This window comes from Xenopus laevis, chromosome 1L (genome assembly GCF_017654675.1).
Source record: "Xenopus laevis strain J_2021 chromosome 1L, Xenopus_laevis_v10.1, whole genome shotgun sequence".
Lineage (NCBI taxonomy): Eukaryota > Metazoa > Chordata > Amphibia > Anura > Pipidae > Xenopus > Xenopus laevis.
The window spans coordinates 110744846-110887212 of record NC_054371.1 but is presented as its reverse complement, the minus strand read 5'-3'; the positions used below and the strand labels follow the sequence as shown (position 1 = coordinate 110887212).

Sequence of the window (142367 nt, the reverse complement as noted above, 5' to 3'; positions counted from 1 at the left end):
CTGAAAGCCCAGAATTGGCTAATAAGGGCTCGTCAACTTCCAAGCAGTGAGGTTCAAGCGTTCCAAATCTGGACAATGATTCTGGTTTTGAGAGATCAAGTCTTTTATCTTTGGAAGAATCCAGTAATTCCCCTGGCTCATCTGCATTATCTGCGAAAACCATATTCTCTTCGGCCAAAATGGAAGGATCACTATGGCTGACGTTTGATCCTGTCGGATCTTTTTGATAACTTTGCAGATCATTGGGATTGGTGGAAAAATATACACCAGACTGAAATTCCATGTGATTGACATTGCGTCTAGTGCCCATGGATGATCGTTCTTGTATAGGGAACAAAACCTCTGAAGCTTGGCATTGCTCCTCGTTGCCATCAAGTCTACTTCTGGTTTTCCCCATTTCTGGACTAGCTCCTGGAATATGGATGTTTTCAGAGACCATTCTTTGGGATCTATGCTGGATCTGCTCAGGTGATCCGCTAGGACATTGTCCCGTCCTTTGATATGGACTGCAGATATTGCCAATAGATTTGCTTCGCTCCATGTCAGTATTCTCTGCACTTCCCTGACAAGAAGTTGAGATCTCGTTCCTCCTTGCCGGTTTAAATATGCCACAACTGTGACATTGTCCGACTGGATCTTTACTGCCTTGCCCCTGACCTGTTTTTGGAAGGCCAGCAAAGCATTTAATACTGCTCTCATCTCCCTGAAATTGGACGACAGGGATTTCTCCATAGCATTCCAAAGGCCTTGAGCAGTTCGATCTCTGTAATGTGCTCCCCATCCAGTAGCAGAGGCATCTGTAGTAACCAACAGCCATTTCGGTTCCAGAATTGGTCTGCTCTCCCTCCGTCTGTCTGGGTGTAACCACCAACGTAGGGCAGACTTTGTTTCCTCGGAAATGATCCATGTCATGTCTAGTGATTCCAGTCTTCTGTCCCACAGAGACAGAATTTCCTGCTGTAAGGGACGCATGTGGAACCTCGACCATGGAAGTGCTTCTATGCAAGAAACCATAATTCCCAGAATCTTCATCATTTGTCTCAGAGAGACTGGTAAGGGATCCATCAAGCGTTCCACCTGATTTTGAAGGTTGTTCATTCTTTCTGGTTTTAAAGAAACTGTCATCCTTACTGTGTTGAAGCACATTCCTAGGAATTGCTTCTCCCTGCAAGGTTGAAGAGAAGATTTCTCCTTGTTGACAATCCAACCCAGATACCGAAGTATTTCCAGGGTTCTCAGTAGATTTTTCTGGAGAAGAGTGGCTGATACAGCTCTCAGTAACCGGTCGTCCAAGTATGGAACCACATGGATTCCTTCTCTTCTCAGGATAGCCATGACTGATGCTACAATCTTTGTGAACACTCTGGGAGCGGAGGTAATTCCAAATGGCAATACTCGAAACTGAAGATGAGTTAGTTGACCCTGAATAAAAACTGCAATCCTTAGATATTTCCTGTGTGCAGTGCACATCGGTACATGTAGGTACGCATCTTTCAGATCGATAGTTGCTAGATAATCTCCGGCTTCCAGAATCTGAATCACTGAATTGACTGTTTCCATTCGAAATCTCTTTTTCTGGATGAATTGGTTCACAAATCTTAAATCTATTATCATACGAAAAAACCCGTCTGGCTTGGGTACCAAAAAAAACGATGGAATAGGTACCTTTTCCTTCTTCTGATTTTGGAACCTTTTCCAGCACTCTGTTTATGAGAAAAGATTGTATCGATTCTTCCAGGGCCGCCTGTTTCCTGTGCAAAAGATTTATTGGCGTGAAAAGAAATCTTGGAGGAGGCAAACTTCGAAACTCTATGCGATATCCCCACTGTATTAGTTGTATGACCCATGTGTCTGATACTAACTCTTGCCAGTGGTCTAGAAAAAAAGCAAGTCTTCCTCCCACCGGCAGACTTCTGGCGTCAGAACTCCCACTTACGAGCAGAAGAGGCACCTCTAAATCCCCCTCTTGTGGATCTTTGGAATCTTCCCTGATTCCTAGTAGGTTGGTTCCTCTCTTTCTCTTTTCCCCTCTCATCAAACCTGGTTTGTGGGGTTTTAACTGGTGATCTTTTTTGCCGGCGAAAAAAAGAGCCTCTCCATCTCAGCCTCTGCCTATCTTGAGGCAGGTTTTTACCCTTTTCGTTAGACATTTTCTCCATCAATGTGTCTAACTTAGAACCAAAAAGATGTCCAGGTTCATAGGGCATATTACATAGATTAGCCTTAGAGGTGGTGTCCGCCGACCATGGTTTGAGCCAGATTGCCCTTCTGGCGGCCGTTGATAAAGCCATATTCTTTGAGGCTAACTTCAATGATTCTATAGAGGAATCACATAGAAATTCTGTAGCTGACTTCAGCATTCTCAATGATTTCTTGAGTTGATCTCTAGGTGTCTTAGATTCAATATCTTCTTCTAATTGAGTTAACCAATTTCTTAGAGCCCTTGAAACCGCTGAAGCTGCCACCAATGGCTTGCATTGGGCTGATGCTGTTGAATACACTAGTTTTAACGAACTTTCAGCTCTGCGATCCATCGGGTCTCTGAGTCCCGACCCATCCTCCACAGGTATAGTCGTTCTTTTGGAAAGACGCGCCACCGCCACGTCTACTGCTGGTGGAGTTTCCCAAGCTTCCACTTCCTCATCAATGGGAAATAAGGTTTTAAACCTTTTATTAACCACAGGAGCTCTATCCGGATTCTTCCATTCAAACTGAATTAAATCTTTTATGACCGGATGAAGAGGAAAGCATCTTCCACTTTTTTGCTTTTCATCTTTCTTAGAATCATCTTTCCCTTCATGTGCCTCAATTTCTCCTCTAACAGCTTTAATAAGCTTTGGAATATTTTCGACCTGAAAAATTGAGGTATCAACTTCCTCCTCTGATGAGGAAGAGACTTCATCCAGGATTACATAATCTCCCTCCACAGAAGAAGGGGTATTACCTGGATCCACGGGAGATTTTTCCTTAAAAAGGGATTCTCTAAATTCTTTGAAGGTCTGCTGCAGAATATCCTTAAATATCTGGACTGACGACTCCATAGGATCTGAATTAGTAGAATTTTCTTTGGCTAAGCAGGACTCACATCTGCCTCTAGGATAGTTATCCGGTAAAGGGATTTCACATTCCCTGCAGACCAAATGCTTAGATTTGGAAATTCTTTTCCTGACCACATTCTCTTCATTGGACATCTATGGAAAAAATATATGTCTTGTAATAAATAATGAGATAGAAAAAAGAGAAAAAACCCCAGAGGATCCAAAGGCATCCTACCTTATAGGCTTCCACAGGCGACTGCAGCCCTCAGAACGTGTAGCTCACGCAAGACAAGGGCAGCACGGCTTAAGTTTTCAGCTTTTTTAAGCTTCCGGGTTGAACGCCAGGGAATTGACGCTAGCGTTATTACGCTGCGTATTCACGCCGGCGTCCTTACGCTGCGTGTCAGCGTGTTGGTGCGTTCCATTGCGCGTTTGCGCCTGCGCAACTTCATAACCATTTTAGCCGATTTACCTGTTGCCTGAGGGAATCCCCCTCCGGAGTAGCCAACCAGAATTGACTCTCCAAACGGCCATCGGGATCCATTGTCCCGGAATCTTCGTGATACTCCACTGTATCAACAGAAAAAAAGGCTCTGCCTTCCTACCAGCAGGTAGGACAGAAAAAAACACAATGGAGGGGATTGGGGGGAGTGGTCTTATGGATCCGTGCTGTTTTTAATTGGCTCTTGTCTGTCCTATCAGAATAGGGGAGGGTATTTAACCCATATGTGCTGCTGTTTAGGACGTCAAGGAAAGGTACGTTTTTTGCCGGAGGGCCAAGGGTATTACAAATTGCCAGTAAATTTGGAATATCGGCCCTGGCAGGTGTCTTACCGGCTAGGCTTGTAAAATACCGGCCAGATGGCAACCCTAACTGTTCAGTAAGGTAAAAATAAAATTGGAGGAAGCAGAGGGGCAGAACTATGCTGCAAACTTAATTTAATTAGTAATGCACCAATACTACGGGGGCAGATTTATCAAAGGTCGAGGTGAATTTTTGAATACAAAAAATTTAAATTTCTAGCTATTTTTTGTGTATTTTGACTAGGGAATAGTCTCGATTCGAATTTGAGAAAAATTAGAGATTTATCGTGTACTGTCTCTTTAAAAATTCAACTTCGACCATTCACCATCTAAAACCTGCCGAATTGCTGTTTTAGCCTATGGGGGACCTCCTAGAACCCATTTGGAGTAAATTGGTGGACTTTAAAAAATCTTGGGAAAAATGGGGAAAAAATTTAGAAAAAAACGTAGAATCTAATTCGATCGAATGCGATATTCCTTCGATTAGTACAATTCAAATTCAGCCGAATACGGAGCTATTTGATCAAAAAGGGACCTATTCGACCCTAAAAAACTTCGACTTAATTTCGGTTGGTCTTTTTGAATATGAAATTTTTTTCAATTCGAAATTCGACCCTTGATAAATATGCACCTATGTGTTTCGTGTTTGTCAAGTGTTTTTATCTTGCTGAAATTTTTATCTTGGGTTTTGACTTGCTCTTTAAAGTCCCTTTGATTTCTTGATAATCTATGAATCACCCAGTATGAAAAACAGAGGAATTTCAATTCCTTCAATTATTGTGACGGATTATGGGGCCCTCCGACAGGCTTCCCCGATCGATCTGGCCGAAGGTCGGCCAGATGTCAAGAAGGCAGGTTTAAAAATCCGTCCGATCAAGGATCTCATTGGTTCATTGATACAGTCCTCGTCCGACCTCGGCATTGTGATCTAATAGTTTGGCCCTAGGGCCCATGATCGGATCAGAACTGACACCTGCCTTGAGGAAGTGGTGCATCCACTGCTCCTTTGTGTGCTTTTGTCTACACGCCCAACTGACTTCCATGAATTGCATGATGAGATTACTAACACCACACCCACATTATTGCACTGGAACGATCCATTCTCACAAACATTGGCTAAGGAAAAACAGTGGCATAACTTACACATGACTGTGTGTATAAACAAAAAAAAACTTGTAGTGTGAATATGTTCAAACTAATCCCTGCTGAAGTTGTACATCTCCCAAAAATCCTCACGTTTAGACTTAGGCTAAGGGATAGCAGCGGCAGAAATGTTTAATGAAATAGTGTATAGTGCAGTACTTTTTATTAATATTACACCCTTGTGAATAAAAGTGTATTAAACCACAATTATTGCATCAAGAAAGTGCTCAGTGCAAATCATATATAGGGGAAAGCAACCATAAAACGTCTTGCTATATTAAAATACTCAGATTGAACTATAAGACTCACATATAGGTGAAAAAGACAGCCCACTTGCTGCATTATACTCAAGTTGAACTGTAACACAAATGTAATTGCATACTTACACACTGCTTTTATTATACAGGCACGTCCCTACCAATGTTAAACCAGAACATCTGTTCACTTGTCTTTCATAATAATGTAAAACCAATTTTGAATATTTAAGAATGGTAAAAATGGTAAGGCAGTAGGAAGTGTCACACCTACACATTTCACCTACTCGGCTTCCTCTGAGGAACATGGTTGTGTGTGCTTTGTGCAGCACTCACCTTATTGGTAGTGGTTCCCAAATTATCCTGCCAGATATAGCAGAAGGCCCAGCTTAAAGATTCTTAGATCAGGGGCCCCCAAGCTATTTTACCTGTGAGCCACTCTCAAATGTAAAAAGAATTGGGGAGCAACACAAACATGATAAAAGTTCCTGGGGGTGCCAAATAAGAACTGTGGTTATTTGGTAGCCTCTATGTGGACTGGCAGCCTACAGGAGGCTCTGTTTGGTAGTACACCTGGTTTCTTGCAACCAAAACATGCCTCCAGACCTGGAATTAAAAATAAGCACCTGTTTTGAGGCCACTGGGAGAAACACCCATGGAGTTGGTGAGCTAAATGTTTCTCACAAGCCACTGGTTGGGGACCACTGTCCTAAATATTCTTGGAAGGATGGCTGCATGACATCCAGATATATTGTCATATATCTATAACTTATGAGCTAAGGGGGTTCCTGAACCAAGGTTGAACCCTCAAGTATGAAAACCACTGCCTAAAGTGCATTCTGCGGTAAAATAAAAAATGTACATGATTCTTGTGCAGATTCACTTCTAGGTTACTAGAATGAAATGCCTATTTTAGATATAGAAAAGTCTACATCACCCAAACTCATTGCAATTCTCTGCAGCAGTATAAGCAGCCGCTTATTCTTTGTGTTGCAGTCTTCACTGCACTGATTGCCAACCAGGAGCATGTACACTAGAAACCCAGATCCTAAGCTTTCAGTACATATGCTCCAGCTCAGCCATGAGAGCTGTGGAGCTACTAACTGGATGTGACAGTAACCAAACATGATCAGTTCTGCATCAAGTCCTGATGTGCGAATTGGGGGTGGGGATACCTTTAGGAGTCTGGATGATGCATTTGTAGAGGGAGGCCAGTGTACGGAATATAAGGGTTTACTTCTCTTAAAGGAGAAGGAAAGGTTAAAACTAAGTAAGCCTTATCAGAAAGGTCCATCAAAATATACCAGTAAACCCCAAAAGTAGTGCTGCTCTGAGTCCCCTGTCAAAAGAAACACTGCATTTCTTTCCTTCTATTGTGTACACATGGGCTTCTGTATCAGACTTCCTGCCTTCAGCTTAAACCTCATTGCCCTGGGCAAGAGCATGCTCAGTTTGCTCCTCTTCCCCCTCCCCCTCCCTTCTCTACTGTAATCTGAGCCCAGAGCAGGGAGAGACTCAGGCAGGAAGTGATGTCACACTACATTAATACTGCAGCTCCTATCCTAAACAAACAGAGTTTCTAGAGCTTTTTACTCAGGTATGGTAAAACATTCTACAGAATAAATATAGCATTCTAGCTTGCACTATTGCAGCTAATCTATTGACAATAAAATGCCTCCGTAGCTTTCCTTCTCCTTTAAAATAAATCAAGGTTTAACTTCTGAATTAAGGTCAGCATTAAAGGAACAGTTCAGTGTGAAAATAAAAACTATATAAATAGATAGGCTGTGCAAAATAAAAAATGTTTCCAATATAGTTAGTTAACCAAAAATGTAATGTATAAAGGCTGGAGTGAACAGATGTCTGATAAAACAGCCAGAATCCAACTTCCTGCTTTTCAGCTCTATAACTCTGAGTTAGTCAGCGACTTGAAGGGGGGCCACATGGTACATTTCTGTTCAGTGAGTTTGTAATTGATCCCCAGCATTCAGCTCAGATTCAAAAGCAACAGATATGACCCATGTGGCCCCCCAAACGAAATGCAGGTGCACACCTGGTCCCTCTTTCAACGTTCACGGTGCATGGATCATAGGAGGACGGCACCCCCAACACAAGGTACGTAATAAATTAATCCAGCACACGAAATTTGCTCAAGGGTTATTACCCGTGTTTAATGTCAAGCCAAACAGGTTACAACGTTTCGGGGGCGTACCCCTTCGTCAGGTCACGGGTAATAACCCTTGAGCAAATTTCGTGTGCTGGATTAATTTATTACGTACCATGTGGCCCCCCCTCAAGTCTCTGATTGGTTACTGCCTGGTAGCCAGGGTAACCAGTCAGTGTAAACCAAGAGAGCTGAAAAGCAGGAAGTAGTGTTCCGACTGACTTGTTATACATCAAACCACTCCAGTCATTATATATGACATTTTTGGCTAACTAACTATATTAGAAACATTTTTTATTTTGCACAGCCTATCTATTTACCCAGTTTTTATTTTTACACTGAACAATTCCTTTAAGCTAACATACATTCAACTAAGACCCTCCTTGTAAGTGTAAAGAGGCTCTAATAACATGTCTAAACTCCACTGTATGAGGCCTGTAAATATCTATAAATTGCTATGGTTCTTGTACTTGATGGGGGAATATACAGTACACTTATATTTAAAATGAGCCAGTGCTTTTAGAATACTGAGCACTTAATCTGCATCGTAATTATATTTTATATTTATGTGAATTGTATTCTAATAATGCACTTATTGTTACTTTTTATTCCAATGACCCCTTGTTTGTTACTACTAATTTATTGTTTTGTTGTACAGTGCTTTGCCCAAAAGGAGCGCTTTACAAATAAAAATATACATACATATGTCCCACCCACCACTTGATCTTTTAAATGCTGTATTGACTAGAAAAATGGCCCAGTGGGGCCTGAAACGTTGCCTTCCCGACATTTTTGGAGTGCCAGATAAATATTTCACTTTCACAAGCAAGCACCTACCATCACAATGGATGACTGTTATACCTGTATGGATAAGAACACTCTAACTCCTTATTGATTTGCATTTAGAATATGTTCTGTCATTTCTTTTCATTTGAAAAAAGGTATGGTGTCTTTATGCTTCTGTTATGGTTTCATATTTACTCTTACTAGCTTCCCCTGGAATAAGCAGTGTTGTTGTTAACTCTGTATAGTCCTATTTGCTGCCTATGTATCAGGCTCACAGAAATGAAGACACTCATTATGACACAAATGATCAGATATCGATTACAAAGCTAATTATTCAAGAATTATTTTATTTGCAGATAATGACAGACATAATCTATAAATATATATAAGTATATGGTGTTTTTGGCCTTAAAGTGGACCTGTCACCCAGACATAAAAATAAATATAATAAAAGTAATTTTCAAATTAAACATGAAATCCAAATTATTTTTTTCATTTAAGCATTCATAACTGTTTTAAACTCATTTAAAAATCCTCAGCCATAGAGGCGGGGCAAGCAATTGCTTTCACTTTCTATTCAGCACTTCCTAGATGTCACTCCTCTCCCCACATCCCCCCCCCCTGTTCTCTTTACCATTTAATTGTGTAGCCAGGGCATGGGGATGGACATTGGGTCCCCCATTCTGGTGCACAAACAAGATTCTGAGATGATGCAAGGCTTGTCTTAATAACAGTGTCCACAAAATGGCTCCTGCCTGCTTGATATAATTATGAATTCCCAGATGGAAGGAAACAAGATTTAAATAATTTATACAGTGTAATTAAAGTTTATTTTGCTTGACTAACATGATAAAATAGGATTTGGAATAATTTGTTTGGGTGACGGGTCCCCTTTAAATGACCTGAAGGCAGAGGTTATTTAATTGCACTTAGCAATATTAAAGACGGGATTTATAATCTATCTCAGTTTAGTGAAGATCAAGTATTCATAGCCATGACCCTTACAGAGCGCTGGCAATATACAATATTCACACCAGTTGCCTGCCCCTAAAGAGCTTACAAATTAACCAATTCTTTCTGTAATTATATAAAGCACTTTGGTGGCTCTTTCCCATTTTATTTTTAGTCCTGCCCCCTTTACAGGTATTGAGTCACTAGTGAAACAACTTATGGTTGAGGTAGATGGCAAATTATTTAGCAAGGAATGTAAAAAAATGGATGTGGCATCATAAAACAATAAACGTGTATGTTACACCAAATGTTGTTTAAGTAAATTAAAATGTTGCTTTGAAAAACTTGAACATGATGCCCAGCTATTCATACCAGCGTGCATCAAGTGATTATATAATGTAGCTGTTTGGTATCATTTTGCTATGAAACGTGTACAAATGTTATTGTGAATGTATCCTATTTCTCTAAATTGAAAGTAGGTCATCAAAACTAATTGCTTTTGCAATTGATATATAAAGAAAAATAGTGTTGTGTGACTATATTCAGACAAGAACTATAACTCATGTATCTAAGCCATGCTTTGTACACACACCTTAAGGGAAAACAAAGTAAAACTAATAGACTCATTTTTGGAGGATTCTTTAACGGGTCCTAAATCTTCCACTCGTTCTTCATCATAACCACAAAGTAAGCATCACTGTCTATGGATGCGCTCACTCCGCTGTAGTAATTCAGGAATTCCTCTTCTGTCACCTGCCAGGGAAAAATCAGAATTACGGAAAGACCATCCACCACAGAGTTCATTTTAAAGGGGTGATTCACCTTTACATTAACTTTTAGTATATTATAGACTGGCCAGTTCTAAGCAACTTTTCAATTGGTCTTCATTATTTATTTTTTAGTTGGTTTCCGCTTCTGACTCTTTCCAGCTTTCAAATGGGGGTCACTGACCCCATCTAAAAAACAAATGCTCTGTAAGGCTACAAAATTATTGTTATTGCTACTTTTAATTGCTCATCTTCCTATTCAGTCCCTCTTAATTTTATATTCCAGTCACTTATTCAAATCAATGTGTGGTTGCTAGGGTAATTTGGACGCTAGCAATCAGATTGCTGAAACTGAAAACTGGAGAGCTGTAGAATAAAAAACAAAATTACTCAAAAACCACAAAAAATAAAAAAATTAGGGATGCACCAAATCCGGGATTTCGACAGGATTCTGCCTTTTTCGCAGGATTCGGATTCGACCGAATCCTTCTGCCCAGCCGAACCAAATCCGAATTTGGGCGGGGAGGGAAATTGTGTGACTTTTTGTCACAAAACAAGGAAGTAAAAAATGTTTTCCCCTTCCCACCCCTAATTTGCATATGCAGATTTGCATATGCAAATTAGGATTCGGTTCGGTATTCAGCCGAATCTTTCGCGAGGGATTCAGGGGTTCGGCCGAATCCAAAATAGTGGATTCGGTGCATCCCTACAAAAAAATGAAATGTCACTCTCTACATCATATCAAAGGTTAACGCAAAGGTGAACAATCCCTTTTTTTTTTTTTTAAAACAATTCTTTTATTCAATTTTGATGTACACATTGCAGTCCATAACAGGTTACAGTTTGCTAGCTGAAGCAAATATTTTTTAAAACCAATTTCCTTTTTCTCTGTAATAATAAAACAGTAACTTTTTAGATGGGGTCAGTGACATAGATTTGGAATATGGAAAGAGTCAGAAGAAGAAGGCAAATAATTCAAAAACTATAAAAAGTAAAAAATGAAGACCAAGTGAAAAGTTACTTAGAACAAGCCATTCTATGACATACTAAAATATCCCCTTAAATCACCCCCTTAAAGGAGGGCAACTAAACCTACAAGCAGCTGCTACCTGCATGGATGCATTATGCATTTTATTACTAATGTTGTGCTAGTCTATAGTTGCAGAACATGCTTAAGTTTCATATGGGACAATTGTGCAATGCAGCAAAATCATCTAACAGAATCAGTTTTACTTTTCTAAGATCTACCAACCTATGATAAATCCCCCCTTGGTGCTGAGAGTTATACACACCTGTCCATCTTTGTTATTGGGAGAATCAAAGTTGTCCAAGAAATTCTGGAAAACCTGCCTTTCATTCCACTCTCCATTACGGTATTTCTGGTGAAATTTGGGGTTGTAAACACCCTTAAGATCTTCAATTGTTATGACACCATCCCCAGTCCGGTCCATTTTTTTAAAGGCATCCAGTATGACCTGTCTACGGGCATTTGACATTGGTGGCTGTAAAGAGATAAGCAAAATAGATATGAGATCCTTTTCCATGGGATGAAAGGAAAAATACACTTTTATTTGAAAAATCATTTTTGCCAAATCTGATTTATTTTAAATTGAGAACTTATACCACAAAGCATCTTCAACACCAGCTTTTCTCACCCTAATTGAGTTCAGGAATTCATCAAAATTTATAGTGCCATTTCCATTTGTGTCAAACTGATGGAAAATGTCCAGAACCTCTGAAGGCTGCAGTGAAATGCCAAAATTTTGAAGACCCTTGGAAAATTCTTCAAGATCTAAAGTACTGCTCCTGTTATCATCCATGATTCGAAAAGCTCTGTTACAGAGAGATAGAAAATGAAACATGGATATTCAAAAGTGAAAGCTAAAAATGCAGGTTTTGCTGTAAAAGCTAACATGGATGATAGATGTACTGTAATATGTTCAATTAAACACTTACACGGGGGGGACCTATTTACTAAAACTTGAATTAATCAATTTTTTTTTATACTTCTAGCAAAGTACTACAAACTACTGCCTTCAAAGAATTGAACTCGTTTATCAATAATTTTCCTAGAAAAATTCAAACTCTGAAAAAAACAAGCGTCAATTTCTATTGTATGATTGATTCAAAAACTCAATTTTATCGAGTTTTCACAGTGGAAACTCAACTTCTTTTTATCTAATGCACATCACAATGTCAAGAAACAACTTCAGGATCATCTGTCATTGACTTCTACATGACCTCGACAGGTTTGAGATGGCATATTTTTGGATTCTAATTGTTAGCAGCTTTAGGGTATAATAAATCTCCAAAAATTCGAGTTTTTATTTTTTAATGAAAATTCTTTGTTTTCCTCCTAAAAAATTAGACCAGAAAAAAATTGAGGTTTAATAAATAGGCCCCTTAGAATATATAAAAACATATGCAACATTATTCCTGCTGCTACATTCTCATGCCTCAGCCTAACAACACTCCCTTACTTGTGGGTCTGAAAAAGATGGGAAGAGGTGGATGGGGCGGGGGGATGCCTATATGTCTTCCCCACCCCTCATGAATACAGAAATGTATTCATGGTGTGATGTAGGTCTCTGTGTTCCTGTAGCAATTTTTCAAGGTGCGGTGCAAATTTTTTTTTGCATTTTCCACCCTGCTATGCACTTTGGGGCATATTTATCAAGGGCCGAATTTAGAATTGAAAAAACATTGAAATTCTAATTCAAAAAGACCAACCAAAACCATCAAATCGTACGAATTGAAGGAATAGCGCATTCGATCAAATTCGATTTAAAGTTTTTCAAAAAAAAGCCTTAGATTTTTCAAAGTCTACCAATTGACTCCAAATAGGTTGCAGGAGGTCCCCCATAGGCTAAAACAGCAATTCGGCAAGTTGTAGATAACAAATGGTTGAAGTTGAATTTTTAAAGAGACAGTACATTTCGATATTCAAACTTTCAAATTTTTTTCGAATTTCCCTAGTCAAAGTACACAAAAAATATCTCAAAATTCGAATATTTTTTATTCGAAAATTCACCTCGACCTTTGATGCAAAGGGCAGATTTATGAAGGGTCGAATTTAGAGTTCATGGGAGTTTTTTTTAAACTCAAATAAACTCCCCTGAACTGGAAATTCACCCAAAATGCAACCAACTGCAATCTATGAAAAAAAATTGCATTTTTCAAACTCGGATGAATTTGAATACAATTCGATTCGAGTTTTTCTCAAAAAAAAAAAACTTCAACTCCAAATTGATCCCAGGGCGTCCTATGTAGGCTAAAAAAGTAATTTGTCAGGTTTAAGGTGGTGAATAGTCAAATTCAAATTCTTAAAGGCCCAGTAAATGATACATTTTGAAAATCTAATTCAAATTTTTTTAAAACCTCGAATCGAATTTTAACTATTCCGTAGTCTAATTTCAAAATTCGAATTTTCACTTCAACCCTTAATAAATTATCCCTAGCTAGACTTTGAATGAAGCTACTAACAGCAGTGCAACAGTTAGTTGTTTAGTTGTAATATTGGTGTGTAGGCAGCCATCTCAGATCATTTTGCCTGATCATGTGCTTTCAGAAAGAGCCAGTGCTGCGCTATGGAGCTGCTTTCTGACAGGCTATTGTTTCTCCTACTCAATGTAAGGTGTCGCAGTGGGACCTGGAGTGCTGTTCTTAGATCTATCAGGGAGCTGTTATCTTGTGTCAGGGAGCTGCTATCTGGTTACCTTCCCATTGTTCTGTTGTTAGGCTGCTGGGGGGGGGGAGGGGTGATATCACTCCAACTTGCAGTAAAGAGTGACTGAAGTTTATCACAGCACAAGTCACATCACTGGGGGCTCCTGGGAAACTGACAATATATCTAGCCCCATGTCAGATTTAAAAATTAAATAAAAAAATCAGTTATCAAGATAGATTTCAGTGCAGAAGTCTGCTGAAGCAGCACTATTAAGTTGTGTTTTGAAAAAAACAACACATTTTCCCATGACAGTATCCCTTTAATAAGTACCTGCCCAGGCCTTTTATCCCAGATGCTCCCCTTGCTAGACACTGCAGCCTCAGCTTCTCCACAGGATCCTGACATTGGGGATATTGCCGTTGAGCTTTAGCCATCATATCTCTCTCAAGTTGGGATACTGAAGCCATTACCTATTACAACCAGAAGTGGGAGAACACAAGATGAAACTTTGAGGCTTATCTTATCATTTTAGATTTAATGATTTTTGGTAAGTGAGCAGTAAAAATTAAAGTTGCTGTAATTTGACATTGTTTGTAATGGTTTTTCATTCAGATGGAAATGCTCACTATCCGTTCACATTAAAAATATTGAAGAATATTAAAAAAAAATTGAAAAAAACATTGACATAATTCACCTGTAAAAGACATGCTTATCAATGGTGCTTAGTTATCTTATCATTTATAATTGGTGCTTAGTCATGTCCCATAACGCAATAAATGGTGTGTACTATCTGAGCAAAAAAAAAAAATGGTGATTACTAGTAACAGCAGTCACTCTAATAATGTCACCGTCAGCATCATGTCCTGTCTTGCTGCATTTGTGGATGTTTGAGAAGATCCTTGATAATGAGGAGCCTGGCCCTCTGTACTCTTTGTATAATCTAGTGGTATAAGGGGAGGGATATTCATTCCTAACTCTCAAGAGAGAAATTGGGCCAGTCCCTTGAGAACTAGAGATGTCATACTCTTTACCCGTGTAGTCACTCTACTCTGGACTCTTCTTTGAGTACTGAAGACCAAAACTACACTGCCTATACAAGAAAATCTGTGTGCAGTTGCTGTTGCATTACTGACTAATAAAAGTCATAGTAAGTATACCCTATCTGTTTGGGGGACTAAATGTTTCTTACAAAAACAGCCACAGAGTGAAAACTTCAATCTTGGGAGGAACAATTGTTTGTTTTCATACTTTGGGGGTTCAAACCCCACTTTGTGGATGTAGCACATGTTTTTGTTAGATGAAGCACTTCTATGCATTGTTGGATAAAGCGCTCAATACATGCAGAGATACAGCTTCTAAAATGGCATAAAATGATTTTTAGATTTAGATTTTTTCTGTTATGGGTCCTCTTTCACATAGCAATTCCCTTGTCGGTTGCTGTGTGTTTTGTTGTGTCATTGTATCCAGGAATGAATGGATCAGCAGCTGTAAACAGCACACCATTAACATCTTATGTGCATTAGGGATCAATATTGTTTGCATAATGATCCTGTGATTAATGTTATTATTTAAATGTATGCCACACAGAAAAAAGTCTTACCCAAAGAGCCAAGGAAAACAACACTGCATATTGCAACCCAAGCAAATGCCATATCTAGGCTTAGAAAACATAATCTCATATTAAGTTGCTTAAATAAATACTGTACATAGGGCATGTGAATGGAAGACAAGCCAAAAGTGTTTTTGCTGTGCTCTCAATGGTTGATAAAAATTAACCTGTTCCATCCTATGCCACTAGTGCATTGTGTATTCAATATGCATGAAAGCCCACCGGCTACCTATTAATTGATGGGTGAGTGTTCCGGGGTAGACCTACAGTACTCTATAGTCTATCCGCAGTCACATTCAGTCTGGCTTATTTGTCATTTACATTCTGTGTCTCCTACTCACAGTACCCTTATCATGACCATAAATCAGCCAATATTTCTGTTATTCACAGGCCAGAAGGTCGTGTTTTGTCCAATTTATTAATCCACATTCATGGCCAAATAACACATTCATCTTAATGCAAGTGTCTAGGGGCGGTGCCACCCCTTACAATTTCTGGTCTATTCATTTTTTATATATTACAATAATATAATAAGAATTATTAGTAGACTGGTCAAAACAAATTGCTAATATTTGCTATTAGTAACTGCACTGTTACTAATTTTAGTCAGTTTGTTAGTTAATAATTTAATAAATCATAAAAATCTTCACTGCAGAAAAAAAATAAACTCTACAATTTGAAGATTATTGTACAATCCAAATGCAGCACTTTAGGTTTATGTCCAGATAGTTAAGTGCCATTATGAAACTAGTGGTGAGTTAGTAATAGGGTGTTTAGAAGCAACAAATCTACCAAGCCTAAATTTGCAACAGGGGTGATTGATATATAGCTATGGCTTTGCATTGTGCTTTACTGAGATGATGTATAAATGGAAGCATAGCTAGTTTAATGCATGGAATACAGGTGCAAATCATCAGAGCAGCAAGGAGGGATAACTGAATCTTACCTTGGGTTCTTTTTTGCATTTCAACTTTAGGCTGTTTCACAGACTTAATTTATCTCTATCGAGCTCATTATACTGCATAACTGATGTTTTCCCTCAATTAAGGAAAGCACCAATGTTTTGGGAATTCTGTACCTGTGTACTATACACTGTGCTGTACATTGCTTCAGCTTCTCATTTTCCCTATTGCTGTCATCTGTTTAAACTTACAATATCGGGTAAAATATCATCTTTTTTTGGCATTCAATAAAATCTAGACATCTAAACTGCTTTGATGTAAATTTCACCCCTTGATTACATATACTACATTAGATCTCTGAGTGTTTTCTCCTCCTGAAACTTTATAAGAAATCATGCAGCTAAGGCTTGAATCGTATTTCCAGCTCTGCTTTGTCAGAACTTAGAGCTATTTCAGCAGGATGGGGGAAACAATTTTGCTTATAACCAATGTATTTCCAAGTTGTAATCTGTTCATTGTGATGGGGAAGAAGACATTTTTAGAAAAAAATTATTCCTCTGCCTTCTGTTCTAAACTTGTTCTGAAGGTCTCTTTTATCCACAGTATATTACTATTGCCCTCTTTGAACAGCTTTTGCAGATCCCTAATCCCACTTTCATTTCCTTTACTAATCACTCATACATGTTCCAGTTCGCCATCCTTCTTGGCAATGAAGTGAAGATGATGGACCTCTAGTGCTACCCTTTAATGGATGGGTACCCTAAATTACAACAAGCAAAGGAGCTACTATACTTCACTACATACGTAAATGCGTTCTTGTAAAGAATTACCAATTATTATCTGCTGTAAACAAAGATAAATAACAAATCACCACTGCTTTCCTTTTGCTGTTGCACTTGTAGTGCAGAGAATACTCAGACTGTACAGACCAAAAATTTCTTACCTCGTTCTGTTGATCTCTGACAGTTAACCAACTTTTGTTTACTCGTGAGCCCCTTGCTTCTGCAGCTGTGCTTGCCCTCCACCTGATCCTTACTGAGAGTCCCAGCCTTGACTACCACTGAGAGACACCTCCTGTATCCGTAGTAACATCAGCATCTCAATGCGTCATGATGCACACTGCAGAACTCACAGCAGTCACAACCCCACCCTTCACTGCTAATTATAAGAATCCGGCACAGAAAAACTGTTTCTTTTACAGAGGTTAGAAGGCACAAAAGTCTTTAGGGAGACTCTTTGTGTAGCCACACAGAGCTAGAATTATATTATATATTATAATTATATTTACCTATTTTCTGGGAAGAAGCTGCAACTGTGGGATAACATGTACAGGCACTGGGAGAGCCCCGCTAGAGATTTATTCTTAGCCATTAGAAAATATGTAATATGAGCCACCAACAAAAATCTGTTTTAGGGTCAGTTGCCAGTACAAATGCATTAATTTTAATTTCTAAAAGTAATGCAAAGCAAATGGATATGAACATGTCAATTTCCTATTTACAGATGCAAGGTATTGATGGGCATGGTGGGAGGCAGACAACTGCAGGGGCTGGCCTTGAGTGCCCTCTCTACTTAGCCTGACACTACAGAAAATAAAACATATTGGGACATATTTATAAAGGCATCCAAAATATTTTAGGTTATACCACCTCTGAACTGGTGTAACCCATTAAAGTCAGTGGGGCTGAGGAGAAATTATTTTTTAAACAGTGGTAAAAACTGTATGCATACAAAAGTGTCCAGCAAAATTAGAAGCACATTAAAATGAAAACAATATCATTTAACAATGGAAAAAAGCACCTGAAAATACCATGGAGAAGAGTGTGATTCCCTTGAGCACATGCTTAGATTTCCAGGTGATGAAACATGCTGGTAAATGTTAATGGTTTGAGAGTGTCAGATTTGTCAGTGTTATTTGCCTGTTTATTTTATCATACTTGAGTTTCTTAAGGCTCACAAACAGTGGGCCACCACACAATGACAAATATGAAAGCATCTGTATGTAAGAGTCTTTAGACACAATAATTATTAACAATATTGAAAAAACAAGGATTTGCAGAAAAAGTGAGCAGATAATTAGATATACTGTATATAAACAGATGTATTGTATACATATACATCTCTTTTAGGTGCCAAAATGGTCTAAAATGATGTCTAAAATGTAGTACAGTTTGCAGTGCCTACTATTTTTAAAATTTCACAAACTGTTTTAAAACTACCTTATTCAAAACACTGGTGTGAAGTCTGATTTTCACTGTCCATTTAAACAGGATCATGCCACTAAGTCCAGTCTATAAATGAGAAACTGAATTCTTTGTCAAGGTATCCACTGTCAACAATTACTGATGAAATTTTCACTTTTAATGTACAGCCAATTATGTCTGAAACACCTACAACATCATAGCTCTCCCTATGAGAAAGCCAACAATTATTGGTAGATAGTTTTTTTATATTTAATATTTTTATTGGTTTACATTGAAACAAATAATAAATTCAATACATTTACAACATATCTTCAGCTGCATGAGTGTCATTGACTGGAAGCTTTATATAATTTCATAAAGATCATCCTGTATTTCTAGTCATTTTTCATGACCTCCCGGGTTAAGCTATATCAGCTCTGCCAACTTGCAGCTGGAAGTAAGGAAGAATAGGGGGCACATCTGGAAGAAGGGGGGGAGAGAAGAGATTAGTTTTTGTAAGGTAGCGCTTTCTGGTCAGTTGTAAGGGAGTTGGGCTGTTCAATGCTGCATTTCCTTACTATTCTGTAATTTCAACCACTTATCCTTCCCATTATTGTGTTATGTACCACCTTTAACACTGCAATCATAGGGGTCATTTACTTACCCCAGGGCTTTTATCAAAACAGCTAACTTAAGCAAAGCTTTGTACAAATGCATTTCCCATGTTGGTTTCAGCAGAATGTGTACTTTTACAAATATATGGTTTTTACATATTTGGTATCTCTGTATTCACCAATTCAGTTGTATTTTTGTGTATAAAATGAAATATTTCTGACATATATTCCTATATTATAAAAAATGTTTTCCATATCTTGTTACCACATTTCTTCATGTCGTTTCTAGTGTTGAATCATTTATGCCTTCAGGCCTGGACTGGCAATCTATGGGTTATGGCAAATGCCAGAAGGCCTCCTGTAATTTTCCACAGTCAATATAGGCTTCTGTGTGGACTGTTTGGGTCTTTGTGTATATATAATGCCAGGACCTATTTTGAATGTCAGTACAGACCAGCATGTGTTTCATTGCAAAGGATCACGTGAAGAAACGTAGTCTGTTTCTTTCATTGAATCTGTACTCACTTAGCCACAGGGGAGTATCAAATGCTGATGAAACGCAACTTGATGCAATCTACCTCAATCTGGCACTTCCCTATGGCAGAGTGAGTACGATTCATTGAAAGGAACAAGCTGTGTTTGTATGCATGAAACATCTGCTGCAGAGGAACACAGGAATAATGCCAATAATGTGTAAGAAAGCCTTAAAAAGCTCAGGTTGTCTTTAACACAAAAAGTCTGCCCCAGGAAATGCCCAAAAAGATAGAGACCACAACATGTTTAAAAAGGAACTATCACAAAAATGAAAAAATTATATAAGCTCCATCATACTGAAATAAGAAATATAATCAATTAAAAATTCTGTATCATTTCTGAAATAATCAAGTTTCTTTTCACTATCCCTCTCTAAGCATCTGTTCTCTATATTCTCTCTTCATGAAGGATTTGGGTTCCCTGCATGTAGGGAAGCAAGATTTCTAGTGATTTTAAAATAGTGAGCTCTAATTCATCTTCTAGGCAATATGACCCCCCCCCCACCCCCCAAAGGCTGTATTTGACTTAAAGGGCACCTGTCTTTGGTTGGTGATAACATTTTTACCCAACAGGTGCCCTTTAACTTTCATTCAAAATCAGACTCATAACTGCTGCATGAAGACAGAATGAAGAGAAACTGAGATGACAAGAGTGAATAGTAATTTGATTATTTCAGAATTTTTAATTGATTACATTTAGAAAATTTCTTGTGTTACTGTGATGAAGCTTATATTACATTTTCATTTTTCAAAACTGGTGGCACTGCTATAGTCCTCAAGCCAAGGGTTAACAGTAACAGAACAGTTGTTTATTCTGGATTTAAAAAAAAAATCAGTCGATCAGTAAAATCTGAGGAACAACAAAGCACTTGCAGAACAAACATGCTACCTATAGTTCCAGAGAAAACAAGGGATTATGAAATGTCTCAGAAGACAAAGCCAGCCAGCAATCACTTTACGAAAGTAAATAAAGGCACCACATTTGGCACGTTTACAATGCAGCCCAGAACTACCAGCTCTAAATGTCGCCACTGTCTACTTTCTATGACCTCACACAGCTTCAACTACTCAGTTATAACTAGCGATTTCCCCTTTCTGATTTATAAAGAGCCGGATATAAAACAGTTAAGCCTCGGGTCTGTTCCCCAGCTTATCGCATGCCGCTTTAGTAAGCCTCAGCCAATCAGGGTCCACCGAGTATTAGCCTCACTGCCAACCAGAACCGAGATCTGCGCTAGACTTCTCCCCCTCGTTCTGAATTATATCCAATCAGCTTCCGGTGTGCTGACACTTCCTGCTGCTGGTAGCTACAGAAAGTTACTTATTTAAATAAGTTTTCCCCCCTATATCTGGTAATATACGGAACCTTTAAGGAAACAGACTGTGGGCATTATAGGAGATTTCCGTTTTAACAGGTGACATCCCGTTCATGTATATGAGTGAGGCAGCTTTCTATGGGGTTTTCTGTACGAGGCGTGAGACTTCCTGCTATATCAAAACCCCTTGACTTTTTTTTCCAGCTTAATTATACAGTTGTAAATTCTCATAGTCCGTTGTGTAAACTGTATATATATATATATATAAATATATTCACTATCATCATCATTAAGTATTTAGCTTATATATAAATATAATACAAGCACTGACAGAGCCTGAAGCTCCTCTGATTAAAAGCATATCACCTTGTTTAGTCTTGGAATGACACACAATACCTGCATCTGCAAAACCTTTTGCAGGTAATACAGGTATTTACTGTATTAGCAGATAGTGGTACCTACCAATGCCACAATGTCTGCATTGACACCAGTGCAGATTAAAGAGGCAAATGCCCACCTGGCTGCACTTCACCACAGAGTTGCAGAGCTGGAAAGTACAGTGAGGGAGCAAGCAGAGAGTCTAATCCGCAAAGATGAACAGTACCGAGCAGCTGTCCGAGAAATCGCAGACAGCAGAGACAGGTAAGTAGCACACCCAGCATCAACTACTCCCAAATTAAGAGTTAATATTATCAATCCCCCTAACGATTAATTGTCCTCTTGTAGCAGATAAGTCAAAATAGAAATAAAAATCGTTCGTTTATTAGGCGACTAAAAAGGCCACTGATATTTTGTTAAATAGCCAGAGCATTAAGCTGACCATAAACGCAAAGATCTGATCGTACGAATCGAGGATTTATACGATTTTCGGACGGTGTGTGGAGAGTCCCGACATTTTTAGGCCCATTTTTCTGTCGGCTGCCGATAATATCTCTGCATTTATTGCCGATCGTACGATTTTCAGAGGGAGACTGTCACTAGCTTTGGTCGGACATAACTTTCATACGATTGCTGTCAGGGGCAGAACATTGGCTGATCTGTTCTTTTCTACTTTATTTGATCGGAATGGTTAGTGGCAGGTCGGGAGATGGGAAAGTCCGAACGCATGATGATTCGTACGATCGGATCTTTGCGTCTATGGCCAGTTTAAGGCGACAAAAGAGGCCACTGAAGTCGATATTTTGTTAAATAGCCGGAGCATTGTTATTTAAAGTGCATTACACAATATTTAAGTACTGTATGCTCCTGTAATACAGTTTTGCTATGGGATTCTACACTACTCACTACTGCTGCATATATGGTTACCAGGTTATTTAGAAAACTGGAGGCACTTCAATCATTAAAGGCAAGTAAATTGCAATTGGATAGAAAACAAGTTACTAAGTAACAGATCAAGGCTGCAGTCTTGGAACTGATGGTTACCTTGGTGAACTAATTATATCAAGTACATTAGCATGCCTTGGCTCAACTACAGTAGACCTCCTATCCTAACTAACTAGGGAACCAAATCCTAATTTGCATATGCATATTAAGGGCAGTAAAGGAAAAGGTGGGAATTTTTATTTTATTTCCTTGTTTTGTGACAAAAAATCACGTGATTTCCCTTCCCACACCTAATTTACATATGAAAATTTGGATTCGGTTCGGCTGTGCACAAGGATTCGGCTGAATTCGAATCCTGCTGAAAAATGCCAAATCCTGGCCGAATCCCCAGCTGAATCCTGGATTTGGTGCGTCCCTTTAGCTAACCAAGAGCACAAAAATACCATAGCAATTGTATCGCCATTTGCAGATTGTCCCTGTGCTTGCATTAGCATGCTGATCCTCAGCTGTAAGAAACACATAGGTAACTAGCTTTGCTGCTTTTTCAGTGGTATCATATGTCTGTCTCTTTTTCCCCTTGTGTAGTTTACTATATATGGATCATTAGTGTGAGGATGATAGATTTGAGATCCCTGTATGAAATAATTGTGATTTTATTAGTAACATGAATTAAAACAAATATTGGTAGAAAAAAAATGAAATAAAAAGCACACACACAACTTCATTTTTTATTTTGATTTTTTTTGTGTACGGAGCTACTATGGTTGTTCTCATATACAGCCCTATACAGACCAATGTTCCCACAAATTTCTTTCATAGCAGACCCAAAAACACCAGTTGGATGATTTTACGTGCAGGATTATTGATCTTTGAATCTTAATATATTGCTGTAACTGTAAATAGCAAATTTCAGAGAAACAAATAACAATGTCATTACCCTTTCACAGGGAAATCTTTGAACTCCAAAAGAGATTGACACAATCTGAGGAAGTGGAACAAAGGTTGATTGCCTCCATCAAGGAAAAAGACATTGAGCTTGATCGACTCAGACATCACAGCCACCTGCTGGCTCAGATGTGTCGTAGTAGGCCAGTCTTAGATGCCTTGGTCTCTGTGATGGTGGAGGCTGAGGGAGTTACTTCTCTTCCTACATCTGAAGAATGTAATGGCCTGCCAAAAGTCCCTGATTACCCACAAAGTGAAGATGACCTTGACTCAGATATAGAAAAAACTCTGTTTGGTACAACTGTTTGATGCATTCATTCCTATCTTTATTATACTTGCAACACTTGCTGCTGTTGTGGATAGTTTCTTCTTAATCACAAATCCTGTTCGAGAATCCTAAGTGGAAGTTGATCTCTTTCGGTACATTCATTATAATGAAATAATCTTATGTGCTATGATTTTTTTTATTTCTGATATATTTTCTATATTTAGAATGTGGACGTTACAGCATATGTTTGTATACTCTATTCCTTTCTTTTATAGCAATATTGAGCACTTTTGAGATGAACTTGACTTCTCAGGGATGTAGCATATCAGTGTCTCATTCAGATGCTTTATCAATCCCCTTTCACATAAAAAGAAGAATGACTTTTAACTTATGAGTTGTCAAGGTTTACACTTACAATAAAGGGTTCTATCAGATAAAATACACTTATATCAATGGAGTAACTAGATGTTACTGGACCCACCCACACAGCAAATTCTTTAAGGTTACCACCAGATTCAGACATTAACAATATATTTTAATTCCTCACTTCCCTCATTCCATTTACTTATTTCCTCCCTCAAAATGGCATAACTAGTAATTAATAGGTCCTACAGAAAAACCTGTTGCATTTTCTGACATACAAATTGGCATTTTGTCAGGTCATCTAGAAACTAAGGAAACACTATGCAATATGAAAAGCTTTAATTGACAAAATCTTTTTGGCTGCCGTTTTATAATTCAGATAACCACAGTTTAAATAAATGTTTCTGATGTGCATAATTTACCTGGTAGGTAGTGTCTGCCAACAGTATTTAAACATCTGTGCAGGAACTGGTATTGTTAAAAATGATACTAACAGAGCCATAAGTAACAGGGATAATAGACGTGACAAGTTTTAATGTATATGTTTTAATGCAATTTTTATAGAGAAAAAACTTTACTGCACACTATATAATCACTTTTTTTGTACTTTTTGATTTTAACCATAAGTATATAACATCGATTTAAACAAGTAATGAAGGGAGTTTGTCTGAACACTTGTTAGTTGTAACATAACTTGAAAAATCCCCCCACATTGTAGTATGCATTGGTTCAAAGGGTGCTTCCTCAAACAAATATTTTATCCTACAGTAAACAAGTCATGCTGTTTGGCAGTTGGGCATTCTGAAATCCATTCAACTGAAATCACATAAAGCTCTCTTATAATACAAAGCTTTAATGGGGCAGTATACCCAATTTCAATATGAGTGCATTGAATAGGACTTGTGCTGGACATATAATTGTACATATCATTTTTGTTATTCTTCGAGTGAAACAGGGAAACCTCAGCTACTCCATGTTTGGTCCTGGCAAGGTAGATAATTAGGTTACAAGAGAATAAATAACCCCCATTCATAATGTACTTCTGTTTATCTGCGTATATACCTTGCAGGGACCAAATGTGGAGTAGCTCCCTGTTTATCTCAAGAATAACAAAAACGTTAGATTCTGCGATTTAAAGAATAGGTAGAAACTATGTTCAACACAAGCCCTTCATGTGAAAGGAAGGGGATGGGTAGTAATACCCCTTTTAACTCCTGCTATTAAACTGCGACTTTTCAACTTTTGTGAGTTTAATAAACTTTAATAAAATATTTTGTCTCTAAACTTGCAGACTTGAAAAGAGGATTGGCTTTATTACTGTTACAAACAATGCATTCTTCTAATTCATTAATATAAGATAAATACAATTTATCTCATGCTTCTTTTATGTTGGAGCATTTGCAGGTGCAGTTGCAGATATATTGTTATATAGGACATAGGAAATCTAAATGTTGCCAGTCTAAAGGGCTATGGAAATTTAGCATATGCCATGCTCTTAATTTTTACAGATCACTAAAATTTTACAGCTCATTACCAGAAACATCTAATTTTTATGGCTAAGTCACTTTTGGCTGTTTTTATAAGAGTACTGGAGCATGTGCATATGCCCTGTTTGTCTCTTCTTGCCTACATGTTTTGTGGGAGAGGCTCTCTAAAGATGTGCACTTTACATAAAAAGCAGAAAAGACACTACAAGCAGGTGCACTTAGGTGGTGCCCACTAGGTGTGCTGTATGATAGAAAACTAAATGTTCTGTAAATTATTTAACTGTTTAAGGAAAATAATTATGGTCTTTTCGGAGACCATAGGAAGGACTAACAGTGGTAAGAAATGTAGGAGGGAGACTTTGCTTGTCCTTTAATAGATCAGATGAAAACTGTATATTTTGTTACTACCTTCATAAATAACAATTTGTTAAGGTTGTTCAGCAATAAATATTACTCTAAATCTTCATTTCTAATTGTCAGATTACAAACAGATGTATACACATTGTTTAAAAATGAAATAATAAAATGAAAATGCAAACAAATGAGCATTTTTTTCAAGTCTACATTAAGAACACATTTAAGAATTCATCTTAATGATCAGATAATCTTGATCTCCGTGCTGAAGTTATTCGGAGAAAAAAATATTAAGTGAAAATGGGGTACCGTTCAAAAACAGCTACTAGTCCTGTGAAATTACAAAGTAACAATCCTACCGGTTATATAGTTGTCACCTTTTGCAGATAAATGCCTTAACAATTTTATTCTTAGTCTCTGTGGAAAAAAAGGTTATATATCAAATAGTTGCACACCCTGATAGATGCATCTTTAGAATATTTATTTTCCTTGATAAACTATAAGTTGACCAAGACTACCGCTCTCATAAAAAACTCCTTACCTGATACTGACAGGACTTTTCAACTGTATCCTTGTTGCTTATTCAGAAATATGGTCTACTATGTTCTGTAGTTACTGACTCAAGTGAACCTTAACCTGCCCACTATTCAAAGTTCATTAGAATTATGATGTTGGTATTGTGAAACATTATACACCCTCTAGGTGTGACACAAAGTAGACTGTTGATTGGTCTGTGTGTCTGTTAATGATTTTGCTATCACATGGTGTAGCACTTAAATGGTAATAAAACAATAGAGTGGAGACAAACCCCCCTAGAGGAAGGCACGATAAACAAGCAAAACTATAATTTTACTAGGCCCAGGTGAATCCCTATGTTGGTTTACTTTAATGGTATCTTGGGTAGTTGTTCCATGCATGTGTCTGTTTGATTGCTATGAAAAATCAAAAAGGAATAGCCAACCTGAGAAGATAGAAGGTTTTGAAAATGGTGTACAAACAAGTTGACAAAAGTAAAGGTGATTTTCCATACAATATTACACAAGACATTTCACTTCCTAGCTACCCATTAATCCCTAGCCCCCAAAGTCATTCTACACCATCGTTTTCCTTTGAGATTTTCTATTATTATGCTTGTGACCCTAGTTACACCTGATTTAGTCTTTATTAAAGGGATACTGTCATGGGAAAAAAAAATTTTTTCAAAACGCATCAGTTAATAGTACTGCTCCAGCAGAATTCTGCACTGAAATCCATTTCTCAAAAGAGCAGACAGATTTTTTTTATATTCAATTTTGAAATCTGACATGGGGCTAGACATATTGTCAATTTCCCAGCTGCCCCAAGTCATGTGACTTGTGCTCTGATAAACTTCAATCACTCTTTACTGCTGTACTGCAAGTTGGAGTGATATCACCCCCTCCCTTTTTCCCCCCAGCAGCCAAACAACAGAACAATGGGAAGGTAACCAGATAACAGCTCACTAACACAAGATAACAGCTGCCTGGTAGATCTAAGAACAACACTCAATAGTAAAAACCCTTGTCCCACTGAGACACTTTCAGTTACATTGAGTAGGAAACACAGCAGCCTGCCAGAAAGCATTTCTCTCCTAAAGTGCAGGCACAAGTCACATGACCAGGGGCAGCTGGGAAATTGACAAAATGTCTAGCCCCATGTCAGATTTCAAAATTGAATATAAAAAAATCTGTTTGCTCTTTCGAGAAATGGATTTCAGTGCAGAAGTCTGCTGGAGTAGTACTATTAACTGGTGCGTTATGAAAAAAACATGTTTTCCATGACAGTATCCCTTCAAGTTCTTGCATCTTTCAGTCATTAATTCCAACCCATATTCTTCTCTCATGTTCTCTCATAGTGTTTTGCTTTAAAAGACTATTGATCATAGTGCTGCCTGTTGAGCTTTAAGTTTGGCTGATGTTTTTTATTTGCCATGCTACTTGTTTTAAAGAGAGAGATTGTGTATATTACATTAAAGTTAGGTTTATTTGAGGAATGGGTTAGATCAGTGATCCCAACCCCTTGGATGTTACTCCCAGTGGCCTCACAGCAAGTACTTCCCTTTGCATCCTGCACAGCAGCAGCACCAATGAGATTTATTCTGTCCTCTAAAAAACTATAGGATAGTTAACCACACCCACAAATTTTCATTAGCCACTAAAAGACCCTTGTTAGCTCTCACCCACATTTTTTCTGTCCTACCGGACAAAGATAGGATGAAGTTGGAGATGTTATGCTTGCCAGATCCAAGGGGACTGAAGAAGATGGACTCACTCCCAGGGAAGCCGTAGCCGTAGTGAAACTATAAAGAGGCACAGTATCAGCTTTTTGTCTATTTTTCGGCAGGTACCTCGCTAATCGTACAGGCGCGTTGACGCCGACGCGTCATTGCGCCGGTCCGCCATTACGCATGGGCGTTTTGGCACCAACATTTGAATATTTGAGCGTCTATTTAGCAAGAAAGTCTTGCTCTCCAGAAACACTGCTGACTGTGAGCCTGCCACACAGAGTTTGAGGAGCCTTAAAGGGGTTTGTTTACCTTCCAAACAGTTATATTCAGTTCAGTTGTTTTCAGATTGTTTCCCAGAAATAAAGACTTTTTTCAATTAATTTCCATTACAGTAGAACCCCAATTTTATGTTTTTCAGGGGACCAGAAAAGAATGGTGTAAAATCCAGGAAAATGTAAAATTAGGGAAATGTATTTTGCATAACATATAGGTGGGACCACAAACTAGGAAAACTAGGCACATTATGGGGCAGATTTATCAAGGGTCGAATTTCGAAGTGCAAAAACCTTCGAAATTCGACCATCGAATAGGCTAGTTCGACATTCGAAGTCAAATTCGTAGGATTTTTAACATCGTACTATCGTATTACGGTCGTACTTCGAATTGAATGATTCTAACGATTTAATCGTACGATCGTGCAATTTCACTTCGACTTCTAAAAACTTAGCCAGATGTTGGCTATATGTTCTAGGAGGTCCCCATAGGCTAACATAGCCATTCGGCAGGTTTAAGGTGGCGAAATGTCGAAGTCAAAGTTTTTTAAAGAGACAGTACTTCGATTATCGAATGGTCGAATAGTCGAAGCATTTTCACTTCGGTCGAAGTCAAATTTGCCCTATTTGATGGTCGAAGTGCCCAAAAAATACTTTGAAATTCGAAGTTTTTCAATTCGAATATTCACTTTGAATTCACTTCGACCCTTAGTAAATGTGCCCCTATATGTAGGGAATGTTAGGTTCCCTTGCCGGATGACTACCAGAGCTGCCCAAAAGAAGGATAACCTATCTGGATCGGCTGTATAATTAATTAAAGACCGCATTAAAGAATCTTTCCAGGATTCAGGACATCGTGTGGCGCTTGATATCTGCTAAGTAGTAATTGCTCACGCACACCTGTCTGTGTAGATAATTCCAATTTCCTTGGTGCACAGTGATATGCTTGACAAAGGGGCTTGCCCCGAAACGTTGCACTTCCGGTAATAAAACTTTGCAAGGTGTTCACCTGCGTTCACAGCTTGTGTGCCAGTGTGCCTTTTCTTAGTGCTTGATATCTGCTCCCTACGTTCTATAGGAGATAGCCAGGGAGCAGAAATCAATCACCGCACGATGGATCATTGCCCTGTCGCCTTTTCTGAAGAGGAGCGCAAGCGGAGTTTCGGTATGTTATTTCTTAATAAAGATTTTAAAGTTAAATATGTCTTGTTTTTTTTCGTTATTTACAAATACATTTTTTCTAAAAATTTTTGATGTTACTGGTCCTTTAACTTTTTTATAGGCAAGCATGGCCCCTTTTGGAATTTGCGATTACAGTCTGGTCTCAGAGTGTGAGATAAAGACCTTGAGCAGGTTTAGGGTAGGACTACACGGCTGATTTGGATGCATTTCCTTCGGATCCAACACTGGGCAACAAAACGCCTGCGTCAAGTCGGATGCGACAGGAAACAAGGTAATACAAAAGTCGCATGGTGTCACAGCATTCGTCCGACGCGACATGACTGTCGGACGCAAACGCTGCACACTGCGTCTGCATCCGACAGTCATGTCGCGTCGAATGAACGCTGTGACACCATGCGACTTTTGTATAAATTAACTTGTTTCCGGTCACATCTGACTTGACGCGGGCGTTTTGTTGCCCAGCGTCGGATCCGACGGAAACGCATCCAAGTCGGCCTTGTAGTCCTACCCTAAGAGGGAGTAACACAATTAACTAAGAAACCAGTTATTTTAATATATTAACAAAACAAAGCTGTTTAAAGGTGACATGGCCAGGAAGTAGAATAACATACAAAAAGTTGGATTTTACAAGGTTTCCTGATATTAATAATAATAATAATAATTAGATAGTCACACAGATGCTAAATGGTACAGTCCCAGGTTTTGATTCTCTCCCTAGAAATGTCCCTGGGCTTTAGCTGCACAGATGAATTTCTATGATCTTATGAACAGAATGAAATGAGTCCATAGTGTTTAATTCAACTGTAGAATCTGTTGAAAAACAAAAAACCTTTATAAAATCTATTGAAAAGCCTCCCCCCATTAATATAACCATAATGTAATGGTTAGGGTTGCACTTGCCACATCATGGCTGGTATTTTACCGGCCTAGCTGGTTACAATTATGGTGATGCCAATGTTAATAGGGCAAACAGATAAATATATAGGAAGGCCGGTATTTTTCTTTTTAGTAATGGCACATAGGATAGTATTGGCGCCCTACGTTTTAAGTAAACCATAAAGCTGAAGAGTTCATAGACTTAAAAATATGTTTTTTTCTGTGTTTTTTAATCAATTGCCAATGAAGTCTATGGAAGGCTCTTTGACGCCTGTTCTCTGGCCGCTTTAATATACAATACTCAAGATGGCAGAAACAGCCCTCGCATGTCATTTCTCTATTGTGATGGCAAATAAAAAACACTATGCCCCTTTTAGTATTCTTATGCCACCAACTCCTGACCTAGCAACAACATGTACTAGTTACTTTAAAGTGTTGAATTCATAACCGAGAGAAGCGATCAAAATTCCTGGTTGTGTTTTAAATTTAAGTGCCACGCTTTATACACTGCATTACTTAGCAGTCATGTGCAAGTGGTTCTAAGCATGCGCCAAATATCTACTCATGCGTGATGTATAATGTCAAGGACGGTGCCAGTCAAAACATGGCCGACGTTCATCTCCGGACGTTGCGTGTCCAAACAAGGAAGTGAGCGTGCGCGATTACATCACAAGCCAGAGAGTGTCCTTGTCGCACCTGAAAGATGGGGTACTGGGATATCCCCGATGGAACCGAATGTGTGCAGAAGACATGGCTGACTACGAAGCTGGGGGCAGCGCTGGGTGCGTGTACAGAAAATGAATATGATGGGGGCTGGATGGTGCTCGTTAAAGTATAGGAAATGTTTGGTATGCGGCAATGTATGTAGAGGAAAGGGGCAGAAGGGTAATCTCTGCAGTATACCATTCACTAGTTACATGCTTTGAATCCTGTCAGTCTACTAAGAAATACAATGTGAGAATATACACTTTACAACGCCTTTTATAATGCCAGCCAAAGGAAGGTAAACAGATGCTTGGACTGAGATTCAAAATAGGCCCTGGCCTTTCAAGTACACCAGGGTCCTATCTGCCCCACTGGAGCCAATAAAAAGTGCTGCTTATTTGGCAGCAGGGTTGCCAGGTCTAATTTTAAAAAAACAGCCCAAAACTAGTCAAGAGGCACTTCAAAGGTAGCCCAAAAATAGCACAGTGAAAAAAATTTATATATGTGAAAATACGCCTTTTTCAAATTTTCACTGAATTGCAAATTTTTCCATGAAGCAAAATGGGACAGATTTACACATAACTACAGAAGGGGGAACCAGGAGTTATAGGGGCCCCATAAGGCCTAATACATAAACAATTTCAATAAATATTGGTAAAACAGGTCAACCTCTAGACATTTGGGTGGCAGCAGAAAACACGAGAAGGCTTAAGAGTGATGGGAGACTGGGGTACAGAGCCCAAAATCTGGTAACTGCAGACTCGTACTCAAGTCAGTTTAATTGCATGCTGGGTATTGCAGTCTTACATTAAACTTGGCAGTTGGCAAATTGTTAAACAAAAACTACATTACCCAACATGCATTAGGAGACACAGGCTTGGCACATTAGGGCAACAAAACATTTAGGCAGTTTTCCAAAGTACAAACCAGCCAAAGGCCCAAAAAGTAGCCCAAATCTGTACCTTGGCTAGTTTGTACTTTCAAAACCCGCCTGGGCTTTAAATTAGTAGCCCTATTTGGCTGGAAACCTGCAAACCTGGCAACCCTGTTTGTCAGATTTCAGTCCAGGCTTGCGTGGCATGGCAGTACTGCAAGGTTACTGACTGAGGAACATGAGACAAACAGGACACTTCTCTACTTACTGAAGGGGTTCCTGCTGTATAACTGACACCTGCAAAGAGATTGTACATTCCCTGTGGTTGTATATATTTCATCCAGGTACTCCTGTTTCCTCCCGCATTCCAAAAACGTACAGGCAAGTAAATTGGTTCCTGAGAAAAGTGACCATAATGTGTAAAGCGATTGCAAGCTCCACTGCCGCAGTGAGTGATGTAAATGATGAACAATCTCAAAGTGCTGCGTAAATTTATCAGTACTATATAAATAAATTAACAATTTTCTTTCTTCTCTTTCCTCTAGGCTTGGTTGGCTCAGCATATCATATTGTTGCATTTCAGCCCAAAACAGCACTGGAAGGAATTCAGCGGGCAACAATGGGGACGGTCACAATGGGTAGTTAATTTAGGCTTTGACTGAGTGTATTTTTTTTTGTATTTGTCTGACTAATCATATCATCGCCTCATGGTAGTGACATGCACACATGTGAGATTTAACTTTTTAACACTACAATTCTGGCTGCATAATTTGATCAAGAATAGTTTGTTTTGAAATATTTGTCCCTTTTACTTTTAAATGCACTCAAGCGAATGCACTCACTTGAATCAGTACTATGGCAGTAGTACTGTACAGATATTTTTTGTTGCTGCAAGAGGACATGCTGTAGAGGGAGCACAAATCAGAGATCTGCATAGGGAATGGTAGTTTAGCTTAGGGCAATGTAAACAAATATTCTTTTACTAGCACTGCACATTCTAGCAATATACACAGCTAGAATAGACATCTGGAGCCTCTGTATCATGTTTGTCTTGGCCAAAATTCAAGGGGTGCCCAATAGGAAGATAATGATCTGCCAGTAGATCTTGAGCCAGTAATCAATCAGTAGGTCATAGCAGTCCAGTATAGTCCTCTAACCATTCTATTAGACCACCCTGACAGCTAATTCTGATTCATATATTAAATAAAATGGCATAAGTCACTGCATTTGTATTTTCCATATTAGAGTACCATTTGGTGGTAGACCCTGATTCGATAACTTAAAGGGGAACTCAAGTCTAAAATAGAATAATGCTAGAAATGCTGTATACAGCAGAAGCCTAATAAAACAAATGATTCATGCTTTCAAAGTTAGCCACAGGGGTCATCATCTTGTAACTATGTTAAACATCTTTGCAAGACTATGCACATGCTCAGTGTGGTCTGGGTTTCAGTTGGGAGGCTAAGCCTAGGGATCGTGATAAATTATTAAAATAGCACAAGTCAAATAATTCTGCCATAGAAGCTGATAGAGCAAGATTGGTTAATCAGAATTTGCAGACTGCACTGGGTCTGTGGGTACAAATCTCTACACAGTCGCCGGCTGCTCTACAGGGGAAACAAATAAAACTGCTTGAGTTCTGGGAAGTAAGGTCTCCCCCCCCTCCCGCTGTTTGAAAGCATAATAGTTTCCCTGCAGAGCAGTTAGGGACCGTCTGAAGTTTTCTATCTGCAGCTGTCAGAGCAAGTAAAAGGAAGGGGGAATTTCACTGCATACAGTCTGGTTTCCTATAAAAACGGTACACATTTTTTAATTAAAGAATATTGGAGTTAGATTTCTTTTTCATTAAGTAAAAATGTGATTTTATTTTGTTTACTTGACATCCCCTAAATGTCTGGGGACCCTTGGTCTAGGCAGTAAGTCTGTGCTTCCTCCCCTGATGAAGCACCCAATGATGCGAAACGCATCAGGAGGGTGTGGCCTGCATGGGGTATGGAGACAATAATGGGACACTGCCAAGTGGTAAGAAATTAACTATTTACACTTTTTGAATTGACTTGGGTGATTTTGCACTCATAAATGTCTGAAGTGAGTTAACATACATTTTTGCTGTGATATTATTGCGTAATTCTATTGGACCCAAGCATGATACTCACTCCTAGATAGCATTTCACCATATTATATTTGCTATATATGTGCTGTTAACAATCTTGATACAATTTAAGTTATACACACTTTGAACAGTGTCTGTTAAAACATCCCTTAAAGGATAAACCTTTAAAATAAGTGGTGTTCTAAGCACTTTTCCAGTGTACATTCATTATTTTTTTTTTAATTCCATGATATTAAAGGGGTTGTTGCCCTTCCAACACTTTTTTTCAGTTCAGTTGGTTCCATATAGTTTACTAGAAATAAAGACCTTTTTTCCCAATTACTTTCCATTTTTCATTTTATTTACAGTTTTATCAAAATCTAAGTTTAAAGTTTATTGCCCCGTCTCCGGTGTTTGTCTGGCAGCTCAGTAATTCAGGTGCAGACTGTTTAAATTTTGCAACATTTAGTCTCCGCAGCATCTCTGGAGTATTAGCAACTATTGTATAAATTTAACAGCTGCCTGTAATGAAACTCAGGGATTCTGCTCAGCAGGGACAAAGATAAGAAATTTATGAACTAAATTTAGAACAGTTTACAGGGTCGGCTACCCCCCACCACCACCATCAGAGCTGCTTTAGAAGGTGAAAAATGATACTTTACACTTCAATATTAGAAAAACAGTAACAGAAAATACTTGGAAAAAGTCTACTTCTGGTGAACAATGTGAAACCAACTGAACTGAAAAAAAGAGTTGAAAGGTGAACAACCCCTAAAGGATACATCTACTGTTAATATGAATGAATTTTGTTACAACAGTGCAACCTGCTACCAAGTAGTCAAGGAAATTGTCCGGAGAAAGAGGGCTGCTCTGTTGTTCTTCTGGTTGGGAAAGATTTGAGAATAGTTTCTATTTTTTTTCCAAACCAGAAGAACATCGGAGCAGCACTCTTTCTTTCTCCTGACAACTTCCTTGACTATTTGGGAAAATGACCAGCAGGTAGCGTTGTTGTAACAAAATGAATTAATTCATATTAACAGTATATGTATTCTTTAATATCTTGGAATTAAAACAAATAATGACAATACATTACAAAATTGCTTAGAATAGCACCCTTATCAATTTAACATTAACTTATTTAAAAGGTTCACTTATCCTTTAACATCTTAATCAAATATATCAGGCACCTTTCACTTGTGGGGTTTTTAGTTCAACCATATTTAGAGGGCTTCAGGGAAACTATCAAAATGCTAGTCATTTCTCATGTTTTCTTCTTTTTGTTTTTCTCCATCTTTTTAGCCTCCTTGGGTGCAATCTTTGGCATTTCTACCTGCCTTAGTGCTCAGATTCGTGATAAGCCAGAGGACCCCCTCAATTACTTTATAGGAGGGTGTGCATCGGGTATCTTTCTGGGAGTTAAAAGTAAGTTCATGCATTCAGGATTAACATAATGCCTCATGTTGATAAACTGCATTTAAATTTCACAGATCTACAAGTGATCAATATCTCTATTTAACATTGTAAGATATATAAGAAATGGACAGAAATTATTCTCATTTTCCAAAAACGCTCTCTGTGCAAAGTACAATATTTGATGCACATTACAATTTTTTTTTTACCAGCAAAGCAGCTTTTCCCAGAATTCTAATATTCTTTTGTATAAGCATACCATAGACTATCAAGATTTAATGGTTGAAGACTTGTGCAGACCAAGATCAGGATAAGACCATGTTTAAAGTGATGTACTAGAGAGCTCTATATTACACTCACTATTTTCATGTTTCCCTTTTCAGCTCATAATTATATGACTGGGACTACTGCATGTCTTGCTCTTGGAACCATTGCTACATTGACCAAGGTTGGGAAGAAGGAAGGTTGGGTGCTCATACCCTCTAAGCCTAAACTGTGACCAATTTCCACTACAACATGGCATCTTGTATAATAACTGTTTTGACTCGTGAAAAATAAATATATATTCAAAATCAAATTACCAATTTTCAATCTTGTCCTGTGTTGAATTATTCTAGTCATACTTACAAACCATATACATTGAACCATTCATATATTCAATAAAATGAATCTGTGAATATTCTAGTTTGATATTTTGCAGATAGATGTACCTTATGCTAACACTTTGATTTTTTTCTTCTAGAAGTTGCACACATTAATAAAGGAGGCATCCATCAGAAATTCTAGTGGATCTTTTGTAGTTCAAAATAAAAAGTGAGTTAGTAAAAAATATTGTTTCATTCTGCTTGGACACCTGAATTACAGGTTTATTGGTGCAACCACTGTCACTGAAATATTTTAAGCAGAGGTTACACACTAGTTGACAGATAAACTGTATTGAATGAAATGGGTTTAGTACTTATACAGGAAGATAAAGGGTCAAATAACATTCATGGCTCTCTACTGAACTGTCTGAAAACATATGTCCTATAAAATGAGATTGTTGCCAAGAAATAACTTATTTGTAAGTGATCAGTCAACAAATGCTCACTTTAAAGTGGACCTGTCACCCAGATGTTAAAATCTGTATAATAAAAGTCCTTTTCAATTTAAACATGAAATCCAATTTAAATTTTTTATAAAAGCATTCTTAGCTGTTGTAAGTGCATTTAAAAATCTCAGTTGTCCATCAAATATTGCCTGCCCCTCCTCTATGCCTTAGGCAGACAATTACTTTCACTTTCCTTTCAGCACTTCTTAGATGTCACTGCTCTCCACACTGCGTTCCGTTTTTCTGCGTTCAGCCGCAGGGGAGCGCAGGAATAGACGCATTACATTTTTTCCAATGGGGCTGTACTCACACAGGCGCGTGTAGGCGCCGAACGCAGGAAAAATGCAGCATGTTGCGTCTCAACCTGCGTTCCTGCGTCAACACGCTCCTGTGTGAGTACAGCCCCATTGGAAAAAATGTAATGCGTCTATTCCTGCGCTCCCATGCGGCTGAACGCAGAAAAACGGAACGCAGGGGAGCGCAGGTAAAAACGCTCGTCAGTAAGAGCCCTAAATATTTTAATAATACTGCAGTTTTTGCAGTACTCCATGTAACCCCTATCACCAATAGTGGCCCTGTCTATCATATTTAACTACTCTAGGGTCAGTTTTACCAGATGCCAATTAACCTGTATGTTTTTGGTGTTTGGGAAAAAAAAAACATACAAGCAGGGGGAGGAGTATAGTGGAAGTGAACCTAGGACTCTAGACCTGATAACAATTTGTAGCTGGAATTACAAAGGAAATAATGAAAACAACTAAAGGAAACAGTCTTATAAATGAAGGGGCAGGAGTGTCATTATATTGTGTTGGGGTATAGCCACACAGGGCACTGGAAACCAATATTCATTACTGAAAAAGGCCTCAAATATCTAATCTATCTTTGGTAGATGAAAACAAGTTTGTTATATTTTTTTAATGGCAGCTTTGTATGTGATAATAAGTATAACCCAAATACCAACTGGGGTTTGAATTGTGTTTCAAGATCACTGATAAATCAAAACACATACAGAAAACCAAGTTTATATGACAGGAAAATTAGACTATAAGCTCAAGTGGGACAGATATGCATAAGTTCATTGAAATTAGCTTTTATTATTTACGCAATTACTGGTGCACTAATTCACTCACCTCTCCTCAACTATATTATTCTGATTCACTCGTTCTGCCTCTTTCTGGTTTTCAACGAGCTAAGAAGGTCCTCCCTTTCCCTCTCCATCAAACTGAGTTGCTGCAATAACAAGTTGTTTTGTTCTTTTAAGCTCTTCAGATCATGGCACTGGTTACTGCAAAGTCACAGAGAATACCAAGTTTATAATACAATAATAAGTAATCGAAAGTATATGGAACACGGAAATCAGTGGCATAGCTATATTCTACTGGGACTAGGGTTGCCACCTTAAATACCGGCTTTCATATATATTTATCTTTTTTCTCTATTAATAACATTGGGATCAGCCATCATTTTTACCGGCCAGGCCAGTAAAATATGGCCAAGTGGCAACCCTAACTGGGACCCACAGCACATTAATCAGAAGGTGAAATATTTTACTAGTATGCACTGAACTTACTTATTAATTATATCCCCATTGGGTCCTTTACACTCTTTGGCCCCTGTGCAGGCAGTCAGCTTCCTCTATAGTTATTCCCCTAAATAGAACTATGGCTCTGGAACATTAAAACTCACCAGTTTGAGGTTGATTCAATCATGATATACCTGTAGCTGTTGGACATGTTAGGGGTAAGAGGCTCATCCACATAATCCTGTCAAAATATTAATAGCTGGAAGCACATAAACCACCATACCATCTGCATAAAGACAGCTGTACAAAATGTTTGGCTTTGAGACCAACGTCACGTGTATACTCATCAATTAACCTATAACATTGTGAATAGTAGATAGATACACAATGTGTTTGTTGCCTTTCTCCAGGTTCCAAAAAGCAAAAATAACACTGAACATTACCTTAAATCTGTGCTTTCAACTGACTGGTGGTGGCCGTGGGCCACACTGACCCACAGGTGAGTCTTCTGTAGACCACAGTTCCTTAGCCAAAATAAACCGCTACTAAAGATCACTTTTAGAACACTAGTACCATGAAGGCAAACAGTGGAACTTAACAGTTTTGGAAAAGAGCTGGAGGTTCAAATAGCCAAACACAAGTAACTGCAGCATTTGAGTGATAAGTATTATCAGTTCAGTCCAAGACAGACATAGGTAAATAAAATCTGGAAGGATAATAAGAAAATGAGAGCTGTTTTCATTGATTAATATTAAAGGGGAATCGAAAACCCCCAAAATTAATTGATGAATCTGCTTCTCATAGCACAGTAGAGAGTAGTAAAGGGAAAACGTTTAGAAAAATATAACAGTGGACTGAGGCAGGCACTTCTATAACTGTATCCATTTCCCCACCCAAGTAGATACAACTAGTAGCACTGTTGCTCTTCCCTATCCAATTTTTCTAAATAAAAAGCCCCCCAAAAAGTTCAACAATATGTGCAGATTATTTTAAAGCTATTTATAAATGTAGTTGCAGTTGAAATCGGTGTCTGCTTGTCCCTATTCTCTACACAGCTTTCTTCTTTTCCCACAATGCCTTGCATGCTAATTCATAAGTCTGGTAATCAGTCTTCTTCAACATTGATTTACTTTAGGAGTGAGGAGAAAGGACAGATATTACGTTCGTTAGCAAATGAATTTACAAATCACTGAAAGCTTTAATGACTCATTTTGGAAAGATGCTTAGAATTACATTTTCTTTCAATAGGAAAAAAAAGTTTTTTTGGTGTGCAACCACTAAATACAGTGCAAAGTTTAATAAAGGTACATTTTATTTCAGGGTAAAGGGTACTTTGGGCAATTGTTTATTTGGTAATATTTTCCCAGCAATGCTGTTCTTGTTTATCAATAGGCACGGCGTCCGTTTCCTCTATGCACTTAAAAATGTTTTACTTTTTTAAACAATGTCCTGTTTCCTCTGTCTCTTTATTCCATTTACTTCTGTTGTTCCAGTAATCTAGCATCTACGGGAAGTATAATTTATCATGAGTTTGTTGACCTTCAGTTGTGCTTACCGATATTTCATATAATTATACCACAAAAAAGTGTAAGAAAATAATATATCCATATATCCAAATTACTCTAGCAACCATGCAACGATTTGAATAAGAGACTGGAATATGAATAAGAAAGGGCCTAAATAGGAAGATGAGTAATAAAAAGTAGAAATTACATATATATGTAGCCTCACTGAGCACTTATTCTTTAGATGGGGTCAGTGATCCCCCATTTGAAAGCTGGAAAGGGTCAGAAGAAGAAGGCAAATATTAAAAAAAAAAACAGAAAGAAAAAAAAGTTGAATTGAAAAGTTACTAGCATTAGCCATACTATAACATACTAAGGGGCAGATTTACTAAAGAGTGAAGTGGCTAATGCTAGCGACTTCTCGCCAGCGTTGCCACCTGCAGGGACATTGCCAATTTACTAACAGGCGCAGGCCCCAATTTGCTAGCGAAACAGACCATAGCTAGCGGTCCTTCGCACTCGATCACCAGGCGACTTTTTGCACTGGCGAATCGACGTTACTCTGCAAATTCACCAAAATGCGGATTTTACTGACCGTTACCTTTTTCTTGCATCATATCCCGTGAGCCGAAAATGCATTAAAGTTCAAAAAGTCCTTTTTTTGGGGAACCAATGCAAAACTGACCTAAGTGCAAGATCACTAGCGAATTTTCGGTAGGCACAAATGAATGCCAGCGTCCAGCCCACAGGACAAAACTCCACGTATTAGTGAATTGGCGTAGACTGAGCACATTCTGCGAAGTGTTGCGATGGGTGCGAATCGGGCGCTTACGAGAATTCCCCGGTTAGTAAATCTGCCTGCAAGTGTTGACTGAAAGGGATACTGTTACGGGAAAACATGTTTTTTTCAAAATGCATCAGTTAATAGTGCTACGCCAGCAGAATTCTGCACTGAAATTTGTTTTTCAACAACAGGGTTTTTTATATTTAATTTTAAAATTTGGAATGGGGCTAGACATGATGTCCATTTCCCAAGTGCCCCCAACCATGTGACTTGTGCTCTGATAAACTTCAGTTTACTGCTACACTGCAAGTTGGAGTGATATCAATGGGCAGCTAACATCTCTGCTGAAGGATTTGTTTGCATTGCTAAAAGTGACCCTGCTTTTTCCTGCTTAGGTTCTATTCTCATTTCTACAACTTGGGTTGCATTGAAGTACAATGAGAAGGGGCAAACAATAGCTGTCTTAAAGCAGTTCCATACTGAAGTGCTGACTACTTTTTAAAGCCTTGAAAAAATGTAATCAGAATAACAAACTTTTAGTGCAAAATAAAAGCTTGTTATTTGTAACGACAAATATAAGGGGTGCATTATACAATACCTCTTCCCACCTCCAGGGGTGTATTGATTAACAGTTCAGGACAGTTGGGGATAATTGTTTCCAGTGCCCCTTGGCACCTTTAGATTCAGTTGAAAATACCAAACATGCTATAAACCTCAATAAAATCCAAGTTCCCACAGCAATATTAAGTTGATATGATCATTCTCCAGTGGTAAATATTTTATTTAAAAGAAGGATACAAAAAAAATGAGAAGGTGAAAGATTTCCACTGTAACGCTAATATTGACCTGTTGTGACCTTCAGTTCAGACAAGCAATAGGCCTACCCCAGGATGATTTTGTGATTTTTATTATTTAAAGCATTGTAATGTGCTGGTATTATATTTACAAATGCTTGGTTGAACTGTTGGCACAAGGGTGTTCCCTATGATGGGAAGTCTGACACGTGGATTAGGGTTTAATTACTGTAACAGTATACATATTGCTTTCCCTCTCATAAAAGCAGCATCTTATTGTCTTTTTTTTTCTCTAAAGTTTATCACTCAAGCAATATTTAAAACTCATAGGTCTAGGGATGATATGTGATTTTAATCAGGTAGTCAGGTAGACAAGTACATAATAAAAATCAGAACAAAATCCATTTATTATTATTATTTCCTTTTAAATATATTAAATATATTGTTGATTATGCATCCTAATGACTTTTATAAATAAATGATTGGTGACAAAAAATTTAATTTTTCACGGAGCATTTTTAGGAAATGTCAGTGCTGTCACTCAATTATTGACCAAAGATACAGTTTCAGATAATAAGGGGCAGTTAAATCAAAATGCAAGATTACAGATTAGAGCTCACCACCGAAAAATTACTTCTTTTTTGATGGGATTTTTAGAAACATTTATCAATGGGTGAAATTCAAGTTCACCATTTGATAAATACGCTTTTAAAATTCCAAAGGAATGAATAGAAGGTGCACCCCTTCTTTTTGTGGTGAGCTCTAATTTTTTTGTGGTGAGCCCTAATCTCACATTTTGATAAATCTGCCCCTAATCATGCAACAGTGCCACATGGTTATGTACGTTATATTGAATGGGATATTTTCCACAACAATTCTCAGCTTTTGGGAATGAAGTTTCCCTCAGAGAATGCCACCCTTACCCTAAGATTGCTTTTATAGTTTTCTCCACATAAAATATCAATAGAAACTGCTTGGTGCTTTTCCATAGCTGTGTCTTGGACTTGGATAGTTTTTGTTGTTGTAAAATGTCTCACGATAGCTGTCTGAAGCTCTAGAATTCATTTCTTGTCCTTATGTGAATGGCAACTGTTCGTGGTTTGTCAGCTAAACTTCAGTCTACTGGGAAGAAGTAGTATTGAAGGTGGTAAATATACTTGTACACTTGTATGTGTATCCCAAAAGGTCAGAAACCTATTCAGTGTTTTGTGAGTTTATATTAATGTATATGGAGGACTCCAGAAAGTGATCAGATAAGAGATGGCTGCTTTGGAACCCCAATTTGTTTTTATTTGTTGCAAAGAGCTTCTGTCTCTAATTTATATGTGAATTTCTTCGTGTTTGTTTCTTCACACATCTATTTTGTTCCGCATTTACAGCATTCTTTCACATTAAGAGACATTGGACGGCACAGGGAATTGTCCTTTTGGCAGCTGCACTAAGACGTTTTCCTTCCAGTCTGGAAATTGGTTAGGACAAGTTATGTGCCCATGAAACAAAATTATGTACACAGTTTATTTAAGTTTCCTCTTTTCATCCTTACTAAAATACAGTTAACTCTTTTTCAACCTGCTAATATAATACATGCAGTGTGTCAAAGTTCTGTGTTGTTAAAGCTTCTTGTCCTTTGTGAATTTTATAATGTGCATTCTGTCAAGTATGCCCTGGTAGTTATGAAATATGAAATTAGGGCTTTGTAGCCTGGCCCCTTGGCTTTTAATTGCATTGTTGACCCTTATTTTATTTTATTGTTGAGTTGATGAGCTTCACAGGACACAGGTGCAACTTCTGCCATGATGTCTCATGCATAATCTAATAAAAGTCATTGGCACACCACATTTTCTCTCTGGTTAGGAAGTTAGGAAGTTTCTGATCTGATGGGATAACTGGACATTCTATCAAGAACACATATTAACAGGCCAGCGCATGCATACATTTTTACACAGTAAGGCTGGATTTTTCTCTGTCTCGCAGTATAGCAGCGTCACTTTTAGAATCATTTATTTTGTGGCTACAGTTGTGATTTAGTAGAACAGTTAAATGTGTACATTAACCTTTTGTGTGTCATAAAACTATAGTCTCAATGGTTGTAGCCTTCCTGTTCTGCCTTTTTCCAACTGAAAATCCTGTCTGGTTGTCATGGTTGACTCACCCTGGCAATTGAAAAATAAATTGATAAATTTTAGGAGCACTTGCCGAGGTATCTGGTACATGATTTTAACATCTAACATTTGGCACACGCCCAGTGTCCATAACTTTCCTTCTCCTTTAAATAAATGTTTGAGCTTATGGTCAAACTGATTGAGTATGGAACAGGTTAACCACATTTGGGTGCATATTTACCAAAAGGCAAAATTTAGCTTGTTGCAGTCCCCACAGTGAAATTTTGACACTTTCTAGTCACTATGCCAAATGTATTTGGAAGTCAAAGCATCCAAGTATTTTTGCTTTTCTATGCAGAATTTCCAAGAAAACACAGAAGAGAGCAGTGTGTTATTATAATGAGTGTTGAGAGAAAGTCAGGCAAGAAGACACACTTTCCCATATAGGGGCATAATCAGTAAGAGCTGGCACATCAGTGAAAACAGTGATCTTTCTAGCAGGGTTTATCAGCTTGATTTTACTGAGTAGAAGCCTTTCAGAATAACACAAAAAGGAATTATATTTTATGTGAGAATATACATTTAAAAGTGAGTGCAACTGCTGCAAGACCCAGTGTTTTAAAAGAAAAACAACATATTTGCAAATGTAAATGTTATTTCACATTAAAACATAATCATTGCGGAATGTGCAAAAGTGACTGTCCAGTGATAAACAGGGTTTTGTGTGCATGGTCTCCTCTAGTGTTGATTTGAATATGAATGTAAATGATGCCTACAAAGCAAAAGAAGGCTATAAAATGATTTAAAAACACTGCCAAAATTCAATTTACACTGTCTGTAAGGCCATCAAGAAATGGCAGTTAAGGGGGAACTGAAGGGATGTTCTGAAAGACCAATAAAACCTGAGAGAATTGTTAATATGCTGGCTAGAAAGGCAAGACCAAACCTTCATATGAGAGCAGAAGATCTGCAGGAAGGTGTGGAGTCATCAGGAGGACCTTACCTGCAGCCTCATAACAAACACCAATGTCTGTGGTATGTAAAACAGCATCTAGACAAGCCAGAAACCCTTTAGAAACAAGTGCTGAAGAAGAAAAAAATTTACTTTTTTGGCCACCACGTGTTTGTCTGGAGAAATAAGAAACAACTTAACAAAAAAAACCCCACCTTGCTATTTGTTGAACATGGGGGTGTATAAATTTTGCTTTGGTGTTTTATGGCAGGTCTGGACTGAGAATCAAAATAGGCCCTGGTATTTCAGGTACACAGAGGCCCAATCAGCCCACACAGAGGCCCAGACAGCCCCCACTAGCCCACTAAATAGTGACTTTCTATGGCACCTTATAGCAACCCCTCTGGCATTTGCAAGACCCCACAGATTGCCAGACCGGGCCTGGCAGCCAGTGGCACAAGGAGTTGAAGCTGAAAAGGAGAAGGCTCCTACAGCAAGACAATTATTATTATTAACATGTATTTATATAGCGCCAACATATTGCGTAGGTATGTTAAACATACCTGCAAAGCCACCATTAGCTTCTTCAAGTAAACCAAGCTGAAGGTTTTGGGTTGGCTCTCATAGTCTCCTGACTTAAACATCATTGAATGTTTTTTTTTATTTATTTTTTTTTGAAGTAAAGGAGTACATAAATAACAATAAAAGTTTCAACAGAGTAGGTATTTTTTAGCAGATTGATAGAAGGAGTCTGTAAAATGCCTCAGTCTCCAGCTGCAGATATCACACAGGAGTAAACCCCAAATCAAGTCCACTGTAGCCAGCACATATTTAGGGTCAAATTTATCAACATTCAAATGAGAATATTTACAGGGATACAAGTTTTTGCGACAAAAGTTGTTAATTTGAATTTCAATATGAAAAATGGCTTCTAAAAGCTGGCAAATCAAATTCATGTAGAAGTGTTTTATTTTTAAATTTGAGGTCCTGAATCAGTTTTTTTAGCAATAGAGGGATCCAGCAATATTTTACCAGTAGAGGGACATATTTTGCAATGTTTCTTAGATGTTTGGATTTGTTTGTTCTGCATTTTAATTCATTTGTGCTTTTTTATTATGATAGTTTAATAAGTAAGTAGACATTTTTTTTAAATAGTTGTGGCTGAAAAAAACCTCTATAACAACATCATTTTGCATTTTGATAAATAGGACTCCAAAATAACTATCATTGAAGCCGACTTGTGAAATATGGGCTCATAAAATAAATACATACAGAGACATTTAAAATTATGAATTCTCATTTTATACTTTTAAATAGATATTAACATTAACACCGTGCAGAATATGACATGATCAGAACATGAAAAATAGCGCATGAGAAAAGTTTGATACAGTTCTAGTAGCATTCCACATACAAAGGCTTTTATTAACCATGTATGCTACTATTACCATGTAAGAATATCGTCATTCTTTTTCAAGGCCATATTTAGGTTTATGGATTTAACACTACTATGTGCAGTTTTAATTTTGTTATGAGAATTTTATTTCATTATAGGGGGCATGCCACTAGATTCCCTGAAGTGCATCAGCATCTTACTCAATTCTGCCCTACTGTGGTTCCCTGCCATATTCCCCATGTGTTCCTTGCTTGTGCCAGGACCAGCAGACTAGGCTGTTTATTTTGGGTACTTGGGCATTTGAGCTGGGAAACCTTTCAAAGGTGTGTGTTAGTTCCAGTGTTTCACAATATGTTATTTGGCCCTGGCCAGGGGCTCTGTGCCCACACAGCTGTTGGTATTCTTTAGAAACATTCCAAATATCTCTCTTTTATTGCAAGCCATCACAAACCAAGTGGTCATGGGCCAAGGATTATTTTTGTCACCTGTTAGGGAACATACCTAAATGAACATTTCTGTGACAGTCCTAATAACCAACAGTGATAGAACTACATATACCGTTTGTCTGGATATGATCTCCTTTTTTATATTCAAGCTCCAGCATGTATTACACAATGAAACAATCATCGTATTCATGTATATAATCACATGTATATAATCACAGTATTTAGATGGGCATCTAAAATAAACCTGCTGTAGAATATTATTAGAAGTTAATGCAATTCCCCTTTACTCTACTGCACATGTTGAACATGTGACTTACTTGACGCCAAACTCCTGACGCTCCTGCTCTTTACCACCTGTCAGGTCCCACACTTTATATACTATAATATATTATAATACATTAGTTGATACATTTCCACATCATGCTAAACGTAAACCCAAAGTTGAACAACCTCTTTCAGGCGCTACTGGCAAAAGTGAGAAGATGAACCTGAAGCAAAATCAGTTTTAAAAAAATTATTTGTGGTGAACTATTTAAAAAAACGTTACGTTTTGTGAAGCTGAATTGCCAATTTAAATACATTACAAATCCATGCGGTGATGAATGGGACAAAAGACACCAGTCATTTTCTTGGCAGAGGACCCTAGACAGAAAAAGAGCCAGATAACAAATCACTTGACAGAGAGTACATGACACTTGATTATAGCACAGATTTCGAGTTTCCATATTTTAATCTCTTCCAATAAAACGATCAGTTTTAAACTCTTCTTTTCTTGAGCCCAGGCAGTTCCAGATCTGCCAGATCGCCATTCAGTCCACCCACACAGTAATCTGAAACATCTCACAGAGTCAAGAATGGGTCAGTACTTCCCACGTGTAAAACTCTAATGTTGTTGCCATGTTTACAAGAAACAACACAATATTAAGTATCTATTAAAGGAGTGGTTTGCCTTTAAGTAAAATTTTAGTATGTTATAGAATGGCCAGTTCTAAGCAGCTTTTCATTTGGTCTTCATTTTTTCTTTTTTATAGTTTTTGAATTATTTGCCTCCTTCTTCTGATTCTTTTCAGCATTTACATGAGGTCACTGACCCCATCTATAAACAAATGCTCTGTAAGGCTACAAATGTATTGTTATTGCTACTTTTTATTACTCATCTTTCTCTGCAGGTCTCTCCTATTCATATTCCAGTTACTTAATAAAAGAAATGCATGGTAGCTAGGGTAATTTGGATCCTAGCAAACAGGTTGCTGAAATGCAAACTAGAGAGCTGCTGAATAAAAAGCTAAATAAAGCACAAATAATAAAAAATTGAAAACCAATTGCAAATTGTTCATTCAAAGGTGAACAACCCCTTTAAACATGGCAATCAATTGCTCATTCCATAAAAAATTGGCAAGATAGGGCCATCAGTGCCAAATGCTCTTCAATGCCTTCTTCCGGCTGTCATCCCTGAATCAATACAGGGGCCTAGGAAGTAGGGGTAGGGTTGAGAATACAAAGATTAACAAAATTACAAAGTATATTTTCATATTTTCCATGATATCACAATCAGGTGCCATTGAGGACTAGTTGCTGCAGAAGTGGAGGGAAATTTTCAAGACATGGGAAGGATAGCCCAAATAGAGGGTACCAATAATAGAGCTTTGATTTTGTTGAATTTTTTCAAATGTAAATGTAGTTTCAGTTGCATTTGGCAGAATCTTTTGTGAATGATTCTATAGCCAAATACAAAAATATGCATACCACAAAGAATTTATTTATTAAATATGTTGCTTGTGAGGTTTACTCACATGCAAGATATTTAATTAAAATACATACATCCAACTCTGAATATCTCTGACCAGTATCTTTGAATAAGAGACTGGAATATGAATAGGAGAGGACCTGAATATGAAGATGTGTAGCAATAACAACTAATTTGTTTATTTACAGTGCATTTGTTTTTTCGACAGGATCAGTGACCCCAATTTTAAAACTGAAAAGAGTCAGAAGAAAAAGGCAAATAATGAAAAAAAAATATATAATAAAGACTAATTGAAAAGTTGCTTAGAACTGGTCATTCTATAACATACTAAAAGTTAACTTAAAGGTGAGGCACCCTTTTAAAGTCATCTCTGGACAACTAAATTCAACAACTTTTTGTTCACAAATTAATCTATTTTAGTTTTGTCACTGTTAAATGCAGAAATTAGATGGATGTCTTTCAGAATTTAGCAGAATCATTTGTGGAGGATATGGCTTTTTTTCCAAATCCAAAATTTCATCCCTAAACCGGAACTTTCATTCAATATTCAGCGTTCCTCAATAATTGCACTCTGCACTGGATGGGAGTGGGTAAAGTTCGGAGTGCTTATTGCGATATCAGGTTGGCATGCAAAAAGAAACTTTTTTTAAGAATAGTTCCCTAACGGGGGGAAGTACATATTCTTCAGTTAAGTATTCTCAGAAACACTTTCCTTGTGCTGAATTTGTTTGGGGTACTACAGTATGATCTAAAGCAGTCATCCCCTGAGATCCCAAGACAAAGTCAAATTCTTTGTTAAGCTTTAGTTTACAGTGTGAATGTCAATGTTATTTTATCATTTATGCAATCAATTGTTTTTTATTTCCAGCAGCAGACTTTAAATTTAATTTAGTGATATAGATATTTTCTTGTAATGAGTATTCTTTTTGATAGCAACGTTATACCTTATCATTTTATATCTTCTAGACACGTCTCAAAAGTAGAAAATTACATCTTTTCTTGTGCAGAAGAGATTTCCCAATGGGACTTTAACCTTGTTAGGGCCATTCTATAAAAAATGATATTCTGTAACTTTAATTGAAAGATGGAAGACTGAGAACTTTAGATAGAATCAAATCTGTTTGGGGGGGGGGGATGTAATGCAATAAAAGTTGTACATGAAACATAAATTAGAACAAAGATTTTGCAATGTAATATTTATTATGATGCTTGAAGATGAGATGGACAATTATTGTAATGTGAACTTCAATTGCTGTAGCACCTATATTTAAAAAAATAAAGATTTTCCACTAAAAGGGATTCAGTCACAAAAAAAACGTATTTTTACAAAATGAATTAGTTAGTAGTGCTTCTCCACTGAAATATATTTTTTAATTATATTTCATTTTGAAATTTGACCTGGGGCTAGACATGTTGTTAGTTTCCCAGGTGCCCCCAACCATGTGATTTGTGCTGTAATAAACTTCAGTCACTCTTTAGTGTTACACTGCAAGTTGGATTGATATCGCAGCCCACAAACAGAACAATTGAATGGTAACTGGTAGTGATGACCCGACCTGGACCTGCCCTTCCACAACACGTGCCTGTCCGCATCCGACTTCCGGGTTCATTTTAGAGACCAGTGCCACCCCGCTGATGATGTCACAAAAGGGGTGGGGTGAGCAGGTGCAGGGCTATGAAGTCAGAAGTTGGAAGCCAGCATTTGAAGATGGCGGGCGGAGAGAGCAGAAGAAGAGCTCCACCTGCGAAGAGGAGTGTGAGGTCTGCCCAAAACAGCACTCAATAGTTAAAGGGAAACTTTGGCTTCCAAACCAAAATTTGATAAAGAGGCCCACATAACACAGAAACCCCTAATATATCCATCACAGTTGCCTGTTTCTTCAAAAAGTCTAAACAAATGCCATTTTCTATGCTGAAATCCAGCTTTCAGTTCTTCTCTTTCTGCATCATTTGTAATCCTGGCAAGAAAGGAGGGATTAAACACTGATGTTACAAATTGTAACAACTTCTACGCAGCTTACAGACAGCATGCAGGAACTACATAACCCACAATGCATTGCACTGTGATGTTCCTTTCCTAATTTAAATCACGTGTGCAGGGAATTGTGGGGTTTGGACTATGCAGGCTGAGGACAGATGGCTGTTGATACAAAGTAACAGTTGTCAACCAGCTCAGCAAAGTAGTCAGAGAGATCAGCAGGAGAGCAGGGGGCTAGGCTTAGGGAACTGTCAGAAACCATTTTAAATCACGAAAAGTCTGCATATTTTTTAAATGATGTATAATGCAAAGTTTCTTGAAATTATGTTTACTTTTCAAAAAGCTAAAGTTATGTTTTTGTGGAGTTCCCCTTTAAAATCCAAGTCAACTTACCCAAGCCATGATTCCTACAGTTCCACCAAGTAGAGCGATCAATAGCTTATCTGGAAGCAGTTCCATTGTAAATTCTGGCTCTTTCTGAAAGCACAGGATCAGGCACAACATTTGTTGGTTCAAGAATAAAATTTGAAATGGTAGAATAAATTATTTGCACTGTACACAGTATAATTTAGTAATAAAAATGACACCATAAAAATCATGACAGAATCTTTGTAAGGGGTTTTTAATAATACATACACTGCACTATGGCATAAACTATAACATTTGCAAAGGTTTGTTCTAATTATTTATATGGAAAAAATATGGAAAAAACTGAAATGCAACATAGCAGAAGATTTTATTGCTATATGGGAAAAAAAGGAATCTTTTGGCAAGATCTAAAGCTTTCTCTTGAAGTGTGTGCCCATAATGTGAGCAGCTGGCTTAATGGTTTAAGGCAGCTGTGAGGAGATTCAATATCAATGGGAAGGAAGCAAAGGATACTGGCACACCCTGCGAGGGTCAACATTAAAGCAGAAACATTGCAAGTTTTCTCAAAGCAATGAAGAGAGAAGATTTGTTTAAACAAACCTTGTGGTATAAGGCATAAATCTCCACTAATCCAGTTGTGGATTCCCTGGCGCCCTAAAGAATGTATTTTATTCCATAAACTGTCCTCTGCTATCAAACATTCCCAACGTTATGCTCTGAATCTGTCCTTATGAACCCACAGAGATTACTGGTGTTTTTTCAAGTTGCCATCTACAGCATACAATTGTTACCACACACTTTCTCAAATACTGTGACAGTTCTATCAGAAAATTGTTGAAAATAGCTATTTCAACGATTTTCATCTATTCACATATGTATTGCTTTTGTTTACAACAAATTATTAAATCTTATATTATTCTATGAAGAACTTTTAAAATGGACTGGACAAAGTTAGGTTGTAAGATTTGGATTACTTCGATTACTACATGTGATTCTCCTTCAGTTTGTAATTTATCTATGATAAGTTGCAGGAGCCTGCAATATAAGAAACACACATCCAACCAGTTTGAAATAATAATAGAAAAATCTAGTTCTGCTGTATTGTGTCTATGTGCACCATACCTTTAGAATCAGGTGCTGAACAGTTTACTTCCCAATCTGCCACGGGTCGAAAGTTACATGTGAAGTCCAAGGAACTGCAGCACACTGTTAGGGTAAATTAATTTTGTATCATGGTGAAACAAAAGGTAGAAAAATAAAGGCAATGTTTGGGCCTTACTGGGCCCTTTATCAAGCCTAGATAAAACTTAATAAAGGGTCCAGAAAGGCCCGAAATGTTGCTTTTCTTTGTCTACCTTTGTTTGAATCAATACATTTACCATGAAATAAAATTGATTCACCCTAACAGTGTGCTGCAGTTCCTTGAACATTACATGTGCACCATACTGAACAAACAGAAAAGTGTCTGCAAGGAAGTATGGACAAGCTAAAGTATCTCCAGATACCTGTGTCTGCTGTACACAATTTTATCCAAATGTGTGAGGCTCAAGACACTGTAGCCAATCGATTGTTTGAATTGTGGTGAAAGAACCTAGATTCACTGCCAGACAGATTCAAGCTGACCTTTAGACACAAGATACAACAACAGTTTCAACTTGCACGATCCATTGAATGAATGGGAGCTCATTGGTAGGAGACCCAAGCAGACTGAGAAACATAAGAAAGCCTGATTGGGCCAAAATGCACCTAAATAAGCAAAACTCTTTCTCGAAGAATGTCCTGTGGACAGTTGAGACACAGTTGGTAGAGCATAACATCAAATAAGAAACCTTCAAAGAAATATACACATCCCTACAATCAACCATGGAGAAGGTTTACCAATGCTCTAGATTAAAATAGTTCTGTAAACTTTTGTCAGTTTGAAATGTATATCGATATTTTTATGATGATTGTATAGAAACAGAACCACATGCTGACTGTTCCTATTACTGTTGTTCATTAGTTATATAGTGTAATACTCAGAGGTTTTTAAGAGAAATACCTTCCGTTTTTGCATGGTGTCTCATTCATTGGAGCAGAAATAATATAAGTTGATACCAATTACACCGTTACTTGCCTGCGCCACTGCTTCTGTCCCACTTAGAAGCCAATAGACTGCAATTTCTGTAAAAGTTGTGGACAAAACAGGCTCCAAACCGCAGAAGCTTTGCTGCAAGGTTTATTCAACACTTCATTCATTGGAGCGTTCTGATTTATTTGCCCTTATGTAAAAAAAAGGTACATTTCTAGAGAATCTGCGCACCACTCGTTAAAGAAAACAGTTGGAATTTGAGTCCGCTGCCATATTCTCCTGTCTAATGCAGAATACAATGCAAAATACAAATTTGTTCTTAATAATGCGTTTTTTTCTGTTTACAACTTTTATCACATTCCCCACTTAAACTGTTATTTGCCTTTGTTTGTTTGTTTGTTTTCCCCTGACTTTCTGCCTACTGCACGATGTAGTTCAGTCTAAACTGATTGGTTTCTGACCTGTTTGGTCTGATGGTCCGACACCACCTCAAGAAGAGTGCCAAGGTACGACACTCCCCTCAAGAAAATTGGCACTGTCTCACACTCCCAAGGAAAAAAGTGGTACAGTTCACCTCCCAGCAGCCCCAAGTGCTTCCTCGACTCAATCTATTGGCCAGAGGACAAGTTACATGAATTTCATTACACATGGATACTATTGTTACAATTATACAACTATCCAAATAGTTACACCAAGGGGCCCTAAGGGTCGAAGTGAATTTTCAAATTGAAAAACTTCAAATTTTGAAGTAATTTTTTGGTACTTCGACCATCGAATAGGCCAAAATTTGATTCGAATTGAAAAAACGTCACAAATTCGACCATTCGAAAATTGAAGTACTGTCGCTTTAAATAACCTTGACTTCGACACCTTTAACCTGCTGAATTGCTGTTTAGCCTATGGGGGACCTCCTAGAACCTCTCTGAGTCTTTGGCTAAGTTTTTAGAAGTCAAAGGTTTTTTTTGTACGGTCCTTCGAATCATTTGATTTTTACTTCGCTCGAAAATGGACGTTTTCAATCGAAAAAATACTTAACTATCAAAGTACCAAATTCGATGGTCGAATTTCGAAGTTTTTTAACTTCGAAATTTGACCCTTAGTAAATGTGCCCCCAAATGTAGCTTCTAGTATAGCATTGTTTCTATAATATATAAATAAATGATTTACTTGGTATAGTGAGTCTCGTCAATCTGCTCGAGTTTTGCAAGTCAATTTTATCCTTAGTCAGTTTTCATTTTCCATGCTGTAATACATATATATACATGGAGTTTTAAACTGAGCCATTTTTAACATTTCCCAAACAGCATTCTACAAAAATCTACTGTTGTGTTTGAGCTACAACCCTCAGTTGCACTGTAAGTACAATCTAAAGCGTGTTGGGGAAATTAAGTCTTTATTAAGGGTATCAAACGACAGAACATGCTGTTCTTTCTCTTTATTCTTATCATCATATATGGAGAATTTGAGCAAAAAAAAAGGTCCAGAAGGGAAGAAAAGGAAATGCAGTAACCTCTTTTCCTGTACCTGCTTAGTAGAAGATCAGTGGTTCTATGCATTCAAAGTAAAATTGTTTAATTTAGACACCTTTACTGTGACTTTATATAAAAGAACTGTAACCTTTTGAAAGATTCAGCTAGAACAAAATAAGCACAAACTTGTGGTTTCTGTTTATTCCCTCAGCTTCATTAATTGTCCAGTTGGGCCCATTAATGGACAGATGAGTCCGAGTTAACCTCTATGTACCTGCTTCTTTTTTGTGGATATCCAAAAGTATTTAGTTCACGCATCTGGTTGATGTAATCCTTGGTCTTACAGTGTTACTTAATTCTACTTATTAACATAGTGTCAAGTAAACCTGAAGGTTAAACATTTATACATAGGTCAGGTTTGTCACAGGGTGACCTGGGAGCACCTGGACATCTGATGTAACTGCCTCTTAAAGGATTTGTGGCATTAACCTGCCATGACCCATTCTCGAAAACCTAAAATGGAAAATGCATTTTGAATCCTGTGTAAGGTTCTTAAAAGGGAATTTAAATTCATTTATATTAGGTTAAAGACAAAGGTTTAAAACACAGGGGTTGAATACAGTGATGCTGAAATTAAAATTTTCATCACATGAAACAGTTATCTGTAGTACTGTATATTTTTTATGTACTGTAAAATAACAAGGATGATGTTGTTGTAGTAATACTTTGAGTCTTTCTAATTGTAACTGTACACTAAAGCAAAGGCAGCTTATTGCTATTGAAGCTTTAGATCTCTTTATGCATTAACAAACAACCAGATGTACCAAAACAGTATGTGAAGTGTGAGCATTGTGCGAATCAATTAAACAGCAAAGGCGAAAATACCTTTTCCATAGTAAGAGACATCATGGGTAACTTCAAGCAGGTAGTCACCTGTGTTTTATTGACAGCAGGATTTTCCACAAAAAAAAACAATAATCAAATTAAAGATCATTCTTCCCAATCCAGAAAAGACTGGTCTACTGTACCTGTTCTTGGATTCTCAGCACTATTAGGACTAATTAATCCTTCCGCTTCTGCTTTGTCTTGTACAGCATTCTATGAGAAACATACCTTCATATATTTTTGTCAGCAAGTAATTGATTGTGCGAAGCACAGTGGTAAGATGGGGTGGTAAAGGGGGTTGGCGTATGACTGCATCAGCTTGTGTATTTTGTTATTGACCAACAGCTCAACTCAAATCTGTTAGGCTTGGCCAACCAACTGTTTAGCTATTTCAGCCACTAAGTAGCTTGCACAGTAATGAAGCAAATATTAAATCAATATGATTGGTGTTTAGCAATTTTATGTGTGAATACCAGACTTTGTATGGGCAAAATTAACTTTTTAACTCACAGGCAGGTGGGAATTGTGATTGAGGTACTGCATGATAAAGCTCATTTTACCTTGCTCTGGTACTCCCCCCTGTTCCCCAATTTATTCCCAAATGCATTAAAGGGGTGGTTCCCATTTTAAGTTAACTTTTAGTATGTTTTTAGAATCAGGGCCTGATTTACATAGCAGGCGCCCCTAGGCCAGCTGTCGTTCATCGCAATGTCCCCTCCCCTTTATTCAATCAAATTTTCATCATCGGGACCAAAGCAATGGGGATGGACAGGAAATTTTAAAAACTATTATATCTCCTGCGCCTCCCCAGTGTTTCTGAACCAATATGGGTGTGGTTGAGCAGCATGATGCCCCCTAAAATCCTGCCGCCCTAGGCCCGAGCCTTGGTAGCCTCTCCACAAATCCAGGCCTGTATAGAATAGCTGACTCTAAGCAACTTTTCACTTAGTCTTCATTATTTTTTAAAATAGTTTTTGAATTATTTGCCCTCTACTCTTTCCAGCGTTTAAAAGGGGTCACAACAAATGCCCTCTAAGGCTACAGCTTTACTGTTATTGCTACCTTTCATTACTTATCTTTCTATTCAGGCCTCTCCTATTCATATTCTACTCTCATATGCAAATCAATACATGGTGATATGGTAATTTGGACCTTAGCAACCAGATTGATGAGAATTGCAAATTGGAGAGCTGCTGAAAAAAAGGTAAATAACTCAAAACCTAAAAATAATAAAAAATGAAAACCAGTTTCAAGTCTCAGAATATCACTCTCTATATCATACTAAAAGTTAATTTAAAAGTGAACAACCCCTTTAAGCTTTTTTTTACATTATTGGGGTTTATAAACAATCATTTAGTTATAGTAAAGTCATTTAAATGTTTCTTACCTTCATCAATCCCAGTGGAAAGTTCAATTCTCATCCAGATTTAATGCATGCTTTGCAAGCACAGACATTTATTTAATAAAAGTATTCCCCCTTGTCCCTATTTCTGATTCAGACACATGTTTGGACAGCTAAGGACCTCTTGACAGCTGAAGCACTAATTGGTTTCCAGTCCTTTTGAAAAAATATATTATTTTACTTGGTCAAGCAATCCCATGCATACAAAACAATTTCATGTTGGCCTTCTGTTCCCTTTCGGTATGTAATTCTCCAGGCAACTGAACGACAGCAGTTGTGTTTATGAATCAAACCAAGCTCTGTATTAAAGGTTTACTTTAATATTTCAGTTGAAAACCAAGTGTATTCCAATGCATTATTGTAAACCTCCTTAGATATTATTTTTATTGGCATTGAAATGATTATCTTATACTCACACAAACACTTCTTTCCAGGAAGGAATCCTCATGATCACAATGTTCCATGTTGTACATTGTTTCTCTTGTCTGTCTTCAGCTATCCTTCGCTTCCCAGGATAAATTATGACTGCTGATTTGCATCACAACTATGCTGTCAGCAACAGGGCCTATGTCATTCTTACACAAAATAATTAAGGACAGCCATTAATTGATATAAGGACTCTAGCATGTCCTGTTAGCCAAAGTAAAAACAGTATACATGAATATTGTTCATTTACAATAAGCCAAATTTCTATTTGTTCTGCTTTACTGTGGAGAAGCAATATACTGAAATACATAATGTTTTTAGATAATTATGTGTACTTTGCAAACACTATGGTACAGACTGATCATTCTAAAGGTTAATAGGAGAGAGCAAAACAATAGTTTGAAGCACACCAGACTACACTTGAAGTTTTTCCCAACCTTGCTATTAAACCAAGCATGAAATGTGCTAAACTTAAGCACCTATAAAGGCACCAGACTGTTTAACCTTCTTTGTTTTAACAACAGGTTTCTACATATATACTTTTCATAGTATATGAGTCATGACCAGACAGGACTGGGAACAAGGAGTCAGGACCAGACAGGACTAGAAACAAGGAGTCAGGACCAGACAGGATTAGAAACTAGTAGTCAGGACCAGACAGGACTGAAAACAAGAAGTAAGAGCAGCAAGAGCACAGGAGCTGAATCTAGGGTCAGGTCACAGTGCTCCAACAGTAACTAATGCTCAGACAATGTGAGAAGGCTGGGCTATATATAGGGCAGGGTCAGCCTTGATTGGCTGAACCCAACCCACCAATAAGGATGCTGGGGGGGGAGAGCTAAGCCCTGGACCCAGATGACAAGGGAAGGAAAACTTGCTGGCTGCTTTCCTGGCCCGGTGGTTAGGGCAAGCAACCAGGAAGTCCAAGGATCAAACCCCAGCAGAGCCTGACAATGACTAAATGGAGCTGCCTACTTGTGGGGTAAGCTGAAAACAAGCAGCATCATCAGTCTTACTTCTTTCTTTTTCCTTATCAAATTTAGAAATCTAAATCTAGTAATTCACATTCCTCCACTATGTTATAGACCTATATCTTGTCCTGACCATATGAAGTGAATAGGAGGCTGTCCTGCATTAATCATATCTGGCTGCACAAATCAGAAATGTGAGCACTGCATGGGGTGCTCAGTAAATTGCCTTTAGCTCTGTATAGTTGTGCCCTCAGGGGTACACTATTCAAACAATAAGAAAGCTATTTACTACATTTATGTCATGCAAAGGCTCAACAGCTTAGTTGGTACAGTAGCCGCAAAAGGGACACATTAAAATACTGCAAACATTTTAGATTCTAGAACACTTTCTAGAAGTCATGTGATATTAAAGCTCTGTACAACTGAATGTGACAATTTCTGCAAAGATGCAAATAAGGGTTTGGATTGTGTTTGCTATTTGCTATCCAAAATTATGATTAGGGTACATCCAAAATGTATAAATTAATTTGAAATACAAATTTTGGGTAGTAAAGTAGATTAGGTAAAGTAGATAAAGTAAATAGGAGCCAAGCAGTGCCATAAATAGTGTCTTGTACTGTTACCACTCCATAATGCCTAGTAGCTATGCACTAAACAGATGGACAGACGGAATGAACACTTGTAATGCATGCTGTAAAGTTCAGTGTAATACAATCATAGTCAGGATGGCAGTAAATATGATGAAATATATGTCCCCATTTTGGAACCCCTGTCCTCTAGTGCTACTCCACCTGTGAAGAATCTCATGAGAAAAGGTGCAATACGTTACCCGCACAAGATACAGTATAAGTAACTTAAATTATTTTTTTCCGAAAGCAAATAGAAGCATTAACAAGGGTCTAATAGTAAAGGCAGGGTTTCAGTACTCCTTTGGGTGAAGGTCATGTCTTCAGTCTCTAAATTTGTGAATGTGTATGTAAGAGTAGAGCTCATATTTTAGTTATATAATTGTCAGAGCAAAGTTATAAATGGTATTCAATGTGCTTTTAAGCTGCTCTACACGGCAAAGAAAATAATTAGCTTATTTCCCAGTATAATGCAGTAGTCTGTAACAGTAATAGAAAGAAGATTTGCAACCATTAGTAGGTTAGGGAAGAGGAGGAAATCTTAAAAGAAAAATACACTATGCTTTTTAATATAAATTCATTACGTTGGACTTATGTAAAAAAGCTGCATTAACAGTATATGTACTTCCAAAAAGAAATGTATTTTTTTTTTATACAGACATACCTAATTCCAAACCCATCATAATCGTACAGACCTCAACCTTTCTTAGGCTCACAGTGTAATACAACCCCTCCCTCGCCTTGGTCCATTGTGAAGAGATGGATTCTGAGACCTGAATTGCCTTGGCTTTCCATAGTGGGTGGTGCACCATTCTCTGGAAGCAGAGGGACTTCACGTTTCACAACTGAGATAGAGATTGATAGATCTCAGCTATGCCCCTTATTTTGTAGAATAGGTGAGGGTGAACTCAGTAATACCATATCATATGGAACTGTGCTAGGTCCTTCGCTGTAAAAAGTAATTCAGCCTTGGTTACAAGAATATCTAGGACAGATATCCAGACTTATTATAAAGTGTAAATGTATTTTTTTTCTGTTTTTGCTCTTTGAAATTCTAGTTAGTGCTACTCTGGCAATTCTATTCTGCATATCTATTTTTAGCTTTTGCATCTACCAAAGCGGAAGTGTTTGTTAATATTCCATAAATATTCAGATTTGCATGCAGACACCTTATTTTTATATGTAACGTTCCATATAGCCTACGACTGGCACTAAATGCCATTTATCGATAGAGGGCAGCACTATCCCTTGGCAATTTTACATGAACATGCTCCTTTTCAGTTTGAAAATATTTATTTATGATTTCTTGACTTTTTTTTATACAAAATAACATGGTACAAATAAAACTTTGATGAATAAAAAGGAATAAATACATTTTACAAAGCAAACAAAATCTATAAACAGGTTTAAATAACAATGGAAATAAAATAAACATATCTTTTGTTGGCTTTAGCAAAACTTTTAATATATTTATATATATATATATTTATATTTATATATTTCATTTGCTGTAATGCAAGAAAAGAGGGTTTCCACACAGTGTGTTATTGCTATATAAAAAAGTGAATGATTATTTAATATTTGGGAATGAACGGATGATATGCCCAAGGCTTCTGTATTTGCATGTATCTGAGATGGCAAGACCAGCCTGCATTTAATGCAAATGCAACCTGGTATAAATACTGTATAATAACAGGCAGCAAAGAGTGACTGATTTTGGACTTGATAATGTCAGACCCTGCCAAAACGGCAGAGTTTCAATACATATATTTTTCATATAGTTGTAGTTTTTGTAAACATTCAAACAAGATGTTGATCCTAGAATTCCCTGTCAAAATGTCCTGTGGCAAGTCAGACTTTCTTAACTACAACAAAAGCCGAAGCAACTTCATTTCCATATGCTGTACTGTTTGTTTACCCTGGCTTAGATATGAGTAGAGACACATGGAAGGGGCAGGCAGCAGGGAATGAAAAACAGCCTGGACAGATTGTTCTGCTGTAAGGTTTCATTTTAATAAGGTCATTCCCTACAAATAACATATGAATGTCATAGAAAATTGATTGTATGCATGAGAGACTTACTACTGCACAAATTATAGACTGTTTTAGTCACAAACTTGTTCCTTTTTGCTGCTTCTCACTGATCTGTCTGCACAGAGCAACTTGCACTCAATCAGTAATAGTGATGATTCACCCAACTATAAATAAGTGGTGCTCAAATCTTTTTTGAATGATATCCAGATTTTATGCAGTAAAGCTTGATTTCATACAAAGTGAGCCCCTCGGTATCATAGGCATGTAACTCAACCTTTCTATTGCTCAAGCTCCAAGAACTAAATGTCAGACTTTGGAGAGAGAATGTTGATTTTGGAGATTTAAAAGATGTATTGTTATTTGTAATGCTTAGTTTATTTTAAACACCACTAGGGGGTGATATATCCATATAAGCAGTAGATTATGACATGCTGAGTAAAGACGGCAAACATTCTGATATTGAATGATCTAACATTTTGGCAGAAGATTATAAACACTATCAACACAGACTGATTCAGTGTTGGATTATTGTCTTGTCAATGTATACTGCTCCCCGTAGGTAAACAGAACTGCATTTCATTATTCTACAAGGTGTATCTTATGCATGGCAACTTTTCTGGCACCAGATTAATAGGTTATCTGTGTGTATTATTGTAACTTGCCTCCTATAGTTTTATTACACTGGTATTTTAAAAAGTTCATGAAATATAAGGGGACACGCATACATTTGCCATTTGTATAAGCATCTCTTAAAGATAATCAGCCTCCTTCCGTTGTTTCAGGGTTTCCACATAGATGGAGTACCTCTCCATCTGTAAGTGGATGTGTAGTAATGTTTGGTAAACCCATTATACTACAGCTACAGAAATGCTTGGGACCTGGGGTTTTCCACATAACGGATCTTTCCATAATTTGGATCTTCATAACTTAAGTCTACTAGAAAGTCACGTAAACATTAGATAAACCAAATAGGATTAATTATATCTTAGTTTGGATCAAGTACAAGGTACTGTTTTATTATTGCAGAGAAAAAGGAAATCATTTTTGAAAATGTGGATTATTTGGATAAAATGGAGTCTATGGAAGAGAGTAATTCTGAGCTTTCTGGATAATGGGTATCCGAATAATGGATCCCATACCTGTACCATGAGGAGAGAAGGTCTATTGAGGTCCTTATTGATTGTATTTTATGTGAGGGTAAGTAACTTTTAGTTAGTTTGTCACTAAAATCTATTTTATGTGGGAAGGGGCTGTGGTACAAGTTAATAACACCTATAATGGCCTGCATTGGCCAGTGTTATTCTCAGTGACTTGTGGAACCTCCTAACCTAAGATGTTCTAAAGCTGTTAGGGATGTTGTTGCATGGTACAAGGAGACTGTGAGCAATGCATTGAGGGCCACCATCAGTAATCATGGGGCCAGATACTACTAATTTAGCACGGCCCTCCCCCGAGAAAGACCCAATTATTAGCCAACCAGTCCCATGGGACACCTGGGTGTTAGACACAGGAGCCTCAAAGAAAAGAAAATCCCCATTCCCCTAAATTGCATTAACCATGCCCCAATTATTTCAAAGTCTACTAATGATCTCCACAAACCACATCTACTTACCCACAAACCCTACCCTTTCACGCCCCATGAATTGTGCCTTTTTTTCATCTTGGGATCCCTGACTGCTGTTCCCCGTTCCCCCAGATGGTGGCCCTGAATGCAGTCAGAACTGCTTTGGCAATAATGATTTATACGTCTTTAAAATGGTACTTTCTGCATATCCCCAACAGATGCTCCTGTTAACTAGAATAATCAGTTCTTTAAACTAATATCAGCATATTGTGGAATGTGACTAGGCTATGTGTGACTATAGTGTGGTTTTAATACCAATGTCAGCGCTTTGTGCAACTGCTAGCTTCACACTGCTGCTATACAGCCTTATATAACCTTGGGTAATAATTAAAGAGCTTGATAATACTCATGACCCAATTATGTGCATGGGAACTGCCCCCAGGCACAAACATATAGTATAAGTACTCCTTGACTCTTGACAGACATACATATATGTATACAATTAAATAAAGTTGATAACCGGTGGTCTGTACAGTCTTAGACACATTATAAAGGTCAGCACAAATGGAAAAAGTCAATGTCACGCCTTGTGGAATATGAGGCTTTTGGCACCAAAGTCACAATCACTACGTCATCTGCTCAGTGTAGTTGCCCACTTCCTTTCTGGAAGGGAAATGACAAAGCTAGACGCAATGGCCTTCTGATACCTCTCATAGACTCTCATACTTAGATTTGGTCAACTGAATGGAGATGTCTTATTGCTGTGAAACTTTGCATCTCATTTCAGTTTGGTCACTGTTATATGAAATAGTTGAAAATACATGAGCAGTGAGCATTCTTAAATATATTGTGATATTTATTTTTTTTTAAAAAAAAGTTCAATTTCTTTATTTGTATCTTAGTATTTCCACTTTAATTCAGGATCCTTCATATCAACAGCAGAAATGCTGACAGAGATGCTGACCTCTTTTTCTGAGGGTGTCATAACACTGTGCAATTGCATGATCTTGTTTGCTCTGGCCATCTTTGTGTTTGTGCCACAAAGCTAAATTCCATTTGAAAGCTTTGAGTGAGGTAGAAATTGAATACAACTTTGTGACCCTTCGTTCCCATTGGACATACTGGCACCAGGGAGAGTACACTCGCTCTTTATGGGGGGGGGGGGTCACCTTACTGTTAGGCTTATTTCCTCTGCTTCTCTACCCTATATTTTCATCAAACACAACCACAGTCCTTTGCAGAGACCTCTTTGATGGTATGGTAATGGTTTTTGGAGTCCAGAAAAGACACATCATCGTCGTACTCTGTTGGCCTGCAGCAAGGCCGGGCTCTGACCTTCTCTTTTTTGATTTTCTTCTTGCCTCGTATGCTTTGCAATGAAAGGTCGTAATTGCGTACAGCTGCTTCGCAGGTACCACTGCAATAGCGAAACAGGACAGTTTCGTCGGATACATAGCCCAAGCCCAGTTCGCTTACGCTCACCTCTAGCTCCTTGAGGGTACAAGGTTGTTTGCGCACTCGGGCCCTCTTCATCCTGGCACCATTTTTTGGGTCGTCTCCAGAGTGTGCAGACTGGCTGTACCTTTCTACCAAAGTAGAAACTAGCTCCCGAATCTCGGCTTGTGTGTAGCTTTCGAAGAGAGCTGTGTCTGGAACAGAGAAATGCATAAATAATATTAGTGTGTTGAGTGGCATTTTACTAATCAGTCATTCTCTGCCATTCTCTTAAACCATTTTTTAGTATCTCTGCTTAGAAGCACAGGTGGATCTGTCAAAAATGTAATGAAACTGTACAATGTTTTACCTGTGCAACTGTCAAATATGCTGCGAGACATTGCCTAGCACCTTCTGTTTTTCCTATAGACTTTCCACTCATTCCTCAACTCTTAAAAGCTAAACTAAAATCACCCAACAGCACTTTATTCTGTTTATTTAAGTGATCCATTTCAAGCACACTTCATTCAGTTATTTATCACCAGTTTATATAAATATAATCCCTTGTTTAAATTCTTCCATTTGCTTTATGAAGCAGCAGCAAATGGATTGCACACTTGCTCGTCCCTCTCTGCTATTGCTTTCGGTAAGGCTAAGTTGTTACATGTTGCTTCAGAAGGCCAATACTGATGAAAGGATTTTTAAATACACAGTCAGTTACATTCCTCCCATTGCTTATAACCTCTTTTACTGCGCCATCTACTCCTTCTCTATAACGTCTCCTATTTCTCTATTGCTACAATTGATCCACTTGCATCATACAGTCATTCCTGCCATCAATAAAACACCTTGATATGTCGATCCTAGAAATATTATGTCATTTTCCTTAAACTAAACTGCTGAGTTTGTTATCCAGGAAATGTGCAGATCCACTTCATTAAAATTATTTGCTTTCATTTTCAACTCCCAGGTGTAAAATGAAATCAGGTTGTAAAGTAATGTGGGAAGAAAATGACTGAGGGATTTCTCATTATCGTGTGAAGCATTTAACACTTGCATTGTATTTTTTTTTAGTGGGAAGGGAGGCGGCTACATATGTGAAAAGTTTATGAAGGTAATGGCTCACAGGAGTTTCTGGCAAAGAAGGAGTTAGGAGTGTGTGCGCCAGTGAAATGGGTATGAGCTGTTGATCAAAGGAATACTGCTTCCTGCAATGCAGGAGAACATTCCCAAAGCCTCTAAATTAAAACCACCAGGTAGGGCCCAAAAAAGCAGTAACATGAGCATTATTCAAGAAACAGTTTTGCAGTATAATTTAGTGTATAGATCATGATGGAAGAAACAAGGAAAAAATCACATGTAGTGTCACCATCAGAAGATAAAAACAAAACATTTCCTTCATTATTGACAGATTACATTCCCGAACAAAACTTGCACCTGTTCTGGACTCAAATTTATTTCACCATATAAAAAGTGATCTAAAGAATATATACCCTCTTACATTGGGAAATCATTGGCTGTTTGCGTTCCAGACCCCGTGGAAATCTTCTTTGGCCGTTTAAAGGTGAGCGTGTGACCGACTGCGAGAAGGAGGAAGCAAAATTGAACGTCCATTTCCTGTAGAAGACTTCTGCATAGACCAAAAGGGACAACACAGCACAGAGGAGAATCAAAACAGTAGCTGTCCTCTTCCATACCTTCATCTTAAGGACAATCAAGGCATTGAGACTCTGCAAAAGATGGATAAATAAATCATTCTAAGCACTTTTATGTGAACATTATAGAGGTAATTACATAATTCAATATACAGGAGAAAGAACTAAGGAAGAGAGATCCGAGTCTAGTCTATATACAGTATCTAGTCTATATACAGTATCCCTGGTTACTGAATTCCAGTTAAAAATAGAGAACCAAGTACTTCATTCACTCCATCCTATAGAACTGGTGTTTCAGCATTTATTCCTGTTTCTCAGCAGTGAAGACATGCAAACAAAACAACAGTTTGCCCTCTTTGGGTATCAGCTGCCAGAAAGTGAGGGCTTGTTAGTGATATTCTTTGGATTTCTGATTTGAGTCTCTGCTTGGTAAACAAGAAACCCCAGGCAGACTAATTTCACATTTATGTGCATAATAGGCAAATGGTGGTGGTGGAAGTTAATGGGATAAGTCTTTTTCATTGTTTCTTACTATGTGGCTATACTTTCATGCTATAAGGGTCAGGTCACACAGACAGATTCGGGGATATTAGTCGCCCGGCGACAAATCTCCTCTTCATTGCGGCGACTAAGTTGCCTAACGAGGAAACTTTGGGCGACTTCGGAAATTGAATCGCTCCAAGTGCCATCCTGCCCGCGATTTACATTTTAGCGGGCGGGAAGGCAGGGGAGGCAGTTGGGGGAGATTAGTCGCATCGAAGAAGAGGAGATTTGCCTGTGTGCCCTGACCCTAAGACATGTGATTAAAACACCCTGGGGGTCATTTATAAACTTCGCGCAGAGCAGATTGGTTCGCAAAGTGAATATATTTGCCCTGCGCATGGTTATATTTATAAAGCTGAATAAGAGGGTGCATACAGAATTGCGAATTTTTTATTCACAATGCGAATGTCTAAAGGGGCTTTATAAATATGTCACAATTCGCAAATTGCGAATCTTTATGCGCACACTCTGCGACTCAATTACGCCACAACTTTGGTGGCGGATAAAATATTCGCAAAACAGTTTTGCAAACTGCGAATTTAACGCTATTTTCGCGCACAACAACCTCGCACATTGGGTGCGCTCGCGCAAACTCCTGTCTCATTTGCGCGCCATTTGCGAAAATTTATTCACACTGCGAATTCGCAAAAACCGGAAAGACGGGCAGAGCAGTGCAATATATTAGCGCTCAGCAAAAAACATGCGCAATACAACCATTTGCGAAAAATATGCGCTGCACGAACTTTATAAATGACCCCCCCTGATTACCAGTCTGCACTGTAGCATGCAGTAAGGGTAAGATTAAAAACCATAATGGTCCACCCCCTCTTTTCCAAAGGTTTGGTCCAGTACAGGTATAGCATCTATTATCTAGAATACTTGGGACCTTTAGTTTTCTGGACAAGAGATTTTACTGTAATTTGGATCACCATATCTTAAGTCTGCTCAAAAGCATTTAAACATTAAATAGACCCAATAGGATTGTTTTGCTGCCTTCATGGATTTTATTATTAAAGGCAGGGCCGCCATTAGAAATGAGTGTGCCCTTTACAACAACATTTTTGGGGCCCCGCCCACACTAGCGCCCAAGCCCCACCCAAGATCCCACTCCATCCAAGCCCCACTCCATCCGGCCCAAAGACCACAGACATCAGCGCTAAAAAAGTTACCCCCCGATACACAAGTTATAAAAAGCTATTGATGGTCAGGGCCCCCTTATAAGTTAAAAAATTAAAACATTGGTGCCAGGGCCTCTCTTACAAGTAAAAAAAAATTGGGGCCCCAAAATTTTTTTTAAAAAAAACATTGGTGGCAGGACCCCCCTTACAAGATAAAAAAAATAATTGGGTCCCCAAAAATTTCAAAAAAAAATAAATAAATAACATTGGTGCCAGGGCCCCCCTTACAAGTTAAAAAAAATTGGGGCCCAAAAAATATTTTTTTAAAAAAAAACATTGGTGCCAGGGCCCCCCTTACAAGTTAAAAAAAATTAGGGCCCCAAAAAAATAGTTTTTTAAAAAACATTGGTACCAGGGCCCCCCTTACAAGTAAAAAAAATAATTGGGGTCCCAAAATTTTTTTAAAAAAAAAACATTGGTGGCAGGGGCCTATAGAATATTAAAATAATACATTGGTGGCCAGGGGATTAAACAAGAAAAACCCCCACATTGGTGTTCAGTAGAATTGAACTCGTGGCTTCAGGACTTCAACTTCACCTCCTTTCGAGACTTTGGGTCTTTTCACAGCTTCAGGACTTCAATTTCGGCTATTTTTGTGACTTAGGGTCTTTTCGCTGCTTCAGGAGTTTGACTTCCGCATTTCGGCTGTTGTTCTTGCTCACAAGGAGGGCCTGGCTCTTTTCAAAACTGCAGCACTGCCGCGCCCCCCTTCATGCCCGGGACACTTGTTCCCCCTGATGGCGGCCCTGATTAAAGGCATAATTGGAGCTTTCTGGATAATAGATTTCTGGATATGGTATTCCATACCTTTATTTTGTTTGCCAAAAAATAAAACAGGGATTTGGAATTAGGGATTAAATCATTTCCCAATATCCCTCTGTTTACATATGTTTATACACAAGTAATACATTCAGTTTATTTTTCGGTTACTTATGACTTCCTATTTGCTAGAATTACAGATGTTTAAACTAATATAGTTGAATTTCTGTTGCTTTGATAACCTTCTTTTCTCACCAGTTTCAGTTCAGAATGTTATACCTTGGATAATTACAGTCATGATGCAATGCAGGGCTTCAGGGCCTTCCAGGTGCGTGTCTGTCATCTGCCATGTTAAGAGCTGCTCAGAGCTCGTTGTGTATTCAGGATCATTTACACAATGCTGTTTTGGCTTAGTAATTTGTATTTGAACTAACTGAATCCAGATCTTTGTTTTTTTATTTCACTACAACAAAAAACTGAAGGGAACTGTTTATTTTTTCTCAGAAAAGCCGGAAATTAAAATATGTTTTTTTTTTTTGCAGGGTTTTGAATTGTTTCAGTAGTTGGACAAGTTTTGGGGGACAGATTTGAATTTCAGCTGAATCAAAAAATCATAGATTTGATGCATTAGTAAATACTGTCACATCTGCACATGTTTCAATACTGTCAGATAAGGAAAGCTTTACTGATCCCTCAGGTTCAATAAAGTAAAATGTGGCTCCATTACGGCTTTATAATCAAAATATTAAATTTTTGTCAAATTAAGAAAGAATGTATGCACAATATCCAATTTTTTTTTTTTAAATGATCACATTGCAACCCTTTTTGGGTAGATGTGGGATGATCTTTTTTCCATTAACAACTGTTATTACACTTCTGCATTTTACAGTATTCTGTTGGCAATTGCACTAATACAATTCACACCTCAGTTTCTTACATATAGACGCAAGGGTTACGGATATGACTAATACACAGATTGCTTTTGTGCGAGAGAATAAATAAAATGGCACATTCATGTTCAGCAGTGGGAAGCACTGCCCCTTTATGATTTAAAGAGCAAGTAAATAGCTGCACGTGGGTGATGAACTTGCTGCAGGGTTTTTCAGACATCCTATTATTCCCCAGCCCCCCATGCCACCCCAGCAGTTGGTTCTTACCAGACAAAGCAGGGATTTGATGTAAGGAAAGTGATCAAAAAAGAGTCCAGTCAGAAATAATTGTGCTTGGGCAAAAGGAGGGAGGGTAGGCTATAGTCTGCTGCCTCAGGGTTTTATAAGCAGCACTGTAGGGAGCAGGAAGTAAATCTACCATGTGCTGATATGTGTTACATGCCCGCTGACACTAAGGAATACTACTTTAGGCACTGTACACAGTATTCCAAAGGAACTTAACAGGCATTCATAACACTGAAATGCACGAGACTGATAAAGACACTTGACCTACTTTTTAGAGTTGTGCAGTAGAACTCTGTGACCATTTCTATGGACATTTTACTTTTTAAAACTTATAACCAGTTAGCAGCAAAAGAAACTATAAATATAAGCTTGGTTAAATGAAATAGTCAAAGAAAAAAAAGACCAAACATTTTCAATGAGTGGAAATACTAGTGTGCAGGACGGGAGGGAGTGGAGGACAACAACCTGGGCAATGTGTTAGCTAAAATAAAACAGGTGCTGACAGAAAAATATAATGGGGACTCATAATTTATGAGCATAGATGCGAAACAGAATAAGCTGTCTGAAAAGACACTATTCTAAAAACAGAAATTGTTCTAATATTACAGCCAAGTGAGAATTTGACTCATTATAACCATCATTCTTCAGAGCCCCCTTGCTGTCTATTTATAACGTGCAGAATCCTTTCCAATATCATTCCAGCAGCACTAAAAGGTTTCTGGGACTTCATCCATTTACTTCTTTTCCCTCTCCCTGCCGTGAGAATGTGCTATGTGTACCTCATGGCTGGCATAGGTCCTGAGGATTCTGGGAGAGTTCTAGGGGATTAGACTGAGGATGAGCTATGCATGACATAGGAGAAGAGAAGGGTAGGAAGTGAGAGAAAAGAGAATAAAAAAGAAAGAAAAATGTGTATCTAGATTTATGGAGACAAGTACATTTTGGATGATAGGTAAGTGTACAAAGATATTTAGATCATAGATGGCAAAGAGTAAAAGCTAATGAAAAGAAGAGAAGGAAAAAAAGTGAAGACAGTGATATGAAAGTGGGGAAATATTTAAGGTGACAGCATCAACATGACTAAACAAAATAAAGAAAAGATTTTATAATTTGAAGAGATGTACAATGGAAAAGTATATGTTTATTTTTAGAAATGGAACTATGTTCTACTTTTCACTCACTTATTTGTGCAGTCAAATATTACTGTATGTTTATCAAATTGAAAAATAACCAATTTGTTGTTTTTTAAAGAAATATATTTATAAGACTTGGAAAAATGTATTTTTGCCCATTTTACACACCTAATTTTGAACTTTCCAATAGCAAATCATTCCAATAATTTTGTCGGCTCAGTGGTGGCAAAGAAATGCCATTAAAATGTTGGTATAACAGTTATTCATATATATTACCAGTGAAAAGCAGACATTTTCAAATCAGATAAAATGGGACCAAAGGAAGGTAACTTCATATTTGCTTTTTAGAGTATATGCCCCTTATTAATGTTGAGGACAACTAGTTAATTGCATATGACAAAATCTAAGGGTTTACAGCCATTTCAGAAATTCAATCTGCCACTCAGTTGGAATGTCTATGATAGAATAGAATTGTTTTATTCCAAAAGATTATAACTAAAATGTGTCTAGTAGCGCCATATGTTATTGCAACCACATATATTAGGTATAGTAGAGACATACTGTAGCTACTTTTATAGATGCTGTTTTTTTAACAAGCGAGGGATACTAAAGTGAACAAAAAGGAACAGAGCAAATGAAACAATGACAGGGACCAAGAGACGATGAGGAGGAGCAGTGATTTAGGAGAAAAGTGCCAGGGACACTCAGACAGTAAAGTGATTCTTGGAATCTTCTCTGAATTAGCTCTTAGCTCACTGGTGGAAAGGACAATGGTTAATGTCAGCAGACATATATGAGATAAAAAACAGGACAAAAGACTGCTGCTGAAAGTAAAATAGAAGAAGTGACATTAGGGATATTGATAATAAAACAAAATACCTTTAACACTCAGCAGTAATTTCAGGTAACATCCCATCACAAGCATAATTCCATTTTGCAAATAGCACATCTCGATTACAGAATGCCCTCAGCAGTGGGTGTGAAGAGTCAGGGCTGTCCCTCTTAGTGAAGGGACAATATCCCATACAGCAGAGTCACACGAGATACATGACAACAAACCCATTGATCCAATGAACTATTGTGACCTCTGGTGACCACAAGGGATTAAATCTGGCTGCTGTCCATGGTGCTGAAATGCCCACAGGGCACGACTGTAAAATACTGACTTCCTTTTAACTGGTGCATTGCCAAAAACGCAACAAGGAGTGTATGTGTCTTAACAGATGCAAAGTACCGCTGCTTTTCTCTGCATGCCCTGTGATTTACTGCAATTATATATCATACAAACAGAAGGTTCAAAGCAAAATTCTAATCTACTTTATAACAAAGTATAAAGCAGACAAAGTAATATGCACCAAGGCACAAAACTAGATTAAATTGATTTTTTGTATGGCACTTTTTCATAATTGCTTTTCCGTACCGAGTAATATGTAAGTTGATACTGGAGTGAAGAAAGTAAGGTGATGTCAGAAAACAGCAAGAGAAATGTGAAAGGGGTGAAAATGAGAAGGCAGAGGTAAGAGGTTAACAATACACAAGAAATGCAGTGAATAAAAGAGAAATGTAATTAGAAGTGGTGAAAGAAGTACATAAAACTAACAGCCAAGGCATGAAATAATAACTGACTGTCTGGGAAGCTAAAGCTGACCTTGTATTTCGGCCTGAGCACTTCCCTCAAAGCAAGCAGAATCAGCTGAAATATCATTGATTTTGAAGGAATGTCAGAGAAAGTGGACAAGCATGACAGTAACATAATCAATAGGTCAATTTAAAACATGTTAATTGCAATTGTATTTTGAACCTGGTTTGAACTTCATGGTATATATCTATACATTTTAAATGTAAATAAAGCAAATCAATTTTAGGTCTGAAGGGTGCTTGTTGAGGTGAATTCCATTTGTCTGTTTTGTTTCATTTATTCTATACCTCTAGCCCCCACTACCAGTTTAATATTCCTATTTCTAGGAGTACTTGTAAGGTTTTGCAGTATGAAAAATTACTAAGCAATTAGCATTCAATAAATTGACATATTACGATCAATAGGCCAGTGGATTAAATTGGTCATAACTAAATTGGAACATGTTCACTATGCGTGGGACAATTTTATTTTTAATTTTTGTAGGCTAGTAGAGCTTTTTCCAGAAACGTATTTGGAAATAGTGCTCATACTTAGAGGTGTGGTTTATATTACCAAATGGGGTTTTTGGAAAACAAATATGGGACCTGTTATCCAGAATGCTCGGGACCAGGGGTTTTCCAGATAAGGGATCTTCACGTATTTTGGATCTCCATACCTTAAGTCTACTAAAACATCTTTTACACATTAAATAAAACCAATAGGCTTGTCTTGCCTTGGCATCAGTGATGTAATATGATATATCTGAGAGATGAATGATAAATGAGTGGCAAGATTGCACTCAAGTAGACAACCTGTTACCAAACAAAATGCATAATATTGATAGTATAGCTAGCAGTGACAGTGGTGGTGAGAGCTAATGGGTATAAAAAAGAGTTTGCAGACATATCCCATCATCAGGTTTTTTTACTGATGGATCATAATCATTCCATATGCATTTCAAAGGCTTTTAATTATTCATAATTGAGATGTATGACTGCTGTTCTGCCTGCTACACTAAAGTTTGCCTTATTAAATAGGAGTGTGCTGTGATGATACTATATTTATATTATTGGTCACTGTTAATTGGAGGGCAGAAAAAACCCCCTGTTCAGCCTTTGCCATTTTTGCCATTTTATGTACTATGGGAGTATGGAGGCATCAGCAAACATCATCAGCAAATTCAGTTGCCATTCATTCCAGTGGGATAACCCTTTGATTTAGGAAACATGAGTACAATTTAGACTGGAAAACAGAAATTTCAGAACCGGAAACAAAGACAAGATATTTTTATTGTTTGTTACCCTCATAATTCAGAGTCCACCATGGCCTTGTATCTTTTTTCAAGAAGCCCGCTCTCTGGAAACCCCACCAGAGGAACAGCTTGATGAAAGATAGTTTTAAAAATAAATAAATGAGAAAAACTTTACATTTTAAAAATAAAGTAACTGAGCTCTTTCTAATAGTGTCAGTACGTAATATATCAACATGTCCCTGACACCAGCTGCTAAATATTAGGCTAGCCCAGGCAAATGCAATCTGCAGACACTAGTGCTTTAAACTGCCACTTTTAGCATTCACTTCCAAAAGCCTGCACTGGGAAATACACAGACTGAAAATCCCTAGGCAAGAGGGAGTCTTCTATAAGCATTGCACACAGGAAGTGCCAACTCAGAAAAGTTAAATTCTAATGCTTTTTAATTCATCTGCACTACCCAGGGCAATTTATGCATATATTCTCCACATTCTAAATACATAGTGGTTTCAAGCTTATCGCAAATCCTTGTTATTAAGCATTCTTAACCCAGATGCTCAACACTTGGTAGACATAAACTATATTAAAGGGCCAAAAGTATTTGGGCACTTAAAATCCAGACTTTTAAAATTGCATGCCAGTTACAGCCCTTTCTGCCAAGTTCTAAACTTTCTGTGGCAGTATAGGATTTTTATGGGTAAGCAGTCACACACAGGTCTAACAAGTAATGTCAAATGTAAGCTAGAGTGAGATAAGATCTTTCACCCAAATCACTGCCCGGCCTCACTAAAGTTTAATCTTCTTTCTACTTGCTGTGCAACTGTAATTAATGGGGGGGGGATGCCTAAAAGCTTGGATACTTTCGGTGATTACCTTTCCTTCTCCTTTAAGTGCCACCTAGTAAGAGACATATGAGTTCCATGTCCCCCTAAAGCTTACAATTTGAGTTTCTGGCCAGACTAGTAACTAGATATTACTGGGCCCACAGCTGATTATTTTTCAGGCTCCCAGGTTGACCAGTTTTACCAATATTTTTTTTTACAATACTTTTATTATGCAATCATTAGCAGTTTTACATACAGGGTAGTAACAGTTGTACACATTGCTAAGTTTGTGGATTTGTAAATGCATGAACACTAAAGTAAAAGAAAACAGCAAAACAAAAATTAAGGTGGAGCAATCTAGATTCTCTTGCAGTAATTGCAAGGGTCATTTAGTCCTTCCTCGTCCCAAGATTGTGGGGTTGGCCCTTTACTGGACTTCCAGTGTATTGCAATTGCTTTATTGGCCTACATGCAGAGTATAGCAAGTAGTGTGCAGTGTGCCCTTCTACAGGATATCTGATTTAATAACAGTACCATGGGGTCCATTGGGAGGGTGATATCCGGCTTAATGCGGATTAACTGAACCACTTTTCCCAAAAATTATTGTATTAGTAGGCAGTTCCATATCATATGTATGAGATCTGCTGGTGCATGCTGGCACCTTGGGCGCTCTGGGTTCAGTTCAGGGTTAATTCTATTTAGCCTTTGGGGGGGTGAGATAGTTTAATTGAGACATTATGTCCTTGCTACTAACCCCTTCAAAGGTATTTTCAAGTATGTCTTCCCAGACTTCTTCTGTAATTTGTGGGATATCCTTTTTCCATCTGGCACGCAACTTACCAAGAGGAGTGCTCCCCACCTGTATTAACTGTGCATAAAACCGTGCTGGAGGATTTTTAGCCCTGAATTATATACCCCCAATTCCAGTCCACCTGGTGTGGTATCTAAAAGTACCTTACCAAATTGAGTTTCCATTGCGTGTCTCAGCTTTAAGTAGTGGAAAAAACATATTATTGGGTAGTGAGAAGGTTTGTTTGTTGTGCAGAGATTGGAAAGGTACCAGTTTGCCCTCCTCCACCACATCGGCAATATATTAAATCTGGTATTTGGCTCTGGTATGTTAATTGGAGTATGTTTGTGGGTTATAACATAGTGGAGTGTAGCTCTACAGTGGTGCTGTGGTTTTGGGAAGAACTGGAGAGCTTTGTGCCAGGATCTTGCTGTGGTTCTCATAAGAGGGGAACATGTTTTCCTAGTCCCAGCCCCTCTGCTTCTAGAGAACATTTAATGTGGCATGCCATGGGTTCCATTGCAATCGCAAATAGGAGGGGTGACAGGGGGCACCCTTGTCTTGTGCCCCTAGTAATCAGGAACTCAGCAGATACCTTAGTATTAGTCCTTACTTTGGCCACTGGTAAGTAGTACAGCACTTTTACCCATTTTACAAAGTTGGAGTGAATTCCAACCTGATTCATGGTAGCCCAAAGGTATTCCCATTCCACTGACTTGAAGGCCTTATCGTTGTCAGGGGGGAGTCAACTATTCTACTGCCAGGGTTATCATGCTCTATGGACAAATTTGTGTAAAGCCTTCTTATGTTAATATCTGTGAACCGTCCAGGCATAAAGCCTGTTTGGTCAGGGAGATTATGGTGTGTAAGTGGTCCGCAATTCTAGTGGCTAACATTTTTTCCAATATTTTGACATCCACATTAATTAGTGAGATTGGCCTATATGATAAAGGTCAAGGGGGTCTTTCCCCAGCTTGGGAATTAAAACAATTAATGACTCTCTCATAGAGGCTGGTAGGTTTTTCTCTCAGCCAAAGCACCTGCTGGAATGACTGTGGTTGTGGTGTTGTCTTTAGACAGTATGGCTAGCAATTTCCCATACCTTGTTCAAAGATACTGGCTTTTTGGTATAGAATGTGTTTTTTTGTAATTTCTACTTTTGACTGTCTTGCCATTCTTTGAGTTTTTTCAGTTGAGTTCATGCTATATGCAGCTTCAGTTTCATCTACTATTTTGGATTTAGTTTCGATGTCTGCCGCAAAGCTTTTTGTTAATGCTGTAGATATTACCAATAAATGTTACATCTGGGGGTACTTCATTGTGATTTGTTGCCAGAAATGACTCTATGCTATTTTGAATAGGTTCAGCCAATTGTTCATGGTTTGCCCATAAGAGGCTCAGCCTACAGACTCGGTCTGTAGGTTCAGAGGACAGTTGCAGGCTAAGGAGTAGTGGTGAGTGGTCTGAGTTCCCTCTGGTGAGAATTTTAACTCCTAGTACCTATTTGTTTACTTCCTCACATCCTAGCATCCTAGGGCCACGTCAATAAATATTATTATGGCTTATTAATTAGCATGTTTATTGTTTTGTAAATGGATTTCAGGCCCTCCAGAGATCCACCAGTTTATACAGCGATGTCCATTTTACAAAAGCTGGAATACTAACTTTGGGGGGGGGGTTTAGCTTGTTAGTTCAGGGTTTGTCTCCACATTAAAATCACCCATTAGAAGTAAAGGTGAGTTGGGGAGGGTAAGTATTTTCTCCATCACCTCGTATAGGGGTTCCTCCATAAATGGCGGTGGATTATATATGTTCACCCTTGTAAGTTTTTTCCCTAGTAATGAGCCATGAAGAATCACATATCTACCTAGTCTGTTGGATATAACTTTTTCAATCACAAAGGGACATGTTTTACATATCAAAATGTTTACACCACGAGAATAGTTAGAGTGGAGAGAGTAGTACATTGAGCCTATCCAAGGTTTCTTAACGTTAGTATTTTACTGCCAGTCAGGTGGGTTTCTTGTAGTAAAATAAACTGTGGGTTAATTCTGTGGATAAAGTCGAAGACTAGTCTCCGCTTGATTGCATTACCAAGACCCGGAACATTCCATGACATTAATTTAACCATAGCTATGTTTGATGAGAGATAGTGTGCCTGAGCTATAGTGTATCAGGAACAACTTCATGTTATAACATTGCTGACATTTTTAGGAAGGAGAGCAAGTAAACATTAACAAAAACCCCATGCTCATCCCTTTCCCTCCCTACCCACTCCATAACTTCAGTAGAGTGAGTTTTGTACACAAAACTGTAACTAAGTTTAAACTGGTGCAGAGTTTAGTGACTACAAGGGTCTGATAAAATATCCTTTAAGGTATTGAGTTGAGGCAGCCTGTGGGGCAACCCTTTGTAATGTGTTGCAGTACCCTACTACTTTATTGCCCCGAGAGTGAGACCTGTCCCGAGATTTGTCATAGCATGTGCTTCAAATGTGTTATAATGTTTAAGTTACTTTTTTGGATTGAAGCAGTTTGTTTCGGAGGAACCAGGATTGACCAAGTGTAGTCGCGCCATTGAGGCTGCCCTAGTGCCTTTCCTTTGTGCCCAGGATTGCTTCATCTCAATTCCGTCTCAGCAATCTGTATGGACTTCCCTCCAGCCAGGAGATGGCTTTGTGTGTCTTCCCATCATCTGACAGTATTTGGTTTTTATATATGAGCTCCCCACCTTTCTCGCTTCAGACAGTGCCACATCTCTATCTCTGTAGTTGAGGAGTTGCGCTATTAGAGGTCTTGAGGGTATTCCGGGAGGTGGGGGTCTGCCTGGTATCCTGTGTGCCCTTTTGACTGTAATGGCCATTGAAAAGGAATCTGTTAAGGAGCCATTGTTCCACAAATGTTTTTGTATTCTGCTCTCTCTGGTAGGCCCAGTATCCGCATATTGTTCCGCCTAAGGCGTTTTCCCAGATCATCAGCTTTGGTTTCTAATTGTGCAATTTGCTTTTCAGCTGCAGTAATGCAGCCTGGGAATGGTGCTGTGGTATCTTCCAGGTCACTGACCCACCTTTCCACCTCCCCTGTTCTCTCTGATTTTTTATACATCGTATTTTAATATTGTAAATTCTGTCTTAAGCAATCACTGCTCTGTGGTTCATTGTGATTGCCTGTAAGACTTCATTTAGAGTTGGTTCTTGGGCTATAGTGTGATTGCCCGGGGTGGCATGTGAGGCCCAGCCTCCCCCTGCTGCTGCTTGCAGCACTGTATCCTTTGATGCAGGTGACGTACCTTTAAGGGGATGTTTGGGCTTGGGATCTCTGACATACTATGCAAGTTTTTGTGCAATCCCTTCTCCTCTCCCCTCTTTCTCTGGTAAAGCAGTACATATGTGGCTGGATGTGGCGCCATCTTTGGACAGCATGTCTTGTTGCACAGGGCTGACCTTAGCGGCGTGTCTGTGGAAGCTTCTCTGCACCATCGGGTGTCAGCAGCAGTGTTCAGGATTGTACTTGGGTCCAGGTGGTGGTTTCCTGCATGGAATTGTGTGTGTATCATTGTTTTTCACCTTTGGAGTAATTGCTGTTACTACTACCATCTAAATGATTCTCCCACAGCATATATATAAAATACATGTGCAGTTCACATGAACACTTGACAATTATAATTTCTAATGCAGACATGGCATTGGGTGAGATGAGGTTCTCCTCTTGCTTTGTTACTGAGAATTCCAGGAAATCCCAAAATGTAAGCTTCTTCTCTTATTTCTGATTTTGTATTACAATGCTGGATAGCATAAGGCATGTGAAGACTTCTTGGTTTAAGAAAGCATTGAATTCAATTTCAGACCACTTAAGGAGTCCATTGATTGGCATGCTGTATCTGATTGTTGGCCCAAGGCATGAATGATTGGATCAGGCAGATGAGGCCCAACATGTGTGTGGCTGTGCTGTCCAAATATCCGATCATTTGGAGAAGTGGATTGTACTGTTTATGGCCAGCTTTAGAAGTTTTACAGTCCCTGTCAGTATCCCGGGGGCAGGGTATAAATGCAGATGTATAGTGTGTTTCTCATTATAACACATAGATAATTGTCACCAGAGCTTCTTTCAAAATAGTAAAGAAACAACAGGCTAGAGTGGCTTTCTTAAGTGAGCATGCAACTCTTACACTGTAACGGTTCAGTTACTTATTTACTACATTTCCCGCACTTTTCATACAGCTTATAAGAAGCCCATTTAATTCCACTGTGGGTGGTTATTAGCTGTTCCTCATTCTGTACTGTCCCTTCACAGGCAAGTAGCCTTCCCTAATGGCAGGACATCTCCTGGAGTTAAAAGAACAGTAACATGAAATTTTTTTTATAAAAAATTAGTTTGCCCTTAACGCCACCCGATGGATCGTCGCCATGTCACCTTTTCAGAAGAGGAGCACAAGCAGATTATCGATAAGATATTTCTTAATAAAGTCTTTGCGAATGTAAAGTTAAATGTGTGTTGGTGTTTTTTTTCGTTAAGGGCAAACAAGTTTTTCATAAAAAAAATTTAATGTTATTTTTCCTTTAATAACACAGGGGGAGCCTTTCCCTTCCTTTTGTCTACAATCCACCTTCTCTTATGGTGGCCATACATGGGCCGATAAAAGCTGCCGACAGACCATGTTGGCAGTGTATGGGGCCCCCCCGACGGGCTTCACCGATCGAGATCTGTCCGAAATCTATTCGTTGATGCGGTCCCGCGATCCGACCGCCCATTACTATTCATTAGGATCCGATCGTTGGGCCCTATGGCCACGATCGGATCAGCCCGATATTGCCCACCTCAAGGGTGGATCTCTCCGTGTATGGCCACCTTTACAACGTGCATATTTAGGTTTTGACTTTTTTTTCTATAAAAATCATCCAACCTTTTTTATGCATGCATGTCTATGGCTACCTCCCTATTACTTATTACCTTGCTCTGGACAACAGCCCAATTTATTATAACTGCAAAATAATTCTTCATATCCTCATCTGCCAATGCAGTATGCACTCGCTGACATGGTGCATCCACAGATTAAATTTTCAAATTAATATCTAATCAGATCACAGCATGAACAGTCAAACTGACCTTCCAACCTGCTAAACATGTCCAGGTGGTCAAATGGCATGGTTACATTGTTCAGACCTTCCAACCAAATCTGACCAGCTAAACAGATTTTGCAGCAAAACTGCAAAACTGCTGAAATCTAAAAAAAAAAACCAAAATCTAAAAACAATACAACAGCAAATGAAGAGCATTCAGAGCAATTTTAAACCGATCTCTTGTGTAACTAACTTCATTATAGGATATAGTGGGGCTCATTTATCTACACTGGGCAAATTTGCCCATGGGCAGTTACCTATATAGCAACCAATCAGTGCTTAGCTTTTTGAAGCCAGCTGCCAGTAGAAAAATGAATGTAGCAATTTGATTGGTTGCCATGGGTTACTGCCCATGGGCAAATTTGCCCAGTAATGATAAATGACCCCCAGTGACTGGCCATTGACTAATGCGATATCAAAGCTATTACTGTGACAAAGGTTTTTGGACTGAATTTTTTTTTTTCCAAAAAAATCATCCAACCCTTGCATGTCTATGGCTACCTCCCTATTACTTATATTGCTCTGGCACAACAGCCCAATTTATTATAACTGCAGAATAATTCTTCACATCCTCACCTGCCAATGCAGTATGCACTCGCTGACATGGTGCTTCCACAGATTAAATTTTCAAATTAATATCTAATCAGATCACAGCATGATCAGTCAAGGTGACCTTCCAACCTGCTAAACATGTCCAGGTGGTCAAATGTCATGGTTACATTGTTCAGACCTTCCAACCAAATCTGACCAGCTACATAACTTTGCAGAATGGCATCAGATGGCACTCAGATTAATGTTATTTAGCATTATGGCAACCTGTGTAGCAGCTAAGGGCTACTGTGTCAAAACTGCACAACTGCTGAAATCTAAAAAAAAGACAACAAAATAAAAAAAATAAAAAAACAACAGCAAAAGTAGAGCACTCATAGCAATTTTACACTGATCTCTTGTGTAACTAACTTCATTATAGGATATAGTGACTGGCCATTACTGGCTATTACTGTGACAAAGGTTTTTGCACTGAATTTTAGTGGGAATACACATACTTGCACAAGTTAGCATACTATTTCACTAATGAGAATAGTGTTTTTTTTTTTTTAAGAAAACAGGAGGGTATATTTATCAAAGAGTGAAGTTAGAGATAACCACAGTCTGCTAGAGTGAAATAACGCCTCTCTCCATTCATTTCTAGTGGACTAGTGGTTATCTCTAACTGCACTCTTTGATAAATATACCCCAGAGAACGGTGGGCCAGATGCGGGTAGTACAGGGTTGGATTAGGGTCGGGTGCGGGTCAAAAGTTTGTCGACCCGCACATCACTACAGTGCATATATGAAATGGATAGATAATATGAAGCTAGCATGTAATTGGATACAGATGGATGGAATGCTGCACACATGTCACACTACAGGACTCAGTTTTTTTCCTATTTTGAATTACTGAAGCCTATATAAATGAATAAGAGGAAGAAGGTAATAAACATTCAGACTAATGTTTTCTTATGTTTAAAACTAATGTTTAATAATCAAACAGCCTCACACTTAATTAGAGGGAGGTGGAGGATCCAATGGAGTCAAGGGGGGGGGGTACAGATAGGGGGGGGGGGTACAGATTGTAGAGTTGTATTTGGGTCAGTGATTCATGCTTCCTCAAAATAAATGATTTATTACTATGAAGTGAATGCCATGAAATTCAAAAAGCACTACCTTGTATATGAACATTTAATATGAATGCCAATAGGGCTAATTTATAAAAACTGGGCAAATTTGTACCTGGGCAGAAGCTTGCAGCAACCAATCAGTGATTATCCTTTTTTAAGTCAGCTGCAGGTTCAAAACTGAAAGCAACCATCTGATTGGTTACTATGGGTTACTGCCCAGGAGCAAATGTCCCTAGTGATTATAAATGAGCCCCAAATGTGTCTATCTTACAGTGAGCAAAAATTGGTGCAATCAGGGGTGCTGCTGCCATGAAGCAAGTTGAGTAACTCATGCATGTAACTTTAAGAGCCAAATTTCCTTTTTTAAACTGTACAGTAAAGGAACCCGGGACTTATTGTAAGCTCTGTGGTACATAATTTGCACAGTATAATTTTAAGGAAACATTTACTTAGAACCCAAACAGAAAAGCCAAATGTCCTTTAGTTCTCATTTAGAGAACACTTCTGTCCAGATTTGGTTGCACCCTAAATCTGTCCCAGGGCCCAGATGCACACTTCCCCCTCCCAAGCTAACCCTAATTTATGTGTTTTTGCACCTGGCCCTGCAGGTAGTAAATGATCCATATAGTGTTGCACTTTGACACAGCAAAGGAAACAGCTTGTACCCATACGTTTTTATCTTGCTTGGAAGTGAATAAGAAAATAGGCAGCAGGCCTGTTCTGAATCTTTGTAGTGTCCTGATGACACAACAGCTTTAGCATCTATAGTCACCCAGCAGAATACATAGCAATAGAATGTAGTCACACAGTAGATGTACAATTATAATAGTGCAGACTTTTATAGGTCTAAAAATAGGAGGAGCAGTTTATTACATTGGCCCCCAAGGAGCCCAGGTCCCATAGCAGACATTCCTTCTGTTATTCCATTATATACAATTAAAAAACAGAGCTAAATAAAACAATTTATCATTGTGTACTTTTCCAGGCACTACTCCAGCATTGGATTGGCACATGCCTTGGTAATGGTAAATAACCAAGTGGGAGGGATTTTGAAATTTATATTGCCAATGTAAGGGTTATGACCAGTTGACTTCCCATGTTTGATTGTTAGTTACATTCCGCAGGCAAAAAAGTTCCTTGATACCTCATACACAATCCACGCTAAATATTGACAAGTTGCTGAGGCCCCAGGAATTATTCCCAGTTCACGGAAATGCTTCGTGCGCCATTAATAATCAGCATGTTACACTTGTCTTTTAAAGGGAATTAATGGTTTCCGTTTAATGTAATAATTGCCTTGAGGTCTGAGGTTTGTGTACTGGGAAAATTATCTAGGTATTTCAACTGCATAGAATTTGTCAGTTTATCAGTAAGGTTACATTCACTTTACTTCTCTAAACATTGCTACTGTTGCTATAAACAAAACACATTGGTATAGGTTACACATGAGGGCAGATACAATTACTCTGGTGGTATTCTTGCTGCATTGTAAATAAAAAACATGATAGATTGCATGTACATGTTTGTTTAGAAACTCACCATTTTATAGTATGTGGATGGTCATGTACTAAAGAGACCCTTAGAGAGATTTTGAGAACCTTAAGAATGCCAGAACCTTGCCAGAGTCAAGTTATTGATTTGGATACCAGGAGTAGAGAAACAAAGTTCTCATATTTATTTTTATATACAGTGGATACAATATTTAGAGTAAACTACACATTATACTTTAGCATAGACGTTGGAACAGGGGGCTCCCCCCAAATTTTTACCCCATTTTGCAATGCATGAGTTTTCCATACGGCTCATACACTGTGAGCCACACCAAAATGTATCCCCAACCCAGGCCCCCCAGATTGGAAACGGCACAACTTAGGTAAAGTGAAAGACATATTATGCCTTTAAACAAAAGGAATATCTGCTTCTTCTATGTATAAAACAACAAGCTTTTAAAAATGAATTTGAAACTTTTATAAATATTCTCCTTACTGGAAATAAGACTTACTATTTTGCAATACAATACAGGTCATACAAAGAAGCATTTTTCCTCTCTATTTGACACTCAATGTCTGCAGAAAAAGCTCTTGCTATGTAATGCAGTGCAACAGGCAAGCATACGTTTATGAGTATAGCAGAAGCTACCAAGATATTTCTTTAAAGAAGAAAGCTTATGTGCAGGATTCAGTAGTGGAAAGTAAAGACAAAATGAATTTTCCATCAGACTGGAGAAAATAATTCCTTGAAGCCTAACAGATCCTGACTTTAGACATAAAATAGGGCTATTTATAGAGCTCTTTTCTTCCATAAGACCCACATGGGTATCAATAATAATTACAGTGATCTCAGTGATCTTTAAGCTTTGAGATTTGCAACCAACTATTCCTATGCCTTTGGGAGAACCAGTCATAACAAGGAGATGACACCCTGACAAAGTAATTTACCTCTGGATCAGGGACACAAATTTATAACCAATTGATTTTATCTGATTCTGTTTTAATGCAGTAGCCTATGAGGAGCTTTCCATTACATATGATTCTTATCAGTAATACTAATAAAGTGGCAGTATAATCAGCAGTGCTGTACAATAGAATGTGAAACAGAATAACATTTGACTCAGTTAATTTAGGATAAAAGAGACAAAAGTCCATCTTGTTCAACTCCTCCAGATCAACCACAGTTCATACATAAACAGACCTATCTATACACTAACATATATAAACTACATATACCAATATGTATTAGGGATGCACCGAATCCAGGATTTGGCCTGGATTCAACCTTTTTCAGTAGGATTCGGACTCGGCCGAATCCTTCTGTACAGCCGAACTGAATCCGAATCCTAATTTGCATATGCAAATTTGAGGCAGGGCAGGAAATCACCGGACTTTTTGTCACAAAACAAGGAAGTAAAATGTTTTTCCCCTTCCCATCCCTAATTTGCATATGTAAATTAGGATTCGGATTCGGTATTCGGCCAAATCTTTCGCAAAGGATTCTGGGGTTCGGCTGAATCCAAAATAGTGGATTCGGTGCATCTCTAATATGTATATGATAGAAACTGTCAATCTCAAGATCATTATAGCCTTGGATATTATGCATGTTCAAGAAGTCATCCAGACCACTCTTATTAGATCATTTATTAATAGAAAAAACTCAGTTCAATCAGATCGAGAAAAAAATTGATAAAATCTAGTGAAAACCCGAATCGCTCGATTTTTTTCCAGTTTTTGCCCAAAAACCTGATAAGGCCAGATTTTCAGGCTAAACCCAGCGCAAATCACGATAACTTCAAGTTGGGCTAGGTGTTTCTCCCATTTACTTATACAGGACCTCAACAGGTCTGAGAAGGTGAATTTTCAGATTTGGGCATTTTGCAGCAGCAGGGTATAATAAATCTCAAAAAATTCAAGCTTTTGTCTTCCACAAAAAAATAACCTCCTAAATGTTGCAATGAGTTTACTTTGCATGGTTATAATTTACTACATGTGGATTCTGGCCTTGAATAATCTGAAAAAGATAAAGAAATTAGCCAGATGCATTACTCTTTTCAAAGAGAAAGCAGAGGCACACACATGGTCTGACTGAATTAACTACATAGTAAGTGAGTACATAGTTTTGCCTTAGGGAGGTTTGGGAAAAACTTGCAAGAGTGAATTCATTCAGAGAATTTCAGGGCCCAGATTCCAGAACTTGATTGGAGCACCGCTATTACCATTGCAATACATGGTCTTGAATTCTCCAGAGGACTTCATGGGATTCAGTGGTGCACCACCATTACCACTACAAGATGGATTGCTGTTGTAGAGCTATGCATGAATTATCTTCAGCAGGCCCGAACTGGCAATCTGTGGGTTCTGGCAAATGCCAGAGGGGCTGCTATAAGGTGCCATAGAAAATCAGTATTTAGTGGGCTGGTGGGGGCTGTTTGGGCATCTGTGTACCTGAAATGGCAGGGCCTATTTTGATTCTCAGTCCGGGCCTGATCTTCAGTGTACTCCATATGCTTGTATGTTACATTTTATTTTAAAAATAAAAAAAACATATATGAAGTAGATATTTAGACTGTTGTCAAGAGCAGCCCTGTTACAAAAAATATCTGTATGTACAGCTGTTATAAAGCTTGTTTTTGCTAAATCTGATGGGTTATCTTAGATCTTTGTAATTAGCTATGGCCAAACCATATATTAATAAGTGAAAGTAACACACTAAAAGGTAATCATTTAGGATACAGTAAGTATCTTTTGGTACCTAGGAAAATTTGAAATGCAACTGAGTTGACAGACTGGAATATTGAGAACATCTTTATTCCCTCCTTTTTGGAAGAGCTATGGCCTTAATGATTGTGAACAGTTCAAAACATCCCAGACCTAATTACTACCAGAGTGGAGGCGCCATCCAGATACAAATTCCAGAGCTTAATTCACTTCAGATCTTTTAAAATGTGTAATGAGATTAGAATAGATTGCGGGGAGATATGATGGGAATTTGGGTATGGCAGAAAGCAAGAGGACTGGAAACTAGAAATAGAAACAATAGAAATAATTAGGATTGAAAGTTGGGTGAGAATCAGAGTTGAGGCCACAGGTAGGAAAGTAGGAAAAGAGAAATAAGATAAATGGTCTGCTTTATTCCCATTCCCCTACTGTTATAATATCTATTTGTTTCAAATGAAAGCAGCTTTTTTTAACCCTTCATTCAAATGAACCTTTTACTGTGGAAAGAAACCATATCAAATTCTCCTTCTGAAACATTTAATAATCCTAATATATTATGGGACTGTGTAAGCAAATATGCACATAATGCTTTTACTATCATATATTTCCGTTAATGCTTTAAATTCTTTAAATTCGTCAACTAACTATGGTGCTGGAAATGTTTTTTACCATTTCCAGGAGTCATGACAATATGTGTATCAGATTAAAATGTTAACTGTTTTACCCTATTAATTGTGTACAGACTAAACATCTGGTTGAAGATTGGTTGACTTATGTCTCCTCGCAGCACAAACTTTGAACATTTCCAAGTCAGGTTAAAACACTACAATGTTAAACCAAAAACATTTAATAAATCTTCAGTCAGCCATTTTGTAATGAATTATGAAAAGGTGTACATAAGGATTTTGCCAAAGGCATTATGAAACACTCTTACTAAGGGGCAGATTTATCAAAATGTGAGTTTAGATAAAAACTCGCCCACGTTTTCATACCTATTGGATTTTTGTAAGCGTATTTATCAAATGATGAGTTTTAACTTTCACCCGTTGATAAACATGCTTCTAAAAATTCCATAGGAATTAAAAGAAAGTGAGTGAGTTTTTATCAAAATCTAAACTCACATTTTGATGAATCTGCCCCTTAGGGTAGCCTTCCACAAGCTTCTTACAATTTGTTGTTGGAATGTGTGCCAATTTCTACTGACAGAATTGGGGTAAGTCATTCAGGCTTGTGGGCCTCAGTGCTCTGTTATGCCATTTCAGTTCAGCGCACAAATTCTGAGTGGGAATCAGATCTGGGTTTTGTCATGACTGCTACTATACTTTCACTTTGTTGTCTTTAAGCCATTTTGTTACTGCTATCAAGACATGCTTTGGATCATTGTCTTGCAGGAGGACAAAGTTGTGACCAAGTTTTAATTTTCCGGCTGATATTTTGAGAAGTTGCTTCAGAATTTTTGCATAACCTTCTTTCCTCATGATGCCAGATATTTTTGAAGTGCACATGGCTACAAAAAGATGCTGCTATCTCCATGCTTCACAATTGGAATGGTGTTCTTCAGCATAAAAGCTTCACCCTTCTTACTTCATACCTGACAATGATCATTATGACCCACGGGTCTATGTTTGTGTCATCAGACCAGAGGACCCTCCTTCAGAAGGCTAGGTATTTGTCCTGATAAGCATCTGCAAACTTTGTTAGAGAACTGATCTGAACTGCATGTGCAGCTTCTCTGTAAGTGAGGACAGACACACCAACTTCTGTGTGAACAATAACTTGGTTGCTTTATAGAACTCAGCATAAACACTTCAGCATAACGTGTGCAACAGGAACTTTTCATAGAGAGCATACACAGGAAGAGGAAGAAGAAAAACTCAAAGGGTTACAGGTCAAACATGACATCACATTGCTAAGCAACAATAGACCTTCCCTGCATTAAGTAACATGCGCTGGAACAATCTCTGTCTGTTGTTTTCCAACAAACTTCAGCCTGACTTTTTATGCGGGGTTAAGGGGGTTCTTCCATGTACAACATATTTTCAGGCCATGCCAATGAGAGACTCTTTTAATGGTGGATGTTGATAATTTGGTACCTATGTCTTTTTTCTCCAGTTTCTTTGATGTTGTTCTTGGGTTCAGCTGATCCTTTTCAAGCTAAATTCCTTCATCTCTGTCAGTTAATTTGAGCCACCATCCTGAATGATTTTGTGTCTGTGTAATCCTAAGATTTTTATATTTGTATTTAAGTTTTTGTACAGATTCCTGTGGGAACTTCAGCTTTTGGAAATTGTTCCTAAGAAGGAACCAGAGTTTTTGTGTCTGACATGTTGGCTGAGTTGCTCAGGAAATGGTTCTGATATAGAGACTTAAATACAGTGCACCCCCAACTGGCCAATCACAAGTCTCTGCAAGTAATAACTTCACAATCTTCAAAACAGTCTAAAAAGAGAGTGTAACATTTTTACCTAGATTCAAACAATTAACTGGCTATTATCTGCGCAGATAGCTAGGCTTCTATATTTGTGCTGTGTTCTCCTTTATTTTCCAGGTACGCATAGTGAATTCAGTTGTTGTTAATCTGGCCATAGGTGCTCAGAGTTAGCCATCCCTCTGCCTATAAAATCACCAGCTCTGTGCTCACTGCCCATTGTAGGCCAGGTTTGTTTGTTCTTAAGTGCTCAGACTCCTGTTTCTGGTTCCTGCTTCCCTGGCCTGTCCTTTATTTTGTTTCCTGGTTTTGACCCTGGCTTGCTCCTGACTTTGAGTTGTCTTTTTGGTTTCTTTCTGGTACTGACCCAGCCTGCCCAACTAGTCTAGTTCTGCCCTTACCGTCTCCAGTCTAAAGTTACTTTTGTCTCCCTCGCTTGCCCAACTATGTCTAGTTCTGTCCTTACCGTCTCCAGTCTAAAGTTACTTTTGTCTCCCTCGATTGCCCCTGTGGGAGTCATGTGGTAAAACATCGCAGGCAGAAGTAGCTGAGGGTTAGGCTTGAGGCCAAAATTGGCTGTTTGGGCTTGCCATACATGACAAACATAAAATATGAAGTAAATCAGCCTCTAAGCTATGTCTTCTTATTTAAATAAAGCAGATAATCTATTTGATTTAACACAGGCAATATATGGTAATATAATAAGAATGAAGATGAAACCAATCGAATTTGAACATCTTTAGCATAGGTGTAAGTAAATAAAATGTTAACCTGTAACTATCATCTTCACATGGACCAAGCATGGAGTACCGTATCTTCAGCATCTCTGTTTGCCCATTTTAGTTAAACCGTATAACTAATTAACCATAGATTTTTCATGATTAAAAAAAGAGGCCTGCAGTTCCACAGGGCAAGAGTCCTCCAGTCCAGTATTGAAAGTAAAATAACACAGCAGGGCTCAATTTCCAACAGTTGAGAAATTTAACCTAGTGCAGTAACTCATTGCAACTGATATATTATTTGCTTTTGTCATTCTTCCTGCATCTGTCTAAATAAATCATGCCTCCAATTGGTTGCTATGGGTTACTGGCTAGGTGCAAATTTACTCAGCTCTAGTAAGGGCAATGGCACACCAGGAGATTAATCGCTAGATCTTTGCTTCTGAAGACGGCTGATCTCCTGTACTCTCCGGTAAAAACTTTCCCATAAATATTAATGTGAACCACTGGTGGTAAAACCCACGTGTTGCTTTAGTCTCTCAAAATCGATTTAAGTTGCTACAAGAGGAAACGTCAAGGGTTTTTGGAGACTGAAGCGATTCACATTTTTGTCTATGAGAAAGCTTTTCACCCGCAGAAGCAGAGATTTATCGCTAGCTGAAATACCAGTGCTATCAACTTTAGGATATAGGTCTCCACTTTATACCATAATCCGACAGCAGGCATAGCCAGATGGTTCCCCTCTTTTCTCACTCACAAGAGGAATCTGGCAGGGATGCCCCACTTACCTTTAGGGTCTGGCCACACGAGCAGATTCTGGGAGATTAGTTGCCAGGCGACAAATCTCCTCTTCTTTGCGGTGACTAATCTCCCCGATCTGCCTTCCTGCCTTCTGCCAGCTAAAATGAAAATCGCCTGGGGGCAGGCACACGGAAACTAGGAAACTTCTGGCAACTTTGGAAAATGAAGAGCACCGTGTGCCTGCCCCAAGGCGATTTTCATTTTAGCCGGCGGAAGGCAGGTGAAGGCAGAACGGGGTGGTTTGTCGCCGCAAAAAATTGGAGATTTGTCGCCAGGTGACTAATCTCCCCGAATCTGCCCATGTGGCCAGACCCTTATACTTTATGGTAGCAATGGAACCCCTGGCTTCTGTTTTACTGCCTCCAAAAGTTTTCCTTCCACAAATGTCATTTGTTACGGTGAACAACTCAGCTCCTGACATCCAAGACTAAGATTCATCTCTTTGTTACCAAATCACTGCTAAATGATTATCCACATTTAAGGCATACTGCTAAAAAAGATTTTTGTATTGTCCCTTTAGAAATTTCCAGTTTAGCTATAGCTTTTCTTCAGCCAGGAGAACAATATTGCCTGAGAATTCTTCACTAACTTCTTTGACATTGTTTCTGTTGATACCTAGCACTATTAACACTGTTTGTTAGTAACACGTGTTACCATTTAAATTAATTATTTTACAGTAATGTATTTATAATAGTATTTATTTTATAAATTATGAAATATCCTTAGCTCTTGGTGGTGGACTATTTGGCCATATTGTATCTTAAAAGATATAGCAGAGTTGAGGTCTTTAGTTGCCAAAAGAAATAAACAATTGTTAGCAATATTGATTGCAATGTTTATGAAATATTGCTGCAAGTGATTTGGCAATTGGGTTTTAGTTTGTTACTTCCACATGACCTCTTTGTGCTGAAAAATGAGTTGTGTGTTATATATTGGGCTTGCGGGACATATGGTTTTGTATAAAGTATGTACAACCTTGTATGTCAAAGATGTGTATTATTATAATTAATTGTATAACAAACATAACACAGTAACATAATATGCTAGATCAAAAAGTACAGCCTTTTCAACTTTACTTCTTTCTGCCCAACAAAGAAATTGCACATATTACAGAAATGCACTATTGATACTGTGAATAGGACTTTATTGCAATATTATAAATAATCTCCGAAGTCTTAAAGGATTATGGACACATATTCTGGGATACTTTTCAATTTTACACTCTTGTAATTTTTTGCTAGATTTGATAGCTTTTTAATTGTATTTCACATTTCAACTTTACTTCTTTCTGCCCAACAAAGAAATTGCACATATTACAGAAATGCACTATTGATACTGTGAATAGGACTTTATTGCAATATTATAAATAATCTCCGAAGTCTTAAAGGATTATGGACACATATTCTGGGATACTTTTCAATTTTACACTCTTGTAATTTTTTGCTAGATTTGATAGCTTTTTAATTGTATTTCACATTTGATTCTCAGAGCCAGGGCCAAATCTTTGGCAAAGAGGTGCAGGGAAACTGTCCACAATCTGTTATTTAACTAAGACTCCCAGGTCCCCTTGTTCAAGGAATAATGGAAGTTGCCAACAGCTAGTACACTGTCGATTCGATATTTCTAATAGAAATCTAGGAATGATAACAAAGATTGATAATTTCAATTGTTTAAATTGCAGAATTGACAGGGTCTTGGTAAAACCCACTCCTTTTCCCTGTGAGGCTAAGGGTCCAAGAAAAATGATCACTATGCATTGAACCAATGTCAGATATAGGCTTCTAGGGTCCACAAGAACCTGACATCAGTGACCAATTTCAATACCATCAAATGCAGAAACTGATAAAAAAAAGTTTTATTGCAGGTTATGTAATATATGGTGCATAATTTGCCAAAGTGATTTTTATCTATAGAAACCAATCAGCAGGTAGCATTTACTGGTCATCTGCAATATCTCATTGCTTACTATGAGTTATTGCACCTGGGTCAATTTTTTGCATTCATTACCTATGGGGGATTAATCTTACATAGGTGTTCGATGTTAACAGGGTTTGCAATATCAATTAGTAGAGATGGAAGCAGAGACAATTTGCTTAGGGACATGCAGCCTATAGAATTTTCAAGGTGTATATATATATATATATATATATATATATATATATATATATATATATATATATATATATATATATATATATATATATATATGCGAAGTTGTGTCATAAATCAAGGCAATATTGTGATTTGGAAATACAAGTGTAAAATCCAAAAGTTTCAAAGAAGGAGAGATACTAAATATGAAGGAATACACCCTTAGTGGTCATGCACAGAGCACCTCTGCCTGGAGACTGGCTGCCTAGACAGACAGAGTTCAGCCCTTTAAGTACAGAGCCCTGTTGCAGCCTGCGTCTTCTACCTCTACCTAAGTTGTGTGTCTAAATAATAGAAGAAAAATTGGAGGTTTTGCTCTTATTCAAAGAGGTGGCCACACATCTCTGTGCTCCAAAATGGAACACAGAGACCTGAGGCAATTCTTTAATGAAGGAAGGAAAATGTCCTAAAATTGGTGGACTGCACTCGTATTTTGCACTTTGCATACTGCCTTCCTTTGCTAAATAATAAATGTTTATAAATATACATTTTTCTTCTTCCACATACTATATTACATAGTGTCTTTTGTTGTTATGAGGTAACCGTGCTCCCACATACAAATACTGTTCCCTATGGAGATTTGTTTGGCTACTAATAAAAAGGAAGTTCAAAATAGCAATGTGTGGGTTAGTTTTTAAGTTTTTACATGCCTTGCCAGATGTAAGGCGGAAGGATCTCAGGAGGTGGGATGGCAAATCCAGACATGAAAGTGTCAAAAAGGTTAGATTTCTGGAAAATGCATTAATGAAGACAATGTTCTGTGGAGATGAACTGAGTGTTCTACGATGCAGAAATGTAATGTCCGGTTTTGTTTTCTATGCACTGCTGCTACATAAATGGGACTTAAAAGAGTACTTAAAATGGTACTTAAAAGTGATTATATATACTTACCTCACACCTGGGCCGGTGCTCCTATTAGCAGAAAACTGCACCGGTCCAGGGGTTCTTCCAGCGAGCACCACTGAACGATCACCATCCTTCTTCTTTCTTCAAATTTCCTGGGGCAGTAGAATGAAATAGCCAACTTCTTTGTTAAAGCTCAGCTTTTCTCACTACTGCACATGTACACCCACGTGAAGAACGAAGAGGAATGAAGCTGTTCGCTCCATGGTGCTCGCTGGAAGAACCCCCAGGCCACTGTTGTTTTCTGCACCAGCACGGGGTTTTGGGTAAGTATAAACAATCACTTGGGGGTGCCTAACACCCCCAAGTAAATATAGCCTTTCCTCCTCCTTTAAGGTGGCACTCATGTGGCAAGGTCGCCAAACAAGTGGATGATTCCTCAGAGATGCCCACCAAAGGTAGGCAATCCAAAACAGAGTGAATTAAAAATTCAAAGCCATTTATGAGGACATAAGAAGGGAGGCCCTAATGCATTTCATGCCTGTTGGGGTACTTACTCATAAGTTGTAAGTGCTCTGACAGGCAAGAAATGCATTAGGCCGCCCTTCTTATGTCTCATTACACATCTCAATTTTTATGTTGAGGGCCCCATACACAGGCAGATAAGCTGCTAACGCTGTCTAAAAGATTCTGCAGCTCTAATCTGTCCATATATGGCTACCTTAACTTGGCACAATGTATAAGAAACTATAGCGACTTTATATCTTGATATTTAACCTTTGTAGTCCTATACTGGACTGCAACAAAAAAAAAACAGTTTTGTCTGGTTTTGTCTAACATAGGTAACATTCCAAGCGTGAGATAATCATAAACATACCAATGTCCAAATCACATACGGTGACTACAGATTATCAGGACAGGCTCAAATATTTGCTAGAAGCAGCAATCATTAATTATGTTGTTACTACAGTCCAGGCACAAGATAAAAACATTACTTTCACCATGCTTAGATTTCCTGCTACATTTGTACAGCTACTGTAGAATCTATGTTGATTTAGAACAAGCTGTGTCTAATCCTAGCACTGCTTCAGTGAACTGGAACATGTTTAAGTCATTGTAGAAGTCTTCACAGACTTAGTCCAAACCAACCAGAGACACGACTCCCAGTGATGCATATTAAAGGATGTAGGGAGTTACAATTTAGACACATCCTATTAGCATGACAGCTAGCCTGTGGCTAGGGGTGCCACCTTTTAAAAAAAAAAAAATTACCGGCCAGTGGTGGGGGCGGGAATTAAGTGGCAGACTGTGATGCAATAAGGGACGGAGCCATCGGGACATGCCGCAAAAGGCCAAAGCCAAAGAAAATGTAAGTTTTCACCGGCGGGCAAAGGCTTTTGTAAATGGTATTACAGATTACCGGCAGCTACGTTGCCGGTAAATTTGTAATACCGGCCCTGGCGGGTGTTTTACCGGCTAGGACGGTAAAATTCCTGGCCGGGTGGCAACCCTACCTGTGGCACTGATATAAAAATGGATATATGTCCATATGCATATGGCCATCAAGGATTACTTTTACATTTCTAGAGATTTATTATGCTCCAAAGCAGCAAAAAAAATTCAAAATTCAAATTCATGTAAAAGTCAATGGCAGAGGGGTGGTTCACCTTTAAGGTAACTTTATATATGTTATAGAACGGCCATTTCTAAGCAACTTTTCAATTGGTTTTCATTATTTATTTATTTTTAGTTTATTCGCCTTTTTCTTCTGACTCTTTGCAGCTTTCAAATGGGCGTCGCTGACTCCCTTCTAAAAAAACAAATTCTCTGTAAGGCTACAAAGTTATTGTTAAATTTTTATTACTACTCCTTCTATTCAGGCCTCTCCTATTCATATTCCAGTCTCTTATTCAACTCAATGAATAAATGTTACTGAATAAAAAGCTAAATAACCAAAAAACCACAAATAATAAAATGAATAAAATCAAATTACAAATTGTCTCAGAACATCACTCTCTCCATCATACTAAAAGTTATCTCAAAGGTGAACAACCCCTTTAACCATTTTAAAATGTTTTTTGCCTTCCAGATTTGATGATGGTTTTCATTTGAAAACTCAATAAATTTGAGTTGTTTTAAGCCTATAAATTAGAAAAATTCAAGGTATTCATAAAAACTAAAATGTTTCTATCTGTTTTTTTCAAGTTTAATTATTAGTAAATAAGCCAAATTTGTGAATGGGAGTTAGGTTGAGTTTGTTTCTGGTATGAGAAAAAATTTGTTGTAGTAAATAACACCAGTGTCGGATTGGCCCGGCAGGACACCAGGAAAATACCCGGTGGGCCCCGACCCTCATGGGCCCCCGGCCATGAGCACTGAGCAGCTTTCTTGCTCAGCCTGCACATCACAGTGGGGGGACGGGTGGCCGGAGGGGGGGCCCTCTGCAGCAGTTCCGGTGGGCCCCGGTCCCCCCAGTCCGACCCAGAATAACCCCCTTAACTTTGCCTATAGTTGATTTTGATAATATTTCACTTATAGGTCTGCTTTTGTAAGTAATTGTTACTTGAATTTCCTAAATCTGACCCTTTTGCCAACCTGACTGTCCCTTCTCAACCTAGGCGCCCTAGGAAACCTGGGCAGTCGTGGCGCCGGCTAGTCATGCGCATGCAGCTTGCAGTGTGCATGCACAAAATGCCACTTGCGGTGCACATGTGGGGAGGCGCAAGTACACAGGCAAATACAACAGACAATCTGAGAGAGGGGACCGGACATGGGGTAGACGACATAGAAGGTATGTGCCCCCCCAGCTTTTGCGCCCTAGGCACGTGCCTACTTTGCCTACCCCTAGTTCCGGGCATGGGAATTATAAAGAATTTATAACAAACAGTAATAGGGAAACTGTCAGAAATATTTAGAACAAAGAAAAGTGGGTTCACGCTGGGTGATGCACACACTGGGGACCATTGGTACAGAAATCCAACGCATCACTGACTGAACTAACTTTGTGAAGCGGAAAAGGAGATGAACACAACTCTTGTGGTGAGTGATGGAGACAGGTTATAGGAAATTATTCAGACTAATCGCATAGGAGGAATTTTAGGTAAAGAAGCAGAAAGAATGACATTGTGGGGGAATCCACAGATCCCCATGCATCATGTAATGCTTACTTAGATCGAGCTCACTCTTACAGTTCACACAATTTATTATACAGCAGGGGATAGGGCTAATCCAAAGACATGCACGTGTGCTATAAATATTCATGTAAAGCAAACTGTTAGTCTGCCTGCTAGACTTGCCATTAAATTATTATCATTACAGACTAATGTGGTGTCCAAAGGCATGGCCTTCCCTAAGATGTTGGCATGCCAGGCAAGAACTCATGGTCATATTAGAAAATTTATTTACATTTTGAAAATGTTTTTTTAAAGAAAATCACAGTTCCAATAACAATATAATAATAACAATATTATATAAAGAGCCACATTCTCCTAGTCTATGCCCATAATCAAACAGTCATATATTTTAAAAAGCTGACCTCTGAAAATCAAGAGAATATGGGCCCTTGGCCAAACACAAATCTGCCCAGATGTGTCATAATGCAGTTGTTGGCTAAGAGACTCAGAACTTTAACAGATAATACTATTAATAGCATAGCATTACTAGCATCACATATGGAACTGGACACATTTCATCCACAGACACAACATCTTTTTTCAGTGTTGAGCCAACCCTGATTCTTACAGTACATACAGGGCTGCATTTACATTTATATGTCTCTATACCCTCCAAACTTGTGCTGTGACCTGCAATCCTAGTACAGCACACACTGTGATCTCTTGTACAATATATGAGGAACATGTTCAAGTATAAGAAATAATTTATACAAATGTGGGAGGGCAGCCAGGTGGCCCTTCCATAAAATCATGGCCTTTAGTATTTTTAAATACTAAAAAATGTCAATATTATAAAGCATTGCATTCTACAAGTAGTGAAACGTTTGGCTGTTATTCTCTAGGCAGTGGAACTATAAATCAAATACCAATACTAGAGAAGATATAATTCTGTTATTACAATAATAATGTCCTAGCTATGATTCAAAACATGGAGGCAAATTACCACCTACTGTCACTGTTCTGGTTCTAATGAGGGAAGGAGACAGATGTTTAATAGGAATGGTATAAGTGAGTGTCTGTTTGCAAAGTGCAATTTTTGGATGCAAATCACCATTTCTAACACACAAAGCCATGGAGTTATCTTAAAATGGACTGTAATTGCAGCTGTGTGGTGAGAAGAATTCTGTGCTATGTATTAAAATGCAGTTGGGAATGCAGCTCACATTTTCACAATGAGGATTGCTTTACTTTCAGTGTGTGGTGTTAAAACTCCATTTAATTCTTTTGAAGTAAGTCTGTTGGACCTGCTAATGCAACTGGCTGTGGAAACCCTTGACTTGCAGGCATTGAGGTACATGAGTATGCTTCAGCTCAGGCAGGACTGAGCAAATATATAGAAGCACATCTTTGAGAGTACCTTTAACGAATGACAATTTCTCCCTAAGGAGGGTCAGACTGGCCCACCAGGACCCAGGGTGAAATCCCAGTGGACCGGGCCCATTACACCCAGAGGATTGTATGTGGCAAGGTGTTGGCGGACAGAAGTATGCCACCATGACAGGGGAGGGGAGTCTGGTGTGGGGGTCCCTTGAGGTGATGAGCCCCTGATACGCCAGAGACTGTGTGATCGCCCAAATATATTTTTTGAAAGGTTTTTTTTTATAGTTATTTGAAACTACCAAATAATGACAATAAAACTGTTACTGCCACATCCAATCCCCATGGTGCATGAATTAAGGAGCTATACAATACACGAACAAACACTGAGAGACACACACTGATCAATAGGCACTAGAGTCCTGCAGCGGGTCGGGTACCCACAGGTTAGAGGTTACCCTCAAAAACCTGCGGTACCCTGCGTGTTGCAGGTAGAAGTTTCGGGAGCGGGTATAGACGTGGGTCGGCGGTTCTCCGAGCATGCGAGTTGGGTTGCGGGTCTTCTTAATAGCAAGTTTTACTCCTTTTTTTCTGATCACGCCTACTTCTAATGATGTCAATGATGATGTTTACGATGACAGCACTTCCTGTTTCTTCATGGTCAGCGGGTCGCGGATAAGGTTGCGGATAAGGTATTTGCAGGTCGGGTAGCGGGTCCAAGAGGGTAAGTATTGGGTTGCGGGTCGGGTTTGGATTAAACAAATAGGTTCCGCACAGGACTCTAATAGGCACTGCTTTTGACTCCATATCCTGGGCAGCCAGTTCTGCCATGCATAACAAAAATTCCACACAAACATAGAGAACTGGTGCAACGGGGTCAAATCCCAGATTGCAGAAACACATTTCCGTTTTTAGCTGAACTTTTTTTCCCGATAAATGAAAGCCAGTATCTCCATAAGATACATTATGTAATGCATATACATTGAGAAGTATTTTAATAATTGTGTATGAGTTTTGAAGAAAAAAAATAAATATAAATATATTTTTTCATGGCATGGATTTTATGCATACAAATGCTTTTCACCTGATATCATTATTTAACCTATACATAGACAAAAACATATGGAAAACAGATTAACCATTGTTAAAATGCGGAGGAGAAAATAACCGAGATACAAATGTACGCTAAAGGAATTCATCACACAAACAGTGTGGAAGTTCTTTATATAATACATAAGAGCAATGAATAAGGGTTCTGTAAAATATAATAACATCACCAAAACATTTCTTTTCAGAGAGACTCACCATGTAAATGCCCCAAGCCTTCAGCATAAGGGAGCAGACATCACCGTATTGTTTGTAGGGAAGGCACTCAAAGAGCAATCCTCCAGGCAGTTGTAGTAAAAAGGTCTTTATTGAAGTACAAGTATGGATTACAGCCTTATGCGTTTCCTGTCATAGGCATTAGCCTATGGATTTATTTTTATAATTTGTGTTTTGTATCCTGAAATGGTCACCCCTGTGTGCAAATAAACTGCCTTAACGTGAAGAAAGTGTCTTTTGTGGATCCTGCAGCTTACAATATAAATATATGTGTGTGTGTGTATTTGTGTAACATACAGTGCTTTATCAATTTTTAAACATTTAAGCACTTCTTTATGTGACAGTACATTTAATAGCATGACATTCCAGGGCAGTAACCTGTAGCAACTAATTTAGGTTGATGGCAGATGAGGAGGTTTCCCGAAAATTCCATGTCCTTCTGTAACATTTGAATTGCCACAAGTAAATCACATTACTTGCATCCATTCAGCTTAATTGTGAGGTAATACCTTCATTCATAATTTCCTGTGATTAAGCTGAAATGCTTTGAGTAATGTGATTTACTATTAGCAATTCAAATGTTAAAAAAAGGGGGATGGTATTTTCTGAAGATTTGTTGCCAATGGTAGAGCACATTTACCATGGCTGACAAATCTCCTCATCTGCCATGGCCCTAACAGTTAACTTTGGTTGCAGTGTTTTACAACACTGAAACAAACACCATTTTAGTGCTGTATATCAGGAAAGCCATCTCAGGGTTTGAAACCCTTTGTCATTTTCTGTCACTTTTGCCAGCTAATTGATACCTAGATTTCCCTTTTGGACTTCACACCAGTTTTGCACTGGATTAGAGATTAATTGTTGAAAAGTTATTGCCAGATGTTATTGGGCCCCACAGCAAATTAATTTTAGGGCCCCCAAATAGGCAGAGGTTGTCCTGTTTTACCAATACATATTAAAATGGCTTATTAATTAGGGCTTCATGGGGCCCCCTATACCTCCTGCAGCTGCAGGGTCTGCTTCCTCTGTAGTTACGCTCCTGGTTGTTGCGAGAGAGAGAAAGAGGAGGCCTTTTCAATGGAGTCTATGGTATATCATAACAATCTACAGTTCCCACACAAATAAATAAAGGTAATTGTTTACAAGTCCTGTTTTCTGTATTAATGAGCTCTTCTGTATTAATGAGCTATATTGCAGCCATTTACAGCGTGCAATATCTGAGGCACTCACACTGCCAGCAATATATGATTAACTGCTTCTCTGGATTCTCCTACTTATCTGTGGCAACATATCTGGCATGCCCTTTCCCTGAGTCACATCCTTGTTTAACACTTTCCTATATAATATATAAATTATATTATTATAATATATATATATATATATATATATATATATATATATATATATATATATATATTTATTTTTTTATTTTTTTTAATAAACAAGCGGGTCTATTTTATAAATGAAAGAGTTCCCCCACTAACAAATTAAGATGTCAGTAAAAACATCCCATAAAAGGGAATGGAGAGTTATGAAGCTTTTCTTTGGTGAACTTTGGCAGTGTCGGACTGGCCCAGGAAAACTCCCGGTGGGCCCAGGTGTCAGTGGGCCCTCATGCCCACTGAACATTTGGTCATTTCATGGTCATTCCTTATTTCTATGAAAATGAAGATGGAATAATAGATCATAGCATGTAAAGAAAAGAGACTAGGAGAATAGAGGTTGAGTGAGGAGAGGTAGAAAATAGTACTGAGAGTGGGCCCCTGGTCTGAAGTTTTTTGGTGGGGCCCTGGTCTAATGTTTTTTGGTGGGCCCCTGGTGTCCTAGTCAGACACTGAATTTAGGTGAACTATTTTTAGCCTTTGATAAACATGACCCAAAGTATAAAATACATATAGCCCTCCCTTAGACATGTCACACTTTTTTTTCAGCATAAAAGACTAGGAATACTACCCAGAATGAACAAATGAAATTAAATGATATGCGTGAAACTTTAAGAGGTAGTAAACAAATAATGCAGGACTCTATGGTGCAGAAAGAAGCCACTTAGCTATTGGTTCCTGTGCAAAATAGATTACAATCTTAAAGGAGAAGGGGTATGAAACTCAAAGTTATCGGATGGATAAAATAAATCAGCAAGGTACAATAGGTATCATTTATCAAGGTGTCATTGACAACAAAGCTATGCTAGGCTAGATGAAGGTAAAGAAATTTGTTTTAAGAGAACATTTAAAGCCAGAGAGATTGGGAGAAAGTCAAATGGAACGTGGAAGGAAATTTGAGAAGCTCATAGATGTCAAGAGGTGCAGATTGTGAATTGCTATATGTCATAGTCATGAGTCTGAAATGTATTCTAAAAGGCAATGAAAGTCAGTGCAGTCACTGAGAGTGGCATGGAAGATGAGGAGGTGAACGAGGTGTATGAGCCTTGCAGCAGCATTCCTTATAGATTGGAGGAAGCCGTTTCTGGAGGGGAAGGTCAGTTAAGAGCTACAGTATATGTTATATAATACCATAAAAGAGTGAATGAGAATTTTGATGGCTTCTTGGGTGATAAACTATCTTATTTTGGAAATATTTCTTAAGTGAAAGTGGCAAGATTTTGTTATTGATTGAATGTAAGGAGTGGAGGACAGAGCAGAATCAAGGATACCTCCAATGTAATGGGCCTTGGAGATGGGATGATAATCATTGTTAAAAGAGAACTAAACCCCCCAGAGACCAATAGCCCATCCACTGACCTCCATTGGCCCCCTCCCTGCCTCCCCCACTGAGTCTATTACAAGGCAAAGTGTTCCCATTTGTAAAGCTATTTTATTGATGCAGATTAGCGTAGTGGAGCTCACAAGCACCACCTTTAGTATCTTCAAATCAGTTTGCTGACATGAAACTTGCTGTCGCATGTGTAGTTAAAGATACCAGGATTATCTTCAACTAAAAATAATGGGGGATTTATGTTTGTGTGTGTGTGTGTGTGTGGGGGGTAGTTCTTCTTTAATGGTGGTAGACACATCTGATTACCAAAATTGGAAAAGAAAAGCATAAATAGATGGATTAAGGCTTTGATGAGACAGGAGTTGGGATTGTGGAAAGGTTTGAAAGGAATTCGATGGAGAAGAGACAGAACAGACAGCACAGAAGAGACTCTAAAGCAGTGATCCCCAACCAGTGGCTCATGAGCAACATGTGGCTCATCAACTCCTTGGATGTCGCTCTCAATGGCCTTAAAGCAGGTGCTTATTTTTGAATTCCTGGTTTGGGGGCAAGTTTTGGTTGCATAAAAAACAGTTATACTGCCAAATGAAGCCTCCTGTAGGCTGCCAGTCCTCATAGGGGCTACCAAATAGCCAACCACAGCCCTTTTTTGACACCCATTGGAACTTTTTCATGCTTGTGTTGCTCCCCAACTCTTTTTACATATGAATGTGGCTCACAGGTTAAAAAGGGGGACCCATGCTCTAAAGTGTGGAAGGAGGGAGGTGGATGACTAGGAGAATTGTGTTGAACCATGTATTTTCAAATATTGTCAATTCTGCATTTGAAGTGCTCAGCAATATTTTGAGCAGTGACTAAAGCACACAGAGAGTGGGAAGGAAAGAGCAGTGAATTTAAGGTAGAGAACTGTTGTGCTGGTTTTATAGGGAGTGAATTAAAAAGTGAAGATGGTTTGTTGGGCTAGGCAGAGGCTGATATTATAGGATAATAGAGTATATTTGTATCTGCAAAAGTCAGGATCTGCATCTAACTGGGATTTGTACTAGCAGTGCTCTTGTGTACATGACCATCTTTGCAGAGCTTTGGCATTAACTGTATGCCAAGGCTGAAGCTGTTTGGGTCTAATGTGCTTTGACTTGGCAGGAGCAAGCTCATTAATGGTAGTCGTGAATGTGTTATAGTAGACAGAGGAAGCCAAATTAGGACAGGAGATGTTTCAAATATTAGAGAAAAGAAAGTCAAAAGAAGAAAATAGATTTGACAAGTCTAGAGTTGCATGGGGGTAGGGGGAGTTGAAATCGTGATAAGATTGTGATCAGAGAGGGGAAAAGGGGAGTTGCTGAAGTTTGTAATTGAGCATAATCTGTAGAATATAAGACAAAAAGAGTTACCATTAATATGAAAATCTGAGTACAGAGATAAGATAAAGTAGGATGTTATTGAAAGAAGCTTAAAGACAGCAGGGGGGTTGTTAAGGAGGTTGCTTAAATCATCTAGAATGATGAATGGAGTATCAGAGGAAAGAAAATATATTAGCTAAGCAGCAAAGCTTTTGGAAAAACTGTAAGGTTGGTCCATGAGTTTGGTAAATGACAGTGATGTGAAGTGAAACAGGAAAAAGTAGCCTTACTGAGTGAAACTCATATGAGGAAAAGGACCGAGATGGCCCAGGTGGGAGAAATTTAAAGGTGCAGTAGGGAGAGAGAAGGAATCCTACCTCTTCCCTGCCCTATTTCCAGCTCTGGGAGTATAAGTAAGGTATAGATCCCAATAGGAAGTAGGCGAGGCAGTGTCTGTAAAAGCAAGTCAAGCTTTTGCTACAGCAAGTGGGTTGAAGAAATTGGCAATGAACATGCTGTGAATGGGCAGAAGAGGAACCGTGGTTTTGGATATAGCAATACCATTTCTGTAATATAGATATAACATTATATTGGCCTAAAATTGCCTTTCCTGCTGGCAATAGTAGAACATGGGTCACACTGGACTCTTACCCAGGTGGGCCCACACTAAGTGGAGGAGGAACTGCAACTGGTAACTGGCAACTTTTATTGAAATCCAAAAAACAGGGTTATTATTTACAGATCAAGAGGTGTATTGTTGTACAATCAGGGTTCAGTAACACCACTGTGGAGACAATTGAAGGCAGCTGTTGGCCTGGATGCTAATGACCTTGAGAGGGTAGCAACTGTGAGAACACCCTTTTAAAGCTATCAGCTAGTGTTCTGTATCCCCTCAAGTGGGAACTGTTCAGTATATGCTAAGCATGAAATCCCTTCAGCTCTGTGGTCCTTTTACTTTATGCCAGTTATGCCTCAAGGAGAGCTGCCTCCAGCTACACTTTCTTTTGGTGAAGCACAAGGCTTCTCTCTCTAGCTTGCCTTACTATCTCATGTTCCTAGAACTTAGTCCTGACAAAACTAGTCCTGTATTTCATTCATTGGGTCCCTGTTCCTTGACTATCATGAAAAGTATTGTCCCTCTTGGCCTTGTTCAAACTAGGCTCCTCAAACACATCCACCTGGGTCAGAGGATGGAGGCCAAAGAGCAAGAACCACTCCATTCCAATCACTATATTAAAGGAGTTGTTCACCCTTGTGTTAACCTTTAGTATGGCATAGAGAATGGTATTCTGAAACAATTTTCCAGAGACTGGAATATGAGTATAAGAGGGCATGAATAAAAAGGTGAGTAATAAAAAGTAGCAATAACAATACATTTGTAGCCTTATAGAGCATTTGTTTTTAATAAGGGTCACTGACCCCCATTTGAAACCTGGAAAGAATCAAAAGAAAAAGGTATATAATTAAAATACTATCAAAAAAATTGAACTGGCAATTCTATAATATACTAAAAGCTGACTTAAAGGTGAACCACCCCTTTAGGGGTCACTCAATCTGTGGGTCAATGAAATGTAAATAAAAACAATGGCTTATAGGCAACTAGGGGGATAGCACTTGTAGGGGATTCCTATCCCCCACATGTGAATACATTCACCATCTTAATTTGCAATATTAATAAAAAGTAAATTTGGATAGAGTCACAGCCGTTCACTGTTCAATAGATCACCATGGATGTTCTTTTCACCATCAAATGACCTACTTTATTTCTATAGTGATCTCCAGATCGGATTTGTTTCGGTAGTCCAGTAGTTATCTTTTCCTTTATCATCACACAGGATATGCATGTATTTATGAATGAATGTATAACTTTATGTGTAAAGCTCAGTTGAGGAGCTGCTGTGCTGTACAATGCATAAAAGTACAATATCTAAAAGTACACACAGGGTGGACAAGTCACATAATAAAAACAATAAATATGCACAGTACACAAAGCTTATATAAGAACGTAGATCTTAAAGGGGATGTAAAGGCAAAAAAAATCATATCCCATATTTACTTTTTTTTAATGAAAAAGAAATCTATCTCCAATATACTTTAATTAAAAAATGTGTACTGTATGTATGCAGTAAAATTTCCCCTTAGTTTTACTTGCGCTGACAGCTGCAGACAGTCCCTAACTGCTCTACAAGGAAACAATCATACTTTCAAACAGCAGGGGGGAGCCCCCACCTTACTTCCCTGACCTCGAGCAGCTTTGTTTGTTTCCCTATAAAGCAGTCGGTGACTGTGTAGAGATTTGTTCCTGCAGACCCAGTGCAGTCTGTATATTCTAATTACTAATCAGTCTTAGCGGCTTCTATGGCAGATATTATTTGACTTGTGCTGTTTTGATAATTTATGACAATCCCTAAATTTAACCTCCCAACTGAAGCCCAGACCACACTGAGTATGTGAGTAGTATTTGTCTTGCAAAGATATTTAACACAGTTAATTGGTGACAGCTCCTTGCAAACTTTGAAAACATAAATAATTTGTTTAATTAGGTTTCTGGTGCAGTAAGTTCATGTTTATGTTTAGTATAAAAAATACAGCATTTCTAGCATTATTCTATTTTAGACTTTAGTTCCCTTTTAAGTGCTATGCGGTAAGAAACATAGTAGAAAGGAGGTCCCTGCCCTTGGAACTAGCAATCTAAGTGGGTGGATAACATACAGGCACAAATTGGAGGGGGGAAAAGTTCACAAAGTAAAGGCATTGTCCGAATGGTACCAGGACTAGACTAATGTACTAGTGCTCCAAAAGGTATATTCTTAGTTTTTGAGATTGAGAGAGCACTCCTTATGGAGGAATTCAGGGATAGAATTCCAGAGGTAAGGAGCAGCAAGATAGAAAGGTTTAAGATGAGAAGTAGCAGTGGATGTGTATGGTGTGAAAAGACAGTGGCTCTGAAAGGAGTGGAGAAAATGGCCAGAAACGTACAGTGAGATAAGTGAAGAAGAAGCAGAGGAGTGAAGGTCTTTGAATGTTTGATATGCTATATTTTGCTTAACAGGCAGCCGTGCTAAGGATTGGGGTTAATTTGGTAAAACAGGTTTCTTATTAAGAGAGAACAGGAGGACCCTAGTAGCAGAGTTTAAGATTGGATGCAGAGGAGAGAGATGGTAGTCAAGAAGACCATTTAGCAGGATATTGCAATAGTCTAAACGGGATAGGATAAGAGCATGGATTAGTTTTGGCTGTTATTTGTTAAAGAAAGGGGCATATCTAACCTATAGTAGTAGTATAGTAGTATTAATAGGATTAAAGAAGGAGAGAGACTGATCAAATTTAACCCCAGGCTGTGTGCTTAATTAACAGGGTTAATGGTCATGCCATCAATAGTAATGTTGAAAAGAAGAGATTGGCTTGGTTTAGGTGGGAAGACCATGAGCTCAGTTTTAGCCAGGTTGATCTTGAGGTGGCATTGGTTCATCCAGGAGGAGATAGCTAGCAGGCAGTTTAAGATCTGGGTTTTAACTTCAGTTGTTATTGAATAAGTGTCTAACTATATCTGGGTGTCATCAGCATACATGTGATATTTAACGTGTGGTCAAGTTGGCATTTTAGTGTTGAACATAAAAGTTCTCCTCCCAGAGACATGGGCAGTGTGGTCTGCATCCAAGTAAACATAGCATCATACTAGGTAATCTCAACCTCATGTTATCTTCACTGTTGAATGTGAGCACCAACACACTTACATTGTAGCCACTGGTAAACCTGTCAGCTCTGACAGCAACAAACTAAAGGTAGCATGCCCAACTGCTGGTTGATTCAGAGAAAGATCAAAAACCCCATCTGAAGGCCTTCCAATTAGCTTCACAGCTAATTCAATTGGACCAGTCCGTGGATCAACTTTATACTAAGAGTTAAGTTTAATATCTTTAATTATTCTCACTCTCTAAAAAGGCATTCAAGCCTTTCTTGAAGCTATCTAATGTATCCGCCATTACATCCTCCTCAGGGAGAGTTCAAAGCTCTTACTATAAAAAAGTATTTTCATATTTTAAGATGGCACCTCCTTTCTTCTAATCTAAATGGATGGCCATGTGTCTGCTGCATGGACCTACTGGTGAAAATGTATCAGTGAGTTTATAGTATGTTCTTGTACAGATATGTGACCTGTTATCCAGAATGCTTGGGACCTGGGGATTTCTGGATAATGGATCTTTCCGAAATTTGGATCTACATACCATTAATTAACAAGTCTGCCATGTTAATTAAATAATTAGACTGGTTTTGATTTGAATAAACATGAATTATATCTTAGTTTGGATCAAGTACAAGGTGCTGTTTTATTACTACAGAGAAAAAACAAATAATTGTAAAAAATTTTGAGTCTATGGGAATCTACGGGAGATAATTTGGAGTTTTCTGGATTACAGGTTTCTGGATAACAGATCCTAAACCAGTATATTTGTACTTAGTTTTTATAATAAAAATAATTTATTCACCTTTCCCCTATCAAAGTTTTTTGGAAAGAAAATAAGTACAGTATTACATGGCGTTACAGAAAATACTCAGAAATGTATCAGGGAGTTTATAGTATATTCTTGTATATTTGTATATAGTTATCGTAACAAAAATCAATTATCTATTCATCTTTCCCCTATCAAAGTTTTTGTGAAATGCTGTTGTGAGTTAAGTTAATAAAAAGTGAAAGAAAATAATTATTATATGACGTGACAGAAAATAAAGGAATAAAGAGCAATAGAAAAGAATGATTCAAAACTTCTGCAAAAGAACAATGTGCTAAATAGCAGACACATGAATTGATAGAGAGACAGTATGGGGAACAGTATGTTAACTTGTAACAGAGCCTCTATCTTTCACCTCTCTATCTGTTTTTGGTATGACACTCATCTTTATCTTAGTATCCACTGTAAGCACACAGCCACATGATGTACTAATGCATTTCACAGCTCCTCTGACTATGTGAAATGGACTCAGTCTGTGGTTAGGTGGTTGTTTCTAGGTTAAAGGGACACTATTAATTCTTTCAAATACATTTGCGAATTCTCTTTTGATTTATAAACAATGTGAAGTGAGAACTAGTAGAGAGTAGAGAGACTTGACAATAATCTACAAAGTCCAGCCTAGTTCAGAGAATTTGGCTCCTTGAACAAGTGAAGTCCTTCTTGTTTATGACTACATGCTGTTACCTTGAGTATTAATAGTCTTATGAATATGCACCCAAGTGTAATGGTGGTCATACGCCGGCAAATTAAAGTTGCTGATATTGGTCCTTTAGACCGATTTGTCATCTTATCTGCCCGTGTATGGGACGTTCCGACGGGTCTCTCCAATCGATATCAGGCCAAAAATCGTCCAGATATTGATCGGGCAGGTTAGATTTTTCTTGGCGATCAAGGACCACATTGGCTAGTTGATGCGATCCTCGTCCCATTGTCGCCCATTTCCTTTTTTTGTAATCTGATCTTTAGGGCCGAATGATTGGATTAACCCAATAGCGCCCTGCCTTTTGGTGTACCAAATTCGATTTTACCAGGTGCACCCTGACATACAGGAGAAAACAACAGCAGACTTCAGCCAAACAAATTATCACAAAGTACAATATACAGTAAATACTAATTTACCTGCTTCCCGGCAACTGCAATTGGCTGAGTTCATTAAATAGGATTTATGCTGAACATACTGATTGCCTATTGTTTTAATCACAAAAAAATCTATTGTCTTTATTTCTTGAGCTAAACTAGGTACATAATAAGATTACCAGACAATTAAAGTATGGAGATCCAAATTACGGAAATATCCCTTATCTGGAAAAACCTCAGGTCCCAAGGATTCTGGATGGCAGGTCCCATACCTGTATATATATATATATATACCTTTATTTAAGAAGCTCAGATATCTCTTTGTGAAATTAATGCCTATGTTCTGATCTGATTCAGAAATAAACAGTCACCAATATTGTTTAGATGTAATATTTTAATGTATAGAGTTAGACAAATCTTTTTCATATTAGTCTTTTGTCACTGGCCCTTTACACACGCCTAGAGACTCATTCACTGAATGACAGTAATGCTATTGTCTGATTACTCACAGCAAAAGTGTTAGAGCTGATTCAAACTATTCATGCTATATCAATGATCAATTGTGTTGCTAAAAGGAAACAACTATAGAAGATGAAGCTCCATGGAGGGTTACAGCACATGACTGGAGCATCACTTATGATGTTCTGCTTTTATCTATAACGGTCAGTGGGTGGGTGAATGACCATTCTGCAGTGTCATTGATGATGTCTTGAGTATGTCTATTGACTATTGTTTGTCACAGTGAGTAATGTTCCATATGTAGAATTTCTGCTTGCAACTCATGGCAGAGCTGAGATGGAATAAAAGTGGAGATGGAGTACTTACATAAAATACGTGATTTCCATAAGTGAAAAGTGCAGTTTTTGTAACACAGTAACTTTTTAGTTGACGTTGAACCCTTCTATCTGAAACCACTAAAGAGTTGGTTCACCTTTAAGTTAACTTTTAGTACGTTATAGAATGCCCAATTCTAAGCAACTTTTTAATTGGTCTTCATTGTTTACAGTATTTAGTAGTTTTTTAACGGGAGTCACTGACCCCATCTAAAAAACAAATGCTCAGTAAGGTCACAAATGTATTGTTTTTGCTACTTTTATTACTCATCTTTCTATTCTGACCCTCTCCTTTTCATTTTTGAGATTAGTCTCAAATCAGTGCATGGTTGCTAGGGTAATTTGGACCCTAGCAACCAGATTGCTGGAATTGCAAACTGAAGAGTTGCTAAATAAAAAGCTAAATAACTAAAAACCCTCAAATAATAAAAATGAAAACCAATTTCACATTGTCTCAGAATATCACTCTCTACATCATACTAAGGGGCACATTTACCTAGGGTCGAATATCGAGGGTAAATTAACCCTTGATATTCGACTGCCAAATTAAAATCCTTCGACTTAGATATTCGAAGAATTTTGCGCAATTCCTTCGATCGAACGATCGAAGGAATAATCGTACGATCGAACCATTCGAAGGATTTTTAATCCATCGATAGAAGGATTATCCTTCGATAAGAAAAACCTTGGAAAGCCTATGGGGACCTTCCCCATAGGCTAACATTGGCCTCAGTAGGTTTTAGGTGGCGAACTAAAGTTTTTTTTAAAGAGACAGTACTTAGATTATCGAATGGTTGAATAGTCGAACGATTTTTAGTTCGAATCGCTTGATTCAAAGTCGAAGGTCGTAGTCGAAGGTCGAAGTAGCCAAAAAAAACATTTGAAAATCGAAGTTTTTTTCCTCTATTCCTTCACTCGAGCTCAGTGAATGGGCCCCTAAACGTTAACTCAAAGGTGAACGAATTCAAGCTGAATTCAATAACATTCAAAAGTACATATATGTTGAATTAAATTTCAGGAAAGTGAAACTTGTGTGGAAGCAGCCAACTCTCTACAAAAGCCTCTGACTTTTTTAATGAGTGAATAAAATATTATTACCCTTTATCTAGTGCTGACATGTTAATTGAGTGCTTTTTAGAAACTGTTCATGATTCACACCAGTCCCTGCATCAGTGGAGCTTGCAATCTAAATTCCCATGGCATCGCATTAGCAAACAATGTTCAATTGTATTAGGAGCACTGTAAGTTTTTGGAGTATGGGGGAAACTGGTGTACCCAGAGGAATTCTGCACATACATGGAGAGAATATACAGCTTCCTTGTAGATGGTGTTCAGGTCAGAATTGGGATCTTACTGCTGCAGAACAGCAGTGCTAACCACTGAGCCACCATATTCACCCCCAACCTTAGTTCTTTTATGGGGCCAGCCTCACAGTTTGGGGAACTTTGCAAGTTACTGTGCACCTTTTTATCCAGCTCAAAAAAGAAATGAAAGGTAACAATTTATGAAGATCCTGAAACTGCAGATTCCAAAGAAGAATCCATGTCTGTTTATCTGTGTTCACACATGTATATACATACTATATACAATATATATATACATATATATATATATATATATATATATATATATATATATACGTATATATATATATACACACACACACACACATAGGGGCACATTTACTAAGCTTGAGTGAAGGATTCGAATATAAAAAACTTAGAATTTCGAAGTATTTTTTTGGGTACTTCGACCATCGAATAGGCTACTACAACCCTCGACTTCGACTTTGATTCGAACGATTCGAAGTAAAAATCATTAGACTATTCGACCATTCGATAGTCGAAGTACTGTCTCTTTAAAAAAACTTTGACTACATACTTCGGTAGTTTAAACCTACCAAGGTACAATGTTAGCCTATGGGGACCTTCCCCATCACTTTCCTAAGCTTTTAGCTTGATCGGATAAAAATCGATCGATCGATTAAAATCCTTTGAATCGTTTGATTCAAAGGATCTTATCGTTCAATCGAATGATTTTTACTTTGATCGATCGATCGAAGTATTTGAGCAAAATCCTTCGAATTCGATATTCGAATTAGAAGGATTTAACTTCGAGGGTCGAATTCGAGGGTTAATTAACCCTCAATATTCAACCCTTGATAAATGTGCCCCATAGTATAAAGTTTATTTTCAAAAACTGGTTAAAAAACACATTTATTTTAAACAGTTAATATGTATATGCTTTCAAACCTATACTATACCTAATACTGTATATATATATATATATATATATATATATATATATATATATATATATATATATATATATATATATATATATATATATGAGGCACTCACAGGCATAATAACAAGTGAATTTATTGGAACTTCATATAATACCCCACATCAACGCATATCTGTTCTCATTTTTAAATTGCAAGAAAAAAAAATCTGTTTTAAATTTGTTTCAGGATTAATTATCAGTATGTTTGCAATTAATATGCATTGCAAGTCAACACTTCAATAACAAAACTTGTAAAGCATCAGATTCTCAGAAATACTTAAATAGTTATTGCAACTTGTGCATCGGTTGGACGGTCATCAGTCAGTGTGTTGTAGCTGCTAAATGCCTAAAAACAACAAAAACTCACTTGCTGATATGTTTTGAATTCAAAGCACTAAAAAAATTCCTTTATCTTTCCAAATTGGCAAGCTGACCCATTTCTGGTTTTCTAATAAGACGGGGACTGATCTCGTCCTAGTGGTTACGGGTATAGGCAAGGAAAGAAGTAGATGGCAGCGTAGGGGCTGATTTTTGACCTACATTTTCCCATTGGCTGAGATCAGCCCCCCCATCTGGCATTAGTCTAATGCATCAAACAGTTTCTTACAAATATTCACTAACATTCAGAGAATGCATAGCATAGTTTTATTTATGTTACTTTAATCTTTTCCAAAGGATAAAATCACACTTCATTGGTATGGCTGCTTTATACAATCCACATGAAACTTTGAAAATCCAGCAATATATATAATCAGTGATGTAATTTATGCTGTATCATATGGCTCACTAAAACACGTGTATACAAGAAAGTGCAATTGAAAAATGATGAAATTGAAAAAAAGTACAAAACTACAGAGGTAGCAGACCCTGCGGTTGCAGGGGGATCCAGGAGGTATAGGGGGCCAGACGAGAACCAAATAATGAGCAATTTCAATATCTATTGGTAGAACAACCTTTGGATATGTTTAGGGCCCTAAAATTAATTTGCTGTGGGGCCCAATAACATCTAGTTATGCCACTGGTCATGGATCTCGTTGGTGACTTTCTAGATTTGACAACAGGGGATATATTGGGCCAGATTAAATTCAGTGAGAAAAAATGTAATCATGTGAAAAGTCATGGATGAGATTCAATTTGAGAAGCAATTCAATTCAGAAAAACATCTCATGGTTTAGCACATGAAAACTCAATTGAAATCTATGGGAAAAAAACTGGAACTGAATTTGGAGAAAAGTTTTTTTCTCCTTGAATCGAATCTCGTCCATGACTTTTCACGTGATAAACCGTGAGATAACTTTTTCTGAATTGAATCTATTATTCCTTATATCTAAAACTATGAGAAAAAGGACAAATGAGTACCAGCATTTTCTGAGCATTAGCTACAATTTTCTGGATATTTATAGATATGATCGTTCCTGATAATGTGAAACATCATATCCATAACCTTGGAAAAAAATCTTAACTTCGATGTCATTTGTCACACTGAGCAATGTCTTGTATCAGCAAAGAAATGTTTCTTTTAAGCCTTTTTTTCAGTCCTGTATCACAGAAAGGAAAGAAGTGACAGGTAAGAAATACCATTCTGCCGTTGCTTTGTTTTGCCTATTGTTGCTGTCAGTCATAAACCCCAAACTCCAGTGCCGTGGATAATATATTTAATTTGCTTCATAGGATGATTTCATCTGAAAAACAGTTAACATAACCTAATGCCTCACCAGTATTATGCCAAGCTAGCATAAATCATCTTAATAATATTAAAGGGGTTGTCCACGTTCCAAACACTTTTGTCAGTTCAGCAACTTTTTTTCAATTGCTTTCCATGCTTTATATCTGACCATTTGTCCAAAACTTTAATTTAAAGTTTACATATTGTCTCTGGTGTTTCAGTCTGGCAACTGAAGATTCTGAACCTTATGGGAGCTAGCACACCGGCAGATTCGGGGAGATTTAGTCGCCTGGCTACTAATTGCTTCTTCTGCGGGGCAACAATCTCCCTGAACTGCCTTCCCCCTGCTATAATGAGAAAACGCCAGCGACGCTTCGATTTCCGAAGCCGCCCAAAGTTGCCTCACCAGGAAACTTTGGGCGTTTTTTCATTATAGCAGGCGGAAGGCAGGGGGAAGGCAGTTCGGGGAGATTGTTGCCCCGCAGAAGAGGCGATTAGCCGCCAGGCGACTAAATCTCCCCGAATCTGCCCGTGTGCTAAAGCCCTTAAAATTTGCTACGATTGTTCATACATTTCTCAGCAGTATCTGTGGAATATTATCAACTATTGTATCAATTCTAACAGCTGCCTGGAATGAACTCAGACATTAGGCTCAGCAGGGCCAAAGATAAGAATTGTATCAAACTAATGTATCAATTTAGAACAGTTTCAGCAACACCCACCAAGCTGCTTTAAACGATAAAAAGTGAAAATTATTAAAAAAACGGTCACAAATAGAAAATGAATAAAAAAGTGTTGGAAGATGAACAACCCCTTTGATATGCACATTATCAATGTTATGACACCAAATCATTCGAATCGTCACCTGATTTTAGTGTGTGGGGGGGGGTTTGGGGGCAAAAACAGCAAAGATATATTATACCCAAGTGAATTTTCTCAAAAAAGGTTATTAAAAGAAAATGTATTCTGCAGTATTCTGCAGTGTTTGAAATAATAATATAATTTAGCCACAGCTTATAATCGTTCATCCCACCTTGGAGAAGGGATATTTTAAAACCACACTTATTGTTTTAGTTTGGAAACCCTTAAAATATCTGTAACTTTTCTTACAAGTTTTTTAACAAATTTTCCCCTTACTGTGCAGTGGAGACCATTCAATATATAGTTTTAATTAAACATATATCTGACTGACTTAGGTTCCTTTTTACTGATGTAGTGAAATATATTAAACTTTAATGTTGATGAGTGTTCTTGTAAAAATATATTAAAGCTTTCTTTTCTTTTTTTTCAGTCCAGGCAGAACTTGGCATCCAGCAGTGTTGCATTATTTCGTTGGAAAGATTCCCAGAAATGTAGCAATTTATATATTGGCTCCACTGTATCTGTAATCAAGCTGATGTGCAGTGCACTTCTGTGGGGCATCAAATTAAAAGGTCTGGTCCATAAATATCTTAAAAGTATACTAATGACATTCTTTTTGGTTTCTAAGCCAAATTGTACTAATAGTAGTGCCAACTGGTTATTGGAGTCTATTGGTTCCCAAACATTCATCCGTTTTGACATGTGATACAGGTTGTTTACTGCATCTATAAACCTTATATAATATATATTTTCTAGGTCTACCTGCCATCATTTCCTGTGTTAGCTGGTGTCATTTCCAGTGTTCACTGTGAGAGTGACATGTGCTGGAACTATGTACAGAAGTGGTGGTAGTTCCAAGGTTCTCCTGTGTCAATAGGAACAACAGTGCCTGGTTTACAATTGAGGGCAGGAAGGAATGATTAGTGCTGAGCTGAAGAACGCTCTTTGACGCAGGAACCTTTAAAAAAACTGGTTTCACACTTAACTCACTGGTTTCACACTTAACTCACTGGGGGCAGGGGCGGATTAATCAATAGGCTACACTATGCTATAGCCTAGGGGCCTAGAGTGACTAGAGGCCCATCTAGCTTTTTCAATTATTATTTTTCTGTTCTTTCAAATATGCATTTTTATCTGTGCTGCTGGGCCTGGGTCTGGTCAGGACAAGTACACAGTACCTTCTGGAAGAAAATTAGGCAGCCAGACAAGGCAAGGCATGTACTTATGTCACTAGCGTGCACCAACCCGGCACGTTTTAGGGACGTACTCCATACACACACATGCCTTGTCTCTCTGCCTTATCTTTTCCCAGCAGGTACCTACCATGCACCTGTCCCAACTGAACCCAGGCCCAACAGCAGGGATAAAAATAAATACAAAATAAAATACAAATAATAATTGAAAAAGCTAGATCAGAGACACTTGTGTCTCTAAGTGCACCTGTGACCCTGATTAATTATTGTATATTTCTAAACTTTTGGGAGTGGGAGTAGTCTAGAAGGGGAGCCTTGTGAAAAGTGTAGCCTAGGGGCCTCAAGTCTCATAAATCCACTACTGACATCAGGGAAAAGTGCACTTTGCTTACTGCACTTGCTAACATAAATGAGCCCTTTGCCCTTTAACATTGCAGATAAATGTTCAGTTGTCCAATAAAGTGTTGAAAACAGACCCTCATCTGAGTTCTCTACTGGGGGAAGCGTGAGGCAGAGTTACCGTAACGTTATTACTTCCCTGCCCTATTCCATAGTAAGAAAAGCAATCAGTGTTTTGGCATATGTACACTGACATTTGTAATGAATTTGCAGCTTCGAAAATCATGTTCACTCATCAACTGCCATATTTCTCCTCCCTGCTTTATGCCTCTCTTATGAGAGAAGGACACATGTGTGAGTCTATAATGCAAGTGGTTTTGGGATGATAAAACCTTTTAATTCCTAACTCAAGATTTCAGCACGTGCGGTGTAGCTTGTAGGATTAGATGGGAGATTTATAGTGCTCATCATAAGGATGTCGGTATTTGTAGGGATTAACAGGCTATCCAAGTGCTTGCTCACACCCTAACACATGTTTACACTTCTGAATATCCTGACTGACTTGTCATGGTACTAAGGATTGCCATTATGATACATTTCCCAAAAACATAAACCAAGATAAGAAAATAACAGCATGATGCATAGTCATACAATGATCCATTTAAATGTGTATCTGCTTTAACCTTTCCTATTGCGCAGGTACATCATTTCCAGTTTTATTTACCCATAGCAACCAATGAATCTATAACATTTGCTGATCTCCTGTTTAAAAGCAAGAGTGGTTGATATCGATTTGTAAACCCAGAGAAATGAGGAGCTTGATATTACGTGATCCTTCAGATTCACTTTTTACAATATGTATATGCTACTATTAAACTACGAAAATAAAGCTACTAAAGGTATCATACCTTAAGTGTACTAAAATATCATGTAAACATTAATTAAACCCAACAGGATTGTTTTTCCTACAGTAAGGATTCATTATATCTTAGTTGGGATTGAGTACAAGATATTGTTTTATTACAGAGAAAATAGTAATTCTTTTTAAAAATGTGAATTATTTGAATAAAATGGGCTCTATGGAAGACAGCCATCCTGTAATTTAAAACTTTCTGGATAACGGGTTTCTGGATAACAGATCTTATACCTTTACTACTTCGGAGAGATGTATAAATAAAACCGGATTTTTATTTACATTCCCCCCCCTTATATGTGCTTGTACGCATGATATGTAAATGTTTTTGAACCGATCTATTAAGTGTGACAGTTTGGTCCACTTATATAGTCAATGTAATAAAAGGCACTAAGTTTACCCATGTGCAGTAAACCCGAGCAACCAATGAGATATTTGCTTTTAAACAGGTGACCTGTAAATGCTACTTGCTGATTAGTTGCTATGGGTTACTGCACTGGGGAAAATTAGTGACTTTCCTTTAACTGCAGAGGGATATAATAAATCCTAATAAATTAGGAAGCCAAACCTCTCATTTTATCCATTTTACAATAAATGAAGTGCAGAATGCTGGTGTTCAACACCTGTATCACATAAGCCCCCCACAACCCCCCGAATTAAACATGACAAAAATTTTATGACCCACAGTAAGAGGTCATTTCCAAGAACACATAAATATTATTCTCAGGTTTTCAACAACTGAAATGCTTCAGTGTCCAACAATAACATACAAGGGGCCTGGAATCTGGTCTATACATTCACTTTGCCAAAACTTACAGTATTTGGGTAGTGAAAAATTAAACAATGCTTTTGTAATCACTCTGGCTTTGAGGAGATGTTTGCAAACTGCTTTATATCCAGTTTTACAACATCATAAAATCTGTAATTAAACAGCCTCAAAGCTGTTATAATCTCTTGCTATATTAAAAGTATGATATTTTGAAGAGTTAAACATTCAAAATTAATGCAATGAAGAAGGGCTACGTTACAAAACGAACAAAAAATGGAAAAAAAAAAAACCTGCTGGTGTTAATGAGTTACTAAAATCTCCTTAATTAATTTCCTTACTTGCTGTAGGTTCCTAAAAATAAAGGCAATTTCAATTATGGATCCGCACACACCAATTTTCTGCAGTTTTCTTTAATTTTTATTCAGTTTTCTTTAATTTTTATTCACCACCAATATCGTATTGATATTGGTGGTGAATAAAAATGAAAGAAAACTGCAGAAAATTGGTGTGTGCGGATCCATAATTGAAATTGCTACTATTGGAGGGCCTCGTCAGGCCGGAGGATAACCAGCACCACTAAAGCAGAAAAAGTGAGTAAAGTTCCAGGTGTGCGGTGTAACCATTCCAATACAATTGACTTTTTGTCCTAAAAATAAAGGGACCAATGGATCATATACAGTATATCCTAGTAACTAAACTGATCTAATTTGCATATACGTATCAGTAAATATTATGGGTTTACATCTTTTACCTTGAGCCACCATTATGTGATGATTTCAGTGTCAGACTGGCCCACCGGAATACCAGGTAAACTCCCGGTGGGCCCAAGTGTCAGTGGGACCTCCTGCTTTTAAACATTGGCCTTTTTCATGGTCCTTATCAAATTCTATGAGAACAAAGAAGCTAAATAGATGGATTAATAGATTATAGTATGTAAAGAAAAGAGACTAGGAGAATAGAGGTTGAGTGAGGAGAGGAAGAATAATAGTACTGAGAGTGGGCTCCCCTAGTCTAAGGTTTTTGGGTGGGCCCCTGGTGTCCCAGTCCGACACTTGATGATTTGCATCATCTGCTGATCACTTGACAGGAATAAATAACAGCTCCATTTGTAAATTGAACCATTGCGGGAGTAAGGGCTGAACTCCAGGGAACATTGATGAACAATTAGTCGCTCGGCGACAAAACGCAGGCAACAAGTCAGAGGCGCTGAATATAATGGGAGTAATAGAGACATCGCAGGTACAAACTACATGTATCCAACACACGACCGTCAGATGTAAACACTGCACCGGGTTTCTTCATCTGACGTTTTGTGTGTAGTTTGTACCTGCAATGTTTCTATCACTCCCATTATATTCGGTACCTCCGACTTATCGCCTACGTTTCGTTTCCGTGCGAAAAATCGTTCAGATCATTCAGAACAGGGAACTCTTGCTTTTCTAAAATCCTGAGGGTAAGGGTGGTCTTACTAAAACAAACTACAGATTAAGAATACTAATAGGCTGTTTAGGACTGTGAGAGGCCTTGGCGTGACTTGTGAGCTTAAATATATTTAGACCTTTGGCCTAATATCTAGTGTTTTGTGGAAGTTATTGTAAATGCTGAAATGTCACTGTCAATTGTTGTCATTTTCTCTTGCTAGTCATTGACTGATGCAACCTAACATGTATGTGTTTTCTTGGACTGTGTCTTAGCACAGTGGGGCTTTAATACAGTACAACAAAAAAGGACAGTGTTTTAAAGTACTGTTGCCCTGCACTGGTAAAACCAATCTGATTGCTTCAGAAAGAGTTCTATAGTTCATATAAATAAGCTGCTGTATAGCAATGGTGAAAATGTAAAAAAGGCTATACGGCACAGGTTAAATAGCGGCTACGTAGTGTTTTACCAGTGCAGGGCAACATTGCATACACTTTCGTGTTTTAATGTTACTGGTCCTTTAAAACTGTAGTGTTTGAATATGGGATTATCCAGTTGTACAAACCATTTATAAATAGCCTTTATTGTGTTTTATGTAGATATAATGCGCTGATGAACGAAGCAAGCAGTGGCCAAGGTTGTGAGCATAGCAAACATGAAAATGAAACACATGGATTTTATATTTGATGAACGAAAGCTAGGCCCAAGCATCTCCCATCATTCTCCTTTTCCTTAGTCTCCTGGAGAATGGTCAGAGACGGAATTCTGCCATATGCACTAAACAAAAAATATAACACACTGTCAAAGCCACTTTCCTGGAGATAGAAACATTAGCGTTGCTGTAAATGTCTCCTAGTGTTTAGTAGTGCTTAGCCCTGTCAGTACTTTCAGAAACAGACATCCACAACTACTAACTGGTATTCGATTGACATTTGCCAGGATCTAGTACAACACTGCAAGAGTAGTGTCAGCACTGTTTGCCTCAACATCTCTTGCCAATGCTAATTTAGGCCACCTTTTCACTAACAACTTTAGCTGTTGTGTGAATGTCTAAAGGACAAAAACATTTGCTGGAACACCTCTTACTTTGCAGTACCTATAGAGATGCTAATGCCAGATATAGTTGTGATAAGATGAACCTCAAGGAGGTCTTTAGCCAAAAAACAGGTGCTACCTGCCATTGATTACTTCCAATCAATGCATTTCATGAGTTGTATGATTATCAAATATAAACAAACACTTCTGCATAGGCACTATCCTTTCTCATGAATAGAAAGCTGCATTTTGATTATCTCTATAAATATAGATGGCCACTGTTCAGCCTCTCTGGCTGCGCTTTTGAAGAAAAGATTTCATAACACATTTTTTTTTATTTTTAGTACATGCCGGTGATGTAAAATTAAAGCAAGGGGAAGCAGCATTTTGAGGAATATTATTACAGCACAAGTTATAGCCATTTTTATAGATTTTAAGAGGGGTTAAGTGTAAATGTGTGGTTGTGTGTGTGTATATACTGTATATATAATTATGTTATTATTTAAGCCAGACACTTGGTGGCAATGTTAAGCAGGAGATGCCAGGGAAGGTTTTAGAGCAAGTTTTCCTCAGTATCGAGATTTCTCTGTCTATATAATTGGAAGAACAGAATGGATGTAGTGAGAGAGCCTAGGCTTAGCTATTCCAGATTTGTGCCAAGGTAAGCGAAATAGTTAGTGGTAGGCAGCATCTGTGGAGCTGTTTTGAGATACAGGAGTAGACCAACTAGCTGAAGAACTGAGGCTTCAATGAGTAGAAAGGGGATGGTCAGCACCCCAGAAGTACCTAGTCAGTCAGGGACCCAGTGAGCAGGGTTAGATTTAGAAAGGTCTTTTTGCTACAGAAAAAGCACACCTAAAAACTAGCTTCATCCTGTGTCAGAAACTGGGAGCCACCTAATCTGAAGCAAGGAAAATTGGAAAGAAGGTCAGTAGCACGAGAAACCTGGGAATCCTTGTATTGTTTTAATATTATCATTTTTGAGAACAGCGTGAATTACTAAGAACTGGAGAAACTGTGCCAGTGGCTGTGAAAAAAACTGTTACTGTGGTCATCTGCAAGACCATGTGGACCACCAGTTTATTCCAAACTAGGTATTCAACTTGTGTTCCTTAAAGGGTTAACTAGTCCATTACAAGCAAGTCAATATGGAGTGGTGGATACATGAAACCGCCCTAAAAGTGATGCTTAACATTGTAGGAAGAGGCCTAAACACAGCAAGAACACTCCATACATGAAGAGGTGGGCCGGAAGTACACTCAGCCTGGACAGGAAAGTAGCAGAGACCCACCCCTGTCAGTGAGGTCATGCCCGTCATCTTGGATGGGTGTGGTGTGCAGCACAAGGTTGGGGGAAGCTGCACAGTTGAGTGTAGGCCAAAGAAGCTGCAGTGACAAGAAAACTAAAATGGAGCAGGAATTTGTTGTTGATGCGGGTATCCAAGAGAAGAAGTTCCTTGGAAAGGTGCCTGTGTTCACTGGGTACCTTTGAACTGGTGGATTTGCAGGGAGGCAGGGACATTTTCAGAGCATTTGCTGTATGCAGCAATCCTGGCCCCTCCGCCGCCTGAGGCAGCAGCAGTTGCTGCTGCCCCCCCTCCCCCAGAAATTGCTCTTAAAGTACCAGGAGCAGCATTTTTGCTGCCCCTGGTACCTAGTGGGGCCCTGCCACCTGAGGCGACAGCCTCAACTTGCCTCATTGGCAAAGCACCCCTGCCCCCTGGCTGCGGTGGGAGATATCAGCTAAGCTCTTCAACAAAAGCAGGATAACCTTAACAGACTAAGGGGATAGGTCCAGAACAAGCTCCCAGCAGAGGGGTCCTTAGAAGATCTGGGTGCTGAGTCTGTTGGCCTGGGGAGACCTGAGTGGATCCCCACAAGAAGACCATCTCAGGAGGAAGAAGTCACAGATTTTAAGCAGAGCAGACTATTATAGTAGGGTGTGCCAACTGTGCCGAAGGGGATAAAAGAGAACACAGGGGTCTTCTACGATTACAAGCACAGTTGTGGGCATGCAACATTTCTCACAGTCAGCATGGGCTACTTGCACTTCCAATTACAATGTAGTTTTACTACCTTACTCCTTCTTTCTGTTCGAAATCAAGCACTGCTGAGCTTATCAACCTATTAATGGGAGCAGTACAGAAATGTGTTGAGCAATTAATTTAATGAAGATGCATGGGATGCAACTCCCCTTGGCAACAGCAACAACACAAAAATTCTGGAAAAAAACTAATTGTGCAAAAAACTTGGGACTTTGTAATAAGTAAATTAACTCTCTTGTATGTCTAGGTGGATATCGCATGTCCTGATGGCACCAGAGTTGAGAAGCCCCACCCCCAACAATATTTGTCTTATAAGAATACCCAAAAACTGTTTCCAGCAGCCAGTGCGGAGTGTCCTTGTCTTTTGCATATTCTAGGAACTAGAGACTGAACTTTTAGGCCAAGAGGACTTTGTCAAACTGTTGCTTAACTACAGCCAGGACTGGAATGAGCAACCAAAATGTATATACAGTTATTTTTTGAGTGCTGCATCTAACACCCTCAGAAGAGAGCATAATTTAAAATGTGATAATAATTAATACTTATGCCACAGTTTCTGAGTTTATAGGTCACAATGTATTTTAGAGGTGATGATATTTTATAGATACAATAAGGAGCAGATTTATCAAGGGTTGAAGTGAATTAGAGGGAATTTTCAAAGTACAAAAATTCGAAATTCTAAGTAATTTTTTGGATACTTCGACCATCGAATAGGATACTACGACTTCGAATTTACTTTGAATTAGATTCGAAGTAAAATAGTTTGAATATTCGACCATTTGATAATCTAAGTACTGTCTCTTTAAAAAAACTTCGACTTCAATACTTCGCCAAATTAAACCTGCCGAAGTGCTATGTTAGCCTATGGGGACTTTCTACAGCATTTTTCTAAGTTTTTTGAAGGCGAAGTAAAATCGTTCGATCATACGATAAAATAGTTTGAAGCGTTAGATTCCCTTGATAAATCTGCCCCTAAGTGTTAAGTTAGCCTTGTAACTGTTGCCTTTATGCAAGTAAGACCCTACAATGCATACTGTGCATTGCAGACTTTCTGCATATGCTGGTGAAAGACTACAATGAGAGTATACATTTATGATAGAAGCAACAATGGCTTGCAACATCTTGTACCAACCACTGCTGTTCTATTGAGAGTAAATACCTCATACTGCATTAAGAGGACATTTGCTAACTGGAACTCACTTTTGTAAGTGATGCAGTGACATTAGCTGAAGTTCAATCTGACCTTTGCAAGGAGTTTGGATGTTCCCCATATTTGTTTTGGTTTCTCCAAAACAAAAACAGGCAAGTTAAATGTCTTCTGATAATACTGAGTGGAGCAGGGACAGATATGAATAATGAATAATCTCTGTAAAGTGCTGCACAAATGTGTCAGTGCTATATAAATAAAGGAATATAAATAAATAGCATGGTTGTTCACCAGGATACAATCAGAGTATTTGGTTGGTGTGTTCCAAAATAGTTGATCAGATGGGCTATTAGAAATCACTTGGAAATTCTGTGGCCTATAACAAAAGCATTCAGCCTGTGCCCTTGTGCTTACACATGTTTATCTTCTAGATAAAATAATTGTAATGAAGTACCACTGATGTAACTCATGTTTAGGGATATTGTACCAAACCGCAACGTATTCATATAAAATATTATAAAATAAGGATACTTCCATCTGAAGAGATGCTCAAAAAATGTGTTTCTTAGTAAAACCAAGCAAAAACTGAATCATTTATATCACATTTTCATATCTGGCAATTGGTCCATTTTAGGTGGACAGTGCTGATTCATGGAGGACTTGCTGAAACGTTGATTGGGTTGAAAAGCACATGTCATTGTGTAATTGGTTATGGACTAAGTTCCCTCTTGGAAATTTTATTATGGATGCAACTAGCTGGCACTGCTCCATGGATGGATCAGTGAGGATGTACTTACATATGGTGGCTGTTACCACTTCTGTACAGTATATGCATCCTGTGCAGAATAACTTGTGCTCTTGGGAATCCTGAATAGTTAAAGAAAAATAAGTTGACTATAAAACCAATTTAGAAATGGGGTGCCTCTACTTACTATCTGACTTAGACAAGCATAGAGTACAAGGCTGCCTTAGCAAGTTGTGAATATAGGTGGTCACTCATGTGCCAAGTGAATAAAGGAAGTAAGGGAATGGGCATAGACAATCATGTTCTGCCTTCTTGCTTCTCCTTAATTCCAGGAGCAACTTCTACTCAAATGTAAGTCATTACTATACTATTAACATTTTTAATTTATATAGCAAGGACATTTTCTGCAGGGCTTTATAGAGACTATATATCACTCACATCAGTCCCTGCCCAATTGAGCTTACAATCTATATTCACACACTCTATTGTCAATTTTATAAAGAGACAGTTAAACTGCTTGAATGTTTCTAGTGTGGGAGGCAAAATAAGTACCCATAGGAAACTAGGAAACTAAAGGAGCACAACTAAAAAAAGGGGCTGAAGGAAAAATAGGAAACCCATAGGAAATTAAAGGAATAAAAAGTTCTTAATTTGTTTCGCAGAAGGGCTTACTAGGCATCCCCCTTCCAGCATTCCAGTAAAGCTGTATGTCATGAGGTTTCATTGAAAGTGCAGAGATGCCTGCAGTTTCACTGTAGTTTAAAAACATGCAAGTTGGAAAAAGTACTGGGTGGGTGGCAATGTTAGGACTAGGAATGTATAGGACTGCATCATTTTGGTGAGGGACATACTTGCACACAAAATTGTGATAAGATTTTGCAAAGTAGTTATCTTTTAAGTCATACAAGAAGTGAAAAAAAAAATATGCCAACACTGATTGTATAATATTGGAATACAGGTTTGGGATCTGTTATCCAGAAACCCGTTATCCAGAAAGCTAAGAATTATGGAAAGGCCACCTCCCATAGACTCCATTATAATCAAATAATCCAAAGTTTTTAAAAATGATTGCCTTTTTCTCTGTAATAATAAAACAGTATCTTGTACTTGATCCCAAGTAAGATATAATTAATTCTTTTTGGAAGCAGAACCAGCCTATTGGGTGTATTTAATGTTTACATTATTTTCTAGGAGATTTAAGGTATAAAGATCGAAATTACAGAAAGATCCATTATCTGGAAAACCCCAGGTCCCGAATCAATATGGTTTGACATGACTCTACTTTGCATGTAGCTTTATTTAATTTTGAAATGATTTTGTTTTTTAATATTGTCCACAAATTATTTATCTAGGTAATGCTATCTAGACTATATTCTGATGTGGCACACAGATGAAATAGTGATTAAGCAGACACTCAGGTTCCAATGAAGCACGCTTACAAAACGAATGTCTTCCTAACTGTTAATAGCATTGGCTGTTGTTGGGATGCTTGCTGATGTAGTTAAGTATTTGTTGGAGGACCCCATGTTGAATGTTGCTGAATATGATAGCATGTACACAGTACAAACAGTTGTAAAATGAATTGTATGATGTATTGTATCATTATATATTTGCTAGCAATAATATCCTTTATATATCCTGCGCAGCCCTACATTAAGCATATTTCATACAAAACATTTTTTAGGGTCATATAGACATTAATGGTATGCATTATGGATTCTTACATATAGAATCATATAGCACATACATGATTGACATTAATTCCTTTTACATTTATGAATTAATAGCTAATAGTTGTACAAAGTAATGTGGGGCCTGTCAGTTCAGGTCACCTATATTGTGCTTTGTTGCCCTGCCACCTCACTTCCTGCACTTTTGAAGAACAGACGCTCTCTGCACACTGACTGAATAATTCTCTGTCAATGTGTTTAGGATTTCCCGCTAAGCTGAGCCATCTGTCCGAACCTTGCCTTGGTCTCCAAGCAAAAGCACACATGTGGGCCTCATTTGTATGAACTTGCCCATGCATCCTTTAAATCAACATGTACTTTTATGCCAGCCAGAGCCTGCTATGATTTTATTAGGCTGCCTTAACCCTTTAATGTCTGCCCATTACTTGCTAAATAAAATTGCTTAGGATTGCACCTCCATTTGCATAAGAATATATACCCATTGTAATGATGGTGCTCCCTACGAGAGAACATACATTAGCCTACCGCACGTAACCCCTGACCCCTAATAATTATTTCAGTGCAGTGCCATTTTGAGACGAAAGAGTTAAAATCAGAAGGAGGTTGACTCTTGGGTAGAATATGCCATTGTGAGTATTCTGTTCCATTGTTAGTATAAACTCTTGGGATTTAAATCCTGGATCACTTGCAGTCTGATAGTTGCTAAAAATAGCCAAAGAGGAATTCTGCACTAAACAGTTTGTCTGACTTTTCAGGGACTGTTCGCTTTGGATGCTGGATGATCTGCACCTGTACAAGACCATATCATTAGATTATATCAATGCAAAGTGACCTTACTATAGATATAACAGATTGTTTCTATTAAGGGATTGTTGCAATAGATTTTTTATACAACCCCCCCTGAACTGCATCTGTCATTTAACAGAATATCTGTGGAATTTAGTTAAGAAAATACTATTTCTAACACCATAAAAATTCAGGTTAAAAGTCAAGTAGTGTGTCAGGCACTCACAGTATAATGCAGGTATTATGCAGGTATGAGGTAATTAAATGTGGGTTCAGGTCTAGTTGCCTGGTAGGTTGGGTTGTATCTGGTATTCTGCTTAAGTGCTCTAGAAATAACTCCTTAACCTCACACCTCCCATTTTGCCTTAAGCCCACTCTTGGATGTTGTCACTTCCTTGTTTTTCATGACATCCCTTCAGTGTTTCAGAGTTGGTGGATGGTAGGAGGTCAGGTTTTTGGTAAATCTGTACAGGTCATCTCAGATGTGAGCAATAAAAATGTTAACTGAAGGGTTGGGTGAAGGATACAGGTCCAAATAGACCCATGCAGGTCTCTAACTCAGAGCTGTGGCCCACAAACAGGTCTATGCATTCAAATGGGACCAACCTGAAGGACCCAGAGAACACTTCTGTATAATGCAGACAAACATTGAATGCAACCAACAAGTAGACAATAATATTTCTATTTGTTAATGAAATGTAGACATGCCACAGGAAAGTCTGACATGATCACTCAGTGGTGGATTACATAATGATTATCATGCTGAAGTTCAACACCACCAAATGGACCCCAGTGCACATATATGCACAGACTTATAAAGACCTATATACACTCACATTTATAACTATATATACCAATACCTATACTTACTAACTTTTGATCTTAAGATCACAATAGCCTTGGATGGTATGCTTGCTCAAAAAGTTAAAATAACTTTAAATAATCTTAAAGGTGTATTAGAATCTGTTATCACAACATCACCCAGCAGGGCATTTATCAACATAATTACTCTTAGCGTAAAGAGCCACGTGCTGCTTCAACTGAAAGTTCTGGGATGTCTCTGATGCATTGAATTTTGTGGGAGAAAAGATCCCCTGCTATATGTCTTTAAAGCCCCCCAATGTACTTATAAAGAGTAAGCATGTGTCCTTCCAAACACCTTTTCTCTTTAGAAAACAGGAGAGGACATTATTTCTTTAGGAGCAACTGATTGAGACTGCTTGTTATCCACAAAAATCCCAAGATCCTTCTCAATTAATGATATCCCCAACACATTAACATTTAATACATAACTCATATTCATGTTACTTCTTCCAAAGCACATAACCTTGCTCTTATCCATTTTTAACCTCATTTGCCAATTTGATGAACAGTTTTTCAAGTTTAGCAGTGGCGTAATTACCGGGGAAGCAGGGGGTGCAATTGGACCAGGGCCTGCACCCCCGCAGGGCCCCCCAGCAGATCGAGCCCCCGCTGTAGCCGGCCGCAGCTGCAATGAAAATCTGCGCGGAGGGGGGGCCCCAGCTGCACGGCCCGCACCAGAACCCGCCCCCACCTAGTTACATTACTGCAGTTTAGTCTAATTACTCTGCAAAGTGACAATATCCTGAATGAACTCATAGTGCTGCAAAATTTTTGTATCATCAGCAAAAATAGAGGTGACAATTTCAATGCCCACCAAAAGACCATGTTGTGCTTCACCAACAACACTGGTCCAATTAAAAAATATTTCATTTACCAACACTCTTTGTAATCTATACTTCAGCCAGTTTCTATTGTACAAATATTACACACCAGGCACATATTCCTTAATGTAACCAGCAACCTTCTGTGTGGTACTGTATCAAATGCTTTAGTCTAAGTAGATCACATCCCGAGTCTACGTTCCTGGGAACCATTTTTGGCACCAATGTCAAATAGATAATCTGCCACAACAAAAAGCTACTCAAATAAAACAATTATATTAGTCTGGCAATATCTATTATGCATGATGCTGGCACAAACTCACAGGATAGTACCCTGGGATGAAAATCATCCGATCCTGGACCTTTGTTTACCTTTACATGTTCTAGTCTAAGTTGAATTTTCCCTTCCATCTATAGTTCTATTATTCATGCCACCATATTTAATAATGCAAATGAATACCAATAAACCCAATAGGATTGTTTTGCCTCCAATAAGGATTAATTATATATTATTTGGGATCAAGTACAATGTACTGTTCTACTATTACAAAGAAATAAGGAAATCATTTTTCAGAATTATTTGATTAAAATGGAGTCTACGGGAGATTGTCTTCCTGTAATTCGGAGTTTTCTGGATAATGTGTTTACACATAATGGATGACATACCTGTACTGGATTCTTACAGGGGGTGTTGTGGCAAAACCCAACCACAATTATATCAATTATATCCTGAAAGCATGCTTATGAGTTAGATGTTAATTGTGTGGCTTGGCATACCGTAGTCATATAAAAGATTATATATGAGAGATGCATGTTTACATTTCCAAACGTAATTTGTAATATTATAATATCCTTTTCTGCACAGACTTGATTTTGTTCTAATTCTTGACTAAAGATATGGGTTATATATGTTTTACCAGTATATACAGCCCCTATTATAGTACATATATATACCCTGAGAAAAAATTATTGAATTCAATTTATTTTAATATCCAAAAAGGTATTGAGGATATATTCTGCATATAAAATGTATTATTTGCATATAGGTATGGGGGTATTAAATGCAACATCCACATGGTACAGCGTCACAGCATATTAGGAATGGGCCCAAGGTTGCTTTCGGCAAATAATTTTCTCTATTACAATTATATGTAATAGATATGAGTGAAAAATATTTGACACAATCACAATGTGTTTCTCTATTTTTATACACTAACATAGGCTAAATTATTCCCCCTATAGAATGTTCTGAAACGTTTAATGGAAAAGTTGGGTTTCTGAACTTCTGTATAACAACAGAATAAATCCCACTGCAAACACTGAACAATACCAAGTCTTCTTGGAATAAAACCAGTATAACTGCTTTCAAAAGCACTTACAAGGACAAGTGGCTACTGAGAAAATGTTACACAGTAAACAGGAGAAAAAGAATCGGTTTACACTCCTAAATTTACTTTTAGTTAGGCTAATGTTTAAAGGGAAAATACACTGTGGTTTGGACAGCTGACAATAATATCAAAAGCATAATTTTTCATACAAAAACAGCAGGGTCCGGTTAATTACCAAATGCGTCATGTAAAGAAACAGACCAGATGGAAAAATATCTCATATTTTGAATGGCGGTTTTAACATTGTTTTAGAGGTTGCAGTTTGACACCTAATAAAAGAAATATGTTAAGTGGGTATAGCCAACCTGCACTTCTACAGTTCTTAATGAATTACAACTCCCTGCTGGCCTTAGTTAGTCTGGCTATAGGGTACCCCCATGCTGGAGAAAGAGTTAATTATGCCCCAAAACCATATGGACATCAAAATAGGGGTGTCCAGCCAGCAGCCCTTGAGCTGTTGTTCAGATACAACTCCACTGCTGCAGAGGTGCCCAGGAGGTATAGGGGGCCCTGTGAGGTCCTAATTAATTAGCAATTTCTATACATACTTTTGAAACAGGGCAGCCTCTGGATATGTTGGGGGCCCTGAAATGAATTTTCTGTGGGGCCCCCGTAACATGTATTTATGCCACTGGTATACCTGTTTGTTAGTAAAGCACAATAAACCTATAGCAATATCAAAAACTGATCTTTTTCTAAGATTTATTCTCCCATAAACTGTTATACTTGAGTTACAGATTTGCTTCATGGCAGGGAAATCACCAAAATTAGCAGTATCACCAGAATACCTTGTCACGGGAGCATAATATTTAGACAATATCCACACACTCTAAAAAGTAAATGATCTTTTACATGATAATTTCCAACCCTGTCAGCAATCCTTTCACCACCTGAAAATGACCCATTTGGTCAGCCACCTACATACATGTCAGGCTTGAGCCTTCTAGGCTCCTTAGGTCGAAGGGTTCGGCATGTTAAAAGGAGTATGGCTGTAGGCACTATCTGTTCTTGCTTAAACATCTGTTATTCTTTAAATGGCAGCTCTGTGGCACTCTTAATTAAAAGACCAGAAATGAATAGCAAATGTGTATTTCTTGTCTGGAACATACCAGTATTTCATGAATTTCTTTTATTGTTGTATGACTTCCAATGCAGTTGTGCACGCACAGGGAGATTCACAACAAAACAGCGGACACAAACACCATAAAAGTGTCTGCTAAGTGCCACCATGTGTCTCTTCGGGCTTCTGTAAAGTATATTACGAAAAATAACTTCTTTCTTCCCCCTGACAATCATGTGAAAAGAATCCAGAGTCAAGCCGCACATGAAACCACCCAGGGGACCAAGCCAAACAGCTCTGCTGCCTCACACTTTTACTGGTCTCAATAAAAGAAATTCACTACAGACCTGTCCCTCTGTAATATTTATATACAAACTCTACAAACCATTGAAAACGACTTCAGGATTATGTAGCCTATGCTTCTCTTTTCTCCTTTCCCTACAACCCTGCTGCTGTGTAATATGTATAAATGTTTTGTAAACTGGTTGTGCTCTAAGACCCTTATAAAAAGTTAGCTCTGAAGTAGCTACTTATGATTTGAAGCCAAATCCAAGTGAGGCCACCACTCATATTTTGCCCTCATTATTAATTATTACATTTTAGAATATTTCAGCAGCCTGCACTTGGCTTCTATGCTATGTTTCAAACAGCAGCAATGACTATATGGGGTCTAGGTGAAAAGTTAAATATGCATCGTAAGGTATTTCAGCATATTCTAGAGGCAGGGAGTTTTCAGAAAATGAGCAAACACAGATGGCTGTGATTCACTTAAAGAATAAGATATTTGAAATTGTTTGAAAAATTCTAGCATGCTACAGCAGTGCTATATACAGGCATTAGCCCATCCAGGAATATAGTGACCATGCAATGTCAGTGGAAGAATAAGAGAGCCGTTGAAGAAGAATTTTGTGGGATAAACACCTACTGACTAATGTTCTGACTAATGAGCAACTTATATATTTGTTTATGAAGTAAGTGTTAACTTTTTTAATTGATAAAATTAATTGATTCAGGGGTTCGGCCGAATCCAAAATAGTGGATTTGGTGTATGCCTAGAAACAAATCAGATGCAATTGAACTGCAGACTTTCAGCTTTAATTCAGTGGGTTGAACAAAAAGATTGCATAACAATGTGAGGAACTAAAGCCATTTTTTAACAGTCACTTCATTTCAGGGGCTCAAAAGTAATTGGACAAATTAAAAAACTTAAAATAAAATGTTTGTTTCTAATACTTGGTTGAAAACACTTTGCTGGCAATGACAGCCTGAAGTCTTGAACTCATGGACATCACCAGATTCTTGGGTTCTCCTTTTTAATGCTCTGCCAGCCATGGATAAACACTAGTGTCCCAGTGCCACTGGCAGCCATGCATGGTCAAGCTTTCCCGCTGCCTCCGCCGTTTTACAGATGATGTGGTATTCTTTGGATCATGAGCTGTTCCACGCCTTCTCCATACTTTTTTCTTGCCATCATTCTGGTAGAGGTTGATCTTGGTTTCATCTGTCCAAAGAATGTTTTTTCCAGAACTGTGCTGGCTTTTTTAGATGTTTTTTTTTATTTTTTTTTAGCAAAGTCCAATCTAGCCTTTCTATTCTTGATGCTTATGAGTGGCTTGCACCTTGCAGTGCACCCTCTGTATTTACTTTCATGCAGTCTTCTCTTTATGGCAGACTTGGATATCGATATGCCTACCTCCTGGAGAGTGTTGTTCACGTGTTTAGCTGTTGTGAAGCAGTTTCTCTTCACCATGGAAACGATTCTGCGATCATCCACCACTGTTGTCTTTCGTGGACGTCCAGGTCTTTTTGCGTTGCTGAGTTCACCAGCTGAGTTCACTTTCTCTGGATGTACCAAACTGTAGATGTTGCCTCTCCTAATATTGTAGCAATTTCTCGGATGAGTTTTTCTGTTTTTGCAGCTTAAGGATGGCTTGTTTCACCTGCATGGAGAGCTCCTTTGACCGCATGGTGTCTGTTCACAGCAAAATCTTTCACATACAAGCACCCCCCTCATATCAACTCCAGGGCTTTTATCTGCTTCATTGATAGACATAAAAAAAGAATTGCCCACACCTGCACATGAAATAGCCTTTGAGTCAATTGTCCAATTAGTTTTGAACCCCTGGTCCAATTACATTTGAGCCCCTGAAATGAAGTGATTATTTTAAAAAAGGGCTTCTCCTCACATTTTTATGCACTTTTTGTTCAACCCACTGAATTAAAGCTGAAATTCTGCAGTCAACTGCATCTGAGTTGTTTTATTTAAAAATCATTGTGTTAATGTACAGAACCAAAATTAGAAAAAAAAGTTTTCTGTCCAAATATTTATGGGCCTATCTGTAAGTTGCTCATTAGGCAGAACTCCATTGTCAATGGGAGATTACCCCAAAAATAATCTTTTTCAACTACCTAAGCCCTGAAAACCCTAAAATGATTTCAGGGCAGTTCTAAAATGCTATTGATAGTGGTCACGACAGGGTACTACTTTCCTTGGCTAAAAGGCATACCTTGTACAGTATATAATAGTTAGCTTTTACACTGCCAGAAAGTGCATGCTTAGCAGACATCACTAAATGTCACTTGATTCCACCTAATGTGCAAATCTAACATCTCTGTATCGTCTGCAAATTGTAATAGTATAGTGCGATATTATGATCTCATATGGTGTCTTTGTATAATGGTCATTCTTTTTTTTGTTTATTGGGCCTAAAGAAGTGCTGTAGTTTAGGAATTGATATAAAAGTGACAAGAGGCTGTAAATGACTCATATACTGATGCAAGCTGATAAGGAACAGTGCTTTGGGGATATCTTAACAGGTTATAATACTTCCTTCAAGAGTTTTTCTGTAATGCATTAATTGTCTCTTCTATGTTGACAAGGACCCAGACTCTGCCCATATAAAACATCCCTTTAACATGCTTCCATCAATGTTTATTATAATATAGGCATCTTTCTTGTGATGTGCTTTGTTTAGCCTAATTCTTTGCATTCAGACCCACAACTTGTTAGTTTTGTCAGACAAATAAACATAATAATATATCAACAAACAAACTATGTTTGTGTATAGGTGTTTGATCAAGGGTCCTGTGTAATAATGGTACCTAATTATCTTGTAATTATTTGCATTCTACATAATACTGTATGTTATGCTTAATTGATGTTTTATTTCCCAGGGAACAAAGCTCTTTCTTGGTATGCCTTAATAAGTCAAAAGCTGAGATTTCAAGATCAGGAAAGTCCAGTTTAAAGCAAGGTCTGTGTCTGGCAATAAACTGTTTGAGATCCAGATTCTTGCAGGAAGGGATTCTGATGGAAGAACCATCTCGCAGTGTAGAACATGTCGAGGACATGGAAAGCTTCTGCAGCTATCATATTCCTTACAGTCAAGGAAGAGAACAAGATGGCAGGGGCTGGGTTTAGGAGGAGAAGGCACAAAATATAGTCCTCTGAAACAAGATGTGGATTGTAAATTTTAAAAGTGCACTAGACAGTTTCAATACAGTTGAACAATTTTGTAAATGACTGCATGCATGGGGTTCCCACAGTACACCGTGTTGAACAGTTTTAGACATCAGCCTTAGCTTATGGTGTTATTTACATGGGTAATCCTCTTTCTCATAAACTTGTTCCTAAATTTTAGCTTCACCCGATTTAATTTGATCTGATCTATAATCTATCTATCTATTTGTCATCGATGTATCTATTATCTATATATCGTCTATCATCTATCTATGCATCAATCATTTATATATCTATTTAACTGGTCAAAATAGCAAGATATCTCAGCTGATATCCCAGGAATATCCCCCCACAATTACATGCTGCCGTAACAATCTAAAAAAACAAAACTTCTCTGACAAACATTTACTTTGCAGTACTACAAGATGCTGGTAGATGTTGATAACAACTCATGATATGAGTCAACTGCTATTGTGCACTGATTTATTCTTTCAGAATTACTCCTTGTATACCTAGCAAGTAGGAGTTCAGTAGCTAATGAGATGTTCAGAACTCCTCAACTGTTCAGCTATATACAGTACATGCTGGAAAATTCTGACTTGAATGTGCACTTCAATAAACATACAGTTGGGCAAACTTGCTAAATTTGCACTGGCAGTAGAAAGAAGACACAAAATGACTGTACAAATTGGTTCACCACCATCTTGAGGTACATTTTGTCATTCAGTTACATATCCTGCATTTAGAGATAGGGGCCCTAAAGCCAACCTCTGCCTAGTCAAAACTACTCATTACTTTTCAGAAACATTTCATAATATTTTGTTTTTTTTCACCAAGACTTAGTATATTTGCAGTTCCAACTCGATCATTGCATTTAACAGCTCCCTTGCAACTAGATTTGCCTGTAGAAGAAATGAGGTTGCGTCTAAATATTCGGAAGGGGTTTTTTACAGTGAGAGCTGTGAAGATGTGGAATTCTCTCCCTGAATCAGTCGTACAGGCTGATGCATCAGATAGCTTAAAGAAGGTGTTGGAAGGCTTTTTAGCATACATGGTTATGAAAGATAGCTCATAGCACAAGTTTATCCAGGGACTGGTTCGTTAGCCATTTTGGAGTCATGAAGGAATTTTTTCCCCCTCTGAGGCAAATTGCAGAGGATTCATGCGGGGATTTATGCCTTCCTCTGGATCAACTAGCAGTTAGTTAGGTTAAAATATAGTTGAACTTGATGGATGTGTGTCTTTTTACAAACTAACTTACTATGTTACTAAAATTATATTAAAAAGTATGGGTATAAAAGTCATATCATTTTAACCATAAAAGAAGAAAAAAATAAATTAGCTTCAAGGTTTTACATCATAAAGACCAGACAAAAAAAAAAAAAAACATTCCCTTTATAACAGTTGAAATGTCCTTTCTACTAGCAGAATTCCAGACATGAGTGAAGAAGTCAAATAGCCTACTAGCACTTGAGCACTGCTCGAGCACAGCATACTGCTATAAACCTAAACTTGATGTAGCATGAGCTGACTTATAGCACACTGGGTGGTCAGTTTAAGAATAATTACTGAAATTCTTATTCAATTATCATATATGCCTTCAGGCTATACTAATGAACTGATTAATGCTCTGATATGAACATAAAGTAAAACAATTAGTAATTTATCACTTGATGAATGCATACAATCCTGGGTTATCTGTTGAGACCCAGACTGTTTATTACAGGCTGTGGTCCAGATTGCAGGTTATCAGAACATCACTCTGAGGTTTCTGCTTTCATAGGGAAATGAAAGGTTATCTAGCACAGGATTAAAACAGAATTGCAAGTCACACCTGTAAATGATCAGGACAGGCATGTTTCTGCAGAATGCAGCTTTGAGGGGCAGCCTGTGATGGATCTGCTTTTTTCTGTTCTCTAGGGTGATCTCCTGACTTAATATGTTCAGGACAGGGTCCAGGGACAGACAGTGCTTTTTATGTAATGCAGACTTTTTTCTGAGAAACTTAGATAAACAGGCAGGAAGATTCTACTGATTTTATTTCATGTTGTGAAACCTTTGGATTGCAGAATTTCGGAACAGGCTCAAATATAAATGTTTCTCAGTCTAACATATATATATATAGATATGTATAAAAACATTTTGCTTATTCATATACTGCACCAGGATACCATTTATAAAGTTTTGCTATCTCCAGCTTGTGCTAGTTTGCTGCTTCCTAGCGATACATGTGAGACAGTTATGGTGCATATCGCAACATTTTTTGTACATACTTTTTGCGATGTGACTATAAATCTGCCTACACCACTTCAAGCATTTTTACGTAATGTTCACAGCATGCCCCAAATATGAAATAAATAACAGTTGTACATGCATTCTTTAGAAACTGCCTTTATTTTCCCTTTGAGACAGACACTGACATTTTGAAACAGCTATCCTATTACTCTCAGCTATGCTACTCTTAAGGCAATTTATGTTGCCCCATTATTTATTGACATTCTAGTTGCTGTGTTGTAAGTACATGAAGACATTTGTGTGACATCATTGTGATGTGTACGACATAAGTAATTTCCTTGACCACAAATGATAACCTCAAAATGACAAAACACTGGCTTCCTGTTCTAACTACGTTACGGGTCTAAATGTGTATGAAATAGGCATAAATATTTATCATTTGAAAGGCTAGGCAGCCTGGTCCTAAAAATAACAGTATGTTTATGCTTAACTCATAACACCACTAAAAAAATCACATAGGACAGACTAGCTTAATAGCATTATTTGACATCAGACAGAATGGTGTAAGTTTTCTAAATGAGCATATAAAATTATTGGTACAATATCCTATTATTAAGAGCAGAACTGGCAACTTTATTTTTTCTGGACAGGGAAAAATGGAAAGCAATAATCTGCTGGTACTGGGGAATTTCTAAATACATCACGGCCCTTTAAGAATGAGATATTGATTGATATTGATTCCTGCAAGTATTAGCATCCAATCTGTCCTCTGCACACTCTATTATGGAAAGTGGCAGACAGGGTAGGAAATGGGGTTATCACAAAATAAATGAATAAAGGAGATTGTGAGCTAAAATGGAGCAAAGGTTTGCAAATATCTTTGCAACTTCTACATCTACAAACAAATTACAAAATAATAATATATATTTGCTTCCATGTGTTTATCTCTCCCTTATATTATTGCAGCAATGTTATTTACGATACACATCCTGTTGCTCATTATAAAGAGATATATAGGCTGTGTAAAAAACACCTAAAGAAGATTCCTTTTATTATTTCCCATTGGCTTTCAAAACAGCAGAAAGATCTGAGTATTGAGATATTTAAAAAGTATTTGAATTCCCTTACCTTTAGCCCGGACCATCCAGACTGTTACTTTATACTGAGTTGATGTATCCTTAAATCAGATCCACAGTTGAAAGAGCAAAGCCATAAAATCTGGGCAACCTTCCTTAAATCTGTGTCTTCCATTGAGGCAGCTGAGTTAACTAATGCAAAATCCACTAGATAGGTCTAACCAAAATAGTAGCAGCAGTCCAGTGTCCTATTAGCTACACCATCCCATACCGGACATTGCCAGAGCTAAATTGTTACATCCCTTCTGTCACTTAAAGATCCAGTGAAAAATCGTTATTTTCAACCATTTTCCTAACAGGACCACTTTGATTCAGTGAATGTCAATGACTTCAATTTTCCTTTTATTATATTTACTTTAATATTATCAGTACAAATTTAAAGGTCTATTGAAATATTCATTGTGTCATTCAAAGTCTTAGCTTTCTTGCAAGTGGTGTAAATGCCAGTAGAGCCAACTGAACTGGTGCAGGTTAATTTGTCCACAGCTTAAGTCAAATCTCTTCTGTATGTCTTCCACATCCAAGAGCTGTCAGCAGTGCTTCATTATATAACTACACGTCTTTAAAGGCATGACATTCCTCTGAACGAGTTAAAAACAGCTCCCTTCTAATTTCCCTGGACTAACCTTACAATTTATGGTTCTTCAGAAATTCCCATCATTTCATGCTTGGTCCAGTTCCAGTCTGCAGAAGCTCCTGATATATGTTCCAGATAAATTCTGTTCTTCTGTGTTACATTATGTGTGTGGGGAGATAGATAAGGAAAGTCCTTCATAGGATTGTTGGAGGATTAATTATTTTTAGCAGTAGGCTGATGTTTAATCTTTCTCCCTCTTTCAGCCACCCAGAACCTTGTTGGAAGGAGAAAAGGAGTTTCTCTTGAAGGAAGGGCTTGAGAGGTGGGAGGGTGAGCGTGTGTATATATGTGTATGTGTGTGTGTGTGAGAGAGAGAGAGGTTTCCTGACTTTTTAAGTTTAATCTTTCTTTTCTCACTAACTCCTCCTGCTGGCCAATATCAGGTTACTGAAAATGCCATATAACCCTCTCACCGCCACAGTGTGCAACACATGCAAGAGGCAAAGACAAAAATATCTATGCATCAAGTGCAAACCAACTATGGCAGCACTTTAAACAGCTTTTTCTTGTTGCGATGTGATTTAATGGCGGTGACATTTTGAATGTTGTATCCTGGTAAGTCCTGTAAGAAAAGAGACAGACCTGCTGTTTGTGATATACCAAGTGTGGGGGGATATGCTTATATAGGCTTAAAGTACATTACAATAATAGCTTCCTTTCTTTTTTGATCTCTGCCCAAAAATTATTTTTTAACATAAAAATGAAAGGAAAGGTATAGCTAAACAATTATCCAATATATATATATTAATTAGAAAATGTCAATGTGGCAGGAGTCATTCTCATTTGCAGCTACAGGAGTCCGAACCAGGAGTGCACAGAGTATTACCTGTGACAGAAGCTGCTTTCAATATTGCAATTGCTTTTACAATTAACTTTAAAACCATTAAACTTTTGTAATTGATTTTTGGAAAGGATTTTCTTTTCTTTATGCAGAAAAATGTCTTTGGGTGGAGTTTCACTTTAAACAGGCACTGGAAAAATTAGTAGATTGCTTATTAAAATGTATAATATGGCATGATCTCAATCGCACTGAATGATTTGATGCTGCCATTTTGAAAGTACAGGTCTGGGATTTCTTATTCAGAATGCTTGGGACCTGGGGTTTTCTGGATAATAATTTGGATCTCCATAAATTAATTCTTCTTAAAATTATTTAAATATTAAATAAATCCAATAGGTTTATTTGGCCCCTAAATGGATTAATGTTGCTTAGTGATGATGATGTACAAGGTACTGTTTTATTTTTTATTTATTATAAAATGGCTCTATGGTAGATGATCTTCCTGTAATTGTGGATATCAGGCTTTTGAATAAAGAATCCTATATCTGTACCATCATTCTTTCCAACATTAAATCTGCTCTCCAGTTTCAGTACATAGAAAACTAGCAGGTTTCAATAAAAGCGTGCTAATGCCATTCAGCCAAAGGGAATTTTCCTCCCTTGGGATATGGTTTGTACTAGACAACATGTTTTTTGCAGTAACATTGTTTAGTTTAATAACTGTTTTAAAGTTTGTTCTGGAAATCATATTATTGGTAAAAATGACTGGATTTTAAGGTTAACATCGTTTTAGTGCTTGTTACTATGCAGTGGAAGTATGCGTTAGGTACTACTGAGTAATGTTCACGTTCAGTCCCAGGAACATTGTTTATTTACAGACTGATATCTTCTTTAAAATACACCAACCAGGAAGCTTTTTGCATACAAAACTTTGCCAGCATCCTTCCATAATACAATCTGTTGATACACAAACACATTTGACAGAAGCCCTGATCACAGATACCTCTCTATGAATCCTACCTATAACTCTGCCCTTATATTACATATAACTGTTCTGTATAAAACCATTTTTATTATACAGCATAACTCTGAAGGGTTAATCGCCAGGGTGAAGGCATTGGCAGGATACCAGTTCCGCTCAGCGTGCTTGTACCAGCTCCCAGGTAGGTCAGGCCTTGTTCTCCCACACCCGATAAAACTTGCTCCTGTCAGCCTTTGGGGCACAGATATGTTAAGTCTCTCATTTCACACACCTTGATGTTTTTCTTGAAGCTGAGCTCAAATTATAAGGGTTTCACTTCAATCCTGAAGGTAAATCACCCCAAACCTGTACAAAACTTGAAATTATGGGGCAAATTCACTAAGCGCCGAAGCGCCGAACGCTAGCGTTAATTCGCTAGCGTTTGGCATTTTCGTTACTGCGCAAATTCACTAACGAACGCTGGCGTAGTTTCGCTAGTGTTACTTCGCACCCTTACACCAGGCGAATTTTTGCTAGTGACGTAACTACGCAAATTCACTAACTTGCGCAGTGTACTGAACGCTACCTTTTACGCTAGACTTCCTTCGCCACCTCAGACCTTAAAAAAAAGTCACATTTTTTTCTAAGTCCCAAAAAACGCTGGCGTGTTTTCTACATGATGGGTGATAGTCTGAAAAAGATCGAAAATTTTTTTGGGGCTCCCCTCCTTCCCCCCTACATTTCCTGACTCATGGCAACTTACCTAGACAGTGGGCACATGTGTAGGGCAAAATAAAAATTTTATTTGCTGATTTGTAGGTTTTCTAGGCATTTGTAGTGGTGATACGTATTCCTCCATTGAAATTTGAATTTCGCGCCGTATGCAAATTAGCCTTCGCTAGCGTAACTTCGCTTTACATAGCGAATCAACGCTAGCGCAACTTCGCAACCTTACACTACCCCTGAGCGCAACTTTGGATTTTAGTGAATTTGCGGAGCGCTGGCGAAACTACGCCTGGCGAAGTGCGGCGAAGTTGCGCCTGGCGCAACTTCGCATCTTAGTGAATTTGCCCCATTATGAGTCTCTCCCATGTGTTCCTATAAGGTTAAACTTTATGCCAGTTGTCTCTTCTGTCCAGCATATGCAATTATTTGGTAAAGGTTTTGGCAAAGGGTGCTCTTGTTCTTGAGAAATACTGAATTATTGTGTTTATTTCAAAAGAGGAAAAATCAATATTGTGCTATAAACTGTTATTACCACCATCTGAAAATTGAGCTATATGTAGATATGGGATCCTTTATCTGGAAACCCATTATCCAGAAAGGCCAACTCCCACATTGTCCATTTAAAGCAAATAAACACATTTTAAATATGATTTTGTTTTCCATATTAGTGAGAAACCAATCTTTTTGGGTTTATTTAGTGTTAAATGATTTTTAGCAGATGGAAGGTATATGTGAGGTTTGGTATCCCAAACCCAGAACAAACGTCAAGGTTCCGCTCACAGCTTATGCTTCTGCCTATAACAGCCGCCTTACACGTTGGAAGGAGTCTTCTCGGATGTCACCAGGTCTTAGGGTAAGGCCAGACGAGGAGATTCTAGGAGGTTTTGTCGCCTGGCGACTTATCGCCACGTCTTTTGCTCGACTATCTCCCCGAACTGCCTCAGCATTTTTTCCCCATAGGCTACAGCGCTAAATCACCTGCATTAATGCACACGCGGCGATGCGTTTTCAATAGTCGCCCAAAGTTGCCTCACTGAGGCAACTTTGGGCGACTATTGAAAACGCATCACCGCAACTATTGAAAACGCATCGCCGCGTGTGCATTAGCGCAGGTGATTTTGCGCTGTAGCCTATGGGGAAAAACACTGAGGCAGTTCGGGGAGATAGTCGCGCAAAAGATGTGGCGATAAGTCGCCAGGCGACAAAATCTCCCCGAATCTCCTCGTCTGGCCTTACTCTAAAAGTAAGAGAACCAAGTTGAGGGTTCTGAGCAGGCAACTGAACTGGAACGTGGGATAAGAGGTATGGAACAGGGCAGGGCCAAAACCAATCTGTCAGCGCAATACAAAATTGGAATCCAGAAGGGTAGTCAGTAATCAGACAGGAAGGACGCGCGGCCCACTAGGAAGAGGGAAGAGGAAGCAGTAAGTGGAGGTCCCAGCCACCCTCTAGACCTCAGGTATTATTACATTACCCCCTCCTCTAAAGGGGGCCACAGGACCCCTAGGCTTATCAGGAAATTTAGCATGAAACTGACATTTGAGATGGTCAGCATGGATATCAGAGACGGGAACCCTAAACTCTCCTCAGGATTTTAACCGTTCCAATATACTAGATATTGGAATTTACCCCTGGAAAGTTGAGAATCCACTAACCTCTGTACCAAATATTCAGGCTGACCTTCTACCGTAACCACCAGAGGAGGAGAATTCGTTCGAATAGCTCTGGTGGGTTTTTACAAAGAAGCATGAAAAGTGTTAGAAATTTTGAGTTCAGGAAGATACAGAAAATGGACCAATGAATTTGGTCCTAGCTTGGCAGAAGGAAATTTCAAGGGAATATTTGTGGAAGATAACCAGAGCCTATCACCAACCTGATAATCGAGTGACACTTTACAATGCCTATCTGCGGCTCTCTTTAGGCAAATACTGCTGAGGATCAAGAGTTTTGAATGTTTTGCCAAATATTGTAAGTGGTTAACCAAGTTGAAAGCAGGAACATCAGAAGAATGACCAGAAAAAGAAAAGGCTCTAGGATGAACAAACAGTAAACAGTAAAGAATGGAGACTCTCCAATGAAAGAATGAGTAGAATTATTGTATGCAAATTCAGCCCACGGAAGGAAATCTGCCCATTGTGATTGATTACTGGAGACGTAACAACTGAGGTATTACTTCAGTGATTGATTTGTCATTTCTGTCTGGCCATTAGTTTGTGGGTGACACACAGAGGAAAAAGTCAAATCAGTGCCCATAAGAGAACAAAAGACCAGCCAGAACCTTGAAACAAATTGACCCCCCCTATCAGAAATTATGTTCATTGGAGCTCTGAGAAGATTAAATATATTGGATAGGAAGAGTTCAGCAAGAGTTTTAGCAGAGGTGAGGATGGGAAGGGGAATACAATGAGACATTTTACTAAATTGGCCCACTTCCACCCAAATAACAGTATTCTCTTTAGAGGGAGGTAATTCCACAATGAAATCCATGTAAATAGGAGTCCATGGTCTTTTGGGGATAGGAAGCGACTGTAGTAGCCCCTGAGGTAAGGACCTGGACGTTTTTGAACATTGACTGGGCAGTAATCAATATAATTACCTACATCCTGTCTTAATGTTGGCCAGCAGAGAGTGTGAGAAAGAAGAGAACAGGTTTTACTGCAGCCCGGATGCTCGGCTACAGGCCCGGATTTACAAACTGCCCGCCCCTAGGCCAGCTCTTCTCCACCTTCCCCTGCCAGTTCTGCCCCCTTCCGCTTACTCCTGCTGCTGCCCAGTGCTGTCCCCTCCTCTTCCCTCTGCCAGGCGGTGACAGCACTTGAGACTGACGTGTGTCTCCAGTGCTAGTAGGTAATTCTGATGTGGCTCACATTCTGCCGTCCTAGGCCTGGGCTTTTGTGGCCTTGCCACAAATCCACCCTGCTCGGCTACCTTAGAATCGTGAGTCTTCACCAAAACTGCCTTATGAAGGTTTGCCAGAACAAAGAGTTTGCCCAGAGGTACATTAGGAGGTAAATTAACCTGGGCTTCAGACAAAGAGGAATACAGATCTGGGATCAATACTGCTACAATCACTTAGGTTCAGACCTCAAGGATTTGAGACAAAACTTCTCGAAAGGGCATCTGCCTTAGCATTTCTTTCACTGGGCCTGTAGGTGATGAGAAAGTGGGTAAAAAAATCAGGTAAAAATAATGCCCATCTGCCATGCCTGGGATTCAAGTGCTTAGCAGACTCAATGTACAACAGATTTTTATGGTCGGTAAACACTGTAACCACATGTTTAGTGCCTTCCAAAAGATGTCTCCATTCTTCAAATGCCCTGTTAATGGGCATTAGTTCCCTGTTACCTATTTCATAATTTCTTATTTGAAAAGAAGGCTCCTATGCCAATTTCAGAGGCATTTGCTTCTACCAGGAAAGGAAGAGTAGAAAAAGAGTAGAATCTGGATGCTGGAGCACAGAGCAAAAGTGAATGCTTTTTTTCAATTGTTAAAAGGCCCTTACAGCCTCATCAGATCAGATACTAGGATCTGTCCCCTTTTTGGTAAGGGCAGTGATTG

The 142367-nt window shown here is 38.2% G+C and overlaps 4 protein-coding genes across 4 annotated transcripts; 2 read left to right on the top strand and 2 right to left on the bottom strand.

The window, feature by feature from the left end:
- Nucleotides 1–9015: 9015 nt before the first annotated feature.
- On the bottom strand, nucleotides 9016–17271 carry caps.L (calcyphosine L homeolog). The gene is made up of 5 exons (XM_018255144.2): nucleotides 17029–17271; nucleotides 13905–14044; nucleotides 11563–11740; nucleotides 11200–11409; nucleotides 9016–9893 (listed from the first exon to the last, which is right to left on the bottom strand). Exons 2-5 carry the CDS (start codon nucleotides 14039–14041, stop codon nucleotides 9792–9794), a joined length of 627 nt encoding a protein of 208 aa, XP_018110633.1. The 5' UTR covers nucleotides 14042–14044; nucleotides 17029–17271; the 3' UTR covers nucleotides 9016–9791.
- Nucleotides 17272–20194: 2923 nt separating this feature from the next.
- vmac.L (vimentin type intermediate filament associated coiled-coil protein L homeolog) lies at nucleotides 20195–24914 on the top strand. The gene is made up of 2 exons (XM_041562029.1): nucleotides 20195–21373; nucleotides 23002–24914. Exons 1-2 carry the CDS (start codon nucleotides 21204–21206, stop codon nucleotides 23306–23308), a joined length of 477 nt encoding a protein of 158 aa, XP_041417963.1. The 5' UTR covers nucleotides 20195–21203; the 3' UTR covers nucleotides 23309–24914.
- A 5754-nt stretch (nucleotides 24915–30668) lies between these two features.
- On the top strand, nucleotides 30669–35718 carry ndufa11.L (NADH:ubiquinone oxidoreductase subunit A11 L homeolog). The gene is made up of 4 exons (XM_018255119.2): nucleotides 30669–30828; nucleotides 32171–32263; nucleotides 35017–35139; nucleotides 35511–35718. The coding sequence occupies exons 1-4, from the start codon at nucleotides 30750–30752 to the stop codon at nucleotides 35624–35626; spliced, it is 411 nt and encodes a 136-aa protein (XP_018110608.1). The 5' UTR covers nucleotides 30669–30749; the 3' UTR covers nucleotides 35627–35718.
- Nucleotides 35719–60772: 25054 nt separating this feature from the next.
- LOC108712727 (neurturin) lies at nucleotides 60773–136819 on the bottom strand. The gene is made up of 3 exons (XM_018255109.2): nucleotides 135697–136819; nucleotides 64196–64424; nucleotides 60773–62909 (listed from the first exon to the last, which is right to left on the bottom strand). The coding sequence occupies exons 2-3, from the start codon at nucleotides 64395–64397 to the stop codon at nucleotides 62476–62478; spliced, it is 636 nt and encodes a 211-aa protein (XP_018110598.1). The 5' UTR covers nucleotides 64398–64424; nucleotides 135697–136819; the 3' UTR covers nucleotides 60773–62475.
- Between the last annotated feature and the right edge of the window lie 5548 nt (nucleotides 136820–142367).

Excerpts from the sequence above, each read along its gene's own strand:
- caps.L (XM_018255144.2), bottom strand. The coding sequence starts at position 14,041 with ATGGCTTCAGTATCCCAACTTGAGAGAGATATGATGGCTAAAGCTCAA. Across the intron at positions 11,410-11,562 it reads AATTCCTGAACTCAATTAGG|CCACCAATGTCAAATGCCCG; the intron begins GTGAGAAAAGCT and ends ATCTCTTTACAG. Across the intron at positions 9,894-11,199 it reads CCAATAACAAAGATGGACAG|GTGACAGAAGAGGAATTCCT; the intron begins GTGTGTATAACT and ends TTTCCCTGGCAG.
- vmac.L (XM_041562029.1), top strand. The coding sequence starts at position 21,204 with ATGTCTGCATTGACACCAGTGCAGATTAAAGAGGCAAATGCCCACCTG. Across the intron at positions 21,374-23,001 it reads ATCGCAGACAGCAGAGACAG|GGAAATCTTTGAACTCCAAA; the intron begins GTAAGTAGCACA and ends ACCCTTTCACAG.
- ndufa11.L (XM_018255119.2), top strand. The coding sequence starts at position 30,750 with ATGGGGTACTGGGATATCCCCGATGGAACCGAATGTGTGCAGAAGACA. Across the intron at positions 32,264-35,016 it reads AATGGGGACGGTCACAATGG|CCTCCTTGGGTGCAATCTTT; the intron begins GTAGTTAATTTA and ends CCATCTTTTTAG. Across the intron at positions 35,140-35,510 it reads TATCTTTCTGGGAGTTAAAA|CTCATAATTATATGACTGGG; the intron begins GTAAGTTCATGC and ends TTCCCTTTTCAG.
- LOC108712727 (XM_018255109.2), bottom strand. The coding sequence starts at position 64,397 with ATGAAGGTATGGAAGAGGACAGCTACTGTTTTGATTCTCCTCTGTGCT. Across the intron at positions 62,910-64,195 it reads ACAGCCAATGATTTCCCAAT|ACACAGCTCTCTTCGAAAGC; the intron begins GTAAGAGGGTAT and ends TCTCTGTTCCAG.